The sequence below is a fragment of the Schistocerca serialis genome, chromosome 4 (assembly GCF_023864345.2).
Source record: "Schistocerca serialis cubense isolate TAMUIC-IGC-003099 chromosome 4, iqSchSeri2.2, whole genome shotgun sequence".
Lineage (NCBI taxonomy): Eukaryota > Metazoa > Arthropoda > Insecta > Orthoptera > Acrididae > Schistocerca > Schistocerca serialis.
Genome location: NC_064641.1, coordinates 823,205,384 through 823,327,279, shown reverse-complemented (window position 1 = coordinate 823,327,279; position 121,896 = coordinate 823,205,384). Strand labels below are relative to the sequence as shown.

Sequence of the window (121,896 nt, the reverse complement as noted above, 5' to 3'; positions counted from 1 at the left end):
TACGAAGCCAACTGAAAGAAAATCACCGGGAAATAAACAGGTGGGCCATGTGATTTATGACAGTAAAGTTGGGCTCAAATGATTTTTAATGATACCATCTTGAGAACAATTTTACGGCAGCCAATGGAAATGGTTGCTCATGGCGCCACCGTAGTTTGTTGTATGTAGTTGTGGCGTCAATTTAGTTGCATGTGGTAATCCGGCTTGAAATGTATCTTTGCGATTGCGTTTAAATAGATGGCGATATACATCTGTGGTTGTAATGGCGGAATGTGAAATTTTTGTGTAGCGTCAGGGGAGGGTTTGTAGATGTTTAGTTGATTGTTTGTTTTTAGTATCTGTGGGTAACAGTGGCAGCTGTCTGTAGAGTGTCTTATTAATGATAGGTATATGCTGTGTCGCAACATGTTTAATACTGGTCTGGATAAACTAAACGCCTGTACCCACATTAGATCTTAACCTTACCGTACTGTCCGTTCTGTAATTCTCAGTAGCAGCGTGGTTACATTTTAGCAGTGTGTTTGTAACGTGGTTCAGAATTTAATGTTGTTTTGTGTTGTACGCTGTGTGTGTATGAAGAATAAAAGATCTTGAAATTCCCTGTATTGAAAACATGGATCCGTCGTACAATCAACGATTGGCGGGACCAGAAAATCAGTTCCTTCTAAATGATGTTGTTCCAGGGAATGGAATGACGGCTAGGGGGTCACGGAAGTTACCTAGTAAGTTTCTACTACCTTGTTCTTGATCGTGTTAATGATGCTGTTTCAGTGTGATAAGTAAGAGTAATTAGTTGCAACTTTTATTAGTGTTATAACCATCTGGTTATGCACAAATACAGTAATTTAAATTTGGAAGGAATACAGTTTTGCATTGTGGAAAATACTCTTATCATCCTGTTGATTTGCTGCACTGGAGAAGTACCTATCACAAGGAAGGTAGAATGTTGGATGGTTTAGGGTATGCTCATTGTTCGAAGTTACGCCTGTGAAAAACTTAGAGCAGTCTTACTAAAACATTTAATCTAGGTAACTTTAGCAGTAAAAATTATTGCCAACTTTGGGGACATAAATATAAAAAGTTAAAATATGATAGGCCCATATATTTCTATTCACTGACGTCATATTGAGTAATTTTGCAAGTATAAGAAGTCATTAACTATGGGGAAAAAAAGTAGAAATATAGCCTGCCTGAAGGCTTGCACAAGTACATCTTATAAGGAATCTGTTAAAGTAGACCTAATAGTTATCATTAAGTATAAGTACCATTACTTACACTCTAAATTTGACACCATTAAAATATTGTTTTAAATGTGTGGGTTGACATTCATGTAACCAATACATTCTATATCATAAAGTTCCATTAATGATGAATAAGATATATGAGGAATGTTACTAACCCTTTGTTGGTAGAGAGTTACTTGCCTCATATCAGTTGTAAGAAAAGCAATTGAAAAGTTTGTAAATTATGTTAAAAGCTGCTGAAGGAGATCTTCATTTGATGTTACTGAAAGAGATTATCATGTGCCTAACTGGATAGGCCTAAAGATGAATATTCAATATTAGTCGTCATCTTTGACTAGTGATAAAGAAAACCCGAAGAATATCGTAAACAATATCGTTACTATGATGTGATATCAGTGGAAATTTTTCAAGCAGGCTAAGCTACAAATCAGTCTTGTTCACATGGCCAGGTTCTTTGCTTCCACATTTGTTGGCTTCACCAACTAACAACCAAACTGTGAAAATGTACACCAGAACTTGATATCACAGAGGAATACTTGATACAAGTCGACAGCTTTGACCAGTGACGTAGGAGACGTGTCCTTGACTATAGCTTGATCAACTGATTAACATATCTGTGTAGGCTCTTCAGTTTGTGGGGGTCTGATGAAAATTGCAAATTCAGATATGAAAAATGTAAATCCTTTTGGTCTTGTTTGATTCGTGGACTGAATAATAAAGTTTGTGCTGGGGTCATGAGATATACTCAATACTAGTTGTTGGCTTTGACCACTGATGTAAGGTACTGACATTCCATCACTGGTCAAAGCCGATGACTAGTACTGAATATTTCTCATGACCCAACAAACTTTATTATTTTCATGAATCAAACAATACTGAAAGGTTTAAATATTTCGGATCTGAATTTGCACTTTACATCCGACCCCCCACAAACTGAAGAGCCTATACACAGATATGTTAATTAGTTGATCAAAACCTCAGTCATAAAGAAGTTTGCGTCACGAGAATTTTGCTGGCACAGTAATGTGATGGTATATAGTTCCTGATTGTCAAGGTATGCATTAATATTTTTGATTAAATCCCAAATTTCTGTACATGAGATGCAAGTGTATTGTGATGATAACAATGATCTGTCTACTGACTGGGGCAATAAACACTATGGGTCCTGCTCAGTATCTTCATCCTTCTTTTTATTATAATCATTGACGATTACAATGATGCCTCGGAACTTTAATTAGAGCCAAGACACAAGCCCCTTACATGCATATGACAGAATCCTGCACTAGTGAACCAACTTCACAAAGGACAGGATTACTGTAAGTTCAGATCCCACTCTTCATCTTTGACCCATGATGACATCAAGATAGCAGCACACATATTTCAAGGATATTCAATATGGTGATCATGACACTACTCATTACATCCATGAACAAATGTAAATAACATGTGAATTACTTAACTCAAGCAATAAATGAAAGTAATTGGAAAAATGCACGAAGCAATTGGTGTTGGGTGGGGACAAACTAAATATATGATGATAAGAATAATGACATTGCTCCAAAACAAATATTAACCCAAAAAAGATGCAGACAAAATCTTCAACAATCAACCCAGCAAAAAATGCAAAAAAACACCATTGGTCATTCAAGTTTCACTTAACATAGGTAGGTGAACCAAAATCATACCACCAATGTAAACTAATAAGTACCCTGAAAATAACGCCAAACTGAACATAAATTACCAAACCTGAATCTCAACAAAAAAATTTTACACACACACACACACACACACACACACCAGTGCCAGCTGAAGCCCCTCCCCCAACAAAACATCTGGGGAGGTGGACAGAAAACAAAACACAATCCCACAAGTCCAATGTGCCAGCCCTCCCCCTCCCCTCCCCCCCCCCCCCACCCCCACTCAAAAAAAAAAAAAAGAGAGAGAGAGAAGAAGAAGAAGGAGGAGGAGGGCTGCTTCCTATCACAATACACCAAACAACATTATAATTTTCCTGCACACTTTTCCTCCAACAGTATTCTTCAAGATGAAATTGTAGAGTCAAAGTACACCTCTTCCTTGTAGCAGTCTTGAACCCCCCCACCCTTTCAAAACTCACAATACGTAATAAATTCAGTACACGTACCTCATGAAAGAATATCATTCCAACACACACTTACCACCCACACCAGTTTCAAGTGCACACAATCAAATAGGATAGCTGACAAGAAAACCAATAATACATCAACAGCAAAGTATCACACAAGGCCATCCGAGATTGCTCGAATGGGGAATGTTTCCTAATGGCTCTCAAAATATTATCGCAACAGCACCTTCACATATACACGTCCCTGGTTTGGGAAGGAGAAACTGATTAACTTCATCAACTTGCCATACTGGTGGTACCCAACACATTTGGCAAGTAAACTGAACAACTGTAGAAACTATATGATGTCAGCCAGTCATCCCCGCTGGCAGTCATAATGACTGACTATTAAAGTTAACAGTTTGATCTCTACCTAGAAACAAACAAGAACCCACAACATTAAATTAATAAAATGAAAAAATTTCAAATGCTGAATTAACAGCTAAAAAAAGAGAAACAAACTTATAATTAATCATTGCTGGTCTTCGATTCATAATCAAAACGTCCTTGGTCCCGGCTTCGAAACCCCCCCTCCCCTCCTTGTCAAAGAGAGCGGAGGAGCGGAAAGGGGTTCAGGGCACTTTCTTGCGCTTGGAGTGGGAAACTGCCCCTAAAAGGTGGAAGAACCAGCAATGATTAATGGCATGAGGATGCAGTGGGCAATGGAAACACTGCATTAAAGACACACAAAGTGTATATCCACAGGAAATGTGGCCTGTAATTGAAAAAATGTCTTGATGGTCTGTCCATTGGCAAAAGATTCCGGAATAGTCCCCTATTCAGATCTCTGAGAAGGGACTGCCAAGGGGGAGGTGACCACGAGAAAAAGATTGAATGATCAACAAAAGGATAATGTTCAGTGAGTCAGTGCGTGGAATGTCAGGAGCTTGAATGTAGTAGGGAAGCTAGAAAATCTGGAAAGGGAAATGCAAAGGCTCAACCTAGAAATTGTAGAGGTCAGTAAAGTGAAATGGAAAGAAGACAACGATTTCTGGTCAGATGAGTATAGGGTAATATCAACAGCAGCAGAATAGGTATAACGGGAGTAGGATTTGTTATGAATAGGAAGATAGGGCACAGTGTGTGTTACTGTGAACAGTTCATTTATAGGGTGAAGTTCTCTAAGGCTGTAGATAAAGCAGTAAAGAATAGTCCAGTAGGCAGTAGAGTTGAAGAGGAATGGACATCTCTGAAAGGGCAGTCACAGAAGCTGGAAAGATAAACATAGGTACAAAGAAGAGCAGTATGTCATCCTGAGTGGGATGACTTCAACAGAAACAAGCGTAACTTCAGGTGTACCCCAGGGCAGCGTAGTAGGTCCACTGCTTTTTACGATTTACATAAACATTCTGGTTGATGGTACTGATAGCACCATTAGACTGTTTGCCGATGATGCTGTAGTCTACAGCAAAGTAGTATCACATGAAATTTGTGAATGAATCAATGAGTGTTTGCAGAAAATAAATGCATGGTGTAATGACTGACAGTTATCTCTCAATATTAGTAAGTGTAACCTACTTCATATAACAAGACGAAAATCCCCATTAATGTACGAGTAAAAAATAAATGCCCGATCTTTGGAAGCGATAACATCTGTCAAGTATCTGGGTGTGACTATTCGAAATGATCTCAAATGGAATGGTAGGATTACACAAGTAACGGGCAAGGTGAACTTTAGACTGCGGTTTATTGTTAGAATCCTGAAGTGATGTAGTCCTTCAACAAAGGAAATTGCTTCCAATACGTTAGTTCGTCCAGTATTAGAGTACTGTTTGTCTGTATGGGACCCTTACCAGTTGGGTCTGATTCAAGAGTTTGAGAAGGTCCAAAGAAGAGCGGCAAGATTCATAACTTGGTACATTTAGCCATCGCAAGAACGTTACAAATCTCATAGAAAGTTTTAAGTGGGACACACTTGCAGATAGATGACATGCTAAACAGAAAGGGCTGCTCACTAAATTCGGAAATCCTATCTTTGCCGAGGATGTAGAGTATATATTATTACCACCAACTTTCAAATCATGCAATGATCACCATTCAAAGATAAGGCAAATTAGAGCTTGTTCTGAGGCGTTCAGACAATTGTTTTCCCTCGCGCGATCCATGAGTGGAACAGGGGGGAGGGGGGGCGGCGGCAAATTGTGCCCTCCGCCACACACCACTTGATGGCTAGTGGAGTATGTCGATGTAGATGTAACTGCAAAGAAACCATGGGTAACAGAAGAAATACTTAAGCTGATCGATGAAAGAAGAAAGTACAAATATGTTGAGGGGTGTTCAGGAATACAGAAATAGAAGTCGCTGAGGAATAAAATAAACAGGAAATGCAGGGAAGCTAAGATGAAATGGCTGTGTAAAAAATGTGAAGAAGTTGAAGAGAAAGAATAAAAAGATAGTCTGAAGGATTGGCTCAGCATATAGAAAAGTCAAAACAACCTTCAGTGAAATTAAAAGCAAGAGTGCTAACATTAAGGTTGCAACTGAATTACCTTTGTTAAATGAAGAGGGGAGAGTGGGTAGGTGGGAAGAGTACATTGAAGGAAGATTTGTCTGATGTGATAGAAGATGAAACAGGAGTAGATTTAGAAGAGCTCGGGCAGAATCTGAATTTAAGAGAGTTTTGGAGGACTTAAGATCAAATGAGGCAGAAAGGATTGATAACATTCCATCAGAATTTCTAAAATCATTAGGGGAAGTGGCAACAAAACGACTATTCACGTTGGTGTGTAGGATGTATGAGAGTGCCAATATACCGTGTGACTTTCAGAAAAATATCATTGACACAATTCTGAAGACTGCAAGAGCTGACAAGTGCAAGAATTATCGTACAATCAGCTTACAGCTCATGCATCCAAGTTGCTGACAAGAATAATATATGGATGAATGAAAAAGAAAGTTGAGGATGTTTTAAATAACAATACGTTTGGCTTTAGGACAGGTAAGGGCACCAGAGAGGCAATTCTGACATTGCAGTTGATAATGGAAGCAAGACTAAAGAAAACTCAAGACACATTCTTAGGATTTGACCTAGAAAAATTGTTTGACAATGAAAAATTGTGCAAGATGTTCAAAATTATGAGAATAACGGGTAAGCTATAGGGAGAGGCAGATAATGTACCAAATGTACAAGGACCAAGAGGGAATAATAAGAGTGGATGCTCAAGAACAAAGTGCTCAGATTAAAAATGGTGTAAGACAGGGATGCAGTCTTTTGTGCCTAGTGTCCAATCTTTGCATCAAAGAAGCAATTATGGAAATAAAAGAAAGGCTGAGGAGTTGTATTAAAATCCAAGGTGAAAGGATATCAGTGATATGATTTGCTGATGACATTGCTAGCCTGGGTGAAAGTGAAGAAGGATTACATGATCTGCTGAGTGGAATGGACAGTCTAATGAGTACAGAATATGGATTGACAGTAAATTGAAGAAAGACGAAAGTAATGAGAAATAGTCGAAATGAGAACAGCAAGAAACTTAACATCAGGATTGATGGTCACAAAGGGGATAAAGTTAAGGAATTCTGACACCTAGGCAGCAAAATAACCCGTGACAGACGGAGCAAGGGCGACATGAAAAGCAAACTAGAAGTGGCAAAAATGGCATTCCTGGCCAAGAGAACTCTATTAGTATCAAACATAGGCCTTAATTTGTCGAAGAAATTTCTGAGAATATATGTTTTGAACACAGCATTGTATGGTAGTGAAATGTGGACTGTAGGGGGAACCGGGACAGAAGAGAATTTAAGCATTTGAAATGTGGTGCTATAGGTGAGTGTTGAAAATTAGGTGGACTGATAAGGTAAGGAATGAGGAGGTACTGTGCAGAAGTGGAGAGGAAAGGTATATGTGGAAAAAACTGACAAGGAGAAGGGGCAGGATGATAGGACATCTGTTAAGAGATCAGGGACCGATTTCCATGGTACTAGAGGGAGCTGTAGAGAGCAAAAACTGTAGAGAAAGACAGAAATTGATATACGTCCAACAGATAGTTGAGGACATACTGCAGAGTGCAAGAGGTGAAGAGGTTGGCACAGGAGAGAAATTCGTTTTGGGGTGTATTAAATCAGTCAGAAGACTGATGGAAAGGAAAAAAGGGGGAAAAAAATAGGCATCGCACAACACAACAGTTACTGCATAGATCAAAGGTGACAGGCAGAATCACAACTATCGGTTGACCCCAAATGACTTATTGAGAAGGCAGCATCCTTTTCTCGTACCATAATCTACCTTTACTACTGTAGTGATTGTTGATTTCTTTGTTTTGGAAATAGAAGTTTCTTAATTACAGTCTGTTTTTATTTCATTTATTTACATTTTATTTTTATGAGTAGTTTCAGGGCCGCAGCCCTATTGTCAACTACTCCCATGTAAAAATAAAACATAAAATGTATGAGTCTCATTAAAAAACATAAAAGTTTTGCTAAATTACAGTATGAAAGAATTATAGTTCCATTAATTTATGTAGTGCACAATGGGAGACTCTTCCTTGCAAAACATGAAATGTAGTTTCTGCTACTGACAGCTACGTAATCTACAAGCAAATTGCTTATTTCATTATAGGAATAAAACAGGATAATGCACTTAAAGGCAGTGAAACTGTCAAGAAGCAACAATTATAAACCATACAATATAAATAATTATATAATTGACATTTGTTGTCAAGAGCAGAACTAATCTCCTGGACATATATTTAATGCAGCTATAGAAATCTTAGAATGTGTCTTATATCTATGCTTTGCAGAAAGTGCAATATGGGATCATATGGATGGCGGTATGGTAAGCAGATTGTGAGATCTAACATTCTGGCTTAAATGCACTAAAAATGAGATTTTAATGTTGATCAACACCGACAAACATTGGAAGAATATACAAAGATCAACAGAACAGTATTTGTCATTGGATCATGCTGAGTGAAGGAAAAGAACATGCTTGGCCCCTCATGCCCATGGCCTTTCTGCTGTTGAACACTCCCTCTCCCAATGCCCATGCAACTCCAAACTCTCTATCTCTTTCCTTATACACCTTACCAGTTATATCCTCTTGCACAACTATTACTCCATTGAGGGGAGGATACACAAACATGTCTGTGGCACAGCTGTTTGCACCGGCATGGCACCATCCTATTCCAACCTGTTTATGGGCCTTGTAGAGGGAACCTGCCAAACCTCCCAAGACATTAAACACCTTATATGGTTCAAGTTCTTTCATATATTCAAGATTTGTATTCAGAGATGAGACATCCTTTCCTGATTTCTCTACAGCATCAGCACCTCCCCAACTGCTTCCCCTGCCCCACTACTGGATCCCTACTCATCATTGTTGATGCCACTTCCCTGTACACTAATGTCCCTCATGCCCTTGGCCTTGGCCTTGCTGCTATTGATCACCTTCGTGCACATTGTTTCTGCACCCCCTCTGATGGCTCCATCCATACCATGGCAACTGTCACCCCTTCTACCCCAAAAAATCACTCCAATTTGGCCTGGGTGCCCATTCACAACATATCTGCAGTGACAAGAAGGAGAAGCCCCTTGCCCATTGTGATGAACCTCTCTTGAAGACCTTCAAAGGCAGTCACTACCCCACGAAACCTAGTCTGCAAACAGATTTCCTGCATCATATCCTCACCCCCCCCCCCCCCCCCATCCTCTCAACAATCCTGAGAACCAGCTGCAAAGAAATTACCCCTTCATCACCCAATATTTACCAACCTGGACTGGAGCAGCTCAACCATGTTTTTCGCCAGGGCTTTGGCTATCATTATGCCCAAAAACAAGGGACATCCTACCCATGATCCTTTCCGCTGTTTGTCAGTCTTCGACGGCTGGCGCGCTGCCAAGATGAACTTGAGCCGCCTTATCCGCGGGGTCAAAGGTCACGCGCTCAGAGAGCTGACGTAACATGCTGTTGCATACTCTATGTTGACAGATCCTAGATGTACCCTTGTCCGTTTTTAAGCTACGCTACATATCACTTTATTTATGGAAATACAATGTACAATCTCCAACAAATTTAACATATTCACAGGTACCTTTACCTTTAATCCATATAAAAACAGTTTCATTAACTGATATCTTACGTCTCTACGTGTATACAAGGAAAAGGGTGAGGGTGACATATATGTTGATTTGCCAAAGTCTTTATTTGCATTTTCGGTGACATGATATGTGACCCCGCCGATAAGGCGGCTCAAGTTCATCTTGGCAGCGCGCCAGCCGTCGAAGACTGACAAACAGCGGACGCGGGCACCTAGTATTACTAGTGCCCGCGTCCGGGATAACACTCGGCTGGCACTGTGAAATTTTCTAAGTCCCTTATCTTTCGCCGCGCCAGTGCGCGCCTTTATAAGCGAGCGCTGCCCGCGGAGCGGATCATTCGCGCTGCTGCTGCTGCTGCACAGGCAACTGCATTGAACGCTGCCAAGTTGCCTTACAGAAGATACAGTCGCCGTCGTCGTCCAAGACAGACTATATATAAAACAATTGAAGACGTGGAAATGACCACATCTGCCGCCGACAAGAAAAAGAATACGATCAAATCTGTCGCTGCACACGCTCTACTGGACGGACCTGCAGTGTTTTGTGGATGCAGACTGAACTTCAGCATTGACATCAATGATTCGTTTACCCACGGTAACGGATGGTTAACAGTCGCTGTTGTACGTGGTGGTACAGGCGTACCCAATGTATCCGGACTGGAAAGCTTCGTTGATCGTGACATCATAGCCTATCGAACATATCATGTCACCGAAAATGCAAATAAAGACTTTGGCAAATCAACATATATGTCACCCTTACCCTTTTCCTGCCACCCAAAGTACACAACTTCTTGGTCCATCCCTATGCCACTCCCGCCTTCCATCCCATACCACAGGAGTCATAACCATGTGAAAAGCCCAGGTCCAAAACCTGCCTGGTTTACACACCCAGCAAACCTGCTCCAGTCTTGTCAAAGGCTTTCTTATACTATCAGAGGCAGGCTCACCTGCACATTCTGCATAGCATTTTATGTGGGCATAACCACCAAACAGCTGCCCACCAGAATGAACGGCTGCCGCCAAAATCTACCCAAGAACAGGGTTGACCACCGAGGGGTGCTAAAGGTCGCGGGGCACAATATCCTTGAGTTCAGTGGCTGCATCACAATCCATGCCATCTGTATCCTTCCTTCAAGCACCAGTTTTTCTGGGCTAAGCAGGTGGATATTAATCTTTCAACATATCCTTCACTCTTACATTCCTCCTGGTGTCATTCTCCGCTGACCCACTGCGCACATGCCGTCTACGCAACAGTCTCCCCTTCCGCTGTACTCTCATCCCTTCCCATTTGACACCTCCATGTCATTGTTGTTAGGTCCTTGCACGAACTAACTGGCTTCAATGCTAGTGTGTCCCATGCCTTCTCCATACACCTGCTGCCCACGTCCCCTATTCCTATTCCAGAAACTGGCTACCCTACTCTGAACTGCTAGCTACACTCCCCAACCCCTTTCTCCCGCTTCCCTATTCATCTCTCTCTGTCCACCTGGTCCATCTGCCATTCTGTTATCCTGGCATTTTGTGTTCAGCCAATGCAGTGTAGCTGCTTAGGTGTGTGTGTGTGTGTGTGTGTGTGTGTGTGTGTGTGTGTGTGTGTGTGTGCTCTAGCTGCTCATCAGAGATTTTTCCTGGAAGCTAGCAAGTTTCCATTCTTTTTGTGTGCCTGTCAGTGACTCAGTGCTTCAATATTTGCTTAGTGGTCTCCTTGACTCCTAAAGAGTTAAAAAAAAAAAAAAAACCACTCTTCAAATCCATGTACATATAAAATTGTATTCAAATGGACTTTTGCTGACGCAAGTAAATGAGGAACAGCTGGCTGGCATATGAAAAAGATCATCTGTAATGCCTGTATGAGATATAGCAAAGTAACGGTTGTAATCAGATTAAAAGGCTAGAATTTAAAAATAATAACAAAAATAAAAATGAACTGTAGCTGTGGTGCTTCTACGTATCAAAACAAATAATTTATTAAGTACATACTTGCAAATAGAATTCTCTTTTAAAAATAATGGAAATGATCATGTTGAGTTGTTTCTGTAGGAATAATCTTGAATACTGAATGAAAGAGAGCACATAGAAAATATACTGCAGTGTTTTACGGATTTTGGTGTGTACAAACCTTGATTATGATAACTTGTTGTGTATGTAAGTGACGATTTTGATCAAGTAACAGATAATTCCTCCAATATAAGTTTTGGAATATTGTAAACTGGGTTCAGGAAATCATCCAACCTTAGGGATAGGAAAACAATGGAACTCCAGTTGCAGACATGTGTAGATGTAATGTGGATGAGGGATTAATTATAACATTGATGAAACATTAGTATAAATACAAAACTATTGTAATTTTTTGTAGATCTGCACCACATAGTACACTGAGGTAACAGAAGTCAATATATACCACCCAATATCATGTTGGATCTCCTTTTGCCTGGCTTAGTGCACCAACTTGATGTAGCGTGGACCCAAAAGTTGTCGGAAATCCTCTACGAAAATATTGAGTCATGTCGCCTCTATGTCCAACAACAATTGTGAAAGTGTTGTCAGTGCAGTGACTTTTCAGTTATGTCCCACAAACGTTGGATGGAATTCATATTGGGCCAAATCTTTTGCTTGATTTGTCCAGAATGTTTATCAAACTAATCACGAGCAATTGTAGCCTGGTGTCATGGCACATTGTCATCCATAAAAATTTCATCATTGCTTGGGAACATGAATTCCATGAATGGCTGCAAATTGTCTGTGGCTAGCCGAATGTAACCATAGTTGGACTGGAGGACCCATCCATTCCATGTAAACACAGTCAACACCATTATGGAGCCACCACCAGCTTGCACAGTGCATTGTTGACAACTGGGTCCATGGCTTCATGGGATCTGCGCCACATTTGAACCCATCATTAGCTGTTACCAACTGAAATCGGACTCATCCAAGCAGGCCATGGTTTTCCAAGTGTCTGTGGTCCAGCCATGGTTTTCCAAGTGTCTGTGGTCCAACCATCATGGTCATGAGCCAGGGGAGGCATTGCAGCCAGTGTATTGCTATTAGCAAAGGCACTCGTGTTGGTCATCTGCTGCCATAGCCCATTAACTCCAAATTTCACCACACTGTCCTAATGGATACACTCATAGTTACTTAGTGGAGATGTCATCACCTAATGCACATTCGAGGAGACTTATAATGTGCATTAAGTGATGACGTCCACAAAACATTTTGTTGACCATAAACTGAGCATGATCTTGGAGCCATGAATATTCAGTTTGGCTGTCAACATGGAAGTTTGGCCGGCATATCCCCATAATTTTTTGTGTTTAGGGTTATCGTAATGAACCCATTTATCATCCACAGTCACAATGTGATGCAGAAATCCCTTCCATTTTTGCATATGAAGCAAATGTTCACAAACACACAAATGCTGCTCAACGTCTCTTGGTTTCAGCTCTCATGGGATCCAAGTTCCTTCTTTCTGAATCATGCCCATAGCCTTGAGATGTTTTGAAATGGCTTGCTGTGTCACTCCCTCTAATCATGCCAATTCTTCTTGAGTTTGACACGAGTCTTCACTTAGCAATGTCTCCAATTCTGCATCTTTGAAAACATTCTCTCTTCCACCACTATGCCGATCTACGACATTAAAATCACCGTTCTTGAAGCGTTGAAACCACTCACGACACAAGCTTTCGCTAATAATGTCCTTACCATATGTACTTGAGAGCATTCGATGAGACTCAGCTGAAGTTTTCTTCATATTGAAACAAAACAGTAACACCTCCTGCAAATGATGAGAATTAGACTTGTAAACCGACATTTTCAATCAAGAACAACTTTATGATGCAGACACAAATCTAATGTTTGAATGAGGTTATGTTGACGGAGGTCCAAGCTAACTGCCTGATGTGTGCAATCTGTTTCTTTCGACCGCTACTTACTGTTGTCGCCACCTATTGGCAAATGGCGGAAGCAAAGTTGTACACCTTGTAACTTGTCAAGGCCATTTGCTGTTTGACCTGCTGGTTAGTAAATAAAAAAGTTCTTTCGAACTATGAAACCAACTGTGTGACTGGGTTGAAAATAAGTGAAACAGAACAGAGTATATAATTTCTGTTGTATACAGAAGACATCACAAATGGTGAAATTGGGATCCATTGTGGCATATAGAAGTGTGGTAGTACCCTTACTATTCACTGAATAGATTAGCAGCTTACTTTAAATGTACAGAAATGTAAAAATGTGCAATTTGCAAAACAAACTCAATGAGTCACAGTTGGAATTGGCTTTCTCATGCAAATACCTGGGTGTAACAATTTTTAGGTAGGCCTATAAGAAATGGAATGACCACCCAAGCTAAGTCATTGGTAAAGCATGTGGAAGACTGTGGTTCATTGGTAGGATACTAGGAAAATGTAATCAGTGTACAGAGGAGATTACTTACAAAGCAATTGGTGACTCATCCTAGAATATTACTGAAGTGTGTGGGGCCCTTACCAAATAGAACATAGAAAATGCAAAAGAATGGCAGCACAAATGGTCACAGGTTTGTTTAACACATGGGGCAGAAAGTCACAAAGATGATGAAAAATCTGAGCAAGCAGACATTTGGAGATAGATGCCACTACACCACAAAAGTGTGCTTACAAAGTTTCGAGAACCGGCATAAGTGTGGTCTGTAGGAATACACTACAACTCCCTACATATTCCTCCCGTAGGAATCATGAAGTCTAATTACAGCATGCACAGAGGCATCTAGGGAGTCACTTTTCCCACACTTCATATGTGAATGGAACAGCAAGAATCCCAAAAAGCTGGTAGGATGGAAAGTACGTTCTGCATGGATTTCACAGTGGTTTGCTGAATGTAGATGTAGATGACATTGTTGGTTTTCTGAGGCAGTGCACAAACAACACTGTTGTTCATAGGAAAATCAAATAATTAGACTATTGTAGCAGTGTACAAGATGTCTCGCAGGTGACCAATGCTCAGTGCAGAGAGTAGCACTTGATGTTCAGCATAAACATCATAATATTTATAATTTGACAAAAAATACTCAGTGTTGTTTTACACCACAGTTGAACAGTATCTAGTGTAGTTATCACTACAAAAATCTAGTTATGATGAAGACTAATACCAGACTGTGATGCATTGGAAGAATAATGAAGTATTGTCTCATGTGCATATGAAGTCATATATAAACACTCATCCTATCTGTTGAGTATCTTTCATCATTTTTCATTCTCATACGAGTTCATATTAATGTAACATAAAGACCAAAAAGATTCAAAGAAGAACTGTGTGATTTTTCTGACATTTGTTTAGTCAGTGCACAAGACTTTGACAGCAGTGCTCAGTAATTTGCACTGGAAGATGCTGCAACAAAGTTTATGTGAGCCACATAAAAGCCTAATCCTAAAATTCCAATGGTGTGCATTTCAAAATGTTCCAGGAAACATATTACTTCCTCCCACACATATCTAACATAAAAGATTTGATGTGGAAATTGAAGAATTATAAACTTAAAATGGGTATGTGCCAAAAGTCCTTGCACACTATCATGGAATGGATCAGAAAGGGGGTGAAAGATACTCGTACACTACTTACCATCCACTGTACACTGTGCGGTGGCTCGCAAGATATTTATGTGAATGAAAGATGTTACTACAAAAATCATTTTGTGATACCAACATGAAAGGCTGACTGAAGTGTGGTACGAGCTAAGTGTGAGTGAGCTGTCTGTGTCACTGAGGTGTACGATTTCCATCATGTTCCTCCTGAGCAATTACTTTCAAGCAGCTGTTGCAGTTTGTATCAGGCATAGTCACTGTACGTTCCAAAGTGAATTTATTAACGAAGTGTAGCTTTTGGACAGTTTAGTTCCTCAAAAGATAACTAAGTTATATGCTGATTTATTTTTCACAGTTTCCATGGGACTATTCGAGCCAGAAAAACTTATAAAAACAAGGAAATAAAATATTAGGGAATTATACGTAAATGAATAGAACCTTTCACTTTACTGCATTAAACTGCTGTTCGGAACTTCTGTATAGAATGAAGAGCCTTTGAACTCGAATTTAAATACCTGGAGCTCATTTCACAAATTTTTCAATTCTGCAGAAAGCCTGTTGGAAGTACAATCTACAGGATAGTACACTTATTTCGGTACAATATTTGAGGTAGTGGTATCAAAATACAATTTTTTTTTCTGTCAAACGTTACCAGGGTGAATGCTGCAGTTTCCTCCTAATGAACCTGTATTCTTCATCAACCATTTGACATCCATTGCTAGCAAAGGCCTTCTCAAGATGGAATGGCAATGTAAGAATTCCACGAAGTTTGAACGGTGGCCAGCTCAAAATTCACTAACTGACACTGCACATTGTTCAAGTTCTTCTTTTCTTAGATAAGAATGTTATAGAAAGTGCACAGAGCTGCCCATGTAGCCTATACAATTTGAGGTAGTGGTTGTTGTACTCAGTTCAAGCTATCACTTTGCATGCATCCTGGAATAGATCAAACTGATCAGCTTTTTCTTTTAGAAGTGTACTGTTCCCTTTACAAGGATGTAACTAACATTAATGTATAACTTTCTGAAGTCTTTAAAGTATAAAATTACTTCAACTGTACATATGTCAGATAGAAAATTCAAAAAATGAAGCCCTCCGAGTAAGTACTACAAAAAAGAAATTCGTAGCGGGCTGATAAGTGACTGAATGTTGAAATTGTGCACAAGAATAGATGGATTGTGTGCAGATGATCTGCCAAACCACTAATGAATCCATGTAAAAGTTTTCTTTGCCAATGCAGAAGACATGATGGATTAGGTAGTGCAGCTTTACAGATATGAACAGTCATGCAGTGCTCTGGCTCTTGTGCTGTCATATCAAAGGCAAAACGTGATTATTGAAGGGAGTTAGAAGCTCACTATAGTAATTCCTTAAATATGTTACTGAGTCTTCAGTTCTTTGGGGGAACCATCGAGCTAATTTCAGTACGAGGTGAGAAGTATTTATTTACTGCTGTGGGAAGATTCTTTAAAATCTTTAAATTCTTTAAAATCATGGAGACATGGCCATGATGATAGGCAAGTTTGCTAGAAACATTGCGAGTCATGATAATGCTTCTTCTGCCATTAAGTAAACACTGAAAAGGGCAGCTGAAACATCACTTCCAAGAAATGTGACGCTATTGCCTGTGCATGGCAATTGGGTACAGTATTGCCTGTAGCTTGTGTCTCATGACTAGGTTGTTGCAATAACTGACAGGGAATAAGGAGACCCTCCTCATCCTTTTACAGTTACATCAGTATCTATTGAAATGTCTGGAAACGTGTGAATATTTCTGCTGAACTGCAAACTTCAGTAAAGTCTTCTCAACATATTCTCTTTCATGCTCCATGCAGTAGTTCATGTTTTCACGTGAGTGCAATACATGGAAAGAAGTCATTTTTATTTCCCACCAGAAACATGTGAAAGACAGTACCTTGGAGCCAGCCACCACTCCAGGACGTACCATTCCATCTTTGGCGTGTCTGGCTCTCTTACAAAGTCAATGCACGTTAACTATAGTGTTTGATTCTGATAAGACTTATGATCCAGATTGGTGAGCAGTATTTTCTGGTAGCTTCAGGAAGGTACTTTGCAAGATATCTTTCTGTATTTACATTGTCCTCTTTTTCTCATTATTATTTTAGCCACCAAATTGGTGACCATTGTATATGAGAGGACAGTATTCCTCAGTGTAGTGTTTTAATTATGAACATTTTCACAATTTTACTCCAGGCATGACATCTGTTATAATCATTATATACATGAATGTAATTTTCTTCTTTTCTTTTCGCTTAGCAAATTAAATTCATGTGCAAAATGGATGGCTACAGCAATGGGCAGAAGCTTTTTATTATTTTAGGTCTAAATGGCTATAATTATTGTAGTATGAAAATAATATTGTAAATGTGATTGTGTCCAGAATAAAAAGAAATGTATATTGTGCCAGTTTCGTTTCTGCATTGACAAAAAGTTATTTTTTCCAAGAGATAATATTTTTGTCCATCAGTGGCAGCAAAAGTGCTGTAATTTGTGAATTACTATCTCAGCTGTGACTGTTCAACTGTTTATTCAGTAATCAAACAGTGGAAACTCCCTGTAGGAATATCAACAGTGTAGGAGAAGATAAATTGCTACTTTTCAGCATCTCGGACTGGAATTCCGGCCCGAAGACTGTGCCAAAAGCCACATGTAAGTGTCTTTTAATAATGCTTGTCTGCAACTTGACGCGTCGTCTTCATGGGGTAAGTAGCAATCTGTCTTTCCCGAAATTGCTGATCCAGTAATTCATCTATGCGGAAGAAACGGCATGTCTTGATGAAATGAGAGGCAGGCTACAATGTTGGTCAACAGTAGTAAAAACTTTTTATTGAAATCTTATTCTTCTGTAGTTTTTCTGTGGAAAATTTAGTTTTCCATGAAGTCCATTCCCGATGTCCTGCTAAAATAATGATTTCCTCTATTGTATTGATATTTCATTATATGTATTTGTTTAGATAATTTTGAAGACTTCTCTGTTACTTATTTTGCACTGGTAATTTGTTTTTTAGCAGGAGCAGAAGGTTATGAAAAGCAGCCACTGTTTGAAAGAGCGGGTAGTGCTGAGCCTGTACGGTTGACTCCTGCGTGGGAAGAGACAAATCTGCCCAACGATGAGCTTAACTTCAAGGGTGTCACAATGGAAAGAGCAGATCTTGAGATGAATCCACCAATAGACAGGCAAGTTCTATATAAATATACCTAGTTTTTTTATATTTGTTATACCAATAAGGGGGCACAAGATGGAGATTTTGAGCTTTTAACAAAAATAAGCTAGCATTTGTTCACTACATTACACATAAGGTATTACATCCTTCCCTCTAATGAGTCAGTTTGAGGTGCTGATCTCTACCAAAACTGAAAATAAGCTGGTGAGACAAATACCACATTTCTGGAATCCTTCATGTACTCTGATGGGGGGAAGCAAGAGCAAAAGGGTGTGGATCAGTTAATTGTTGGCAGTTCAAACATATGCCAAATATTGGGACCCTCTAGAGATATGTCAAGAAGGGATAAGAAGGATCACCTTGTACACTCAGTATGTGTGCGTGGAGGCCTCATTCAGCTGTCATCAAGGGGACAGAGTGCAAACAGCTGCAAATTGTGGCACACATAAGAACAAGTCATTGTGATGTGAGAGTCATTCCACCAACTGGCAGAGAAAGTTGAGGACACCGTCTTTGCTCACAGAATTTCGGTGAAGTTCACAGACTGCATCATTGTCTGTAGAACTGATCATGACCCCCTGGTTAAGAGTCACTTGGAAGGTTTGAGTTAGAAACTTCTAAGGTTCAGCAAAAAGCTAGGCTTCGACTTCTTAGACTGTTTCCATAGAGTTCATAACCCCTAAATGAATCAGGGGTACATTGCACACCAGAAGGTGCTAACCATGTATCTGACTCTGTGTGGGCTGCACACAAGGCTTTTATTATTATTATTATTATTATTATTGGGTAAAGTGGTTCTCCATCCAGTCCAAATAATGAGAGTTGTGAGACACTATGAAGTATAGTCTAAGATCCAAAGATAAAGAAATGTACCCCTGCCCCCTCCTCCGCTCCTCACTCACAGATAAGACTTAAAATCCTAGTGATCAAGTGCCAAAGCATTCACAGCTAAGTTACAGAATTTGAAACACTCCTAAGAAGCTGATGGAATTAACACAATACTAAGTATAGCAAAAAAAAATTGGCAGCAGTGAGATTTCTTTGGATAGGTTTGAATGTGTATTGAAAGAATAGGCTAATGGGAAATATATTTGTGGTGTACTTACACAGTAAAAAATAAACTCAAACACACCGAGATAAAATTTGATGTTGCATGCAAGACCTAGTTTCACAAGTGAATGTAAACATATAATTGCATTCTTCTGTTGACCACCGACTCACCCCCAAATGTAACTGAAAACTTCAGAGAAAATGTCAGCTTTCTAGTACATATGTTTGCAAATCGTACTGTCATAACAGAGAGGGAGCCTAGTATCCAGCCATCAACTTTGGTAATTACAGTTTGCCAAGTGGTAGGCATGACAGGACATCCTGCTGAACAATACTAAACGCCTTCTCTGTGAAGACTACATAGGTCAAACATTTTGGAAGCCAACTCATGATGGACATATATTAGATCTGGTGGCGACAAATAGACATGACCACCTTGAGCAGGGACGGCCACGGCATGCCAAACTGCACGCATGTACAGATGTGCTACACGCGTGCCGTCCAGGGCTCAGTCCGCCTCGCCACTACTCGGTTTTCCTCGGTCTTTCGCGGCACTGCTCAGCATGGCGCGACATTAGACTAGCTGTGCAAAGCGACATCTTTTCATCCGGCATAGGGTGCATTAGTTGATTCGTAGTGGCAGCCATGTTTATTCCTCGCTATTTGTTAGCGATTCGTAGGAAGTTTATAAGTACTGTACAGTGGTTGTTGCAATGGAGCACATGCTCACAAAGAGGTGGGGTAGTGACACAACGTCACGAGCCTTCAGAGCTGAATGGGAATTGCAATATTTTTTCGAAGAGAATGATGAAAATTCTCAATGTCTATTATGCAGTCGCATACTCGCAGGGCACCGCAAATTTCCAATAGAACGGCATTATAAGACCACACACAAAGGACTTAATGATTTAGTTGGGTTGATAGATCAAACAAGTTGGCGGAATTAAGAAGACGTAGTGTTATGCAGCGAGACGGACCGAACACGAGTACCACTTACAAATCTTTGTGTTTCTGATGTTTGTATTTGTACATATTTGTCGTTAGAATTTGAATTTAGAGTTCACTCAATTTTTGTTTCCTTTTTTTAGCCTGCAACTGAATGTAGCGACCTGTCTTTCAGAGCAAGCTACAAAATAGCGCTCAAAATTGCAAGAGCGAATAAGCCTTTCAGTGATGGTGATTTCATCAAGGAGCGTATTGTTGAGGCGGCGGAACTCTTGACGCCCCTGGAAGTAAAGAAGTTCAGTGAAATTAGTCTTTCCAGACAGATAATAGCTCGCCGCATAGCTGGTATGACAGCGGATGTCTACAGGCAGTTAATTGATAGGGTCTGCAAGTTTATTGCATTCTCGATTGCTTCGAACGAGTCGACCGACATTTCAGACACAGCACAACTAGCGATTTATGTTGGTGGAGCTGACACAAATTTGCACGTGACAGAAGAACTGTTAGATTTAGTACCAATGAAACACACAACAAGGGGTACTGACTTGCTAAAAGCAGTTGAAGCCGTTGGCCTGAATTGGAAAAATGTTAGTTTCACTCACCACAGATGGAGCGCCAGCAATTCGAGGTGCTCAAAATGGGCTTGTAGCACTGTTGCATAAAAAACTAGGATGATTGACAGAAGATTTGTACGGAATTCATTGTTTTGTCCACCAAGAAGTTCTTTGTGCTAAGTATGCAAATTTGGAGCACGTGATGAAGTTAGTAGTCACCATAGTACATTTTTTGAAGTCTCATGGCTTAGTACACCGTCAGTTTCAACAGTTTCTCATGGAACTGAACGAAGAGTACAGAGATGTTATTTACCACTGGGAAATACGTTGGTTAAGTCGAGGATCATGCCTCGATAGATTTTTCAATTTAAGACTCGCTATTATTGAGTTCCTGAAGGAAAAAGGAAAGGCAGAGCCAAAATTAGAAGATCCAAAATGGATTGCAGACCTCACCTTTTTAGTTGATCTCACTGCACACTTGAAAGCTCTCAATAAGACTTTGCAAGGTGAGTAGCAGCTTATTTCTGATCTGATGAAAAAAGTGGATGCATTTAATAAGAAACTTGCATTGTGGAAGGAACAACTCATGAAAATGAATATTGCCCATTGCCCTACGGTCTCTAAAGTCAGAGAGAACGCAACTTCTGACGAATTCGTTTCTGTGTTGGAGTAACTACAGGCACAATTTTCTAAACGTTTTCAGGACACTGCCAGTCTGACATCTGTTTTTGAACTATTTTCTAGACCCTTTGCCGTTTCAGTTGAAAGTACTCCAGTGCATTTGCAAATGGAATTGTTGATCTGCAGTGTAATTCCCGTTTAAAGGACAAATTTTTTTACATTAAAACTGTCCAGGAATTTTACGAAGGTTTTTTGTGGAAAGAGTTTCCCTGTCTCCACGATGAGGCTGCAAAAGTTATATCAGTGTTTGGATCGACATACGCGTGCGAAAGGTTTATTTCGATTATGAAACTAAATAAGTCAGGATTACGTGGCAATCTGAGTGACAAAAATATGAGAAACTGTCTGCGTTTGTCCATATACCATCAGTTTGTGCCGGATATGTACTTTATTATGTCTACAGTGAACCAAAAATAATTAAATTAATAGTGATAATTTTGTTGTATTTGTCATATGTTTTGTTGAGAATTGTAGTTATTGCAAATTTTGTACAGTAGTTCCAGAATATAAAATTTGCTTGTTTCACATGTAGTTGGAATCACTTATTCCACATCATACTGCATGCTGTAGACTACTTTCAAGTCTATTTCTATATCTCAGCTTAAATGTTGTAAGAATTTTACGAGTGACGATGTGAGAAGCATGATATTGTTGGTGTAATGCAGTTTGAAACCGAGCGTTATTGTTATTTTTCTGTAGGTGTATGAACAGCTAACAAAGATTAATTGCTCAACATGATGTGTTGTACAGAGCTTAATATTATCAAATGTCGTAATATGAAACTAAGCCACATGCTAGCAGGGCAGTGTTCCATACGCGAATGCACTGTTGCGTGCGGCGTGTTCGTAGTTCCACGCATGCGCGCCCAGTCAGCTGGTGTGGTAGTGGGGGACGTGTGACGTCAGAAGAGAGCGATCCGCACGCTTGTGAAAGCTCGGCACGCGTGCATGCACGTGTGCCGCGTTCTTGGCCGTCCCTGACCTTGAGAATTTCCTCACTGGGTTTATTATTGAGCAAAATTGCTTGTAGCACCAGTAGTTACCAAAGTACAAAAGGCAAATACAACAAATACAAAGAGTTACATATGCAGTAAAGTAGGTAAAGAGGCAGTAACATCGAATTTCAGTGAGGAACATAAAACATTAGCTCTGAGCAGTAGGTTGTAGAGAGATTGTGGCCGAAATTTTAGAAGACTAGTTGGCCAAGCTAAGGATGAATGTATTTCTTAGTAGAACAGTTTGTGATGAGAGGGATCCCTCTCTGGTATACAGTCTCTGAGAAGAAACATGAGAACTGTATAATAGGTACAAAACAAAGCATAGGAATATAGGTAGAAATGTGATAAAAGAAATGCATTGGCTGTCAGAAGTGTAATGCATGAAGCCTTCAATGGCTACCATAGCAGAGTCTTATTGAAAGGCCTTTTGCAAAGTCCAAAGACATTCTGGTTATATATAAAGGCCGTTAGTGGAACCAAAGTTAGCGTCAGTATTCAACACCATAATATATTGTAGGTCACGTGAATAAATAACATACTCACTAGTTGGAGGAAAGTATAGGTCACATCTGTCTACACGAAGGCTAGCAGAAATGGCCCACTAAACTACCATTTAGTATCCTTTACATCTGCCTGTTGTAGAATCTCAGAACATGTTCTGACCTTAAACATAATGAGATATCTCGAACAGAATGAGTGGCTCCTTGCCAACCAGTATGAATTCAGAAAATGTTGGTCATGTAAAACACAAGTTGCACTTATCTCACATGACATCCTGAGAGCCATATCTCAAGGCAGTCAGATAGATTCAGTATTCATTGACTCTCAGAAAGCATTTTGTTCTATGAGATATCAAGCAAAACTTGTGGCTGGATTGATGATTTCTTGAATGGAAGAATGTTATTTTGAATGGAGAGTCATGGATAGGTTTTTAGAAATATCTTCAGGTAAGTGTGTTGGGGCCCCTTGTTTTTCAGGATGTTTATTAATGACCTTGCAGAGAATATTAATAATAGTAACATCAGACTTTGCATGTGATGCATTCATTGGTAAAGAAGTACTGTCTGAAAAAAGTTGTGCAAATTTGGAAATAATATGTGATCTAAAATGAGAAAGCGCCCTCCCACCAAAGATGTGCAGATAGACTCAGTTTTTCTTTATCAGTAACTGAAGGCATAACGTCATTCGTCAGCAGTGTTGATATATTTTACTGAGTGGGATGGTGCCATGCCTAAAACACCTGACTTGCTACATTCTTTGATAAATGTTTCTCAGTTTTCCTGCCACATCAGATTTGTTTGTTAACTCAAGTTTGTAATGATTTTCTTTCTCATCATATCAGAAGTCAACTGTCATAAGTCGTGTGGATCTCTTATGTAGTTGACCAATTTATGTTATGGGGACACCTCATTTTATTCCATGCTCTCTGATAACTTTTAACACATCTAAAGTACTGTGACAAAATTTTGTCCTTTCAGTAACGTAACAATTTCTCTGAAGCATTTCAGTAGTCATTAAATAAAAGTTCTCTCATTTTATCACAGCGTCTAGGGTATTAATAAGACCTCTATCTTGAAAAGTTGAAAATCCAGTTTTCAAGGAAATTGCAAGTGGCACATAAAAAGTTTAACATGCAGCATAGACTTACAGGCAGGCCAGTTTCAAAGAGTAGAACTACACATAGTTACAGGCAGAAGCTAATCAGAGGACTGTCGGCTGTGAGGAAGATCTTTTGAAAGGTTGCTGTTCCCCCCCCCCCCCCCCTCCAACCACCCTCCTCTCTCCTCCTAGAATGGGGGTCCCAATCATGGGGCTAGCAGTGTCTCTTCTACCAATAAATCTGTAAGACAAAAGTTGTTTTATTACTCTGATCTCTCTCACCTGAATAGAATGCAAAAAGAAAGAGTAACAAAAGAAGTTTGTTTGTATAGACTGATAGGTTGATGAGACCTAGGAAGAGCAAAGAAATGATGGCAACAAGTTAGTCTGTAGCCAGAACAAATGAGTCACCTCCTTCTTTAAAGAAGAAGGTACAAAAATAAATAAATAAATAAATAAAATGAAATGAAATGATCGTATGGCTTTGTTGGCCAGGAGGCCCCATGCAGGGGAGTTCGGCCACCGTATCGCAAGTCCTTTTTAATTGACGCCACTTCGGCGACTTGCGGGTCAGTGATGATGAAAATGATGATGGACACACAACACCCAGTCCCCTGCCGGGAACCGAACCTGGGCCCCTTGCATGGTAAGCGGAAACGCTACTGCTACACTACGGAGGCAGACAGAAGAAGGCACAGTTTTCAAATGATACTGTGAGTAAGTGCCGCGGAAGCAATATGTGGGGGGACAAGCAACAAAAAGAGATGGAAAGAAACACCCTGGTGGAATGATAAAAGAAAGTATATAGTACAGAAGAAGAATACATCCTTTAGGGTATGGTTCCAGAAGAGAACAGTAGAGACAAGAGAAGAGTATCAGGCAAGCAAGAAAGAAGCAAAAAGAGTGGTGGCAGAGGAAAGAAGAAAGTGGATGGAACAGTGGACCAGAATGATGGAGAAGGGTAGTGAAGGTTGAAAAAAGGTGTTATATGGGATGATTAAAAGTAAGAGGAAGAACAATACAACAGATTATGCTCGAAAGGTGAACAAAAGTGGACAAGATGTAGAGAATAAGGAGGAACTCAAGAATATGTGCAAGGAGTGTTTTGAAGAACTTCTGAACCCGAGTGGAGACCTGGATGAGGAGGAACAAGCGGAGGAGAAAAAAGAGGAGGAACAGCAAATAGAAAAAGACCTTACATGGGGAGAATTGGAAGAGGCATTGGGCAAGATGAAGGGAAGGAAGTCACCAGGTCTGGATGAGCTAAGTGTAGAGATGGTGAGAGCAGCCGGAGAGGTAGGGATACAATGACTATATCGAGTAATGAAAATTGTGTGGAGACAGATGATCCCAGAAGACTGGAAGATGGGAATATTGTCCCGATCTTCAAGAAGGGAAATAGATAAGAGTGTAAGAACTATCGGGGGGATAACATTGATGAGTCATTGTGCAAAGATTTTTGAGAAAATTTTGGAAGCACGAATTCGGGCAAAATTGGAAGGAAGAATGAGAGAAGAGTAACATGACTTCAGAACAGGAAGGTCCAGGGTGGATCTGATTTTGCTGTAAGACAACTGCAGGAACAGCACTATGAATATGGAATAGAGCTACTAATGACCTTCCTGGACATTGAAAAAGCGTATGATAGTGTACCTATCTGTTTGCACAGATAGGGTAATGCACAGATGAATAGATTTGTTGCTTTTATGCCACTGAACTCTGTTTACTGCAGAATTTTACAGCTCATTGTAAGGTCAAACTTAATGACTAAACTTCGGGAGAAAAGCATCCTCCACAATAAGCATAATGAATCTGAAAGCAGTGAGCCTCAGAATCCATGTAAAAGGAAGCGAGAGTGATCGCTTGTGTCAGGATGGTTTGTTCATTGTTTTATTGTCAAGTTGTAAAGTATTCTTTAAAATATTGATTTGCTGAATTTGAAATTCTCCAGAATATTATTTGAGAACAGAATACTGCCTGGTAACTGAGATGGATGGCTAGTCTGTGATAGAATTAGAAGTGTTTCATACTAGCTTCATAATGTTATTATTGTTCCAGCACTGTTGTAACCTGAAACACAACACTAAATACCTTCACAAACTACATTGTTGCCTGTGATGGAATGTTGTTGTGGGATAATTGCTTGATCTTGCACAATTTTCATAAGACTGCAAATTGGCCTAAAAACTGGCAGCTGGCACTGAATGTGGAACACTAGGAAAATAACTACTGAGCATTACTACATGTAGTGTTGTTGGGGATTAAGAGGTTAAGAGTACACTTTTCTGTTAATTACATTTCTAGTTCTCTGTTGCAATTTATGGATCTGCTACAATGACATTATCAACAGGACTTTTGTAATCAAGACCAGCTTCTTTCAGAGTGCATACACCGATACGTATTGTGCTGCAGCCCCACTGTAGCCATGCCTGCAAGTGTGTGTGTGTGTATGTGTGTGTGTGTGTGTGTGTGTGTGTGTGTGTGTGTGTGTCACTCAGCACACCAGTCACCCAAGGAATAATTTTTCTGCCGGCCAGAGTGGCCGAGCGGTTCTAGGCGCTACAGTCTGGAACCGCGCGGCCGCTACGGTCACAGGTTCGAATCCTGTCTCGAGCATGGATGTGTGTGATGTCCTTAGGTTAGTTAGGTTTAAGTAATTCTAAGTTCTAGGGGACTGATGACCTCAGAAGTTAAGTCCCATAGTGCTCAGAGCTAATAATTTTTCTTGTCCTCATCCCTGTCTTCGTGCCTCCCACTTATCTGTACCCACAGCATTCGTATTCTCCCTGCAGTTTTCTTCATCTTCTATTCTGTCTTTCCGTGTCTCCCAGCTGATGCATTCTCTTAATGATATGACATACACAACTTTCCCTGCCTTCACCAAGATGGTGCCATATTTCTCTTCCATTTCCTTGCTATCTCTCCTTCTCAGTACATGATTAGTTTGCAATTCGCAGTTAAGAGTTGGCCCTAGACTGGCTGTTGGCATTAAATGTGGAACACTAGCAAAACAACTACAGAGCATTACTAGATGTGCTTCATCAATCCACTTTCAGATTATTTCTCCGCTGTTGCACTCTCAAATACCAAGTGGGAAAAATTGACACTTAAATCTTTCTGTGCAGGCTCTGATTTCTCTTATTTTATTATTATGATGATGATTTCAGATTGGAGTGCATTCAGAGGAGAAATTTTGTGATTGAAATTTCTTGGAAGATTGTCATCCCGGCTCACACATCATATCCATGACACTGTCTCTCTTTTTTCACAAATGTCGCAGTAGAGTCTCAATATTTTGCATGTACATCATACCGAACCTTGGTTCATTTCCTCTGCCCACTTGTAGCACATTACCTGTTGAACCACTCACTCACCTTCATTGTGTCTTTGTCAGTGATACCATGCATACCCTTCTGCCAGTTTTTAATTATTAACACACGTAATCCCTTTGTTGATAGTGGTGTTTTAGGTTTGTCATTTTTGGTACGGTATGGTGCTGCGTTTTTTCTTTGTTGACTCTTTCTTTACACCTTCTAAATGAGTGCTGCAGCAAAGAGAAGGAAATTTGTTTCTTTTAATGTAAAATTAGAAGTATTGAAACAATTTGACAAAGGAGACACAATAAAAAAACTTAGTCTCGAATATGGTGTCGGTGAGGTTACTGCCGATGACTGGTTAAGAAGCTGACTTAAATTAGAACAGCTTCTGAAGAATCTCTTAACCAAAGGACTATAAAGAAGTCAGTTTGAAAAAACAAATCAGTCATTGTTCATGTGGTTTACACAACAAAGACAGAAGGGGGTCTGATTTCTGGCCCAATCTTACAGGAGAAAGCTTTGTTTTTTAGAAACCATCTACAGGAAGGAGATGACTGTTTTGTCTCTTGCATGGGCTGGCTTGACAAGTGGAAGACGAGGTATAGAGTGTGTCAATTAGATGTATGCAGAGAAAAACCTCGGTACTCTGAGGCCATTTCGGAATTTATAATAAAGTTTAAGAATATCACAACTGAAGACAATTTATCTAATGAACAAATTTACAGCTGTGACAGAAGTGATACACATTTCAATATGTTGCCAGCAAAAGTATTGCTTTTTGAGAAGAAAAACGTGCTCCGGGATGCATTAAAAATAAAGAGCTACTCACAATTATAGCAACTTCAAATGCAAATGGAACTGCAAAGTAAAACTGATTGTAACTGGGAAGTCTGCCAAGCCAAGAGCAATCTAGTATATGACCATTTCAGCTCTTCCAGTTATCTACATGCATCAAAATAATGGGTGGATGTATTTGGAAATCTTTAAGAATTGGTTTTTGAACTTAGTTTTACTGGAGCGCAAAAAAGTGTTTAAAAGAAAAGGGATTGCCATGCTAAACTATTTTGGCAATAGATAACGCGTCCTCACATTCAAGTGCAGAAGAACTGCTGTGTGATGGGATCAGTGCCTTATTTCGTGCACCAGATGTTACCAGTTTGATACAGCCATCGGATCAGGGCATTCTGGAAAGTACGAAGGAAAAGTATCATCTGTGATTGCAACAATTAGTCTTCCATTGGGAAGACAATGAAAACATTGTAGGAGCTTTAAAGAAAGTGATTGTGAAGAACACTGTGTTCTTGATTAGTGAGCCTTGGAGCGAAATAAAAGTCAGATACAGTTTCTCAGTCACAGAGAAAAATTGTATGAGAAAGTAGGCCTAACACAGAAACTGAAGATTTCGATAATGATGACAAGTATTTGTTGTGTGATTTAATCAGAAGGTTGCCACACTGTGAAGAGGTGGAAAATGTGGAAATAACTCGGTGGTTAAATTCAGATGCACAGTTGGAAGTTACAGACTCTTCTATAATTGACATGCTTAACTCCTCAACCCACTGTAAGAGTGATGAGAATGATATGAGACTGAGACTGCACTGATGATGAGGCACACCGATGACTGTGCTGCACTTGAGCCCACAATGTGCTAGGTGGAACAACAGCCTGAGCTGACACCAAGTGACACCCTGCTCTGCAGTAGCATGATATTGCCACACACAAACATTGCAGCTTCTCCAAATGAAAGACACTCCACCATTACTTCACAAAGTAAATTGTTAGCAGTTTAAAAATGAAGGCTTTATTCTGCCAATGTAAATGCTTATGTAAACACTTTGTTTAGTAAAGTTCATATTTTGACACCTGTGTTCTTTTTAACATAGTTTTATTTCTTTTTCCCATATAAGTTTTAAGAGTCCGAGTTTTCAGTAGTTCCAGGCAGTTCCAATCTCGTGCACCTCAAACTATCGAGATTGTACTGCTGCCCTACTTTGAATTTTTTTAACATCCTCCACCAAATCTTTTTGGCAAGGGTTCCACAACACACAGCAACACTCCAGCAGAGAACAGACAAGCCTATTTTAAGCAATCTCTTTAGTAGATTGGTTAAATCTTCTAGGCGCTTTGCCAATAAAATACAATATTTCTTTTACCTTCTCCAAAATATTTTGTGTGTGATGGTTTCAATTTAAGTTATATGTAGTTGTAATCACTAGATAGTTAGCTAAATTGACAGCCTTCAAATTTGTGTGATTTACTGTGTAACTCAAATTTAATGGCTTCATTTTAGCACTCGTGGATGACCTCACTCTTGCCACTTCTTGCACCATACAATTATCTAAGTCATTTTGCAATTTGCATTTGCATCTTCTGATTACTGTATTAAATTTTAAATGACATCATCATCTGAAAACAATCAGAGTGCTGCTCAGGTTGTCTTCTAAATAGTTTATACAGATTAGGAACAGCAGAGGGCCTATATCATTTCCTTGGGGAATGCCAGAGACTACTTCTGTTATACTGGATGACTTTAAAACTCATTCATAAAAACTTAATAAGCTTCCCTTAAAGAGTTAATGAATTGTAGCTGATATCATTTATAGCATGTAAATAGCAGGAAATAATAGAGCAAAAAATAATAATCGAAACATTCTCATAAGCTGAATTGCTGATCAAGAAAATTTTTGGAAGGAATACTGGAAAATTACAGAATGGTTCCACTATTTGTGTTGTCCAAACTAGCTGATGGAAGAAACTGTAAAAGAGTTTGACATTTATGGTCGCTCCCAGTGGTCATCATGTTAAGTTTCAGCTTTGAATGTGTGAATAGTATGTATGGATTATAATCAGAGCAAGAGTGCTTGCAAGTTCTAGCAGTTGTCTTACTCATATACAGAACAGTCATAATTGACAGCTTGCTTTGTTTTCCTCTAGTATGCTATTTCAATAAGTCTAACTAGTCTATCTGTAACATACTTGGAACTTTCATTTGGAATGTCATTTTCAGATTTTGAAATTTAAATTATAATGGCATGACAAAAATTAAGAAATGTGAACTGGTATTCATTAGAGGATTATTTTTGCATTGTACAGATTAAAGCTGGTATACCTAACGTTTGTTCTCCATGGAGTGGGGACACTTATGCCATGGAATATGTTCATCAATGCTAAATCTGTAAGTATGTTAAAAATGTATATTTGCTTTCATTTCCATTGAAGGATTTCTTTCAACTGTGATGCTATGAAATCTTACCTCATAAGAACAAATAATTAGTAATTATTCCTTCAGGATTTATTTTATTCATATTTGTTACTATGTATTTATTAATATTTTTATTGCTTTGTTAGTTAACTGAGATCATTTGTATACATGTATACGTGCTGTGAATTTTATTCTGATGGATGTCTGTACATCTGTTAATGCAAAGGAGCAATAGCCAACCATATTTACTTTATGATAACTTTGGGAACATTGTAACAGTGAATGTAGTGGTAGAGAAAAGCCATCATTCATTCACATCTGTTTCTCAAGCTCCACATTCCCTTGAGTAGCCTCTTTCGCTAGAGAGATCTTACTGTAAAAGTATGCCTGTCAGTGGTTAAGTTAAAGGTAGAGATTGCAGTACCACATGATGGTAAAACTACTGTTGAACAACAGAAGCTTCAGGCATAGCTAAAAGTCATTTTCTGCTCTGTAAATGAAAGGGAGAATGAGTGTAAATGTCTGCAGTGATAGTGGAAGAATACCCTGCATATGAAGTAATGGCCTACTTGGCCCAGATGCACACCTTTGCACTTTTTTAAAGCAACCTTTTTGTTGGAAGTGAATTGTACTAAAATGAATTTCTGTATGTCCGCAAAAAGTTGAAGTAAGTGAAGTAAAACACTTATACGTAGCATTGGTGGCTGTTGGTGGAAAATATTTTCATCATAAATACAGTGATGTTTCATTTCCCACACATTTTTGTGGCATGCCAGAAGAGTAGCAAGTTGCATATTTGGTTTTTTCTCTGTTCTTTTGTAGTTCTTTTGTAGTTCTTTTGTAGTTAAACTTTTAAATTACTTGTGTAGTTGTTTACTGAAGAGTTATATCTCACATTTAGTAACTTTGCAGTGTAGACTTCTTTAGTGCAAATGTCATGTGTTTTGAACAGCCTGGGACCTAGCAGGCAGCTCAGTCACACCATAGCCTTCATTTGTGATACACAAGCAGAGTAGCAAGCTACATATTAAAAATCTGTATCTATATCTGTACTCTGCAAACCACCATGAGGTGCATGGCAGAGGGTATGTCTCATCGTACCAGTTACTAGGGTTTCTTACTGTTCCATTCATGTGTGGAGTGTGGGAAGAATGGTTCTTTGAATGCCACTGTGCGTGCAGCAATTATTGTAATCTTATCCTCACAATCCCTATGTGAGCAATGGACAGTGAAAAATCCAGGATGGAATAATGACAATATTATGAAAAAGTTAGTTGCTGCTCACCATATAGCGGAGATGCTGATTCACTAGGCACAACAAAAAGACTGTCAAACAAGTAAGCTTTCAGCTGAAAAGGCTTTCATGGGAATTAGACAGCACGCGCACACACACACACACACACACACACACACACACACACACACACACACACGCACACACACACACACACACACTCTCTCTCTCTCTCTCTCTCTCTCTCTCTCTCTCTCTACCACTCTGTCACTCTGTGGCTGCCGAGGACTGGTCTGGCCCCAGCAGCCAGAGACTGTGGCTGTGCATGTGTGAGCTGCACTTGTGTGTGTGTGTGTGTGTGTGTGTGTGTGTGTGTGTGTTGCTTAATTCTGGTGAAGACCTTTAAGCAGAAAGCTTACTTGTTTGTCTGCCTTTCTGTTGTGTCTGTGTGTGACTCAGCATCTCCACTATTTGGTGAGTAGTAACCATCCTTTTCATAAGTAAAATATTTATTTTTTTCTGCATGCTTTTATAGTTTAATTCTTAAATTAGTAGTAGTAGGATGAATAGAGTGTGTGCATGTTGTGTACTGGACACAGGAGAGCTGGCTACAATCCGCAAACAGCTGAAGGCGGTGTTGGCTGCTGTCAGCCTTCTGTAGGCTGCTACCTCATGGTGTAGTGGTGGCAGAGAGTGGTGCATCCCATGGGAAACCTCAGGTGTAGCTTGTTTCATCCATCGGCTCTGTTGTTTTCTAGCATAGCTGATGCCATCTGCATCAGCTACGTTGGAAAATAGCAGAGCCTGTGGACAAAACAGGCTATACCTGCAAGTGGATGAGTGCCTGGACCTTCACCAGTGTGTGAGCAGGCGTGCAGGGAGATGGGTATTCTAGTTATTTGGAGTTCTAATGTTAGACACCTTATGGAGCCTCTTAAGGAAATAGTGTGCAGGGCTGGAAAGAGATCCAGTGTGCACTCGATATGTCTGCTGGGGGTGCCTTAACTGAGATTTGTACGAAGCCTTGTTGGCGGCTATTGAGGATGCAGGTCGCAGTCATGTGCGAGTTGTGACTCAAGTTGGCACCAGTGATGCTTGTCATTTGGATTCTGAGGCCATCCTCAGTTCCGTTGGGGATGTTGGCAAAAGCAGTGTAGGCTACTGGCCTCGCTTACAGGGCACAAGCAGAGTTCATGGTTTGCAGTATCATACCCAGAATTGGTCGTGGTCCTTTGGTTTGAATCCACTGGAGGGTCTCAAGCAGAGGCTCCATAGATACTGTGAAGGTCTTGGTTACAGATCTCTGGACCAGTGTTGGGGGATGGAGAATTGTAGGGCTCCCTTTGGTTGCAGTACACACAGGGAGCAGCTACTCGAGTAGCAGAGAACATGTGAAATGCACATGGGTTGTATTTTTTTTACATTAGGTGATATTTCGAGATCGTCAGATGAATTCTTGCCAGTTGATACACTATATACAGTGTGTGAAATCAGATCATGTACAGTGTAGGGACAAAATAGTTTATAAACTGGGCATCCGCAGCTGTTGAAAGGCACGATATTAGGTAGAATTCTGCTAACAGCTGGTAAAATTGTTGTTTAATGAAACACAACTAGTCTCGTGGCCTAAAGTCGCATCATCAGGTGCATCCTACATAGTAAAAAGGAAATTACAGTGTTAAAATTAATAAAGAGATGTATAAAATATACTCACAACATTAAAAGATCTTGGGCATACCTGTCTTTCTCATCAAAATTTACTAATCAGTGAAAGTTTTAAATGGGACCAGATTGGCGATAAAAAATTGTCGCTGCGAAGGTAGCAGACAAAGAAATGCTCTATTTTTTTTTTTTTTTTGTACAATACCGTATCTGGGTGCAGTAGCTGAAAAAATTGGCAGATGTATGACACCTAAAACCAGTATTCCAGCATATTTTACTTTTTCAGATCTAGGTAGAAAACTCAGGCAGAAGGAAAAAGCTGTGGTAAATAAATATAATGAAGCGGGTGTATGCTACATCACAGGCAATGATTGGTCTACAGTGCACCTATGCGAAGAGGGGCAGAGCACCGCAAGCCCTTCAGAAAACTTGTATAAAGCCATATTTTTAATATGGTGGAATTAGATGAATTAAAGGCAAAGATTTTAAATTGTGCCCAGGAGAAGTACATTCTGAGTAAGTAGATTGATAACAGAAAGACCCACCATGGTGTAATAATAAAATTTTGAAAATTCTGAGGAATGAGAGACTGTTGCACACTCAATTAAAAAAAGGATGTGGAAATGTCAACAGACAGAAATTAGTAGAAATTTTTGTGTCAATAAAATTTTTTTTGCCAAGAGTTCAGAAAAATTCTGGTCCTAAATAAAATCACTTAAGCTGGTCAAAGGCTTCTTTTCAGTCATTCATTGACTAGTGTGGTGTGGCAAAAGAAGACAGCAGAAGGAGAGCTGAAATTTTAAATTTTGCATTTAAGAAATCATTCACATAGGAGGCTCTTAAAGACTTTGTTGTTTGACCATCACATAGACTCCTATATGGAAACATACTAATAGGCATCCCTGACATAGAGAAGCTACTACTGCATTGGGTTCTTACTTAGCTTGCATTAATCATGAATTTCTCACCCATTGCAAAGTTCCAAGTGACGGCTTTATATAAGAAGTGAAGGGAGTGGACCTGCAAAATTAGACATATATCCATTATATCCGTTTTATGCAGAATGCTTGAGTGAATTCAGATTTCAAATATGATAAACTTCCTTAATACAAAAGCTTCTGCACAAATCAGCATGGATTCAGAAAGCACCCCTCATGCGTAACTCAGCTTACACTTTGCTTAAATTATATCCTGCAAATCAGGGATTAAGGGCAACAGGCAGATTCCATGTTCTAGATTTCTGGCAGGCATTCGACTGTTAATGGAGGCTTGAGCATATAAAATAGATTCCTAGATATGTGAATGGCTTGAAGACTTTTTAAATGATAGAACCCAGTCTGGCATTCTTGACGGTGAGTGTTAATCAGAAAGAACGGTCCAGGAGGATAGAGGATGATGTAGCCAGAATTTCTATTTGGTGTGTTGGTTGTAGCTAGTTCTAAAGATAGAAAAATGTATGTTAATGCAGAGGGACAAGAAAAAATCCTGTAATGCTCGACTACAGTATTAGTCATATGCTGCTTGACACACTCATGTCAATTAAGTATCTATGCATAACATTGCAAAGTGATATGAAATGTAATTACCATGTAAGGGTGCTAGAAGGGAAGGCAAATGGTTGACTTCGGTTTATTGAAGAATTTTAGGAAAGTGTAACTTACCTAGAAAGGATAGTGCATATAGAACACTAGTGTGACCTGTTCTTAAATATTCCTTGAATGTTTGGGATCCTCATCAGGTCAGATTAAAGGAAGACATAGAAGCAGTTCAGAAGTATGTTGCTAGATTTATCACCAGCAAGAATTGTTTCGTAAACTCAAACAGGAATCCCTTTAGGGAAGACGACATTCATTTTGTGAAACGCTACTGAGAAAATTTGAGGAACTGGCATTTGAAGTTGACTGCAGAAGATTCTGCTGCCATCATCATACATTTTTCATGAAGACCGTGAAGACAAGATAAGAAAAATTAGGTCTTCTTTGGGGGCATATTGAAAGTTGCTTTTCCCTTGCTTCATTTGCAAGTGGAACAGGAAAGGAAGTCACAAGTAGTCGGTCAAGGTACCCTCTTCCATGCGCCATATGGTGGCTTGCGGAGTATGTTTGTAGATGTACGTGCTTTTTAATGTGTGCCTCCCATGAGAATTTCCCTTCTATTCTATATCCCAGAAATCTGCTGCCTCTTTTCATCACTAATTACAGCACCATTGTAAATACAATTTCACCACTGACAACATTATGTGTAGAAACTGGCTTTTTAGTTTTAATTACTTTGTTACGAAGTTTGTAACCAGAATTAGTAACAACCATTCTTACATCATCTGCTTTTAAACATTATTGGAGATATTTGATACACTTTATGAAAAAGTTGTAGAAATATGTTAGGAATGAAGAGATTCAAGGATGGACCACCAATGTACACAATGTGATAGTTTAAATTGCCTTTTGCCTAAAACCATGTAAATATGAAGGACATTAATTACAGTAGTTGTACTCATATTTTCAAAGTCGGTAGTATTTTCCTTTGTCTGTACTTTAATTTAAATATTTTAAATAGTTACCCTGCCGAGAAATTAAATACTATAATAGTTACCCTGCTGAACACACAGAAAGATGCTGCTACTTCTGCATTTACACAACTCAACTACTTTATACTGAGGTTTGCAAAACAAGGGAAACACCAAGAACACAACACATTTTTTGTGTTTTTGGTTGTAAAGGTTGTATGCAAGTGTGATGGTCCTGTGTTGCATTTAAGTACACTTTTATTACAGCATCACAACAAAGCGATGTTCAGCATCCAGCAGAGTAACAACTGAAATGATTGTTCTCAATCAGATATAAGTAACAGGATCAAAGTCTGTACTGACGACGATCTAGTGATCACACGAGCACAAGTATACAGTCAACATGTCTCAGGTGCACTATTGGTATAGTGGCACATGGTGTCCTGTGAAGGCCAGGTTGGAGGAAACAGCAGGCTCCGACAGATGTTGTTGGCCGCCCAATGTGGAGTGTCATCCCTAGTAGCAGCTGGAGCAGTGTCGTGGTGCAGTGCAGTGTAGGCCCGTTGGAGTTGGCCACCACTTGACTCAGAGCTGTTGTGCACGCTGCCTGTAAACAGTGATGGTACCCATGATGGCACCTGCTAGCATTAGCTTATCAACAGATTGTAGTCAGTACAGTGTCCACAACTTATCAGTGTATTAGCTAGAGGTCTAAGCAGTCTCCAAAGGAGTAGCATCTTCAACCCTGGAGCAGGCAGTAGACACAAGAAGAGAACAAACAATATTTTGGAAGAATGAAACAACTGTGGTGCAGCCTACTTCTATGTTTAATTGCTGGTTGTATGAAAATAAATTAAAATTTGGTACAGGCATGTGAAATACCTTTTGTTGAATTAAAGAAAAGTGTACATGCTGAGGAAAAAAGATATACCATGGGGATTTGTCCAAATGGGATGGAAATTGGTAGATGTGATGTACATATATAGACAAATAAATGATTACATTTAAGAAAAAAATGGGTAATTTATTCAAGGAAGTGAGCTTCACAAATGGAGCAAATCGATATTGGATTGGTCCACCTCTGTCCCCTATGTAAGCAGTTATTCAGCTTGGCGTTGATTGATGGAGTTGTTGGATGCCCTCCTGAGGGATATCATTCCAGATTCTGTCCAATTGGTTGTAAGATCATCAAAATTCTGAACTGGTTGGAAGGCCCTGCCCATAATGCTTCAAACGTTCTCAGTTGGGGAGAGATGCAGTGAGCTTGCCAGCCAAGGTAGGGTTTGGCAAGCACAAAGACAAGCAGTAGAAAGTCTCACCTTGTGTGGCTGGGCATTATCTTGCTGAAATGTAAGCCCAATTTGGCTTGCCATGAAGGACAACAGAAGAGACTAGAAAGGGTGCTGCAGGTGACAACTAAATGAACTGCTATTGAAAGCAATGGCACCTCTGACCTTCACTCCTGGTTGTTGGACCATATGGTTGGCTGTCTGGGGCATCTCCAGACACATATTTGGCTTGGAATCTCATTTACTGGGAGAAGGAGAGAAGGTCTTGTAACAATTCCGGCAAGAGTGAATTTGGGAGTGGGTCAAAAGGTAAGGTCTTTGAAAAAGACTGTTGCTTCTGTGGGTCTAAGGCTGTTGGGGAAGACATTCATGACTGTGCTTCAGCTCTCTTTAGGTCTGGGTTCTGTATAATGGTGGGAGTGAGTTCCTGAGTGTGCGGTAAATGTGGTAGGTCTGCAAGGCAGGGTTTGTCAGCTGTGAGGGGATATGGGGAAGGTTTGGAGGCTCATGTAAAGGTGATGGATAGTGGTAGTTCAAGGTGGGAATAGGAGCTGAACAGGTTGGTGAGCTTTTTGAGGTGTGTTCCTAGAGGATAAGAGTTTCATTGTGAGAGAAGGGATGCAGGAATTTGAGATTGCAGAGCAAGAGAATTTTATACACGGAGAGGGGGTATTGCAAGGAGGTTGGGGTCTGATTTACATTGTTTTCCAGAACTAGATTGGTGAGGGCTATGGACTGACAGAATTTGAACAAATAGAAGTCGTTGTGAAAGGAGGGGCTGCAGCTGGAGATGTATAATTTATGGTCAAGCTGTTTGGAGGGATTCCATAAGCTAGAGATAGGGAAACTTTCCTATATTGGCACAGGTGGAAGGAGCAAGGATTCATAGTGGAGGATAAAAAATGTGTGAGAATACGTGGGAAAAACTTGTAAAAATACATAAAATATATAGAATTATGTGGGGAAATATCACAAAAAAAAGACGGAGCGGATGAAGTGTGGGAGGAAAGGTGAAATCTGAGGGAGTAAGGCCAGTAGTGAAAGGCAAAAACGAACTAAAAATGATCTCAAGACACAGTGAAATCAAAGAGAAAATTAAATGGAAAGATGATAATAGTGAGATGCAGATCACTGGGTGGATGTGTCTGATCAGAGAGAAAAGCAGGTGTAAATGGATTTAGTGAGGTTAGTATTTACATGCTGGAATAAGGGGGGGAGAGGGGGATGAGGTGAAGGAAGGGGGGGTTAGTGATGTTAAAGTTGAGCAAGTTTGTGTGGCACATCAAGATACAGAAAAGATGTGCAAAAATATGAGAGAGTAAGGGCCGACTTGTGATGAATTTGAAGATATAGGATTAATTACATCGGCAGGAAGAATGTGACACTAGATGCTGCACCAACAATGTAATATGCTGTTAGTGATATTTGAACTGATAACCTTCTTATTTAAATCCCATTACACTGTGCATTTGACTACCAATGAATTTGTTAAGTAACTACAATTGTTTGTTACTTAAAAGCACTGAGAAATCTTCAAATGCTATCTTTTCAAAGTTGAAGAAAATCAAAGAGGACAGACAAAAATTACATACACACGTCAGAATTATTCTCAATGTCAGTGACTGAATTTTGGTGAGTGCATCATGCCACCTGTACATTCCATGCCAGTTTCTTCAGGGCATTTTGTCGAATAATAAGTGTAATTTTGCAGACAGGGACATGCACACATTTTTGTAGAAATTCAGGTGCAGACTAACTACTTAAAACCTTACAGGCTTTAGAATACTGAGGGAAAACTGCCATGGTATGGTTACAAAAAGCAAGAAGAAATCATGGCAGGGAAGCCTGACCACCAAAAATTGTTCCAGTACAGCTTCAACGGTGTGGAGACCAATTGGGAGGATTCTAGGCAAGGGGGCAAGGTGCCCTGTTGTTGTTGTTGTGGTCTTCAGTCCTGAGACTGGTTTGATGCAGCTCTCCATGCTACTCTATCCTCTGCAAGCTTTTTCATCTCTCAGTACCTACTGCAACCTACATCCTTCTGAATCTGCTTAGTGTATTCATCTCTTGGTCTCCCTCTACGATTTTTACCCTCCACGCTGCCCTCCAATACTAAATTGGTGATCCCTTGATGCCTCAGAACATGTCCTACCAACCGATCCCTTCTTCTAGTCAAGTTGTGCCACCAACTCCTCTTCTCCCCAATCCTATTCAATACTTCCTCATTAGTTATGTGATCTACCCATCTAATCTTCAGCATTCTTCTGTAGCACCACATTTCAAAAGCTTCTATTCTCTTCTTGTCCAAACTATTTATCGTCCATGTTTCACTTCCATACATGGCTACACTCCATACGAATACTTTCAGAAATGACTTCCTGACACTTAAATCAATACTGGATGTTAACAAATTTCTCTTCTTCAGAAACGTTTTCCTTGCCATTGCCAGCCTACATTTTATATCCTCTCTACTTCGACCATCATCAGTTATTTTGCTCCCCAAATAGCTAAACTCCTTTACTATTTTAAGTGCCTCATTTCCTAATCTAATTCCCTCAGCATCACCCGACTTAATTAGACTACATTCCATTATCCTTGTTTTACTTTTGTTGATGTTCATCTTATATCCTCCTTTCAAGACACTGTCCATTCCATTCAACTGCTCTTCCAAGTCCTTTGCTGTCTCTGACAGAATTACAATGTCATCGGCGAACCTCAAAGTTTTTATTTCTTCTCCATGAATTTTAATACCTACTCCGAATTTTTCTTTTGTTTCCTTTACTGCTTGCTCAATATACAGATTGAACAACATCAGGGAGAGGCTACAACCCTGTCTTACTCCCTTCCCAACCACTGCTTCCCTTTCATGTCCCTCGACTCTTATAACTGCTATCTGGTTTCTGTACAAATTGTAAATAGCCTTTCGCTCCCTGTATTTTACCCCTGCCACCTTTAGAATTTGAAAGATCGTATTCCAGTCAACATTGTCAAAAGCTTTCTCTAAGTCTACAAATGCTAGAAACGTAGGTTTGCCTTTCCTTAATCTTTCTTCTAAGATAAGTCATAAGGTCAGTATTGCCTCACGTGTTCCAGTGTTTCTACGGAATCCAAACTGATCTTCCCCGAGGTTGGCTTCTACTAGTTTTTCCATTCGTCTGTAAAGAATTCGTGTTAGTATTTTGCAGCTGTGACTTATTAAACTGATAGTTAGGTAATTTTCACACCTGTCAACAACTGCTTTCTTTGGGATTGGAATTATTATATTATTCTTGAAGTCTGAGGGTATTTCGCCTGTTTCATACATCTTGCTCACCAGATGGTAGAGTTTTGTTGTGACTGGCTCTCCCAAGGCTGTCAGTAGTTCTAATGGAATGTTGTCTACTCCCGGGGCCTTGTTTCGACTCAGGTCTTTCGGTGCTCTGTCAAACTCTTCACGCAGTATCATATCTCCCATTTCATCTTCATCTACATCCTCTTCTATTTCCATAATATTGTCCTCAAGTACATCGCCCTTGTATAGACCCTCTATATACTCCTTCCACCTTTCTGCTTTCCCTTCTTTGCTTAGAACTGGGTTTCCATCTGAGCTCTACCCCTAGTGAGATAGGCCTCTACATCCTTACATTTGTCCTTTAGCCATCCCTGCTTAGCCATTTTGCACTTCCTGTCGATCTCATTTTTGAGACGTTTGTATTCCTTTTTGCCTGTTTCACTTACTGCATTTTTATATTTTCTCCTTTCATCAATTAAATTCAGTATTTCTTCTGTTACCCAAGGATTTCTACTAGCCCTCGTCTTTTTACCTACTTGATCCTCTGCTGCCTTCACTACTTCATCCCTCAAAGCTACCCATTCTTCTTCTACTGTATTTATTTCCCCCATTCCTGTCAATTGCTCCCTTATGCTCTCCCTGAATCTCTGTACAACCTCTGGTTCTTTTAGTTTATCCAGGTCCCATCTCCTTAAATTCCCACCTTTTTGCAGTTTCTTCAGTTTTAATCTACAGTTCATAACCAATAGATTGTGGTCAGAGTCCACATCTGCCCCTGGAAATGTCTTACAATTTAAAACCTGGTTCCTAAATGTCTGTCTTACCATTATATAATCTATCTGATACCTTTTAGTATCTCCAGGGTTCTTCCATGTATACAACCTTCTTTCATGATTCTTAAACCAAGTGTTAGTTATGATTATGTTGTGCTCTGTGTAAAATTCTACCAGGCAGCTTCCTCTTTCATTTCTTAGCCCCAATCCATATTCACCTACTATGTTTCCTTCTCTCCCTTTTCCTACTGACGAATTCCAGTCATCCATGACTGTTAAATTTTCGTCTCCCTTCACAACCTGAATAATTTCTTTTATTTCATCATACATTTCTTCAATTTCTTCGTCATCTGCAGAGCTAGTTGGCATATAAACTTGTACTACTGTAGTAGGTGTGGGCTTCGTATCTATCTTGGCCACAATAATGCGTTCACTATGCTGTTTGTAGTAGCTTACCCACATTCCTATTTTCCTATTCATTATTAAACCTACTCCTGCATTACCCCTATTTGATTTTGTGTTTATAACCCTGTAGTCACCTGACCAAAAGTCTTGTTCCTCCTGCCACCGAACTTCACTAATTCCCACTATATCTAACTTCAACCTATCCATTTCCCTTTTTAAATTTTCTAACCTACCTGCCCGATTAAGGGATCTGACATTCCACGCTCCGATCCGTAGAAAGCCAGTTTTCTTTTACCCAAGAGGACGCCATCATCATGTAATCATACAGTAAAGCTGCATGCCCTCGGGAAAAATTACGGCTGTAGTTTCCCCTTGCTTTCAGCCGTTCGCAGTACCAGCACAGCAAGGCCGTTTTGGTTATTGTTACAAGCCCAGATCAGTCAATCATCCAGACTGTTGCCCTTGCAACTACTGAAAAGGCTGCTGCCCCTCTTCAGGAACCACACGTTTGTCTGGCCTCTCAACAGATACCCCTCCGTTGTGGTTGTACCTACGGTACGGCTGTCTGTATCGCTGAGGCACGCAAGCCTCCCCACCAACGGCAAGGTCCATGGTTCATGGGGGGGCAAGGTGCCCTATCAGGGCTAAATAAGGAATGGCACACTCTGGACCACCAAAGGAGATAGTACTCACACCATGGCAAAGAATTTCATCTCAGTTAATGAACCTGTTGCCATTGAGTGGTTGTGACTTAAAATTCACCAATAATAAAACATCTGTTTCTTAATGTGGGTGTTGGCTTTGGCATTTTTTTGGCACACCACTAGGCCATGACTATATCCATTACAATATGTTCCACCATGTCACCAGGAATGCTAGGGAATTCAGACTTGATGTGTGAAGCAGGCTAATTCCCTGACTCAGGAAAAGAAGTCAGTTCAATTAATCTCCTTAAACCTGGCAGGGGCAGTATGTTCTGTGAACCTAGCATAGTGTTGACACTCCCTTATTGTGTAAAAAAGACATGGCCCCAGTTGACCCAAGTTTCCTTATGCTCCTTGCTCTCCTCATACTACTAAAGAGATAAAGTACAATTTAACCAAGAAAATTTATAAATTAAGAGGCAGAATGTACTAGGCTCATAGATAGAAAGTCGGTGTCATGCAATGTGGTTGAGAACTGTGTCCTCCAATGTACCATTTAGTATGATTGTGCTTATAAAAACAGTAAATAATATTACATATACAGTAAATAGTCCTATTTTTCTTCTGAAAGACTTCTCAATTCTTAGATGTTCTTACATCAGGCACAACCATCAAGGACCTGATTTTAAATTTTAAAGACTGGGTAAAGCTTTGACATGTAAAATTTTATGAAAATCCTGAAAGCAGGATTTCTCCTAGCACATCGTATTTTAAAATTTTTGCCACTTGTGTTGAGGAGCAGACCAAACTGGCCTGTGTCACTTTATGGAACCATTTTACAATACTAACTTAGCTTTGTATCTATGTTTCCTCAGAACATTATATTTATTAGGATATGATGATGCATACTGGGGCAGTTAAGAACATCCTTTTAACCAATGCTGATGATTTACCAATCTCCATCACTCAGGAGCAGCAAGTATACAAAGTATGCTCACGTCACATTCACCAGTGTACTATACTTTTTGAACAGCTGTTTAATAATTGCGTAAAATCTTCAGACAGCTTCAAGCATGGGTCTTCTGGGGACATATTTCTGTTTTTGTTTGGTGCTCTCTCTCTCTCTCTCTCTCTCTCTCTCTCTCTCTCTCTCTCTCTCTCTCTGATTTAAAGTCTGTGACATCAGATAATTCTATACAAGAAAACATTAACCCCCAGTGTGGTGTTTTAAGTATGAACTGTTTTTAATGTTTTTAGTGGTTATTAATATAAGGGCAAAATAATAAATAAAGGTTTTTTCTTTGCTCCAAAAGTTAACAGCTCTGACTCAGTGATGACATATCTTAACCATATTGTTTTTGTTTGTGCTGTATTGTGTTAGCTGTGTTGGTTCAGTGAGTAACTATGTTTGTAGTGATTTAGGAGCGTTTAATTGTCAGTGCCGCATTGTCCATAAGCACCTTGGAAGAAATGGAGGAGTGATTCATTTTGTGTATTCTGATGAGACTTTGCAGACTGCACCTGCAGTATAGCTATCACTGTCTTAGTGAGTGAAAAATTTATAAGTGGATAAAACACTTTATAGGTCGATGTCTATCTGTCTGTGATGACGGTTCCCTTAGTTACTCCACTTTGAATGAGTAGGAGCATCAAGACAGCTTAGTGATTATTATCTTGCAAGAGATGATGACATTCTACTCGGAGTTGGACACAGCCACAGTTCAGCACCTGCAGTTGTCCACTGATCTCTAAACACATATGTGTTCATTGGGTACTGCATCAACTGACAGACAAATACAAAGTGGGGCATTTGGAATTATAGAAATCACCTTTAAGGCATTTTGAAGAGGAAGGAGGAGATTTTCTCTGTTATATAGTGACCATCCATGAGATGTGAGTTCATCACTATGAATGACACAGTAAGTGATAGAGCATAATGTGGAAACATCTGTCTTTGCCTACAGCAAGAAATTTCAGAAGTTGAGCTTCTGCAGGAAAGTTGATGATGACAGTGATTTGTGATATGGAGGGTGCACTGCTGATTCAGGTCAAACTGTGAATAGTGACAGCTCCTATGAGACCCAAAGTCAAAATGAAGCGGACAGGAAGTCTTATAAAAGTTGTGATTGGCTTCAGAATAATGCTTACTATAATTCTGCTGGAAGAATAGTCCATTGCATTCAAAATCTTGGTTTTGACTTCATGGAGCATCCACAGTGTGATCCTACTCCAAATGATTTTTCACCTTTTTGGTCTGATAAAGGAAAAACTGCATGAGGTCAAGTTTTCATTGGATCAGAATGTTGTGGAGGTGGTGCAAGAATGGATATTCATGATGCTACAAAGCTGCTTCCAGGGTGGAATTTGACGGATTGTTAAGAGATGGATCAAGTGTATAGAGGCTGAGGAAGATTGTATAGAGAAATGATGTTGTTTGTTTTTGTTGTTGTTGTTGTTGTTGTTGTTGTACTCAGTCTGAAAACTAGTTTAATGCAGCTCTCCATGCAACTCTGTCCTCTGCCAGGCTCTTCATCTCTGCATAACAGCAGCAGTCTACATCCATTTGAACTTGCCTACTGTATGCATCCCTTGGTCATCCTCTAAACTAGTTACCTCTCAAGCCCTCCTGTATTACCAAACTACTGATTTATTCATGCCTCAGTGTGCTATCAATTGATCCTTTTTTAGTTAAGTTGTGCTATAAGTTTGTATTTCCCTGATTAGTTACTTGATATGTCCATCTAATCTTGAGCATTCTTTCTGTAGTACACGGGTTGCTTGAAAAGTTCTCAGGAAGGAATAGAAAAAAAGTACTTACACCACTGAAACGTTTTTTATTTTTCAATGTGGTCTTGGTCTAGCGATGTTCCAGTGCCTTGATCCCACCAAAATGAGTTTCCTCCAGGCCTGCGATAGGCACAACCCTCCAAAACTCCCTCTCACCACCACACAGAACCCAGAACCTAAAAAGACCTGCAACACAGTTATGAACGTTTCCTCCAGAAGCCTTAGTCCCTTAGAAATATCAGTTCTTTCCAAAGGCCTCACTTTTTGCCCCGCTCCCAAATTCAACCATGCAGGACTAGTTAAAGACTTTCTCTCCTTCTCCTGGTCCATACAGTGGAAACACTTTTTTGCCACCAACCCGACCAATCAGACTCAACCAAAGATCAATATTGAACCTTGCCTAACTCAGTTCACTCCTCCATCCAACCATGATCCTACCCCACTGCCTCCAAACCAACCCCTGTTAACTTTCCAGAATTTCTTAACCTCGGACCTTGCCTCAGTATCATTCCCCAAATCCCTCAACATGCAAACTAACCTTACATCTGCAGAAAGAACCGCAGTCTACAGTCTAAAAACTGATCCTGATCCTATAATCCTACCTGCTGACAAAGGCTCCACTACCGTTGTTTTGAACTGCAAGGATTATATGGCAGAAGGACTCAGTCAACTGTTAGATACTTCCAACTACAAACCATGCCACAGTGATCCCATTCCAGTAATCCAGCAGGATCTCCAGTCACTACTCAAATCCTTTGGCCTATCCCAGAACCTCTCCCCAGAGTCCATCTCTCTACTTGTTCCTACCACTTCCCGCACTCCCACCTTCTACATGCTTCCTAAAGTCCGTAAACCCAACCACCCAGGATGCCCCATTGTGGCTAGTTACTGTGCCCTCACTTAGAGAATCTCTGCTCTCGTAGACCAACATCTTCAACCTATTACCTGAAACCTATCCTCCTATATAAAAGATACCAACCATTTCCTTGACTGACTCTGCAGTTCCTGTCCCTTTACCACATGTTGCCCTGCTCGTCACTACTGATGCCACCTCCCTGTACACTAACATTCCTAATGCCCGTCGCCTTACTGCTATCGAACACTACCTTTCCAGACTCCCTATGGATTCCAAACTAACAACCTCCTTTCTAGTCTCCATGACCAACTATATCCTCACCCACAATTACTTCTCCTTTGAAGGCATTACCTACAAACAAATCCACGGTACGGCTATGGGCACCTGCATGGCACCATCCTATGCTAACCTATTCATGGTTCATCTAGAGGAATCCTTCCTAAAAACCCAGAATCCTAAACCCCTCACTTGGTTCAGATTCATTGATAACATCTTTGCTATCTGGATTGAAGGTGAGGACGCCCTATCCACATTCCTCCAGAACCTCAGCAACTCCTCCGCCATTTGCTTCACCTGTCCTACTCAACCCAACAAGCCGCCTTCCTAGATGTTGACAACCACCTCAGAGATGGCTACATCAGTACCTCCATCCATATCAAACCTACTAATCACCAGCAATACCTCCACTTTGACAGCTGCCACCCATTCCATACCAAGAAGTCCCTTCGGTACAGCCTAGCCACCTGTGGTCATCACATCTGCTGTGATGAGCAGTCCCTCTCAAAATATGCCGAAGGTCTCACTGAAGCCTTCACTGACCGTAATTATCCTCCCATCCTTGTACAAAAACAAATCTCTCATGCTTTATCTTTCCAGTCTCCCACCATCTCTGAAAGTCCCACAGTCCGGCCACAGAGGAGCATTCCCCTCGTAACTCAGTACCATCTGGGTCTGGAGCAACTGAATTACATTCTCCGCCAGGGTTTCGATTACCTCTCACAGTGCCCTGAAATGAGAAATGTCGTGCCCACTATCCTTCCGACCCCTCCTACCGTATACCGAGCGAGATGGCGCAGTGGTTAGCACGCTGGACTCGCATTTGGGAGGACGAGGGTTCAATCCCGTCTCCGGCCATCCTGATTTAGGTTTTCCGTGATTTCCCTAAATCGCTTCAGGCAAATGCCGGGATGGTTCCTTTGAAAGGGCATGGCCGATTTCCTTCCCCATCCTTCCCTCACCCGAGCTTGCGCTCCGTCTCTAATGACCTCGTTGTCGACGGAACGTTAAACACTAGTCTCCTCCTCCTCCCTCCTACCGTGGTATTCCACTGTCCACCGAACCTACACCATTTACTCGTCCATCCTTACACAACCCCTGCTCCCAATCCCAATCTCCCTGTAATAGACCTAGATGCAAGACCTGTCCCATACATCCTCGTACCACCACCTACTCCAGTCCGGTCACTAACATCACTTATCCCATCAAAGGCAGGGCTACCTGTGAAACCAGTCATGTGATTTACAAGCTAAGCTACAACCACTATACTGCATTCTATGTAGGCATGACAACCACCAACAAGCTGTCTGTCCTAAACGGCCACTGACAAACTGTGGCCAAAAAACAAGTGGACCACCCTGTTGGAGAACACACTGCCAAACATGATGTCCCTCATCTCAGTGACTGGTTCACAGCCTGTGCCATATGGATCCTTCCCACCAACACCAGCTTTTCTGAATTTTGCAGGTGGGAACTTTCCCTGCAATACATTGTACGTTCCCGAACCCTCCTGGCCTCAACCCTCGTTAGTCACTGTCTTCGCCCATCCAGCCGCCTCCCTGTTCCCATTCCAGCACCACACAGACGTCATTTCACCGCCACACCCAATATTTTAATTTCTTTTTATTTCTTTCCTTTCCGCTACTTACCCCTCCCTCCCCCTCCCCTCTCACCCCTATCCGCACCTTCTCTCCTGCCCTCCGTCTGAACTGCAACACTTCACTGTCCGCCACTCCCACCACACTATCCCTCTCCCTCCCCGCCCCAGCCTCCTCCTTACCCGCACCCAGTCGCCACTCCCATCGTGCACTGGTGCTGCTGCTCGCAGTGTGGTTTCAGCTCTGAGACTGCAGACGTGTGTGCAAGTTGCATTTGCGTGTGTGTGTGTGTGTGTGTGTCTACTGCTGACAAAGGCCTTAATGGCCGAAAGCTATAGTTGTGTGAATCTTTTTGTTGTGCCTATCATGACTCAGCGTCTCCGCTATATAATGAGTAGCAACTTTCCTTCTCTGGTATTGTTAACGTGTGTTAACTTAACTAACAGATGGAAAAGGTCTGTATAACAGATCGCAAGGTATCATGAAATAAATTAGTTTGGAAGTGGAGTGGTGCCAAATCTTCAGTACAATAGGTGGGTTGAGATGGATGTAGTTTGCTGTAGCAATATGTAGATGGAGAGACTTGCACAGGATAAACTAATGTGGAGAGCTACATACCCCATTCTTGAAAGTGGAGACTACAACTATAACCATGCAGTAAAATTAGAAAATTTTAGGCTTATGCATATGCACATCAACAGTTATTCTTCCTCTACACATGTAATCACACAGTTCACTGAGGTTTTCAGAGTGCAAATGTAGACACTCATTTAGTATCGCTGTTTTGAGATAACAATGATCATAGTGGAATTTGGTACATTTCATCTTTTTATGGAAAGCATAGTATTATATATTTCCAGTGATCTTTAGGTGTAATTAATATCCTTTATCATTTCAGTATTTTGTGGACTACAAATTAGGAAAGGCATACCTTGGAACTGAATCTGTGTATGCTTCTAATTTTTTGGCATATGTTGGTTTTGCTGCACAGGTTCCTAATTTGCTATTCAATTGGTTAAACATCTTTATCACAATACGGTGAGTAAATACTGTACAAAATTGTTGTATCTGGGCTCATTTTATACTAATTAATGTTAATTTTTATTTCATGCAATAATAAGGTAATTTTTTAATTTAATAGTATGTTCTTTTCTGTTTTTTAATCAATTACTATTTCATAATTCACACTATTTTCAGAGGCAACTTGACAACACGTATTGTGTGGAGTATTTTTGTCGAAGTTCTTGTTTTCATTGTCACAGTAATTTTTGCCATGTCAGATACATCATCATGGCCAGGACCATTTTTCTTTGTGACGATGGCCACCATTGTGTTGCTGAATAGTAAGTTTTCAGTCAATTTCTTTAATTACTTGCACTTCCTATGTAATACCATAGGCTTATGTTTCAATTTTCACACATTTTTATTAATGTTTCAGTGGCTGGTGGCATCTACCAGAACACTGTTTATGGAATGGCAGCTAAATTACCTTTTAAATATACAGGGGCTGTTATTTTGGGATCTGTAAGTATTTTCATGGTCATGTTGTTGCATGCTATTTAAAATTTGAGAGGTAGAAACGTTCTTGATAGAAAACGTCCAGGGAATGAGCTTGTCTGTCTTTATACGTTACATGAAATGCTTCAGCAGGAAAAAATTCAGTATTTAAAAATGAAAGTGGTGTTTTTAATTAACTTGTATTCAAAATTAATATAGTTGCTGCATTTTATGCTATGCATTTTGGTGATGCCAAATATTATTTCAGTTGAGTTTCTTTCTATATCATTACAAGCCATATATTAATGAGCTGTGGCAATATTATGAAGAGGGTAGATTGCTACTCATCATAAAGAAGAGCTGTTGAGTCACAGACAGACACCACAAAAAGACAGCTACACATTAAGCTTTCAGTCAAAAGGCCCTCTTCTGAAGTAGAAAACACATACACATTCACTTAAGCACATTTCACACATGGAGGGATAGCGGGATAGATATTAGGGAAGATGTAGTGCAACTCGTGAGAGTATGCAATGCTTGGTGGGGGCAGGCATGGATTGCTAGGTGCAATCTGCAGGTTTGGGCAGAGAGGTTGGGGAGGGGGAGTAGAGTGGAAAAGGAGAGTAAGCAGAGAAGTGAAAAACAGACTAGTGGATGCATTGGTTGAATGGAAGGCTCTGTCATACCAACTAACAAGCTATCTGTCTGCACAAATGGCCACCAACAGACTGTGGGCTAGAGGCAGGTAGACCACCCAGTTGCCAAATGTGCTGCACAACACAGTGTTTTTTTACTTCAGTGACTGCTTCATGGCATGCTTCATCTGGATCCTCTCTACTAACATCAGCTTTTCTGAATTGTGCAAGTGGAAATCCCCCTGCAATATATCCAATGTTGCCATAACTCCCCTTTGCCACTTTCTTGACTAGTCCCTGTTCTTCACTTGCCTGTCCCCTTCCACACTCACAGTCCAACACTACACAGCCTTCTATTCCTTCTCTCCTTCCCCAATCTCTCTTTTGTCCCTCCTCCCCCTTACCTCAAGCCTCCTGCCTGCACCTAAGAGCCCTATCCTGTCCCCACGATGTTCCTGCATGCTCCCACAAGAGGCATAACACAGTTCCCCACGTCTACCATGTTATCCCTCCCCTTCCCTGCTCCAGCCTCCACTTTTGCACCAACTACATGCACCAGATGACTTCTCCCATCAGGCACAGTTGCAGGCTGCTATTGTGGTGTGTGTGTGTGTGTGTGTGTGTGTGTGTGTGTGTGTGTGTGTGTGTGTGTGTGTGTGTGTGTGTGGTTTTCTACCCCAGAAGGGGGGCAAAATCTTAATGTGTAGCAGTGTTTTCATTGTGCCTCCTCTATATGGTGAGTAGCAACATATCCTTTTCATAATAATGTCGTTGTTCTGTCCAGGACACTCTGTTACTGATAAAAATTGGTAGACAACAACATTTTGATGCATGTATAAATTTGTTTATTTTTTGTTGTTTTTCTTTCCACAAACAAGTTCTCTATTTTGTGGGTATGTATAATTTTCATCTGCTCTTTGGATAATGCTGAATTGTTAGCACCTCATTAAGCTTGGGCACACTAAGCTTCATTTGGATTTATCCAACTGGAGACAGGTCAGTGGTGCCAGTTCTGAGGTTGCTGCTAGCTTTGGCCATGAATTAGGTCAAATATTGTTTCTGAGAATAGGGATTTTTGACTTAGCAGTTTACACCATATGAGAGTACAGATCACTGTTTTCTTTCTTACCACACCTGTTAGACTCCACCATTCCTTTCCTTTGCTTCTCATACGACTGGCATGGATCTCACTAGTTCAATATCACCACTCCCTTTGATTTGAGTGTACCACCAGGACACAGTGACATACAGACATGAGACCATGAATGTTCAATGGTCCTAATGAATCTTTAATGTTTTTAGAAAGAGTGTAGCAGTAACAGGGTACAGCCTGTCATTTAGATTCTGCTTGTACTCATAATAAGAGAGAAGGGACATTTGAGAATGTGTCCCCATGATGTGACTTACAAAACGAAAGTGCTGGCAGGTTGATAGACACACAGACATGCACACAAAATTCAAGCTTTCGCAACCAACGGTTGCTTCATCAGGAATGAGGGAAGGAGAGGGAAAGACGAAAGGATGTGGGTTTTAAGGGAGAGGGTAAGGAGTCATTCCAATCCTGGGAGCGGAAAGACTTACCTTTGGGGGAAAAAAGGATGCTCCCGGGATTGGAATGACTACTTACCCTCTCCCTTAAAACCCACATCCTTTCGTCTTTCCCTCTCCTTCCCTCTTTCCTGATGAAGCAACCGTTGGTTGCGAAAGCTTGAATTTTGTGTGTATGTCTGTGTTTGTTTGTGTGTCTATCGACCTGCCAGCGCTTTTGTTTGGTAAGTCACATCATCTTTGTTTAAGTACTTTTATGTTGCCATTGAACCTAATATGCTACACAGCCTCACTAAACAAGTATACCCAGGGAATACCCCCATGAGATGAATTCAGAGGTGATTGGAATAATAATGGTATAACAAAAGTGAGAAACATATCAAAATGAGTGAAAACAACTACCTGACTACCTACTAGCTACTGTAAAATGGTGGTTTTTTTGCTTACAACTTGGAAACTATCAACTTTTCACAAATAACCTCTGTATTAAAAATGGAAGTACATAAAACTTCCTAGAAATGTCACTATCTAGGTTTTATCTCCGACAAGCAATTGAGATTCAATTGCTAATTGAAATGTGGCGTACATCGACGGTCTCCACAAAAATCCACTTTTCCAGTCCAAAACTCTTAATTTTTTTTATTAAAGGCTGTAATTTAGTGAATTCATCCTAATTTTAAGTCGAATACAATGTAGACTGGTTTTATCTGCTACACCAACTCCAGTACTTTAAAAAAATCCAAGTTTATATTGCCTCATTTTAATTCTGTTGCAAATGTAATTCCATATTGTACATCTTTTCATTTATTTATTCTCTCCCTTCATCAGGGCCTGTTTGAGAACATTTTTCCACACAAGTGACTTAGCAACTTTTTTCCTCATACACTTTCACCCATGTAGTCTTGCACTTGGGCCCCCTTGGCGCCCCTCTCACCTTGTTGTCCCAAGCAGCACAGTGGACAAGATTGCCAAAGCAAGAAACATGTTTCTCATGCTCTGTACGGGAAAGGACGTGCAACTGGCCCAAACAATGTGACGTACAGGCAATATTTCCTCATTACTCCCCACCGTAGCTGCTCCATGACAACATTCACTGAGAGTTTACTTTCAGGTGCAGCAGTGGGTATCTGGTCAAACCAAACTCAATGATCAACTAAAAAATCTGAACGAGCGGGGGTGGAAAACAACAAGGAGTAGTCTTGGGCCAGTACCGACCACATTGCACCCTGCACCAAGCTTGATACTCTGACCATTTCTCGTAAATGTAAAAAGGCTGCCAGTACAATTGTGGCTGCAGGTAGGCTGGCCTTCATTGCTCCCCAGTCTGCACATCGTGTGAAGGGCTGTGTGAAAACGTTGAGTCCGCAGAAGACAGCATTAACATAGATGAAGAAGAGACTGAAGGAAGATACCAAGAACAGATAGAAGAAAGACGCTTATATGATGCGGAAGGTGTGTGTGATCTCACAGTCTGTTTTGTAATAATTCCTTTTCTTGAGATGAGATGTTATCACAAGTTGTTGTTTTCTCACCACCTCTTTCATTTTCCAGATGAAGCAGCCCTGACACTGATGATTGAACAACCAGAACCTGTGCCAGGATCCGCCATCTTCGAAGAACCTCAATCAGAACTCTCTGAGTGACAAAGGCACATGCAATTTTTGCTCTTATAACTATGTAATATATAAGCATATGTAATATTATATAATAATATGCAATATTTTTTTCAATATTTTGCATTGGTATTTCAACTTTATTGTAACTGAATTTGTACAATTTCAGACTTGATTAAATAATTTGAATGTTGTGTAATTTTTCAAAACATGACCTATGCCTTTATGTATACAACCTAAATAAGGTTCTGCGTAGAACTGGAGGAATTCACAGACAGCCTTCCAAAATAAATTCGAGTTTTTGAGTGGAAAAGTAGGTTTTTATGGAGACAGCTGAAGTATGCCAATTTTCAACTAGCACTTGAGCCCTAATGGTCCAAGGGAGAAAAAACCTTAATAGTGAAATTTGTAGGAAATTTTATCTACTTTCATTTCAAATTCAGAGGTTATTTAAGAAAAGTTGATAGTTTCAAAGTTATAAGCCAAATATCGGCCAAGAAGTGATTTTTTATCTTTTTTATATTTTTTCAATGTTGTATCATGAAATTTAGTTGACGAACCTCAGATAAGGATTCAGTATCCCAAAAAGCATATGTACTGGAAGAAATAAAAACTAACCCACAATTTTTCTTATAAAAAGACAATGCGACTGGGGTATTAAGACCTGATTGCAGTTCGAGACAGTGGTCATGTGTATGAGGAGTGGTATGTGGAAAAGGGAGGGGGGGGGGGGGGGAGGAGGAGGCAGTCACTTGACATCTGTTTAACAAAGAACGCGAGAGTCTGACAATATAGGAGAAATCTTGTTACATTTGCAGAACACTTAAGAGAAAATAAACACAAGCGAACCAAAAGAGACAAAAGCATGAAAATAATCAGGATAAACAACAAAACACATTCTAACTTTAGGCCTACAAGAAAGTTATCATACACACAGAATCCAATATATAAGATTATGATAAAAAAACTAAGAGCTGTAGTAGATGCATGTGACTGACTGGTAATCACACTAAATGTACATTAACTAAACTCCAAAACATAAGATCTTCTTCCTTCTTTCTTCCATTGACAAAAGACCTTTTCACTCAACAGTGAGGTAATGGCTGACATGTGAACGGCATGTTGTGCCACACTATAACCGGACTGTCCTCCATATCCATATGTCAGATAAATCAAATTCGTTGATACCTATGTTCTTTGATCCCCAGCAAAATGTTAAGCATATTCCACAATTAATTTTTAGCATCTTCAAACCGTTTAATTTATGTACCAACATACAAGCAAATAAAAAGCTAATTGAGTATTCTTCTATTCAGGGAAGGGAATTACCAGTCCTCTAAATTCCAGGGTACATGGGAATTAGCTAATGTGTTTAGTAAAGATGCCCATTGGATACACGGTAACCCAACTTATGATCTATTTATCAAGCATTGGCTCACTGTTACGGTACCGAGTTGTGCCACAATGAATATGACACAATAAAATGTGAAGCCCTACTTTTAAAACATACTACACAGATACTTGTTTTGTGACATAATCATGTGTCTTGGGCCATGGCCTTGTGCCCATGAAACAAATGTCAGCAGTAACCCAGATCCAGCAGTGGAAGACTGCATTCAGTGATACTACAGAGATTTGGCAAACATTTCTGTGGATTTGTGTGTAAGGTGAAGTGCTGTTGAGCCATCATCAAATCTGATTTACCTAGCTTAATATACACTGAAGTGCCAAAGAAACTGGTATAGGTATGTGTAGTCAAATACAGAGATACAGGGTGTTACAAAAAGGTACGGCCAAACTTTCAGGAAACATTCCTCACACACAAAGAAAGAAAATATGTTATGTGGACATGTGTCCGGAAACGCTTACTTTCCATGTTAGAGCTCATTTTATTACTTCTCTTCAAATCACATTAATCATGGAATGGAAACACACAGCAACAGACAGTACCAGCGTGACTTCAAACACTTTGTTACAGGAAATGTTCAAAATGTCCTCCGTTAGCGAGGATACATGCATCCACCCTCCGTCGCATGGAATCCCTGATGCGCGGATGCAGCCGTGGGGAATGACGTATTGTATCACAGCCGTCCACAATACGAGCACGAAGAATCTCTAAATTTGGTACCGGGGCTGCGTAGACAAGAGCTTTCAAATGCCCCCATAAATGAATGTCAAGAGGGTTGAGGTCAGGAGAGTGTGGAGGCCATGGAATTGGTCCGCCTCTACCAATCCATTGGTCACCGAACCTGTTGTTGAGAAACGTACGAACACTTCAACTGAAATGTGCAGGAGCTCCATCGTGCATGAACCACATGTTGTGTCGCACTTGTAAAGGCACATGTTCTAGCAGCACAGGTAGAGTATCCTGTATGAAATCATGATAACGTACTCCATTGAGCGTAGGTGGAAGAACATGGGGCCCAATGGAGACATCACCAACAATGCCTGCCCAAACGTTCACAGAAAATCTTTGTTGATGACGTGATTGCACAATTGCGTGCGGATTCTCGTCACCCCACACATGTTGATTGTGAAAATTTTCAATTTGATCACGTTGGAATGAAGCCTCATCCGTAAAGGGAACATTTGCACTGAAATGAGGATTGACACATTGTTGGGTGAACCATTCGCAGAAGTGTACCCGTGGAGGCCAATCAGCTGCTGATAGTTCCTGCACACGCTGTACATGGTACGGAAACAACTGGTTCTCCCGTAGCACACTCCATACAGTGACTTGGTCAACGTTACCTTGTACAGCAGCAACTTCTCTGACGCTGACATTAGGGTTATTGTCAACTGCACGAAGAATTGCCTCGTCCATTGCAGGTGTCATCGTTCTAGGTCTTCCCCAGTCACGAATCATAGGCTGGAATGTTCCGTGCTCCGATCAATTGCTTCGAACGTCTTCCTGTCGGGACAGCTTCGTTCTGGAAATCTGTCTGGATACAAATGTACCGTGCCACGGCTATTGCCCCGTGCTAATCCGTACATCAAATGGGCATCTGCCAACTCCGCATTTGTAAACATTGCACTGACTGCAAAACCACGTTCGTGATGAACACTAACGTGTTGATGCTACGTACTGATGTGCTTGATGCTAGTACTGTAGAGCAATGAGTCGCATGTCAACACAAGCACCGAAGTCAACATTACCTTCCTTCAATTGGGCCAACTGGCGGTGAATCGAGGAAGTACAGTACATACTGATGAAACTAAAATGAGCTCTACCATGAAAATTAAGCGCTCCCGGACCCATGTCCACATAACATCTTTTCTTTATTTGTGTGTGAGGAATGTTTCCTGAAAGTTTGGCCGTACCTTTTTGTAACACCCTGTATGTAAACAGGCAGAATATGATGCTGTGGTTGGCAGTGCCTGTATAAGACAACATGTGCCTGTCACAGTTGAGAGATCAGTTACTGTTGCTGCAATGGCAGGTTATCAAGATTTGAGTGAGTTTGAACATGGTGTTACAGTCAACGCACGAGCGATGGGTCACAGCATCTCCGAGGTAGCAATGAAGTGGGATTTTCCTGTACGACCATTTCACAAGTGTACCATGAATATCAGGGATTTGGTAAAACATCAAATCTCTGACATCACTGCAGCCAGAAAAAGATCCTGCAAGAACGGGACCAACGACAACTGAAGACAGTTGTTCAACATGGCAGAAGTGCAAACCTTCCGCAAATTGCTGCAGATTTCAGTGCTTGGCCATCGACAAGTGTCAGTGTGCGAACCATTCAGTGAAACATAATCGACATGGGCTTTTGAAGCCGAATGCCCACTCATGTACCCTTGATGACTGCACGACATAAAGATTTACACCTCGCCTGGGCCCGTCAACACCAACATTGGACTGTTGGTAACTGGAACGTATGTTGCCTCGTCGGACGAGTCTCATTTCAAATTGTATCAACAAATTGTATAGACATTTACGGGTATGGAGACAACCTCATGAATCCATGGACCCTGCCTGTCAGCACAGGATTGTTCACAGTGGTGGAGACTCTGTAATGGTGTGTGGCGTGTGCATTTAGAGTGACATGGGATCCTTGATATGTCTAGATACATCTCTGATATGTGACATGTACGTAAGCATCCTGTCTGATCACCTGCATCCATTCATGTCCATTGTGCATTCCAACAGACTTGCACAATTCCAGCAGGACAATGCAACAGCCCACACATCCAGAATTGCTACAGATTGGCTCCAGGAACACACTTCTGAGTTTGAATGCTTCTGCTGGCCACCAAACTCACCAGATATGAACATTATTGAGCGTATCTGGGATGCCTTGCAACATGCTGTTCAGAAGAGATTTTCACGCTCTGTTGCTCTTGCGAATTTATGGACAGCCCTGCAGGATTCATGGTGTCAGTTCCCTCCAGCACTGCTTCAGACATTAGTTGAGTCCATGCTGCTACATGTTGTGGCATTTCTGTGTGCTCGTGGGGCCTCTACATTATATTAGGCAGGTTTACCAGTTTCTTTGGTTCATTAGAGTATACGGTAGCATTTAATAAGTTTGCCACAGCAGTGTTTACTTTGTCTTCCGGAAGAATATTGCACAGTGTTCATCTTTCAATGTATAAAAAAATAAAATGAAAATATAACAATACGAGAGAAGGAAAGTTGCTACTCACCATATAGTGGAGATGCTGAGTCGTGATAGGCACAACAAAAAGATTCACACAATTATAGCTTTCGGCCATTAAGGCCTTTGTCAGCAGTACACACACACACACACACACACACACACACACACACACACAAACGCAACTTGCACACACATCTGTTTTCTCAGAGAACTGAAACCATTCATTTAAAATGAAGATATTGATGACACCCACTTCATTGTCCACTACATACAGAGGGGTCTAGAAAAATATAGACGCTCTTTGATAGTCAATATTAATGGGAGAAGGTTATTTTGTGTGTTCAAAGTGACCCCGCTAGCAGCCAAACGATGTCGATGCCTTTGAACTGTTTACCGAACTAAGGCTGGCAATGTTGCCAGTGTGATATCTGCATAGGACTGGTTTCTCGTAGCTCATTCAGTGTAGCTGCTTTTTGTTGATTAACTTCATTTTTCAAGGTTGCCCATTGGTAGAAGTCGAGGTGTAAGGTGTGGAGACCATGGTGGGTACTGAACAGCCCCTCTTCAACCTATCCATGGTCCAGATGATTTTCATCCAAGTAGGCTCTGACATCTCTTTGGTAGTGAGGCGGAGCACCATCTTGTTGTAGGTAAATTCTTCAATTTACAAACACCTGTTGGCTCTCAGGTAAAATCGATGATTGCAGCATATGAAGATACACGTCACCAATTATGGTATCGTCAAAGAAGAATGGGCCAATCAAACCGCACCAGACATTAACACCCGGTAGATTAACATATTTGTCAACGTGAATGTGAGGATTTTCAGGAGCCCAGTATATGCACTTGTGGCAGTTTACAGTACCATTCAGTTTGAATTGTGCCTCATCAGACAAGGTCACCATCTCCACAAACTGTTCATCCTTGCGGTACTCCATCCTTTGATCCAGCTCATCCTTGTTCATAGTATGCAGCTACACTTTGCAGCCTTCAGAATTCGTCATATGCTTGATCGGCTTACCCTGCTGTCAAGTGCACCCTGCATCACAGATTTTTGAGGTGACCTAGTAAAATGTTGCAACACTACAGGACTTGAAGCTGGACTTGATGTTTTTGGTTAGCCAGACCTTTCTTTATGCACATCCTGATCAGTACTGTCAGTTTCAAATTCATCCCAAATGTGATAAATTGTTTTATGTGTTGGTGGCTAAGTTCCGTACACATTCCACCATTGCCATTTACCTCTACTGGGTTTTTGTACTTAGAAGTAACACTTCAATACGGCCTTGCATTGGTCAAATGAGAGTCTTATTTCATTCATTGCTACACTGCCATCTGCTGGAAAATATGCACCAAGATCTTTTGAGAAAACAATGGACTACACTTCCTTGCAAAATTGCAGCGACATGTCATTTTGTTCCAAAAATATTAACTATCAAAGAGAGAGTACATTTTTCTGGACCACTGTGTATATGTTCTCTAAGGAAGGTTTTGTTAAAAAGATTAAAGAAAAAATGCCTGTATAGTTACTTTGAAAAGTGCATGGCCATTTTCCTTCCCTCTTTTTTCTTAATCCAAGCTAGTGCTCCATCTCTAATGACCTCGCTGTCGAAGGGATGTTAATCTCTAATCTTCCTTCTGTCTGATACTTCTTTTACACTGCAGGTGTTTAATACATTTATTGAGATGCTATTCATTCCTTTAAATCCTTCAATACTTCTCAGAAACTGGATCTAACTACTATAGATATGCAGTTCTTGTTTACCATCCATAATACATTTCTATATAATAGTACTGCTAGAACAAGTCTTATAAAAGTTCAGTGACATGTGTTTGAGAGCTTTACTTTTTAGATATCTATTGATTGTACTGTAAATTTTCCTGAATGTATTCACCTTATTTTGTATCCCTGTATCATAAAGAGATGTTATAGCCATGATATCTGAAGTGTTCAACTTGTTCTGTTATTTTATTGTTAATGATAATTTTAGAAGCTATTTTTTGGGCACTGGTAGAAAACGAAGTACAAAAGAATGCTATGCTTACTACCCCATGAAACTAAAGTAGCTTTCACTGTTGCATGTGCCCATTTATAAATTGCTAGCTTTGCAAATTAATCATTGTCATTAACATAGAAACTGACTCATTATGTACCATGATACAAAGTGCAAATTACCTGTGGAACACAGAGTTATTTAACTATCAGCTGGAGAACTCTATTTCATACTCACATGCTAAAACAGAAATATGTGGAACAGGTCTTGCATCGCGTGCATGCATGTCATTTTCTCCCCCCTTACTACACACACACACACACACACACACACACACACACACACACACCCCTTATGCTAAATTCTGAAAGACAAGAAAAAAGTGTTATGTACAGAAACTTAGCTATCTGCTTACAAGGGAAGAAAGGTAAAGACAAATTTGGATGACGGAGGTAGACTTTGTCCAAAGAAATTGAAACATGCACCAATGTGTGGTGTCAGTACAAGAGTGGTGAAAGTGCCAAATCAACCCTTGTGTAGTTGCCACAGAATAATGCAAAGATAAAAACTCATCACACGCCGTGTGCATGTGGACTATTTTCATACGGTTTCTTAGACTGATTGTAAATTTTGAGTAAAGCAGTTGCCATTATGAAGGCAAAGGGTAGTGTGACTGTTTTGCACTCCCATTGTTTGCTGTTTACTGATTCTCATAGTGAAAAATTATGTTAATCTCCTTCGTGAATATTTGAAAAATTTGCTTAGCTATTAGATGTAATAGAGATTGATTAATTAATGTGTCTTTTTTTTTTATTTAGAACATCAGTGGTGCAATTTCGTCAATCATCAACATAATGTCATTGGCAATGGCACCAAATGTGAGGACAGCTGCCATTTATTACTTTATTACAGCCCTCTTCATTTTGTTGGCATGTTTTGATACCTACTTCGCCCTTCCTTTGAATGTAAGTTTCAGTCAGTATGTTAATATAATATAAGTTATGTTAGAGTTTTTTGTTGTTGTTGTTGTTGTTGTTGACAATCATTTCTTTTTAGAATGAAAGTAGTTTTATCAATTAATATGACTTTCAAGTTAAACAGGAAAAGATTTTTCGTATAATTATAAAATAAAATTTTACTCTGACATCCTCTTATTTTACATTTACTAGATGAAGATCTTTAGAATACTTCTAAGATTCAGAGATAAAACAATTTAAATGAGGAATATCTCGATATTTTTGCCGCGTAATTACTGATCTATTAAATTTCAGGAGTACTGCCACATGCAAAAGAGGAAATAATATGTATGCAGCTGAATTCCTGAAATTTAATGGATCTGTTTAAGTGAGGTTTTGCAAATATATTTTGGTTTTATTTTCTCCGATCTTAGTATAAGGAGTGACCAGAACTAGCCAGGTGTAATTTAGAAGGTAAAGAACTGAAACTAATCAAGGCATTGCTTACAGATGTAGTTATTTTGTTCTGCAGTGTTTCAGATGGTATCAAAAGAAATATGGAGAAATTAGGAATTAGTTTCAAAGCCAGCATGGATGTAGCTCGATAGACAGAGGTATTTGTTCAGGGTTTTGAACATTTTGTTAATTTGAGGATGACAAAAGTTGAGTTACCCAACCAGCATAAATTTTGTGCTTGGAATTGTGATATGTTGAAAGACGTTGTTTAATGACCTTGATTCACAAATGGATGTCAGATGGGCCTGTCTTAATTATTTACAAGCACTGTCAATGTTGATGGCAATGGTGAAATAATGTTAATATCCAACATAACTTTATGCCCCAGTAGGTTTTTTTCCCTGCAGAAAGCAGTAGGACAGAAAATGATGCAAGTTGCAATCATAGCACTAATATCTGTCTTAAGTGGTGGCCTGGTAGTCCGACAGTAAAATGTGTGCTTGGAAACTGAAAGGTGACAGGATCAAATCCTGTTTGGATATCGGTATATTTCATTCAACCTTTAACTTAATGTACATCTCTCAGTGATTTGTGAAGATTCGCTAGGAACAACACTTAAGTCGGATTTCATGTCAAACTGTTGGTCCCCTTTCCATGTTATGATTACAAGGTACACACAAGTTGCTGGAGTAGTGTCCAGTTGAAGACTTGCACTACTGTACCAGTATGACACAGCGTGTTATGCTCCCTGCATGTACTGATGGCTATACTTACGCAAGGTGGTCAGCAAAGTGTTTCAGTGTGCTCATCATGTTCCTGAAAGTTCCTTTCAGTGGTATGTGTGATGGTTAGACAGTTTTGAGTAATGACATTAACACATTTCTGTCACTTTTTGAGATTTAGTTATGAAGATTGTTGGTGAAGTTAGAGTGTCGTTTTAAGATGTTCATTTAGAACAAACCAGATGTGGTGTAGGAAACATATCAGAAATAAAGCTCTGATGGTTTTTATTAACTTTTATATTATTGAGCTTTGGAGCACAAGATGATAAGGAAATTAATAAACTGTAATTTTAAGGAAGCTAGTGTAAATTATTTATTTCTGCACTCAAAAACTGTTAGTAAATTTATTTGTCACAGGTGTGCACATGTTAAACTTGAAAAAAAATCTGTCTTGTAGGCTCATTTCTGGAACAATACTTGCATTCTCCTTACTGCATTTGTACACAGGACTGGTTCATTTTCCTACACATAAACAGACATTGTTTCCAAATGTAATAAGTGTCCAGCAGCAGTAACTAGTGCATGTTTTATTTAATTCAAACATTTTGTAGTAGTTTTAAAAAATCCTTTAGTGGTTTATCATAATGAATAAAAATTAGATACACTTCTGTATGGTGTATTGCACAAATCTAATAATGCTTTCCGGCTACTTGATATTTTATTATTGTTGTTGTTGTTGTTACTATTATTATTGTTGCAGAGATTTTATCGTTACCATGAGCTTCTAGCTCAAAAAGAACAACAAAGCAAGGAGTGTCAGGCTGTTGGCAGAGCATCACCACATGTGCCCTACTTTCAGATTTTCAAACAGTGTTTCCCACAGCTTTTCAACGTGTTTTTCGTTTTCTTTGTGACGTTGTCTGTTTTTCCAGCTGTTCATTCAGGTTAGTTGAAAATCATATGACTTATTTATTAGACTCTCTTGTGCATGTGAGAGATTATTAAATTGTATGTAGTAGTTTGCTTTTTACAGGGATAGAAGTTGTCTAGAAATTGTTGTCAGTAACTTTTCTGATATGATCTTTGATTGTTGAGATCACATGCCTTGTATTTGGTAGAACTATATCTGAGCAAATGGATAATTTATGAGGTAGAAACAGAGTTGTAACACGGGAGTAACCTTTTAAGTGGGCATGGCGGATATATGCGTGCATGCTCTGGTATTGCACAGTGGGTTCGACGGATATATCCGTCCACTGCGTTCTGTGGCTGGTAGTTAGTGGGAATGACGAGTTATCGGCCTGCCGTTGACACTGTGGTATTAGTTGAGCTTCGTCCACTAGATGGCAGCTCTTCTCATGCAACACAGCGTGTTCTAGGCTAGTTATAACATTGTCCACCCGAGCGCGTCGAGAAAATGCGTCCTGTGAAGCAGCTGCAAAAGCACGCCTTTTTTGTCTGTGTTTACTGCAGCCTTAGTGAGTGACCTTTTGCAATGGCGAAAAGAAGTCGTTTATCAGATTCGGAGATTGAGAAGCTGCTTTTAGAAAGTGACGATAATTTCAGTGACAGTTCTGAAAGTTTTCAAGATACAGATGTTGAGGATAGTGAAAGTGACTTCGATTCAGAAACATCTGACAACGAGACACTAATGCAGCAGACGGTACCTAGTGAATTTGTGAGTGGTAGTTCAGTTCGTATTCAATATTTGTTCAGTGGTAATAGTGGTACAGTTGTGCTTCTAAAACAAAACGATGTGATGAGTTGTTTTATGTATTTTGGCAGTTGTGCTTCTAAAACAAAACGATGTGACGAGTTGTTTTATGTGTTTTGTGGATGATGCTTTGTGCACAATGATAGCTGAACAGATGAACTTATATGCAGAACATTTCATAGCTTCTCATCCCAATTTAGCAGCATGCTCCAGGGTTCACAGTTGGCAGAATACTACACGTGACGAGGTAAAAACACTTATTGGAATGCTTGTACCTCAAGGAATTCTTCACAAACCAGACCACAAAATGTACTTTTCAAAGAGGGAATCAGTTGACACACCTTTCTTCAGGAAAGTGATGAGTGAAAAGCAGTTTTATCTTCTATTGAAATTCCTCCACTTTGCTGACAATACCTCATATGATCCACTAGGTACTCTCAGCAGAAAACTATTCAAAATTCACCCCATTATGGAGCATCTGCGGCCTAAATTCAGACCAGTGTACATGCCAGAAAGGAACATCACTGTTGACAAATCGTTGTTGCTCTGGAAAGGACGGCTTGGATGGAAGCAATATATTCCATCAAAGCGTAGCAGATTTGGCATCAAATTGTTTGAACTCCGTGAAAGCAGTTCTGGGTATGTATGGGACTTTATTGTTTACACTGGAAAGGACACTAATTATGGTAGCCACTATCCAGACAAAAAAAATAACCTCTCAAATTGTTTTGGAGCTTGCACTCGGGAAAGGCTACTGTATTTATCTTGACAACTGGTACACCAGTACAGATTTGGTGGACAAACTAACCAGCAATAACACCGATGTTGTCAGCACAATGCGGCAAGACAGGAAGGGGTTCCCTGACCTCGTAAAAAAGGAAAAACTGAAGAAAGGGGAGTACATAACAGGGTACAAAGGCAAGCAGATGGTAATGAAATGGAAAGACAAAAGAGATGTTGTTATGGTCAGCACCTTCCACGATGATACATTTGTAAATGTAGGTTAGGTTAGTGGTGTTTAACGTCCCGTCGACAACGAGGTCATTAGAGACGGAGCGCAAGCTCGGGTTAGGGAAGGATGGGGAAGGAAATCGGCCGTGCCCTTTCAAAGGGACCATCCCGGCATTTGCCTGAAACGATTTAGGGAAATCACGGAAAACCTAAATCAGGATGGCCGGAGACGGGATTGAACCGTCGTCCTCCCGAATGCGAGTCCAGTGTGCTAACCACATTTGTAAATGTAAACTCGAAGAAGGGAATCATTCAAAAACCACAAGTTGTCGTTTGCGTTTGACTACAACAAGAATATGGGGGGGGGGGGGGGGGGTGTGGATAGGTGCGATTCTCAGTTACAAAGCTACCAGATGGCCAGAAGCAGGCTGAAAAAATACTATCAGAAGCTTTTCCGCCACTTGTTGGATATTGCATGCTACAATGCATACATTCTGTACAAGAAGCATGGTGGCAAACAAAGTAGAATGAGCTTCCTGATTAGTCTTGGTGAACAGTTGACCATATCTTCACCACATCAAGGGACATCAGTAGGACGTTCACCTCGAACACCAAAAGCAACACGCCTTACAGCCAGGCATTTTCCAGACCTTCTGCCACCCACAACGAAGAAAAGATCAACAAGGAGGTGTGTGGTGTGTATGAGAAAAGGCCTTCGCAAAGAGACTTCATACTGGTGCGCAGAATGCGAAGTTTCCTTTTGTGCAGCACCTTGTTTTAAAATGTTTCACACTGAAAACAATGTGTAATATTGTGAAAATACAGTTTTATTAACTTCTACAATATATTTTATTCATTTCCACCCAATATCAACCGAGCGTGGTGGCACAGTGGTTAGCACACTGGGCTCGCATTCGGGAGGACGACGGTTCAATCCCGTCTCCGGCCATCCTGATTTAGGTTTTCCGTGATTTCCCTAAATCGCTTCAGGCAAATGCCGGGATGGTTCCTTTGAAAGGGCACGGCCGATTTCCTTCTCCATGCTTCCCTCACCCGAGCTTGCGCTCTGTCTCTAATGACCTCATTGTTGACGGGACGTTAAAACACTAATCTCCTCCTCCCAATATCAATTTGAATTCAACAATGAAAATGCGAAGGAAAACGTGAGAACAGTGCGCAGCCACCGCGAACGGGCGCGCTGGCCTATGTTACCCACTGTGGAAGAGGGGCGTGTACGCAAACTACCCACTTAACAGGTTAATGAGGCTTCAGAGGTATAAATGTTGCGCATTCTCATATAAGAAAATTAGGCAATGACACAACAGGTGTAAATTTTTCATCCCCCTTTTCCTTTGTTACGCTGTACCCAATAGATTTATGACTGTCCTTTCCCCTACAGGGGAAGAGTTAGGATTCTTCTCTTTAATTATACAGTGTTATTTTTGTCCTCAATTCAAAGCTTCACAAAGTTATTGATCTCTCCTTATCAAGATAATCTGTTTTACAAAACATAACTATTTGCTATGAATAGATAAGTGCTATTTTTTATTAACTATAAAAGTTATGATAAGACATCAGATGCTTGAAATAACCAAAAAGTAGCCTGTCTTGGTATGCAGTGAGTTTCATTAAGCTGTTGCTAGTGTATCAACTATTATTCTACATTCTTCCATTATAACGACAGCAGTTGTATGCATCATGATTTTATCCAAATGTGGCTAAGTGCATCTTTACTACACAGTTCTTAAGTATAGCCAAACTAAAATCTCGAACCAACAGAAACACTGCTGATCTGCACACCATCACTATTTCTATAGTCTAATGATTAGTTATTGTTGTTTATTCCAGCACTTGTCAGGCAAGCGTAGGTAGTCTTTATGTAAACAGCATGGTATGACTCAAAATACTTTCACTAGTCTGTGTGCATGACATGAAGGGGGAAAGGGGAGGGGGAATGATCTATTTTATCATTTTCATGGTTTCAGTACTCATTCTCTAATCCTTGTTTTTGTTGTTTTTGTTTTGTAAGTGACAGGGAGAAGTGTGTCAAATTGTAGTATTGAAGTATGTAATTAAAGCGTCTGTAAATTTCTGTTTTAATCATATTGTATTTGGAAAAGATAGAACTGTTAAAGATCTGTATTGAACGTTACCTTTTTATAATATCATGACTAATCATATCTTTGTTCCTACAGATATCAAACAGAGTGATCCAGATTTTATCATAAGTGAGAAGTACTTCACTGAGGTTACGTGTTTCTTAACATTCAACGTTTGTGCTATGCTTGGAAGCTTGTTGTCAGCTGTTTTCACATGGGTAAGTATTACTAATTGGAGAGTACTACTATTTTGTTTATTGTGAAGAAGTATTTTGGTTTAATTATAAAGACAAAAGTTTCAAATTTCTTTAAATTAGTCATCTCACCCATGTGCTGCAATGAGTTATTAAACATAATTATTGGGAGTTGCAGTTCTCCAGTTTCTAATCTATTTTTGTTATGGAATTAATGAAGAGGTAAGAAGAATGTGTTGAACTTTTAGGGAAGCTCACTGCCAGTTCATGGGATGATGTGTACTATGACATGGAAATGCCTAATGTAGTACTTCTGAATTATTACAATGCAATCAACTTGTGATAAAATATATGTGGTTGAAGTAACATCTTGCAGAGACTTCCTTAACATCCCTGTCACTTTATCATTTCTATCAGTATATATTACAACAAAAATATTCAATTATTGATAAAATATAATATAAACGAATAGATAAAAAAATCCACTCACCAGGGAACACACACACACACACACACACACACACACAAAAGGATTTAACTTTTACAAGCTTTCAGAGCCAGGGCTGAGACTTACCGGACGGGATGAGAAGGAAAGACAGATCCTTCTCATCCCGTCCGGTAAGTCTCCCCTGACTGGGTGACTCTTTTTAACTGTACTCCTTTTCCTAAACCTCTCCAGTCCTTTCCCTTCACCCCTCTTCCTTTCCCTTCAACTCTTCTGCCAGAAGAAGGAGCCACTGGCTCTATTGATCTTATTGTTGGGGTAAACATTAAACCTTAACCTTCCTTCTTCCAAAGTGGCTTGAATTCTCTATCGGATAAAACGTCCTCAGGGGTGATCCATTACATTTTATATCAAGCTTCAGAAAGAAACATCCAGTTTCTGAGTTGGTTAATATGCCCTTAATTGCTTTTCACTTCAGGTGACAACTGTCCAATAATATTCAAATTCAGGAATTGTAGAATTGAAGGAAATCATGGTATTTCAGCCTCATGATCACCAAATCAGTCTTAGAAATTTACTGTCATAACGCCAGGCACTATCATCTTATAACATGCACACTCTGCTGGGAACTGTGCATGTTAGGTTGAATGCATAACTTATCCTACCATTGTTCCACAGACCTTATTAATTATCTCTGCTTCTTTACTTTAGTAGACTGTAGACCCCTCTAAAAACACTAAAGATAGAAGAAAGTAGCAGAGATTCCCCTTGTGTTCTCAATACGTAAACATAGGAAGATAAAGTATACTTGTTGGACTACATTGGATTTTTTTCATAGGTCACACAGCCAGGTTTTGTGCTTCTTACAGTGCTGAAACCTTTACTTTGCATTCACCGGTTTACAAGATGTTTGCAATACCGACTATATTGTTAGGACCCACTGGCCGCAGGGGGTTATAAAGTGCTAGGATGACTGAGAGATATGATTTGGGGAGAGGGCTGAATCACGCCAGGGCATACAGAGAATCACAGACAAGTTTGGCATAGATTTTTATTCTGCTGAAGAATATACAGTGTCTCTACTGATCCAGTTGGCAATTGTGCAGTGTGTGTACGTGCATCAGCACAAACATATTCACTGGACTCTGCTGGTACGCCACTTGGCCTCTTTGTCCTTGTGATGTAATGGTTCCTGTCCTGGCGCAGGCGGCATGGCCGGCAGTGTGTGTTGGTCGAGCCGGAAGCCCCATGCAGCTGCCCACCAGAGTGTGGCTGGCTATTCCCTCAAGTGCTTCTTGTGAGCGAGCCTCAAAAGCTCCAGTCACTTGCCCAGGGCGGCAGCTTGCAGTCTGTCGGAGCATGTCACCAAGAGAGCAGAGGATGGCTGGCCGCCTGCTGCCCACACCTATGCCCCTCCTAGTTTTGGACTGTGGCATGCCTGTACAGCAGAGCTTGGCGGTTGATTTAGGGGGCCAATTGGCCACTGAAATTCATCAATTCATTAAACTCAAACAATCTTTATTCCCTCTGGTTCCAGATATGAACAGAATGGTGATGCAATTGCTTGCCTTATGCCTCTGGGCTCCCTTATTATACTCCTTTTCTTACATCTCTGATGTAGTCTGTGTGGAGGGGATGAGTGGGGTGTTCCTTAATGATTATAATGTCAGCTTTTTGTGGCCTGCTTCCGCCCCCACATACAGGTTGCTAGGTCCTGTTATAGCTGCAGCATACAGGTATTTTGTTGCATGTCAGTGTCGTGTGTTGCGCCTGATTTCTCCACACCCATCTCCACATTTGTGTATATTCCTGCCAGGCCGTGCTTCCTCACCTGCGAGTGATGTCGTCAACTTACCCTGCAGAACTACTTGCTTAATAACAATACTACCAGTGCCCACTGTCCAATGTGTCCATCGGTCCTGTAACTTTTACCTTCCGAATGCTGCCCAAAATTTTCAAGGATTCCTTAAATCTATACCTATACTTATTTGTAATGCAGCATACCTCTTCCCTTTCGAGAAGATTCATCTCAAATCTCAAATATCTGGCTCCCACTAAACTACCTTAACTGTAATAATTTATATATTGAGGACAATCCTCCAGTTCACATTGTAATTTCCCCACATGGAACTTCTCTTCACACTTATATTGCCCCCCTTAACTACCATGTACCCCTATTGTACTCTTAAATACTAATTAACTCCTTAAAATGCCTATCAACCATTCTGCTGGTTATTGGTGTGCTGGCATGTCTACAGCATATGCCTACTTCCATTTTACTCAGAAATACAGTACGCAAAATTCTGCTAAAAACATGCCACAGCCAGTAGCCGATACACTTAATTTTGACACTTTGGGCCGCTGCTGTTCCCGTGAATAGTTTACATGCCGCCACATTGTCTGCAGATTGTGGTCTAGTGGCTAGTGTTGCTACCTTTGGATCATGGGGTCTTGGGTTCGATTTCTGGCTGGGCTGGGGATTTTCTCTGCTCGGGGACTGGGTGTTCGTGTTGTCCTCATCATTCCATCATCATTCTTGAAAGTGGCTAGATTGGACTGTGTACAGATTGGGAATTTGTACAGGTGCTGATGACCACACAGTTGAGTCCCCCACAAACCAACTAACATCATAGTCATCATAATGCCACGTTTGTTTCATCAAAATTCTTCCTTGCTGGGACTTGTAATTTGTCCAAAGACTGCATAAGTTATGGATTGATTGTTATTTAAACAGGCTAAAATTTTGAGTAGGTAATACCCTCAGACATCCTTCCAGCCAGTACAATGTATTCTGTGACAGTGTCATAACAGTTGAGCCTGCGAGTGTAGCCAGAATATGAAAGTCTGTCCCAATTATCTCACAAGGTGTACCATTAATAATCATTCTACTTTCCCAAAGCTCGAGTTTTCTCAACTCTACTGATCTTCCTCCTTCATAGCAATTCAAGCATAAAGTTCTCAGCATGAAGACTGACTATACCATGTGTATACTGACCCTCTGAAAGTAAGTTCAGGCTGTCAGAAGCTCTCACAACTTGTCCCATTTAGATTCCCCAGTAGCAAACTCACTTCAAATATTTCCTTGTCAGTCCATAGATGGTCACCCAGACGGATCACAACCTTCCCGTGTGCGTACCTTTCCAACTTTACCCATGACATTACCATGAGTCTGCCTGTTGTCCAAGGCCAGCAATACTTCTCATGTTCTCACTTGTGCCCACATCCCCAATATCCCCTATTTCACTGGATACAGGTGAATGATGTAGCATTGAAACTCCCAAGTTTCTCCCCGCAACAGGTACACGGATCGCTATATGCATCCTGGCCACATCTGTTTCTGCCTCTACCCTAACTATATGGAAGAACAGTGCAACATTTTGGCTATGTGCTGTAACTATGTGGAAAACTGCTCTTCTGCTTGACACAGTCTGATTATGAATACCTTAGGTGAAAAGTTGCCCATTTACCACATAAAACATCACCTCCTGTAACACTACCACTTCACTCCAGTCATCCCCAAGTTGGTCTGTTATTCCATGTAGTAAATTGTGCTGGATTCAATTTTTTGTCCAGTGCACTCAGTTGCTTCTGTATTCCCTCCAAATTGCTATTCAGCACTTCCCTCGTCCCACTAACACATCGAGTTAGCTCTGTTGCCAGTTCCTGTACTAGTCCCATGTTATTCAGCAACCTTTGTTCCAAGTTTGATAACAGTGCTGTATGCCACTCCATGACATCGTTCACAGAACTTATCTGCTGAACCTGAACAACTGTGATATTTAACTCCTGGACTTCCTCATCAACTGCTGTGGCGAATGTCGTCTTTAACAATGTTCCTCCTCCATTTACTCAGTCGCTCTTCCACTGGCTCCTAGCTTGCGGAATCACATCCATCAACTGTGACAACTGCTTCCTTAATTTACTGTAAGTGAACTGCAACTCCTGGTACTCTCCTTTATCTATCTAAACAAATTATTTCCCTTTGCCTCCTTATACCATTCTTAAAAGACTTCTTCTAACCTATGTACCTCATTTATAATCTCCCAGATCTTCACTATTGCTTTTAGCATCCATTTATGACTAGTAAACCAAACAGCTGTTTCTCTTGAGAACATCACACCAAATTCTAGAAACTGAGCAGCTATTACAGGCCCTGCCTCACCCTTACTGAAAGTCAACAACAGCAGGACCATCCTCATCCTTATGCATTGTTGAACAAAATTACTGTCTCACCTCCTCCCTTCTTCTGAGAATGCACGCATGCGCGCGCGCGCCCTCACACACACACACACACACACACACACACACACACACACACACACACACACACACACACAAACAAACAAAGAATATCAATAATAACAATATGAATAAAAACTAACAACTCTGCATCATACAGCGTACTTACATGACCTTAAACTACATAGCACATCATGCCCCTTACGCTGCTCTACTAATTGTTGCAGTTGCCTTGCTATAGGGTATGACTTCCTATAAATTGGTGTACTATCCCATGTTGGTATGTGCCGTTGTGTCACTGGATTGCTGGGAAACCTCCATCTGCACAAAATAAATCACTAAACCTCAACAAGTTTTCCACAGCCATTCAATCATTGCCCTACAGGTGACCCACTTTCCCTCATAACACTTCCGCGTCAGCAGTTGTTTGTGGCTTTTCTCTAGACTCGACCTATCCAGGTTTCAAGACTTCCAGTGTGATTATTATTGCACCCTCTGCGAAAGTTATCCACACTAACCAGAATCATTTTTTCCGCAATAATCTCATTTGCACGTGCCAAACTCCTGCAGATGAAACAGTGTAAACTATCCAACTCTTTATTACTTAAGAGTTCAGTCACACATAATGTTTCTCAATATTTCTCTTGGCAAATCAGTATCCACTGAAACCCACTCTTCCATTCCCGTATCGACTGGTATTTTATGCTGCTGCTCAATCTGTACTGAAAACATTCATAAATATCAACCTTAGCATGATGTTTGTTGAGAAAGTAGCGCAAGAACCACTGAATAGCCCTCGCTTACAAGTGGCAATACCTGCATATGTTTCCTGAACTAATTTTTCTCAACTGAAAACTCCAATACTGCCATACCCAATTATTTCACACTATTATCGCTAACCCCTTGTAACCTATATCATGGTCACTGCAGTCCCCTATTTCCCATGAGGTTCAGAATAGTAATGGACACATGCGCCCCAATGTCAACCAAAAACCTTTGTTTCCTAACACTTACCAAGCCCATTAGGTAGCATTCCATCTCTGCACTAATTTGTGCAGTGTTACAGTCTATTGGAACTGCCTTCCAACAGTTGAAGCACTCCCGTTTGCATTTACCAGCTGCTTCCCATGGATGTGCTTCCCACCTTTCCTACTCTTACACATGCATAGCACTCTTGTTGTCTACATTGCTTCCTTGTATGCCCCTCCCAGCCACGTCTATAACAACTGATTTCAGAACTGAACACCTGGTGGTCCACTTTTTGCTTTGATAATATCCACCTCCTCTACATGTGTTGCAGTCCTAAGAACTGACACTAATTCTTCTGGCTTTTCCATTTGTACCCTCTGTGACATCTCTGTTGGTATACCATGCAGAAAAACATCCACTGCTCTATTTTCTGCCTCTTGGAATAACAGCCTATTAGCTCCTGCACTCTGGGTCTGTGCACATATCTTTGCATTCACAGGATGTATATGCCCCAGGACAATCAATAAATCTGGGAAAACCCCAGGAATTATTCAGAATTCTGGAAATTTTTGATTGTTTTAGTTTTCAGTTAAATTTTGTAGTTTTGACTGGTAAGAACTGATACTCTAACAAATAATATTACTGTATTCCGCTAGTGCAGAGTAATACTACAGCAATAAAATATAAACGAGAGGAAAAAAACAACAAACTGCTTCTCATGAGCGTGATGTCACAACTGTTTATGTTAGGTTCATTTGAGCAGTTGCCAGAGGGCTCATGTGCATGAGCAGTCCAGTCCCATACGAGCAGTATCTTCTCCCGCTTCTGGCTACTTGGAGCCAGATGCTAACCAAAAAAATTTATCTGGCGCATGCCAGCTGCCAGATTCGTGCATGCACAGAGCAGTCTGAGCTGTAGTGCAGACAGGGATAGTCTCCACGTGACCTGTGTTTACGTTAAGTGATTTTGCTGTTTCCCTTTAGTTTACAGCTCCCCTCATCAAATGAAAACAAAATGGATTACTGTGGCCGGGAGCTATCAAGTCAATTAAAATACATTCACGTAATTACGGTAGGCTGGAATATATTATTAGTTTGTTTCCTGATTATATTTTATTTCCATGTTTTTGGCAGGCAAGCAATAATTGCCTTGCAGAACAATGAAGTTATTTTCATCAGTTTTCCAAAGAAATTTGGTTTTTATTAATATTTTCTGCTGAGACAGTCAATTTATTTGAAACGAAATGTTTCATTCGAGACCATTGGCTAACTTCAGCTGCTTGCTGAATTTTAAGTGCATATTTTCATTTTCTGGCACATATGGCATTATGCCATAATAAAGAACCAAACGCGAGGTAGTACAGTACTGGTATTCGAAGAAAATGTACATCCCAAAAACCATACCAGGTTGAGGTCTACTTCATTGTGTATCCGGACATACGAATGTGCACTTCAAGCTGAGTTGTACATTGGAGTATGTTTTACAAAATTCCGATGCTCTTGGGGTATCCTCTGATGATGTCCTGTTTCTTTTATGATGTAAGATCTCTCAATGCTTTATATGTATGAACATATGGGCTACATACGCCATCATAGCTGTGCACGCGCAGTGATGCCTTTTTTCTGGCGCTCTCTGGCAACTGCTGCAACGAACCCATTTCTAACAGATTACGGGAAGATATTGCGAATGGTAGTTTGAAAAGCTCTACTTTCAATGTGAATTGCCCTTTATGTAAGATGAATTCTGTTACATGTGAGAATGTGCGATGAATTTCTTAAATCACAGAGTGTTTGACTCTCGTTTAAAACTTAACACTTTGAGGACCAGTCACTGAAAAGAATTTCTAACACAGAAGACTAGACATTTATGTCATTATTTTAAATTTTACTGGCACATTTGTGTTATGTACCTTAAAGAATAACACACACATAAAAAGACCAATTTACATGTAAAAGCTTAGCTTCTCTTGTAGCTTATTAATCTTCGAGATCAATATTTATGTGAAAGTTTAGCTTTTCTTGTAGCTACACTATGTGTATTAATTTAAACGATTAACGTTTCCTGTTTGTGTTAACACTACTTAACAATGGTGTTGCTATTTGCTGACATCACGTGTCTTATGCTATGAATATCTACTGTCATCTGCTGGCCAGATTATCTGATATGAACTGTGATTAGCTTACAGAAGGGCATCGTAATCCCAAATTCAATGTTTTGGAAACTAACATGCTTTGTTTGATAGAATGTGAATTTATCATTTCATAATTATGAAAATATGCAGCTTATCGTTATATGAAAATACACAATGTACATGTTGCTACTCATTAGAGATCTTTCCAATGTTTTTTTTCTGGGTTTCATTTTCTAAAGTGATGGCGGGAAGATCCACTGTTTATAAAGCGTTAACCATTCAAAGGATTGATAAGTTTTAGAGTTCCATGGGAAAGTATATTGTCACTTAACATGAGAAAAGTGTATTTTCACCCAGGAAAAAGTGTATTTTTTACCAGGAAATCCGGGAATTTTTTTCCTTGTCCGTGTATACACCCTGATTCAGTTTATAATTCTATACGAGAACGTCTCCACAGACTTGTTGCACTACATTGACAAAGTACTTGTACTACTGGCACAGTACGGCAGCTCACTCTCGAAACATATGTGCTTTACTCGAGGTCCTACAGTACATACAGCATACCTAATATCCTTAATAAAAATTTTCACATCCTCTGTTGCCTTGCCTAAAAAGAGATTAATTAATGTGACCACTGTGGGGTCGGATGAGGCAGAAGGCACTCTCAATCCAGATTTATTTTCATCATCATCATCATCATCATCATCATCCAATTGCAGCTGAACCTGACTCGCTTTCCCATGCTCTAACTTACAATTAAGTTTGAAATTTCTCTACCTCTTGTGCACCAATTCCTATGTTAACGTATGCACTCGCTGAGTTAAAGTGGCAACTGGATCTGCATAGCGGTAGCCTGTTTTTCCACCATTTTGCATACTCTAGTCTAAGAAAAAGAAAAAGAAAAACACACACAAAAAAGCACAGATACACAAAAATCTAACAACAAAGTAATTCTTCTAGTGAGTCATTGACCACCTACACTCAGTACAGCTACTAGCCAGATGAGCAATTTGCCTCTACACAGAACAGTTTGCTGCTTCAGCTCTGGTACATGGCACGCCTTAGCTCAGATAAATAACCCTGACACGGAGAGCAAACGCCAAAAATAGAAATAAAACTAGACTCACCTCACCACATTGTGCTCAGCTGATACCACCAACCCCACTTCAGGTGCCACTGCCTCACTCACCACTCACCCAAAACCGACTCTCTCACCAAATTGTAGTGTCGGACACAGACGAACACTTTCTGACACCAGATTGTTACAATGCCCTGACCCAAGGGATCGTAATGCGACAGGATGACTGAGAGATATGGTTTGGGAGAGAGGGTTGGATCACGCCAGGGTGTGCGGAGATACACAGACGAGTTTGGCACTGACATTTATTTCGTCAAAGAGTACACTGTGCCCCTGTCGATCCAGATCGACGGCGGTGCAGTGTGTGTACGTGTGTGTCAGTGCGAGTGCCAGCAACAGAATCTCCTGCTACGGTACACGCCTTCTGACCTCGTGAGGTAATAGCTTCTGTCTCGGACTGGGCAGTTCGGCCGGCAGCAGTTGTTAGCCGAGCTGGAAGCCGCACGCCTGCCCTCTGGAGTGCAGGTGGCTATTCCCTCTAGCACTTCTCGAGGTCACTGTGTAGATGTTAGAGGGCAACAACTGCCAGTCATCGTAGTGGAGCGTCTCCACCCTTGTCAGTGGCAGTTTGTACCTGTCAGACAAAGTAACCCGGAGAGTGGGTGACAGCTGCCCCTGCTCCCTGCACCCACACACCACTGACTTTCTCAGACCCACATCACCATTGCTGTGATGCATCTGTACGGCAGAGTTCGGCGATTGATTCGGCGGGCTGGTCGGCTGCCAAAATTTGTCACCAGATCATTGTGATTAGCCTACGTCTGAAACAATCATCATTTTTTCCTGTATCAGGTGCAGTCAGAATGGTGACACGACTGGTTGGCTAGAGCCTCTGGGCTCCCTTATTTATACTCCTTTTCTTTCATCTTGTGTAGTTTGTCTGGAGGGGACAAGTGGAGTGTTCCTTAATGTTTATATTGTCATCTTTTTGTAGTCTAGTTTGACCTTCATATACAGATTGCTACGCACTGTTGTAACAGCTACGTTTGGGTGTTTCATAGCACTTCAGTGCTCTGTGTTGCACCTGATTATTCCACACCTGTCTCCTCATTTGTTTATAGTGCCTGCCAGGCTGTGCTTCCTTTCCTACGAGTAGTGTTGTAAAGACACCTCACCAAATAACGACGTTGCAGTGCTCGCTACCCGATGTGTCCGTCAGTCCCTTAGCTTTTCCTTATGGCCATAGCTGTGCAAAATTTTCAAGAATGAACCCGTACAGCAGGCATGATATGTTAGACAGCACAACGAGCTGTACAGGTGTGTGTGTGTGTGTGTGTGTGTGTGTGTGTGTGTGTGTGAGGGGGGGGGGGGGTTAGCTTATGAAAGGATTTATCCAAAAGCTAGTGAAGTTCTCATTCTTTTTTGTGTTCCTGTTGATGAGTGAGTTATCTTCTTTTTAATAAATTTAATATAATGGAAGGAAACATTCCACGTGGGAAAAATTATATTAAAAACAAAGATGAGGTGACTTACCGAACAAAAGCGCTGGCAGGTCGATAGACACACAAACAAACACAAACATACACACAAAATTCAAGCTTTCGCAACAAACTGTTGCCTCATCAGGAAAGAGGGAAGGAGAGGGGAAGACGAAAGGAAGTGGGTTTTAAGGGAGAGGGTAAGGAGTCATTCCAATCCCGGGAGCGGAAAGACTTACCTTAGGGGGAAAAAAGGACAGGTATACACTCGCACACACGCACATATCCATCCACACATACAGACACAAGCAGACATCACTGCTTGTGTCTGTATGTGTGGATGGATATGTGCGTGTGTGCGAGTGTATACCTGTCCTTTTTTCCCCCTAAGGTAAGTCTTTCCGCTCCCGGGATTGGAATGACTCCTTACCCTCTCCCTTAAAACCCACTTCCTTTCGTCTTCCCCTCTCCTTCCCTCTTTCCTGATGAGGCAACAGTTTGTTGCGAAAGCTTGAATTTTGTGTGTATGTTTGTGTTTGTTTGTGTGTCTATCGACCTGCCAGCGCTTTTGTTCGGTAAGTCACCTCTATATAATTTTAATAAATTTAGTTTTTTTTCCATTGACTGTGTATTCTCTCAGGCCTCTAGGTACCATAGCTTTAGATCCCCCTAGTAGTTTTGCGATGGTTGTAATGTCATGTATATATGCATGCAGTGATTGTGTGTGCCCCAACAATTTTACCCTCATGAGAAGTATGTAGAGTCAAACATGAAGGTGGATCAACACATCTTACTGCTGAAGCTGTTTACCGACTGGCATTACCCCTCAAACATAGTCCAGAAACATTCCTGGGCCATGTCCACAGGCGTCCCTAACCCTCTTACGTTGCCTATGAACCAGTGGCATATGAGGAACCCATATCGTCATGGACTGGAGTAACTTAACCACTTCTTTCACCAGAATGAAGTGACGAACATCCTACCCACAATACTTCCCGTCCCTCCCAAAGCTGTATTCTGCAGTCTGCCCAATGTACGTAACCTCCCGGTCCCTGCTTGCGCAGAACTTACTTCCACCCTCTTGCCACATGTGTCACATCCCTGTGGAAGATGCAGTTGCGAGACCTGTCTGTGCACTAACCCTCCACATCCCTCTTTAATTCTGTCACAGGCTTTGCTTATCAGCAGCAGTGCCACCTGTGAAAGCAGTCGTGTCACATCTAGTTATGCTCTAACTTCTATACAGCGTTTTTTGTGGAATGGCCACCAACTAAAATTAATCCTTGTGAAATCAAAATTAAACATATTAAAATAACAATGCAGTAAAAAGTATGATGTGTGTCAACTTTACCATAACTGAATTACAAAGTGCACCTAAATTGGCATTACTTGTGATTATGCCATTCAGTCGTGTGACACCAAAAGATCCTGAATGTGACTTTCAAATATCCCACTTCAAAGAAAGCAGGAAGTGATCAATAAGGTATTGCAACCATTGTCTGTGAAGAAAACACTTTCATTAGTGACCCATCATGTAGTTCTCTGACAGCACTTTGGACACTTTCAGGAAATTTTAAGGTATGGTTTTATTTTGATTGCACTGTGGGACTTTTAGGGAGTTGGTAATGTCCTATTTTTATTCTGAAGTTCCTTACACTTTTACCTGCTGTCTTGGACATCTCATATCTCTCCACAACTGACATTCACATAACACAGTGGTCGGGTTACAGGTATCAAAGCCTTTTTACATGAAGTTATATTATCCATATTTTCATATTTTGCTAGCTGTAATTTTAGGCAATATTGGCTTTGATTCACAGACCCTGCAGGTAAATTAGTGTAGACAGATAGAGGTAATAACAGTCCCTGAGCTGTCTTGTCCTAGTTTATGTGACTGTTGATGCCACAATGTTATCAGTGTGTGAACCAATTAGTAAATTAACTTTCACCCAAGCAGTGTCAGCTAGCCTTCAATTACTTTTCTGCCAGGAATTTTCCTTCATCTATTGCTGTTACAGATTCTTCATTTTTCTCCGTGTGACAAAAATCAGTTTGTGGGAGGGGGAGGGGGGACTATTCATGTGACTCATTTAGCTCATTGAGGTTGTCATTATGTTTCGAATGGGGACTCACTGCGATCTTTTCTGAATCGTGTACCAAATGTATTCACATATTAAACATAACAAATACTTTTAATGTTTAGGCATCTTCAGCTCTGTGTCCATAACCATGTACACCTGTAATCATCAGATCATCTCTGCTAACTGCTTCAAGACAACAGCAGTTAGCATAGATAATTTGTTGGGTTACAGATTTGTTAGATATGATTTTGGATAAAGTAAATATCCATCCATTGTTGCAATCAAGTCTGTAAGGAACAAATCTCAATCTCTAGTTATACCATAGAGTGAGCTTTAGGAAACTAGCAGTAGGCCTACATCGGCTCTTTTACTTCCTTTCTGTCTCAGTGGAGTTCCCTGCCATCTCATTAGAGGTTATGTTTGCATTTATACTATGCATTGTTGCCTTGTATCCTTTGTTGCACTGATCATTTTTTACTGGACATTAATGTGAATACAGAAAAAATATTTGATAGTTTTATTTACAGCTATATACTGTACTTATGGTCTGTGGAACATAGAACAGTTCCACAAGCAGCAGCAAATTAGTGCTATGTAGAATGATTATGTCCTCATTTACACTATAAAATTAAGGCAGATAGTAGGGAAACATGTGACATTGTTGTCAATACCTTATATGAAAATTACCTTAAGCAGCTTATCAGAGAACTGACTTATCAAGCCAACATATTAGATTTCCTGGTCACTTACAGGCCCAAACATTTTGACTCAGCTTAGAACAGGGAATCAGTGATCGTAAGCCTGTTGTAGCATCAGTTGAATACAACTGTAACTAGGAATATAAAGAAAGGTAGAAAGATATTCCTGCTTAGCTGAGCAACAAGAAACTGGTTTCGTATTACCTGATCAGTCAGGTTGAAAATTTATCTCCAGCACTGACAATATTGAACATCAGTGGACAATGTTCAAGAGTTGTACAATACGCTTTACACAGGTATGTGTCAAGGAAACTTGTGAAGATTGGGAAAGACATGCTGTGATTCAACAGTCATGTTAGAAAGCTGCTACAGTACCAAAAAGAGGTTCAGTGCAAACTTAAATGCAGCCAAAACCTCAGTGATCATAAGTCTGTTCCAGCATAACTTGAATAGTAAATAGGAACCTAAAGAAAGACAGCCAAAACTCAAAAAAACTATAATTAGTGTAATGAGAGCCATACATGAAGCTTTAAGAGTTCAAAAGTAAAATTCTGTGTTCTGAATTGACTGGAAATACTAAGTTTTGTCTTATGTTGAAACAGTAAATGGATTGTGGATTGAAGCTTTCGGTCCAGACTATCTGTGACCAAAATGGCATCGAAATGGAGGATGACACAGTTGTTGTTGTTGTGGTCTTCAGTCCTGAGACTGGTTTGATGCAGCTCTCCATGCTACTCTATCCTGTGCAAGCTTCTTCATCTCCCAGTACCTACTGCAACCTACATCCTTCTGAATCTGCTTAGTGTATTCATCTCTTGGCCTCCCTCTACGATTTTTACCCTCCACGGTGCCCTCCAATGCTAAATTTGTGATCCCTCGATGCCTCAAAACAGGTCCTACCAACCAATCCCTTCTTCTAGTCAAGTTGTGCCACAAACTTCTCTTCTCCCCAATCCTATTCAATACCTCCTCATTAGTTACGCGATCTACCCACCTTATCTTCAGCATTCTTCTGTAGCACCACATTTCGAAAGCTTCTATTCTCTTCTTGTCCAAACTAGTTATCGTCCATGTTTCACTTCCATACATGGCTACACTCCATAAAAATACTTTCAGAAACGACTTCCTGACACTTAAATCAATACTCGATGTTAACAAATTTCTCTTCTTGAGAAACGCTTTCCTTGCCATTGCCAGTCTACATTTTATATCCTCTCTACTTCGACCATCATCGGTTATTTTACTCCCTAAATAGCAAAACTCCTTTACTACTTTAAGTGTCTCATTTCCTAATCTAATACCCTCAGCATCACCTGACTTAATTAGACTACATTCCATTATCCTCGTTTTGCTTTTGTTGATGTTCATCTTATATCCTCCTTTCAAGACACTGTCCATTCCGTTCAACTGCTCTTCCAAGTCCTTTGCTGTCTCTGACAGAATTACAATGTCATCGGCGAACCTCAAAGTTTTTACTTCTTCTCCATGAATTTTAATACCTACTCCGAATTTTAAGGCTACAACCCTGTCTCACTCCTTTCCCAACCACTGCTTCCCTTTCATGCCCCTCGACTCTTATAACTGCCATCTGGTTTCTGTACAAATTGTAAATAGCCTTTCGCTCCCTGTATTTTACCCCTGCCACCTTCAGAATTTGAAAGAGAGTATTCCAGTTAACATTGTCAAAAGCTTTCTCTAAGTCTACAAATGCTAGAAACGTAGGTTTGCCTTTTCTTAATCTTTCTTCTAAGATGAGTCGTAAGGTCAGTATTGCCTCACGTGTTCCAACATTTCTATGGAATCCAAACTGATCTTCCCCGAGGTCGGCTTCTACCAGTTTTTCCATTTTCTGTAAAGAATTCGCGTTAGTATTTTGCAGCTGTGACTTATTAAACTGATAGTTCGGTAATTTTCACATCTGTCAACACCTGCCGGCCGGAGTGGCCGTGCGGCTCTAGGCGCTACAGTCTGGAGCCGAGCGACCGCTACGGTCGCAGGTTCGAATCCTGCCTCGGACATGGCTGTGTGTGATGTCTTTAGGTTAGTTAGGTTTAATTAGTTCTAAGTTCTAGGCGACTGATGACCTCAGAAGTTAAGTCGCATAGTGCTCAGAGCCATTTTTTTGTCAACACCTGCTTTCTTTGGGATTGGAATTATTATATTCTTCTTGAAGTCTGAGGGTATTTCGCCTGTCTCATACATCGTTCTCACCAGATGGTAGAGTTTTGTTGTGACTGGCTCTCCCGAGGCCATCAGTAATTCTAATGGAATGTTGTCTACTCCCGGGGCCTTGTTTCGACTCAGGTCTTTCAGTGCTCTGTCAAACTCTTCACGCAGTATCTTAACTCCCATTTCGTCTTCATCTACATCCTCTTCCATTTCCATAATATTGTCCTCAAGTACATCGCCCTTGTATAAACCCTCTATATACTCCTTCTACCTTTCTGCCTTCCCTTCTTTGCTTAGAACTGGGTTGCCATCTGAGCTCTTGATATTCATACAAGTGGTTCTCTTCTCTCCAAAGGTCTCTTTAATTTTCCTGTAAGCAGTATCTATCTTACCCCTAGTGAGACAAGCCTCTACATCCATACATTTGTCCTCTAGCTATCCCTGCTTAGCCATTTTGTACTTCCTGTCAATATCATTTTTGAGACGTTTGTATTCCTTTTTGCCTGCTTCATTTACTGCATTTTTATATTTTCTCCTTTCATCAATTAAATTCAATATTTCTTCTGTTACCCAAGGATTTCTATTAGCCCGCGTCTTTTTACCTACTTGATCGTCTGCTGCCTTCACTACTTCATCCCTCAAAGCTACCCATTCTTCTTCTACTGTATTTCTTTCCCCCATTCCTGTCAATTGTTCCCTTATGCTCTCCCTGAAACTCTGTACAACCTCTGGTTCTTTTAGTTTATCCAGGTCCCATCTCCTTAAATTCCCACCTTTTTGCAGTTTCTTCGGTTTCAATCTGCACTTCATAACCAATAGATTGTGGTCAGAATCCACATCTGCCCCAGGAAATGTCTTACAATTTAAAACCTGGTTCCTAAATCTCTGTCTTACCATTATATAATCTATCTGATACCTTTTAGTATCTCCAGGATTCTTCCATGTATACAACCTTCTTTTATGATTCTTGAACCAAGTGTTAGCTATGATTAAGTTATGCTCTGTGCAAAATTCTACAAGGCGGCTTCCTCTCTCATTCCTTCCCCCCAATCCATATTCACCTACTATGTTTCCTTCTCTCCCTTTTCCTACTGACGAATTCCAGTCACCCATGACTATTAAATTTTCGTCTCCCTTCACTACCTGAATAATTTCTTTTATCTCGTCATACATTTCATCTATTTCTTCATCATCTGCAGAGCTAGTTGGCATATAAACTTGTACTACTGTAGTAGGCATGGGCTTTGTGTCTATCTTGGCCACAATAATGCGTTCACTACGCTGTTTGTAGTAGCTAACCCGCACTCCTATTTTTTTATTCATTATTAAACCTACTCCTGCATTACCCCTATTTGATTTTGTATTTATAACCCTGTAATCACCTGACCAAAAGTCTTGTTCCTCCTGCCACCGAACTTCACTAATTCCCACTATATCTAACTTTAACCTATCCATTTCCCTTTTTAAATTTTCTAACCTACCTGCCCGATTAAGGGATCTGACATTCCACGCTCCGATCCGTAGAATGCCAGTTTTCTTTCTCCTGATAATGACGTTCTCTTGAGTAGTCCCCGCCCGGAGATCTGAATGGGGGACTATTTTACCTCCGGAATATTTTACCCAAGAGGACGCCATCATCATTTAATCATACAGTAAAGCTGCATGTCCTCGGGAAAAATTACGGCTGTAGTTTCCCCTTGCTTTCAGCCGTTCGCAGTACCAGCACAGCAAGGCCGTTTTGGTAATGTTACAAGGCCAGATCAGTCAATCATCCAGACTGTTGCCCATGCAACTACTGAAAAGGCTGCTGCCCCTCTTCAGGAACCACATGTTTGTCTGGCCTCTCAACAGATACCCCTCCATTGTGGTTGCACCTACGGTATGGCCATCTGTATCGCTGAGGCACGCAAGCCTCCCCACCAACGGCAAGGTCCATGGTTCATGGGGGGCATGACACAGAAAAGACCAAAATACCAAACCCCATTTTCCAAAACTGTTTCACTAAGAAATATCGCTCTGTATTCCCTCCTTAAATCCTCGCACAAGCATCAAAACAACATATATTGAAATTTTTGTGTCATGGCCAAGGGAGCCATGCCAAATAATGTGCTCCAGGTAGCAAGAAATAAATGAACTTAACTCAAAGTGAATCCAAAAATCAGTCATTTGGGGTTGAATACCCACTACTAATTCCCGATCAATTGAAAGTCAGTGATGTTGCACTAGGAGACAGTGGAGGAGGTAGCAACGGCGAGTTGCACATAGATGGGCCACAGGTACGGCTGATGTTGGGTCAGTGTGGAGAACTCAAATGTAGTGCAGAATGACAGCTAGGAGATTTGGAGCAAAGGCATTGGCAGCTAGAACAACGATCTTGAACAAGACACAGAGTGAAGACTGGGGATGCGGCTCAGATCAAAGATGCCAGAGGCCAGTACAGTGAACTAGAACAGGATTTGGGGTGAGGACTTGGACACAGCTCTTAGTGCTTTATAACAGCTGCCAGAAGGATACTTCCGTGACGATCGGCAGACACTTGATCAGCAGAAGAGAGTCGGTGCCCGTGATTGCAGTTCTAATGGCAGCACCTCTACCAGTGAAGCAGGTTACGAAACTTCCCTACAGCTTAGGTCTTCATGGCAAACGAATCTGCTCCAGTCCTGAATCACTGAACCATTACACCAATAACCTAAAAACAGCTTTTGCATCCCGCAAATACCCTCCCGACCTGATACAGAAGCAAATAGCTAGAGCCACTTCCTCATCCCCTCAAACCCAGAACATCCCACAGAAGAACCCCAAAAGTGCCCCACTTGTGACAGGATACTTTCCGGGACTGGATCAGACTCTGAATGTGGCTCTCCAGCAGGAATATGACTTCCTCAAATCCTGCCCTGAAATGAGATCCATTCTTCATGAAATCCTCCCTACTCCACCAAGAGTGTCTTTCCGCCGTCCACCTAACCTTTGTAACCTCTTGGTTCATCCCAATGAAATCCCCAAACCACCTTCCCTACCCTCTGGCTCCTACCCTTGTGACTGCCCCCAGTGTAAGACCTGTCCCATGCACCCTCCAACCACCCCCTACTCCAGTCCTGTAACCTGGAAGGTGTACACGATCAAAGGCAGAACCATGTGTGAAAGCACCCACGCGATTTACCAACTGATATGCCTACTCTGTGAAGCGTTCTATGTGGGAATGACCAGCAACAAACTGTCCATTCACATGAACGGACACAGGCTGACAGTGGTTGTTGGTAATGAGGATCACCCTGTGGCTAAACATGCCTTGGTGCACGGCCAGCACATCTTGGCACAGTGTTACACCGTCCGGGTTATCTGGATACTTCCCACTGACACCAACCTATCAGAACTCTGGAGATGGGAACTTGCCCTTCAGTATATTCTCTCTTCCCGTTACCCACCAGGCCTCAACCTCCGCTAATTTCAAGTTGCCGCCGCTCGTACCTCACCTGTCATTCAACAACATCTTTGCCTCTGTACTTCCGCCTCGACTGACATCTCTGCCCAACCTCTTTGCATTTACATATGTCTGCCTGTGTGTGTATATATGCGGATGGATATATATATGTGTGTGTGTGTGTGTGTGTGTGTGTGTGTGTGTGTGTGTGTGCACGCGAGTGTATACCTGTCCTTTTTTCCCCCTAAGGTAAGTCTTTCCACTCCCTGGATTGGAATGACTCCTTACCCTCTCCCTTAAAACCCACATCCTTTCGTCTTTCCCTTTCCTTCCCTCTTTCATGATGAAGCAACCTTGGGTTGCGAAAGCTTGAAATTTGTGTGTGTGTGTGTTTTTTATTGTTTATATTGTCTCTATCAACAAACCAATGCTTTCGTTTGGTAAGTTACAGCTTCTTTGTTTTTAGATATATTTTTTCTATGTGGAATGTTTCCCTCTATTATATTGATATTTTAAAAAGTTTTTATTAAGTACAGGTATAAGTGATGTTATATTGTCCTTCATTCACCTTAATTCCGTTCGATCATTTTTTTTTTTTTTTTTTTTTTTTGAAAGCTTTCTACTTTACTAATTGGACCATACTGTGCTGTGTCTTGTTACTGTGTCGCCACAGTTGCAATCATTTACTGTTGTTATTGTTACATTACTTGTCACATTACTGTTCACTTCTGAGTCTGTTGTGATTACTTTTTAATTGGTAGTCCTACATCATTGGTAACAATGTTTTCAATTTTTGTTTCAGCCCAAGCCTAAGCATTTAATTTTTCCTGTGGTACTGAGAGTTTTATTTATTCCATTCTTTATGGTGTGCAAGTACGAACCTCAGAATAGAATTCGCCAGTTTCCAGTATTCATCCATAATGATTGGGTGTATTGGGTAGCAAGCATGCTGCTTGGTATTTCCAGTGGGCATCTCAGTGCACTTGCTATGATGTACTGCCCAAGGTAAGTATATGAACCACTTTTGCAACTTAACCCAAGTACCCTTTTTAGATGTTATGGTCATTTTAATACTTACGAGGGTTTCACATTAAGGGCTTAAGAGCTAATGACATAATGAAGTTCATTTTATTTCATGTGAGTGTCAAATTGTTAAAAGACAGAAAACAAAATAACCAAAGAGTAAGTTCTGAAGAAAGATAAAATTACCATTTGCACTGAACTAAAACATGCTAACAAGGCCAATAGGAACTTAGCAAAGGTGGAACTATATAACAGATGGTTTGGAAATAAATTTTCCCTGTTCTTTATGGTGCATTGATATTCACTGGAAAAATATTTTCACCACATAGACTTAAAATGTATTGTGTTTTGTCTTCTGATGTACGGGTCCAAGAAGAATAATGGAGCAAATAGGTAAACAGCAAAGTCTATGAATTATCTGAACATCTTAGTATTGAAAAAACCCCTACTTATGTTGTAGAAAATAATAATTCTCCTTAAATAATTCTCCATTCTAATGAATCATAGGTATTAACTGTTTCATAAATATCCAAATAACTACTAGAATCTAAAAGCAGATAAAGAGCAGCTATATAGCATAAATGAAAAATGCAGAACAGTAAGTTTTGAGAACAGTTACCTTTCTATATACTGATTATGATGACATTATCCAAAGTATGTTGTATTGTTTTAACAATTTAGTTGTGCTCAAGAACTCAGGACTATCTGCCATGTATATTTGTTTCTTTTTGGTACACACTTTCATAATTAGAGGGTAGTTTTGACAGTCCAAAATTGGACAGGTTTCAAAATTAGCACCCATTTTTTCATGGGCAGTGCTCATAATGACTAAGCAATTCAGACATGAGCCATCATCACAGCATCCATTCAGCTCGTACGTATCTCGGTTCAGGTGCTGGTCCAGTATAAAGTTTAAATCCACCAGGATGTATCAAACTGGTGAACATGCCATCAAAGAGTGAACATTTCATTTTGGAAAAAAAATCACGCAGCTGTGGCTAAGCCATTTCTCTGCAATATCCATTTCTCCAGGAGTGGTACTCCAAAAGGTATACAGGAGGGTGTATGTTAAATTTGGAAAGCAGGAGATTAGCAATGGCAGAACTGAGTCCGTGAGGCCAGTTTATTAGTTTTGTCTGGATAATTTGATCAGTAATGTATTCGTCCTGAAAGACAAGGTATAAGTTTGAGTTTCTGTCCAGTCCGTCCTTGCAGTTTTGTCACCAGTCGATGATTAAGATGTTACTGTGGAATCTGGATGGCATCAGAAATTGTACAGGGCAAACAAAGGTCTTAGTAGAGGTCAGGTCTGTCTGTATTTGTCTCTTAGAATCACATTTGATGCCTTCTGATGCCATTGTACTGTGGTTTTATTTTTGACAGAAAAGAGCAGTGAAAGGTCCAAGGTAAGAAGGGAAGTGCTCATCAGTTTATCATTCCTTTGTCACAGTACATATGTCTCACACACAAATGTTCAGCTTGCTTTAATTTTACAAAAGCTTTGTTCATTAATGTTCAGATTTTGGTTGCACAGTTTATCAGTCAGCTGACCCATCCTATTTAAAAACCTTGGATGTAGTATACCTTGAGGGCACTTACTTGGTCTGAAGGCCTCAGAGGATCTTACAGTAGTATTTACTGTAGGATCCAAGCAGGGGATAAGCTCAGCTGCTGTGTCATTTTCCTCAGCTGCGTTCCCATGGTCTCTCTCCCCTATGAATTTGGTCTGTTCAGAAAACCCTATGATTATCAGGGCTATAAAGTAGATAGCGTACAACCAGATTTTGAAATTCCTCATTTATTTGGGTTCTCTGAATGCTGCACAGAGCTTCCAGCACTTGTAACCAGCGTTTCTAGAATGCTCATTTTTCACTTCAAAAGCATAGGAAGTATGTGGAATTCTGCTGGGTGTTGGAAATTTGAGCTAATAAATCAATGGGCACCATACCCAAGGGAATGATTAGGTTACTCAGTGTGTTGTCTCTTTGTTGGCTGTAGTGCCATTATTTTAGTCTGCTACGCATGTATAAGACAAAGAGTTGTTGAAAACATTGGATAACAAACTGTGGCTGATAAAGCTAACTCTCTTAAGACAATAGACATATCCCATATACCTTTGTAGAGCTAGTTAGTGGGTATAGTTAACATGATTTAGCTGTATTTTCTGCATAATGTACTATCTTCAGTATTACTGTAGGATGCAATGAGGAAAATGGAGACCAGTCTGAGGAACTAGTCATTATATCAAATTTAGCTGGCCAGCAGGTGCAGAGTTTTCTATTAGTGCACTCCAGGCGTATATTTCCTGTTCTATTGTAGATGGGGATGAGAGAAGGAAGGAGCAGAAGATTTAGAGTTTTAATGTCCTATTGAAAATGATGTCACTAGATGTGAAGCTCAAACTTGCATTTGGGAAGGATAAGGAAGGAAGTTGGAAGAGCCCTTTTTAGAAGAAATGTCCCAACATTTGCCTTAAGCAGGTTCTTGGATAAACTAGTGGCCAAATTGGGTGAATGTCAGCCCATTGCCTTAACAACAGCACACTCTCTCTTATTTGGAGAGGGTCATTTGACAAAAGAAAGTGAGTGGAAAATAAATTATATGTAAAGCTGTCAAAACAAAGGTCAGATGTGTGGCAGTTTTTTTTAAAAGGCAGAAGACTAAAACCCTTTTTCTGAGTGAGTGAGAATGACTGGTTTTTACAGTGATATATTTTTTTTAGTATACTTTCTGAGAGAAGATATTTTTTCATTTTACCGACAACTGCATGTATTTATTTGTTATTAATTTAAATGATAATGGAAAGTCATTGGTGCAATATAAATCATTTAGGGAGTGAAGGTGATAACATACTGAATAGTTGAAGCATTGAGTCATCTGTATGAAGATAAACGAAACTGAATGTTGCTAGCTTTTGGACAAATTCTCCGTCATAGCTTTAGAGTACACATATGTATACCTGCGCAGCTACATTGTCCCAACTGACTACTTTGCACTGGCACTGCAGATCAACCCGTGTAATGTATTGTATTGGATGAGGTTGGGGGGGGGGGGGGGCGGTAAGAAAGAAGGCTGAAATGGGACTGAAACTCATAGGGAAGGGTAGCATACAGCTAGAGGGAAGAGGCAGCAGACACCCAGGATGAGAATATGCCACCAGTGAGACCTCTCTGGCAGAATTGTGAGTTGCACACAGTGTGGAATTATGCACAGTAAGGGAAGATAGAGGAAGGGAGGAGAGGAGGTCGAAGGATGTATTGAAAATTCCTTTCTTCGAAGAAGAGAAGCTGGTATTGGCAGGGAGAGGGGAAAATCAGATGATGGCACAAGTTGGGAAACAGCCATTGAAGTCAAGTAGTGTTCTGCCACAGGATCTGATACAGTTTGACAGTGGCTATTCATTCATGCGGACAGTTGATTAGGGTTCTTACCCACATATAAAGTTGTTATATAATTGCTTTCACAAGTGTTCCTGCCTCTGACAGGATAGGATATGCTTGTGATGTAACTGGAATGCGATGTGTGGGGTGGGTACATAGGACAGGGCTTGCATCTGGCTCTTTCGTGGAGATACGATCCATGTGGCAAGGGATTTGGATTAGATCAGGTTATTTCATAGGCTGTGTGGATAGCAGAATACCAGTTTTGGAGGTAAGGGAAGGATTGTGGGTAAAATGTTTCTCATTTCTGGGGCACGATGATATGTTGCCAAATCCCTGGTGAAGGATATGTTTAAATTGTGCCAATTTGTTGCTGGGAGAAAGAATCTGATTATCTGAGTACTTAAATGGATTGTGAGGTGGTGCCTTTTGTGCTGTGGAACATGTGCTGCTGTAGAGTACTGTTTGCTAACAGTGTAGATTGTCTGTTTACATTTGCCCTTAGTGGAAGTTTAGTTATTACCATGCCAATATAAGAAACATTAACAATGATTGCTAGTCATCTGATATACTTGTCTGATATGGCTATTTGGCAGGTGATGAAAGTGCTTTTACCACTGATGTGGTACACTCCGCTGCTTTTCTTTTTGCCTTCAGGGATGTCTCAACCATCTGCTTTCAGTAACGTATCTCTTTCGTGCTGTCAGTTTTGCATGATGTATGTTAGTCTGTGTACCCTTTCCATCTGCCTTTTGACAGGCTGCCGTCTGTTCCACACATAATTACTCAGATTTTCAAATCTCACCCATTGCCACATTTTCATTGTTTATTCTACTCCCTTTCCTGTTGTGGTTCTTGGTCGAGAGATTCTGAAGATTTTCCTAGTTAATTCCCAGTTGTGTTTTCTCCAACAAGGACAATACAGTTTATTGACCAACATATTGTGAGTGAGTCTCATACTATGCTCAGTACTGACTTCTGCTCTGTGTCTCAGTTAACTCACTGATACATTCTGGCAAGTGGTGCACTGCCTCTTGATCAGGTTAAATGGATGTCATCTTATTTGAATTTTTGTCTAATACAAAACTGATGTCTGAGAGTCAGATGTGTGTGAGAATGTGTGCCATCTTTGTGTTTGGCTGAAGTAAATGAAACCTCATATCTGTACTCATTCACAGCAGGCCCCAGCTTTGCATGTATATATCACCCTCGCTTTGTACATTCAAACGAGACAAAGGAAAGCCAGTAATTGTTTATATTTGTTATGAGATGAAATTTTCTAGCAAGTGGAAGGGCAACTTTGTTTTTGCATAGACAGTTGCAAATGCAAATTTTCTTTTTGCAAGTAAAATGGCAGTTTTGATAATTCTACATCGCTGCAGTGGCAGTACTGCTCCATTCCTGCACTGGCAGTGCTACTCCATTCCTGCATTTGGAGGCATGGGGCATAAGTGATTTAACAGAATTAAAATGGACTAAATATTTATGTAGGATTTGCACTTGTAACTTTTGTATGTGTGTCTGCTCTTCTTTGTTCACTATAACAGTAAGCCATTTCTAGTGGTTTTTGAGCCAAGGGCAGACTGAGGTCTGGTAAGTAAGAGCCAAGCAGGTGGTGGAGGAGGGGGGGGGGGGGGGGGGGTTGTAGCAGAAGCAGCATAGAAGCATAGGAATGCAGTTCCTTGGCAAAAATCCATTGATGGAGATTGCCATATAACAGTGTACATTGTTATGGAGCAGCATCCAAGTGCATGTAATGCCTGGTAACATGTGTGTTGTACTTCTGCTGAGTTTTTATAAGACTTTCTGATAAAAAGTGTAATTGCCTGTTTGTTCTGGAGGCACAAGTACTTTGTGCATGGTCCACCAGCTATAAAAAAGCAAACAAGCATTCATTTGATTTTGAATTTGGTCATTTTTAAGTTCTTGGAATGTGGATAGTTTGCAGTGTGCCACTCCTGACTTCAGCATTTTGTCTAGGGATCATATTTGGAGGTCCATCATTGGTTGCTTATGATAATGTGACTGGAAAATTTTGATTCCATTTGATGCCTGCCGAGATGATCAATACATTTGTTCTTCTGATTGCTCTTCTGTTCAGTTTTGCAGCTCTTTGGAACATTTTTTTCACAATTTTCCTAGTACAAATCTTTTCTTAATAATTCATGGTATCTTAACACATTCAAAATTAAGTTAATACTGATCATTCGTGCCACCAATCCATGATCTGACCCCACAAGACACTTCATTCTTTCCACATCGTCATTCATTGTAGACATTGGAGGTCTACCTGCAAAAGATTTACCTTCCATTCTTAGCCTACTGAAGAGGGTTTCTGCGATATTAGTACTTATGACCTAGATAGGGGATATCCTCCATTAGCTGTTTGTAACTTTGTGTAAGTAATATTTGCAGTTTGCATGAAGTTTTTGATGGTGCAGCATTAATCATACTTGTACACTTCACAACTACAGCTTCACTTCCGGTCCTCTCAACAATCGTTTAAGCTGGGGGGTGGGTCATCTAACATTAAATTAACTTTACAATCAGAAGAAATACCAAAGTCATCCTCTTTGAGGATAGTAAGGATCTTCTCGTCTCTGTACTTCTTTTTTCTAACATATTTTTTATTTCGCTGTGTATATGCCGCAGGACAACCAGGAAATCCGGGAAAAACTCAGGAATTTTTTCATCCAGCAGGAAACCGGGACAAACCCAGGAATTTTTTAGAATTCTGTGACTTTTTCATTGTTTTAGTTGTCAGATAAATTTTTGTAATGTTGACTGGTAAGAACTGATATGCTAACAAAGAATTTTACTTTAGCCCACTTCTGCAGAATAATACTGCAGCAATAAAACATAAACGAGGGAAAGAAAACAAAAATAAACTCAAGTTGCAAAGGAAATGCACCATTTCCAACAACAAAACACAGTGCACAAACAAGCATCTGCTCACACCAAAATGTGTCAAAGGCTTTAGGACGAAGACTATGCACTACTTCATAACAACAAACTGCTTCTGATGATCGTGATGCCACTTGAGCAGTTGCCAACGGGCTCATATGCATGCACAGTTGGGTCACGTATGAGCAGAACCTGCTCCCGCGTATGGCTACTGGAAATATGGCTGTTAGCTGTATCAGCAATAGCAAAAATGAGCACGCAGAAATAGCAACCAGCAGTCAGACACTAGCCAGAAAAATTCTTCTGGCGAGCAAAAGCAGCCAGATTCACGCATGCGCAGAGGAGTCTAAGTTGCAGTGGAGAGGATGGAAGTCTCCATGTGATCCATGTTTAGGTTTAGTGATTTTGCTTTTTCTTCATTGTTTACAACTCTCATGTCAAATGAAAACAAAACGATTTTCTGTGGACGAGAGCTAGCAAGCGAATTAAAATTTGTTCACATACTTATGGAAGGCTAAAATATGTTATTAGTTTTAGTTTCCTAGATTTATTTTATTTCCACATTTTTAACAGTCAATCATTAATTGCCTTGCAGAACACTGAAGTTATTTTTGTTGATTTGCTAAAGAAATTTTGCTTTTATTAATCTTTTCTGCAGAGGCAGTCAATTTATTTGAAACGAAGTGTGCCACTTCACAGTATTGGCTAGTGTCAACTGTTTGCCGAAATACAAGTGCCCATTTGTATTTCCTGGTACATATGGCATTATTCCATAATAAAGAACCAAACGTGAGATAATACAGTACTGCAGCCCAAAAACCATGCTGAAAAGCTTAATAGCAGGTTGGGTCCTACTTCTTTGTGAATGTGGACATACGAATATCCACTTTCACCCGAATTATGGATTTTAGTTTGGTTTACAAAATTCCGATGCTCTTGGAGTACCCTCTGATGTTCTGTTTGGTTTACGACGTAATGTAAGATCTCTTAATGCTATACAGATACGAACATATAGGCTTCCTACATCATCGTAGCTGCGCATGCGCAGTAATGACAACTGCTGAAACGAATTCTAACAGGTCGCGGGAAAATATTGCGAATGGTGGTTGAAAAGTGTTACTTTCAAAGTAAATTTCATTTTACGCAACAAGAATTGTGTTACATGTGCGAATGTGCTTTGAATTTCTTGAATCACAGAGTGATTGGTTCTCGTTTAAAGCTTAACACACTGAGGGCCAACAGCTAAGAAGAATTTCAAGCCCAGATGTTTATGTATTATTTAAAATTTTGCTGGTACATTCATGTGATGTATATTAAAGTGTAACACGTGTAAAAAAGACCAATATTGTACGTTAAAGCTTAGCTTTTCTTGTAGCTACACTATGCATATTAATTTAAACCATCAACTTTTCCTGTTTGTGTGTTCATGCTACTGAACAGTGATGTTGGTTGCTATTGGCGGACTACGTCACATGTCCTATCCTCTGAATATCTGCTGTCAGCAGCTGCCGAGATCACGTGACATCAGCTATGATTGGCTTACTAAAGTGCATCGCAATCTCGATTTTAGTGCTTCGGAAACTGATGTGCTGTGTTTGGTGGAATTCAAATATATACTTTTGTAATACAAATATTTGCAGCATACATGCTGCTGCACATCAAAGATGGGGGGGGGGGGGGGGGGGGGGATCATCTTCTAAAGTGCTGGGAAGTTCTACGCTAGTGTACAAAGTCTTAACCATTGAAAGGGTTGATAAATTGTATGGTTCGGAGAGAAAGTTCTTAAAGGCCACAAGACCAGAAAACTGACCAAAGAGAGATTTAAAAACACTTAAGACTAAACTAAAATATGATTCCAGAGAGAAGTTTCAGAGGCTTTTGAGATAAAGACAGGAGCGAGACAGGATGGTAGAAAAATATTATCCAAAATGGAGGGAACAGTGCCATGCATACAGATATTTAACGCACAATGGTAAAATAAAAACTGAGGAGATATGAAAAACAAAGTGGAAAATACTAAGAAATATACAGGGTTCTGGAAAGGAATGTCACATTTGGAAGAAAAGGAGAAATCATGTTCTGCACACACATACCAAAGAATTGACTGTTATAATTAAGGAAAAATGGCTGAATTTTGCCGGGCAGATCTGTGAATGAGTGATGGCAGGTTGCCCAGAATAATCTGGAAGTGCAAAAGCTCTACAACATGGATGTAAGAAGTTACAAAAGTCTTAGAAGAACCAGGTCTCACCATAGAGAAGACATGACAGACAAATGCACACAGAAGAGTAATAAATAGATACGAAAAAAAGAGTTCAAAAAACCCAAGAAACAGCTGAGGACTGTTACTGACCTGAAGAGGGATGTTAGAAGTTTGAAAAGGTTTTGGGAGCGGAAAAGCAGGAAACTGAAAAGCATAAGCTAAATCTAATCCACAAAACCTGCCCATGCCTTTCCCCTTATAAAAAGTGGGTGGGGAATAAATAATATTCTCAAATGTTGTACAAATGTGTGGGTAGCATATCACATTTCACTACTGTGACAGCAGATAGTAACTAAGAGTTTATCTCTGTTGTGCTAAGGAGTAACATGTGATCAAAAGTAGTTAACATTAGGAACAGTGAAAGAGTTAAATATATATAATTGATTGCTTTACCAAAGATGTAAGATTTTTTATATTTTTTTCTTTTGCTGAGGAATTCCATAGGAAAGACTTAATATCAGTGGACTATTCATGTTCAGTCATATTCAACTTTACTTTACTGTCTGTAACCCTTGCAGTAACAGCCACAAAGTTGCCTTCAAGGTTTGCATTAACTGCACTCCAATCTTTTTCCAAATAGCTGACTCATTTAAATGTAATATAGTTTGAATATATTTTGATTAGGAAATCAGTCTAGTAAAATTCAAAACCTGACCAAGAACAGTATTTGCCTGGAGAGACCAGTGATCCATTCTGGAACATCGTGTTGGACAGCGTGACCAAGTTATCTGTGTTTCTTATTCTTTTGTAATTTCTCAGCAAAAAGAAAGTGATGAGGGGTGATAAAGGCTACTTACGAGCTGCCTTGTTTCAGCACATTTTACCATCATTGCCACGTATGTACTTTGTATAGTTGAGGTTAACTTTATTTGACATGAAGAGAACAGTAATTCTTTTGTTTGCAGGTGTGTGGAGCCACAGTATGCGTCAACAGCTGGCATGTTTGGTGCAGCTGTGCTGATAACTGGAATTTTCTCTGGTATCATTTTTACACTTGCCTTACCAGAGTTTGTTGTTGGAGTTCCTTGGAACTTATGAATATTTATTACTTTAATACTGCCAGGAATTTAAATTGTGAGACATTATTATTTTGAAATAAAAGTCAAACTAATGTCTGTTTTACTGTGTGATTTTCTGTGATGTGCTTATTTTGATTTTATAAATTTTTGTTAATTTTATCCAATTTTGTATATCCAACCAATCAGGGTATGATCTTAATATTAAAAGAAAGTGTTTCAAGGCAGTTTTTAGTCCACTGTGACACTGCAGCACTGACTTTCAAATTGTGTTCAGTCTGATTAGACACATTGGACTTAAAAATATTGTCTTTTTGTGCATTTTCTAGTTAATAATTTGGGATTAGATTTATTGTCAATTATGATTTGTTGTTTAACAAATTTACCAAAGTTCAACATACAAAGAGAAAAACAATCATACTTTGTATATAATCTTCAGTATGTTGTTCACATTTTTATATTTTTTCATGAAGTACAATGCTCTCTCTGATACGCTTTCGATTCATATCTATCTCTATCTCTATGTCTTTCTTTCATTTTCTCTTTCAGCCATAACAAAATATATAAATCTTTATCATATTGTGGTTTAGATATCTTTTTATTGAAACTGCAACATAAAGAAAACTAAAGCAATATTAAGAACTTCACTTTGTACATTGAGTATATCACAAGAATATTTAGACATACAATGCCAAACATTATCAGGCATGTATCATAGTAAAGTATAAATACAGTTATAACATAAAGATGCAGCAAAACATTATTGTTGTGAAATATAGGAAATCTGCAATGTGAAAACTTAAATCTTCAGAGATTCCAAGCCTACATGATTTCAGAAAACGATATGATAGGATATCAAGATCCGTTTCATTGCAGCTGATCTGTTGAGTTATTTATCCAGTGTAAGATGACAGTCAACTGGTGGAATATTATTGGCATACTGTATCTAAAATGCTATCAGTAACAAACAGTTGATTGAGGAGAATCCATAAAACAGAAATATGTTAGTCTTCAAAACTTTGAAACCTTCATAGCACTTATGTGAATATATCATCATATACTCCTGAATGATGATCAACAGATTTCTCATAAAAATGGCAAATTTCTTTGTTTTATAGAAATGTTTATATCAAATTTTCGAAGTATGTGAAATGTATGGGATGTATATTGTTGAGTATAGCAAATGTCAGCTGATGCTGTCGAACAGTAGCAGACCATATATGTGGTGTAGCTTGCTTCATGATGATGATGATGATGATGATGATGATGATGATGATGATTTGCAAGTATGGCTGGTTTTCATCTTTGTGTTCAATACTCAATCCAGTTCCACTGTGGCAGATTTTTTGTTGGCCACTGAAGAGCCACAGATAGGATTCTTTGTAAGTCATTACATCAGTGCACCTCTAAATACTTCCTGCCTTTCATTCTGTTCTGCCAGATACATCTTAATTCTACCATTATTTAAAACTTAGTATGCATCCGACAGTTGGAAGCCTTTATTTTTTCAGTACTTCTTGAGATAAGTAATTTTCCTGCCTCAAGCTGGTTTTCATTATCAGTGAACCTGACTACATCACTTTCAAAAGGTTTATAATATTAGGTTCATGTGTACCACACATCAGGCTTTGTGGGCATCAGAGACCTCTCTACCACCATTTATATTAAACACAAAACTGATTGCAGATTATCTCTTTGCTTACCCTCGGAATACATTTTGCCCACATTGCCACATTTGGCTTACCTTTTATTCTAACTGAAATATAGTTTTCAACAAGTTTGCCTTTCACATTTCTTATTAAAATGACCATTCTGTATCAGCTGCATCATATTGTTGTCTGGTATTGGAGTACCTGACCTAATATGTCGCAAAGCAAAGCAATGCAATCCAATCCAATTCAATTCAATGCAAAGACCTTTTTTATGTGTGGGGCCATAGCTGCATTACATTTCTCGAAAACCTTATTGTCCTGCATCAGGTTCCATTTTGCCAGTGGCGTAAAGTGTTATTTCAGATAAAAAATGCCCGATTCAGGAAATTTGTTTAAGTTGTGAAGAAGCATTTTCAGCATGACATAAGTGAGATGTAAACTGAAAAGTGGGGCATATTTTTGTCCATAAGCTAAGAAGGGTAGGCAGCATTAATCCTATGAGCATCAATAAAATCAAAGTTTCTTCAATGTTGCAGTTTTGATAAGAAATAATATTTTATGTAACTAAAAGCACTGTATTATCATTGTAAACAATTTTATTTTGCAAACATGACAAATACCCAGTAAGCTGTCTTCCATGTTTTCCGTCCTAAGATGCTACATCAGATGCCTTATCTGCAATAAAACTGAGGTGGATATGGGCCAAAACATGAAAATGTTTGAAGTTTTCACAGTCTTGCTTACTGGGTTTCTGTTGGTTGCAGAATTTTCTTCACATTGAATTTTCTACTTCCATTTGTTCTTTTTGTAGTGATACTCTTTTTAACAGTGAAGATCATGTTCAAATACTCTTTAATTTCTGTGTTATATTTTACATATCTAATCATGGCTAGCTATGTATTGACTGGACCAAAGAACATTTTAAAACTGTATAGTAAGTGAATTTATTGGTGCTCAAATACTTTAAGTAGGTTTTATAGAGAGATCAGCTTAGTATTGTTATATCTACAAGCTGTAGGGCAGTGCTACAGATCACAGTAAGAGTAGTTCTTTTTTATGACATTGTGGAAACATGTTTGAAAGAACTGAGTGTTTTATATAACATAGTAATGGGGTAGAAACTTATAGTACAGATACCTGTTGACAGGTTTGGTGAATTTTACAAATAAATCTGTCTTGTTATGGATTTGAAATATTGTATCTGATTTATTTTTTATACTAGTTGTGTTTCTACAATCCTCCCTATTGTGTAATATAGTGTAATAAATGTTCATAATCATTCCTGCTTGCCTTATTACCAACTTAATGACCAAGCAATGTCAATGATGATTCATTTTTGTACATACCTATCACATTTGTATGCATGTTCATTTCTGTAATAAGATTTTATCCAAGTATAAAATCATCCACTGTTAAATTAAAAATTAACAAAATTATCAAAGTGTGTTTCAGAAATATGAAATTGTTTGCTTATCTATAAAATTTACTTACACCCCTTTAATGCATTTATTTTATAAAAATCATTTGCATTCGACCCAGAGCATAATGGGACCAAATTGAGGGAATATTTAATTCTCTCTCTGAAACTTTTAGTGCCTGCTACCATAGACCTATGAAAAACATGTGATGTCAAGTAAAGATGTTCCTTTTGTAGGAATCTTCCATGAATAACAAAAGGTGGAGGTACCTGCTCTTGCAGTAACTCAGGATTTCCTGAATGATGCTTATGTACTGCCGTGGACAGTATGATGTCCTAAAACAAATCAAAACTGCGCACTGGACAAGGACTTAAATGCAAGTTATAAGTTCCAATCCAGCACACAGATTAATCAATCTGTCACTCATTTCACTGCAAATATAAATTTTACAAAGGGTTTGGATTTATTGACAATCTTTCTCTAAATTTCAACACACACAACTTCTGAGCTATGAAAGCCATATTATGTAGAGTATGTTTGTAGACGACTACCCACTGTCTACCCAACGACATTATAGAGAGGCTGTTTCACAAGATTCTCCCATCCTTCCACAGTGCACCTTATAAATCAGTAGTGACACAATATGCAGACTTGCCTGTGGAATCTTACTTTTCAGTAATAGGTGTAGCATTCTTCCTATAAAGGCCAGTTCCCTCACCATGAGAACTGCTCGCACATCAGTTTACAGACAAACTACGGTATGAACTGTGGTGAAAATCAGAAAAAAATGTTAATGATGTAATACTTTCTGTCCAGTTCTCTAGCCTAGTGATATTTGCCATTTCCTTTTTGTGTGTACCTAGTCAACTTTCTACTGTCCAACTAAGAAATTGCTATTGCTTCCCATTCTAGACAGGCAGACATATGGTGATAAAAACAGAAAGGTAGGAAAAACACTGTCCCCATAATCTTCTACTGCAGGCTATTTTTAGGTGTTTTGCCCAAAAATTGCAAGTAATGTTAACTGCTGTCTGCCAAGTCGTATAACACACTCCTTTAGTAAGATGAGTTATTATATGAAAATGATTCAGTAGTTTTAAAATTCAAAGAATATAAAAGTTCCTTTCTAACAATTGTATTGAGTGGGGTAGCACAGTGCGAAGCACACTGGACTCACATTCGAGAGGGTTCAAACTCGCAATCTGGCCATCCTGATTTGTGTTTACCATGATTTCGGTAAAATCACTTGCAAATTCCAGGATGGTTCCTTCAAAAGGGCACAGGTGCTTCCCTTCTCCATCCTTCCCTAATGTGAGCTTGTTCTCTGCCTCCGATGTTCTGATGACATCATTGTCAACAGAGCATTAAACACTAATCTCCTCCTCCTCCAACTGTTGTCTTTCAGAGGTCACTAGCGTAACAGTTTAAGTAACTCAGAAAAACTGTCTTGTAAATTGCCGATGGCAATTTTATTGCTCACCCCAAAAGTGAATTTTTGCAAATTGTCATCATAACCTACATTAGTTTATCACACATAAATAACTCCACCACCCATGCAGTATTAAACATTGATGGCATTATGGGAAACAGTTAATAGGAATTAAGATTATTTCACTTCACTTTTACGTCATCATTCAGATCATTTCACTTCACTTACAACACTGTTACTCTCAATAAAAATGTAACAAAAGTTTTATACATCGAAGGTGGAGCACAGAGAGACTGTTTCAAATCATCGACCCGATTCTTCCTCTTGTTGTCCATGGGTAAATGCTGTTCACGGGTGCAGCTGGTGTCCACAGCTGCATCTAGCAGCCACTCATCCTAACTCGTAAAATTGATCATAGCTTCCCATTGATCATACCTTGCAGTGACCTGATCTGATAACATTCAACTGGGAGGGGATCTTTTCCTGAGTGAAACACAGTAAAAAGTATGAAACTATCTTGAGAAAGTAAGACAAATAGAAATTTTGAAATACTTGACGCAAATGTATGTAAATTTCAAAAGGATCATTCAGGTGTGGATTGTGGCAGAAGTATTTATGATACAATAGCCTAGTGCCACACCACACTAAATTTCGGAGCTCAGCAACATATAGAATTTCAAAACTGTATGTCAAAACCAAGAGGTGAATACTGTCCACAGATTCTACAAAATTTGACATTGCATGAGTTTTTCCCAAAGTAATCATTCAATATTGTAAACATAGAAAAATCAGCAGAATGAAAACATGTATGTGGAATTACAGGTTTCTGCAAAATCTGGACTTTAAAAACCATGCAATGACTCACCTTTTTACAAATTAGCCAAACATTCTCTACTACACCCCAGTGACAATAAAGTTATTATTACTTAAGAATGATTGTGCAATGAAAGTGATGTCTTGCAGATGCTCTAGTGGCCTCTGGAATGAGGGAGTGCGTCTTTCAATCACAGCAATGGAGTGGAGAGCCTCTCATTGTATTAGGGGGTGGAGCAGAGACCACTTCATTTGCCAACCCGTGACATGCATTGTGACAATCATCACTCCTAGAGTCCTTTTTAATGTTTCACAAAGTAAGTCATTTCAGTACTTTACACTGCTGACCATTAAAATTGCAGCACCAGGATGGGTAGCAAATAACGTAATTTACTTACTGCATGTACAGTAACGTAGGAAGAATTTGTGATTAAGTTTGTCGATGATTTGGGATGTACAGGACGTGAAATTTGAATAGAACTGCCACCTATGGCAGCGACAGTGACTCTAACCCATCCGGGCATCGAGATGAACTGATAAGCTCAGATGACAGATCCAGGTATGGACAAGTGGTGGTGTGCCAGTCTGTTCAAATTACCAGCTGCATGAACCAGATGTGATTGTGTTGTGTGCCTGTGGCACCCCATACCATCAAGCCAGATGTAGGGTCCATTGGCAATGAAAGCTGCAATCTGGCAGTGTTAATTCCTTCTCAGTGTCTCCACACACAGCCCCGGTTCTACTATATTTCCAAACTGAGGCAAAAACTTGATAGTGGAGCCCGCTCCCCCATCCTCAATTGTTTGAGATAGGATGTCAAAAATTTAAAAAAAAAAAAAAAAAAAAAAAAAAAATGATTTTTCAAAAATATCTTCATTTATTCTCTGTTTAGGCATTATTACATTTTCCAAGCTACTACGAGAATAGAACTTTAGCAGCTGCTAACGGGGCTGTACAACTGGCCCTTAGTAGTGTAGCGATCTGGCAAAAATTTTCTCTCAAAATTTCATTTTCTTGGATACACAAGATGATGATACGTAATCTTTCTTAACTGTTATTCCTGTTAGTCGTTTATTTCCACTCTGGTAGTTTGAATCTATGGATTTTGCTAATAATTATACCAACACTTGTCATTGTCACACCCAATTAACCACTTAAACCAACAGCGATTGGTGTTCACCCATCTGGATTTATTCAGCTCACCTCCTACGGCCCTCGTACCCTTTTGTCTGTGGGAAAGTTTTTTATTTCTACATGCGACAGGAATCTCACAGAGATATCATGTACACTGTGCACACATTTAAAAATCAATTTATGATTCATTCAGAAATCAACTTAGAATGTGTTCAAAAACCAACAGAGATGCATTTCAAAATCTTACGAACAATCGATAGACCAATGTGTGCTGGATGCTAGGCGCTTTGTGAAACAAGGTCTTTTCTTCAAGAATATGAATTTGGTGCCCCCTGAAATTGCCATCCAGGGCAGATAGCCTGGTTGCCCCCCTCCCCTGCCCCACAGAAATGGGATTTGTGTGGGACCACTTCTGTGTCCAGTGTTGTCAAGCTTCTCTCTGCTGCCACATAAAGGGAAACAGTGGTCCCCATGCTGAATTTCTAGTGTTCCAGGCATCTTCACACTGTTGGTGTGAATTTTTGACAATTTCCTGACTCGAGGTCCATAGATTTTTACAGGACAATCATGTAATCCTGACCAGCCTGAGCATCAGTATGCCAGAACAATAACCCACAGTCCTGATAAGGCCACGATCATGCCACTGTCAAATTCTGACACGTGCAGGTAGTCATTTCTCACTCTTATATATGAAGCATAACACAATATTCTCACAAACAACTAACATTCAAATGCAGTTTCTGAGAGAAACATGCTGCACAGTCTTTCCTTGTGTAAAGAATATAAATGACATTGTTTTGCTTACTTTGTCCAGAAGTGATAATAGTTTGCATATCCAAGCATGTAGCACACTTCATGCCAATTTGATATTTGTTGCATTCAGTATTTAAGGTGGTGTAATTTTTAAAGTTATGTGGCCTAAAAATTGAGCATTTCTTTTGTAAACAAAAGACAATTTCAGTTCGGCTTAAGAGTTATTCCACAGATTTTTTATGGAAAGCACTGCAGTGATGCTTTTCATTACGAACATCTGTATTTGATTATTTTGAATAATTGCAATCCACCATTACACATTCATATGAAGTGAGATCAATCCTATCAGATAACAAAAGAAACTCCAAGTAGAAATATCAACAACATAGGAAAAGACAGTTTGCTACTAACTGTAAAGAAGCCATGTTAAGTTGCAGACAGGCACAATTAAAAGACACTTCAGCACAGCCTTCATCAGCAAAAGTGAAACACACACCATGCATACACACAAGCAAGCACACCTAACACACATATGGCCACCAACTTCGGCAGCTCGAGCCAGAATGCAACTATCACATGGGATGGATACAGCAATCTGGAGGGGTTGGAAATGGGAAGGTATAGTAGTGTATGAGTGGTGGGCAGAGGGACACTATCTGGCAGAGTGTGCAGGAACTAAGATGGTAACAGATGCAGCATCAGGAAGTTGTAGGGTAGGTAGGTGGGGAGAAAAGAAGCATTTGCCAGTGAATCATTACACAGTTTTCTATATTGGTATGAGTACCAACCAGCTGTCCACAAGGATGAACAGCCACTGCCAAACTGTGGCCAAGAGCGATGTAGACCACCCTGTAGCACAACATGCAGCAGAACATGGCATGCTCGATTTTAATGGCTGCTTCAGTTCCAAAGCCATATGGATCCTCCCCTCCAAGACCAGCATCTCTCAACTGCACAGATGGGAGTTATCCTTACAAAAATTCTTTCCTCTCATAATTATCCCAGCGTCAAGCTACAGTAACATGCTGTTCACACCCCCCTCTGTGTGTCCACACACCCACCCAATTCTCATCACCCACCCTCTTTGCTGCCCTTTGCCATCACACCTGCCGATCTTTCCCCTCTCCTCTCCTTTTTATGCTTCTTTTTTCCCCACCTTCCTTCTCCACATCCTCCTGATGCTGCACCTGTTGGTATTCTAGTCCCTGCACACTCTGCCAGACAATGTTCCTCTTCCTCACCATCCATACACTACAATCCCTTTCCCACCCACTCCAGATTGCTTCTTCCATCGCATGTGATAGTCGCATTCTGACCAGAGTTGGTGGTCGTGTGTGTGAGGTGTGCTTGCTTCTGTATATGAATAGGTGTATTTCTCTTTTGTTGATGAAGGCTGTGGCCAAAAGCTTTGTGTAAATGTCTTAATTGTGCCTGTCTGCAATTTCACATGTCGTCTTTACTGTAAGTAGCAATCTGTCTTTTCCTACACTATAGATAATAGAAGAAAATCTTTGACACTCGAAATATTTTGGAATATATATTGTAATGGTCCCACACAAGAGAGAATACCCAACAATTCGTAACAAATGAAAACAAAATGCATCAAGAAGTTTCAAACAGCATGAAATTAGCCGGCCCCATAACAAGAGTTCACAGGAATTATAAGATTGTGTTGCAAAACAGACAGACAGCTGGTGGGTGTAGTTCGTACAAGCAACTTATGTGCCATGAATGACAATGGCAGACTTTTGAACTGAGGCTTACTGAGCAGCCACTGAGCTCAGTTGTGTTGTACAATTAAACCTGTGTACAGGCAATGGAACAAGGTGCCAAGTAACAACAACTGAAACAGGTCTTTATTGTGTATTTGTTTGTAGTGTGTGTGTGGTGGGGAGGAGGGTCAATTTTTATATATTTGTTTTTCCTTTCAGTATTCACAGAATATGACAAGATATACATATGAGACAATGGAGCCATTTTATACTAAATGTTCATAGTATCTGTATTATGCGTTACATTTGAACTGTTTGCCATGTTATGCAAAAGGAAGAACACTTTCCATTGTGATTGTAATTAAAGGTGTTACAGCCTCTTGACACACATAATAAAAACTCTCATCTAGAAGTATGCAAGAAATCTATGCCATCTGATTCTTAGATGTACTGACCAGAAAAAGATGTTTAATCTGCTCATTTGGATTCACTGATGGTGCAACAATGGTAGGTAATAGCTGGATGTTAAAAGTGGCCAGCATAATGTATTGGTAGCTCATGCTGTGACATGGCAAAATATTGCTTTGTTTGGTTTAAAACTAAAACAGTTGAATTTTTGATTGATTGATTTACTTGTTTCACATTTATAATTTGTTTCATCTGTAGAGAATATGAAATAACAGAGTGTTGTGATTACAGTTCTTATTGAGAGATGTAGACCTAAAAGCAACACAGCATATTGTTTTCTCAGCACTTAATATCCTATCCCAGGGCCTTAGACTTCAAGGATCATTCGATAGGAAGTAAGTATGTAAGGTGAGTAATAAGTGTGTCACTTTCTGCAACATCCTCCAAGGCCGCTAGGTTGATATCCCACAGGCCATCTTGAGTTCTGGGCACAAGATCAGGCCAGCTTGTCAAAAATCTGTTTCATGCTGACACTTGGTTTGATCAAGTTGAGAACTGGTACAGGAGGAAGCCAATGCACAAGAGAAATTTCGTTCTGTTCTGAAAATTATCCCAGCAACATTTCTAATATATATACATTGGAGATTAGTCCCGCTAGAAACATATTATTCACTCAGGATACAGATGTTGTACCAACTGAGAGCATATAAGGCAGCATCGAGTTGACCTTCTATGATACAAAGCATTCATATTTCACAGAAAGAGATCTTGCTGTGCACATGGTCACTGTGAGATACAATTTACATTTTTCCCTGCAAATACTAGCCACTAGTTAGTGTTCATCATAGAGCATCACCTCGATGGCGTCACATTTACTACATAGTCCAGCCTAGCTTCCAAAAGGCACAAAAAAATTCCAAATGCATTATTTATTGACGCAGAGAACAGTAAATACTGCAAATAAGATCACTGATTTAATATTTTATTGTCAGTTGGTCACTTCCTTAGTTCAAGGGCTATGTGCAGGTTCCAGAAAAATGGCTGTTTGTAGTTGGCAGATGCATATTTTATGCCACTGGTTTTCATGTTCCCTCTGAGATCTGTCAGCACTGTAGTGGTGTGCCAAGGAGCTGTTTTCACTGGTTTACGCAGATCAACTGAAAATTGGTTTTCGGGTCTTCATGTCTTCTAACCTTTTCCTACTTTTTCCATCAGTTCTTCTGCTGTCTAGAATAGCAGTGTCAAAATCCACATTATGAATTACCTCAAGGAAAACGTTCTGTTAACCCATTGTCAGCACAGACTCAGAAAATATCGTTCTTGTGAAACACAACTAGCTCTTTATTCTAATGAAGTAATGAGTGCTATCAACAGGGGATCTCAAATTGAGTCCATATTTCTAGATTTCCAAAATGCTTTTGATACCAGGCCTATGGAGTATCTTCTGAAAGTCATTGAGTAAAATGGAAGTGATATCTGGCATTCTCCAAGGAAGTGTTACAGGCTCTCTGCTATTTCTAGTCTATGTAAATGATTTAGGAGACAATCTGAGCAGACACCTTAGATTGTTTGCAGATGATGCTGTCATTTCCTATCTAGTAAAGTCATCAGTTGATCAAAACTCATTGCAAAATAATTTAGACAAGGTATCTGTAATGGTGCAAAAAGTGGCAGTGTTTTATTTATGTTTACTCTGTTTTCAACAGTCAGTGATTGATTGACAACATGAATTGCTTCAGAACAGTTCAGTATTTAATGCCTTACGTGAGCAAGTGGCATTAATTGTTTCTTTTTATGTTAAGATGACGGTTCTCATAGCTGCTTTCATATGCGTCAGTGGAAATGACACACTCAATTCACTTGCATTCTCCATGTTGCCTTTTGTGTTGTTGCTATACTCCCTCTTAAGTTGATTTTGGAATTTCTGAATGCCTGATGGAATGACTGCTTAGGTTGTGAAGGCATGATGATATAGATGAATACACCATTTTTAGTTTACAGTGTGCTTTACCACACCTTCTGAAGGCCGAGTTCAGATGGAGATAACATACTCAACTATGATCTGATTCACGAATTGTGGTAGTCTGCACAAAGGCTATGGTTGTGTTATTTTTGTGCATGAAGTGGCACTGGGCTGTGCCTATCTGACTTCAGAATGTGCTAGGGGATGTCGTGAAGATGAGGAATTGGGGTTGTGTGCAAATATTCAGTGTGTAGACTTGTGCTTGGTGTTACGTCATTCGTGTATATGGAGCAAAGGGCGGGATCTATAACCGAGCCTTGTAGACCTCCTGCCAAAATCTGCCATGTCTCACTGGACTTGTCTCTGTTCCTTAGAAAGAACTGTCATTCCATAAGGAAGGAGTCAATGATCCCGATTGTGTGTCCTGGGCACCTTAATTGATCTATCTTGTATGTCAGGCCATCATGTCAGACGCTGTCAAATGCATTCTCGTTGTTCAGGAACACTATTACTGTTGCTTCTCTCCTTGCCTTCACCAGACAAATGTGCTCTACCAAGTGGAGGGATTACTGGATAGTGGAATGCTAAGTGTGGAATCCAAACTGTTCAGGTATAAGGATATTGTTTTCATTCAGGAACTGACAGAGGGGTAAAAGGATTATTAACTGTAGGATTTTACTGAGCCCAGTTAATAAGGAAATGGGCCTGTAACTTACAGCAAGGAGTAGGTTTCTGTCAGGTTTGGGTAGGGTGATGACCTTTGCAGTTTTCCACACAGAGGGGAAGTATGTTAGCTTCAGGCAGGCATTATAAACGCTTGCTAGGTATGTTGAAGCAGGAGGGGAAGATGCTTTAGGAGTGGGGTATGGATTCGGTTGGGGCCAGTAGCCTTGTAGTGATCCTGATGTTTGACGAGTGCACATACTGTTGGCTCGTTGACAGGCACGAGTTCTGTCATTGGGCACGTATTTCTTATCTGAGTCACTCATCCAATAACTATTCTTTCCAGCCTATTGCTCTTATCATTGTGGATGATATGAGTTTGCAATTGTGACTCCAATGATTTTGCCATTACATCAGTCTGATTTTGTTTGTAACATGCAACACCGTTCTTGACATGGAGTGGCTTGTTTTGGCTGGTAGGAGCATTCCACTGCTGAGCTATTTTCCCGATTTTGCATCTGGATAAGTCTGTTTTGGCTGATCTTAGTTTCTCCTCCCAGCAGTGGCTTTTGTTCTCTTGTAATCGTTGTTTGACAAGGTCCTCTAGATTACAGAATAGACAGCACTCGGCTGGGTCACAGTAACATTGTCACAACTTATGCCTCCTGCGTTTCATGACTATGAGGTCCCAGATGTCAAAGGGCAGCTCCCTGGCATCAGGATCAGTGGTAATCCTGATGCTAGTTGCACAAGTACAGGCATGGAGGATACTAGTGAATTGTTTGATGGTTTCGTCCATTTCCCCTTCCATATGTAGGGGTGGTGTTTCTGCCATGGGTTCCCCACTAGATAGTTACATCTGCCCCAGTTTGTTATCACTTGTGTGCTAGCCCTTACCCAAGCATTGTCTTAGAGACTGACAACATCCAGCACTGTGGCTGATGCATCGAGATTTTTGTTCGCGTCTCCAGGAATGTGCGTGGGTTCCTCAGAAGCAATGACACTAAGGGTGGCATGCCTCTCAACAAACCCCCATAAGGCCCTGCCACTTCCAGTCTAAGCATGATAGCCCCTGCCTCTATGTTTCGAATTTAGGCCTCCTCCCACCAATATATGAAAGCCAGTCCCCAGCAAAGCCTGAAGATCCTGAACAGAGATGTGTGTAATGGAGGGGTGTTAGGCCAAAATAATTTGCAAAAATTTCAGCCAATTTTGATTTCTACACTGGCAACCTCGACACTCTGAGTCCGTGGAAGATCCAAGGACTGTAAGCAACTCCTGCCCTTGACCAACAATGCTGTTCTGCCACCTGTGTGGTCCATGCGGTCATACCAGTGGATGGTGTATTTTCTGACAGCAAATTCATTTTCAGGCTTCAGGTGCACTTTCGTCAGGCACACAATATTGATGGCGGACCAGTCTAGAAAGTCTTCTGAAACAGTTTCTCTAGTTTTAATGCCATTGGCATTCCAGGTTAAAATTTTGATTCTGTTGGACCCACAGAGATCCATCAAAAGATGATAGTTATGTTGCTGCTCCTTCTGCAATAATCGTGACTTTAGTTAGGGCATCAGGCACAGCACGAAACTTTGACATGGTGTCCTTAAATGCGGAAAGAGCACAGAAAGGTTTATTCCTGCAAACAACTACCAGAGCTCTCTCAGCTCGTCAAGAAACATAGCTGGTGGAGCACTGGCAGAAGACTGTGGTTGTGTGGTAGCAATCTCTGCACCCAGGTGTGGGGAGGGATGAAGTGGTGGGGTGCATGGCAGCGACAGAACAGCAGCAATTAGGGCACATGGTGAGGGAACTGCAAGGAATGAAGCAAACCCTGGCACATTCGGCCTGCAATTATTGACAGTGGCAGAGCTCAAATTGTGACTATGGTTGAGTGAGCAGGACTCTGGTCACTGCAGCAGCTGCAGTAGTAGAATGCAGGGACAACTGCAGTGGAAAGGCTCACCATCAGCTTTAGTCTTGTGGGGTAGCAGCTGTAGTTAGCTGGATGGATATCACTGCAAAGTGTGCAATTTGCTGGTGTTACGATTTTTGGGGCATGTGCTAATGAGGTGATGGCCGGTGCATTTGACACACCTGGGTGGGTGACTACAGTTCTTGGCACTATGAAAGAGCTGCTGGCACTGTACAGGGCCTTCAGGCTCCCAATATTTTTCAATAGTGACATCGCAATGCAGAATGTGATTTATTGTGTACAGTTCCCTATTCTCCTGATCTGAATAAGTAGATCCTTGAAAGATGCACGCTTTTTGCTATCCTCTCCGGGTTTCGCTGGGTCAGAGGCACATGTTTCTTGCTGAATTTGTGGAAGATTAAGTTCACCTTAATTTCAGCTGGGTCTGTATTGCGAGGGAGCCCTTTGATCACCGCCTTGGAGGTGTCTCGCTCTATTGTGGAATAGATGTGGTGGGGGATGTTGTTCTGTTTGAAGCAGTCTATTAGTGTTCCCTAATCGGGTGGTGTGGAGGCCTGAAATTTAGCTGGCGTGCCCTGTGTGAGGTATTGAGGTCACCTTTCAGCTTGGGGCTGTAATAATTTTCGTAGTGCTATTTTGAATAGTGACGATAATAGGGGGATCTTTCCCTTCTTCTGTCTCTGCTAGGCCCCTGAGGATGAGGACTGGTGTTTCTTCATCACGATTTCATCCGTTTCTGAGACTGAGGACCAGGGAGGACGCCCTGTGGCAGTTTTTGATTGGAACACATTGGTAGCAGATCAGATGACTCACAACAAAAACAGCCCAATCCCCACAGACACTGCACTGCCAGTACATCAGCAGCAGCTGCGCCACAAAGGTACTACGCCCAAGTTTTCACACAAGAATTTTGCCATGCTCATGCAAAGTGTGCGCACCCAACACACGACAATACTGCTAAGTTGTGTATATGCAGTGTACATGACAAATTTTGCTCCACTTTGGCAAGCATAGCACACTCAGGGTCCAGCTGAACAGTGATCGACAGCACAGCATCCACTTGCCATGAGTCCATCCTCTTGAACGGGCCCAGCTGGTGGTCTGTGCAGGCATGGACGAGGATTGCAGCATTGCAAGCAACAGTTGTGCCACATGCACACAGGTGCTCTGCTCGTGAAGAAAGTATATATCCTGCAAATTACGTCTCTTGCTTGCTTATGTAGAATTAAGAGCAGCAACTCACTTAATGAGCTATCTAAGAATGATGCCGTCATAATCATGGGTGGAAGTAATGATGTATACAGAAATGAGGGTAAACATGCGACTCAGTGTTTAAAAACTACATTACTTGATCTGAAAGTTCCGAACATCATAGTTACTAGCTTGCCTCACAGATACGACCTGCAAGACAATTCCATTGTAAATCTGGAGCTTGCAAAAGTAAACAGACAGTTCTACAAAATATGCAAGTCCCAACAAAATGTAACATTTTTTGATCTTCCTGATGCAAGAGATTTGTTTACGAAACATGGACTACATTCTAATAAGGCTGGCAGGTCATATGTTGGCAAAATGCTAGCGAAATTAATACAAAAAGATGACGACGTTGTAAGAAAAGCAATTGCCATGCAACCAGTTTCGACCAAGGATATGGAAAAACAGGAAAACAATTTCAAAATCACACACATAGTCGCAGCCACAGCACCAGCTCAAACAGGAACATCACGTCCAGAAGATGAGACGGTGCCAGAACCAGCTTCAGAAGATACAGCAGAGATTGAAGTTATCATCAAGAAAACTGTACCTACTCATTATCCAGATGCTCAGACACAGGGGAACTGATGAAAGGGGCCAATTCTTTCTGAATTTGGCCCAATGCAACAAATCCAGAACAAACAGTCAACACTCAGGTGGACGTTCCATTACTTTATATTCAATTTAGTTTTAAAGACCCTCTACCTAATAATATATGCAGTAGTAATTTCATTATGCACTTAAAACATCAGAGGTCTGTCTGAAGGAGTGATCAGGAAGCTTTATGATATAGAAATTTTGCTATAAAATGTAAAACAATCTGTGAAAGTAATATGCCTTAATCAACATTGACTAAAATCTGAAAATATCAGTCTCCTGAATAAACTTACAGGTTATAAACTGGCTACCAGCTTTTGCAGGACCAATGGGTATGGAGGCTCTTACATACTAGTTCATTCCACAGTAGACTATGATATCAAGACAGAATTTTAGCCATCTGAATGAAGAAGGTACATTTGAAAGTAGTTGTATAAAACTTTTTAAAGAGTATAACATATTAATTATCAGCATATATCGCACCCCTGGGTACCATATAAGCTCTGTATTTTTATATAAGTTTGATACATTGCTACATAAATTAAAAAGTGAGAAACTGTACAAGAAAGTGGTTATATGTGCTGACTTCAACACAGATGTAAGGACTGATGACAAATTTTCTTCACACTTAAAGAACCTGGTAGCCACAAATGGGTTATATCTCAATTTTGATCAGTATACAAGAATTACAGCAACCTCTGCAACATGTATTGACAATATTGTAAGTAGTTATAATTATAATGTAAAAGAAAAGTTTCTTCTAGATTTAGGAGTATCAGACCATAAAGCGCTATTTGTATCACTACCGAAGCAAAATTCAGTCTGCACAACAAAAAGCTGTAGGAATTTCAGTCAAGAAAATGTGGAAGTATTTTGCAAAAAACTAAGCCAAACCAAGTGGACAGTCAGCAAACACACTTCCACAAGTGACAATTACAATAAGTTTTTAACTGAATTCTTGGGTATATTCAATGAATGCTTCCCTTTTGTAACAGTGAGGACCAGATCCCAAAAAAGTAGATCCTGAGTAACAAAAGGAATTAGAGTGTCAAGTGCTACTAAGAGGAAACTGCATATGGAGGCAAAAGTAAATTGAAGCCCTCAATTTCTTAAGTATGTAAGCACATACAAAAAACATTCGACAAAATAGTTAAACTAACAAAACGTACTGTGAATAATAACTTCATTTTAAATGCAAAAAACAAATCAAAAGCTGTTTGATCTGTTATAAGAAGCGAAGTTGGCAGTGAGGCAGAGAGAAAATGCCCTCCTAAAATAGTGATAAATGGTAGAGCTGTTACAGAACCCGGTGCCATTTGTGAATCATTCAATGACTTTTTCATAAAATGTAACAAATTTGGTGACTGTTCACCACCAAAAACAAAGCCCAATATGACAGACAGCAATTGCCCATGTTTTAAGTTTTCTCATGTTTCCATCTCAGGTGTCATCAAAATCATAATGTCCCTAAAAAATTCAAAATCTGTGGGGTGGGATGAGATCCCCACTGAAGCAATGAAAATAGCCTGTCACAGTATTGCACATCCACTCTCCTTCATAATCAACCAATTTTTTGATGAGGGATGTTTCCCAGATCGATTAAAATATGCAGAAGTTTGGCCCATACATAAAAAAGTCAAACAAGATGAATTGGGCAACTATAGGCCAATCTCACTGTTACCAATTTTCTCAAAAATATTTGAAAGAGCTGCATGTGACCAGATCGAAAATCACAATTCATCTAACAGCATCATCTTAGGCAATCAATATGGTTTCAGAAAAGGCCGCAGCACAATCCACGCAATAAATGAATTAGTCACAAAAGTCAGCAGGTGTCTTGATGATAGAATGTGTGTGTCAGGCATCTTTTGTGACCTGTCCAAAGCCTTCGACACAGTAAATCATGACCTGGTTCTCAAAATATTGGCACGCTATGGTTTTCAAGGCAAATCTCTTAGCTGGATGTCATCATACTTGGCAAACAGAAAACAAAGAGTACTTATTAACATCAACGGCAAGAAATTTCTCTCTGGCTGGAAACACACTCAATTAGGTGTTCCACAATGTTCAATATTAGGGCCACTACTTTTTCTGTATTATATTAATGATATGCCATGTTAGGTCCAGTCTGATACTATCCTCTATGAAGATGACTCAACAGCTGTAGTCTGTTGTAAAAATGAGGTAGACCAATTCATCATATTGAACAAACACTTGGGGAAGTGGAGGCATGGGTCAAAAACAATAACTTGACATTAAATTTTACAAAAACAGAAATTGTTCATTTCACCACAAAACAATCTGCACAGTCTATAAGTGAAATAAGGTACTTGGACAAAACAAAAGACTGCAGACTGTGTCAAATTCCTTGGCGTATTAGTCAATAAAAATCTGTTATGGAGTCACCATGTGGACAACATACTGGGTCGACTGAATAGCCTTGTATATATTATGAATACCTTGTATAATATTACAGATTTAGCTGTAAGAAAAACTGTATATAATGCATATTTTGTTTCAGTCATTAGGTATAGTATAATTTTCTGGGGGTCTGAAAAAACAAATTTACTTAGAGCTTTTAGACTACAAAAAAGAATCATCCGAGCAATGGTGGGAGCAAAACCAAAGCAACATTGTAAACCTTTATTTGTAAAACTAGATCTAATGAGCATTCCAAGCATATACATCTATGAAACTCTCACTTTCACGAAAAGAAACACACAACTTTTTGAGGGCAACTTCTTCTTGCATCAATATGATACTAGATATAGAACGAGCTACATGTTGCCTACCCACTGTTTAAAATCACATGAAAAAACCCCATACTATATGGGCATGAAATTTGCAAATAAAATATGGAAAGATATGGATGACCTAAATGTAAAAGGTACCAAAAGAGACCTGGAAAAATATCTGAAAGATAAATGTTACTGTAGTGTAGAAGATTTCATGAATGGCAACAATGCATTATAGTTGTAATTAAAATACCTCTTTGAAGATGTTACACCATATATATTATTAGTTTATTGTCTATTTTTAGTATTATTATATACAGTGTAAAACTGACAAGTCACCTATGTCACAATCTTTGATTGTATAAGGCATGTTATGTGATAATAAAAATTGAATTGAATTGAATTTATGCTTACCACTATCACCAGCCATGACAATCACAACAAGTGGAATAAAAAATTCAATAAATACCTCACTATAATTATGTTTAATGCTCACACTGGCTGTGATATTCACAGCAGAGTGCTCAACACTCAACGGCCATTGGAGAATGCATTTCATCACATGTGCAGAAAGTGCCTAAACTCTACTGCCATCATTAGCGACATCAACTATAGACATTTGTATATTTCCAAAATCCTCCATTGATTTCTACATATGGTATCAATATTTTTACTTTATCTTCAATGAATTTTGAGATTCCTCACTCCGAACAGAAAGGTCACCTGAACAGATAAAACATAATAGTGTGGAGAACACATCTATGAATTACAGATTGATTTACTAAAACTTCTGCAGAATCTGCTGAAGTAGTGTAATCCACCTTTTGGCATTTAAAATGCATTTGTTAGGCATACTTTTAGTTAATGCACTGATTCTGACTCTTTTCTTATTTCTGCATTGTGGATTTGGATTTTAATATATTGATAATCTGCCACATATAAGGAACAAGATATAAGTGATTAGTTGATCTGAACTGACTGGCAATTGGGTAGCTGTCAAGAACAAGTTACTAACACTGTGCTTGTTAGCAGTTTATGTTAAAATATGTATGAATGGTCTGTAGAAATCACGGGTGAGATTCTTATGAGAACAGGAATTCACAACACTTTATGGAAACTGAAGGAGACACTTCTGTCATCTGAATCCCTGGAATGAAGGGTATATAAGAATCTAATTTTTTTAAAGATAGCTCTCTCTTCCATTAGGTCTGCAGATAGGGTACAATGTAATGCTGTCTTTTCTGTACTGCAGCTCAGGCTGTTTCAGCTCAAGTGCCCGCCAACTGGCAGCTGAACATTGGTGCACAGTAGTCATCAAACAGCTGACATGTGGGAATTGGGCAGCTGAGCTGTAGCCTGAGTGAGAGGCCGTCATGGCATGGAGGGATGGCCAAATGGCTAGTGCACACACAGAACATGTGCAGAAGGACTGCCTTGTGAGCAGGCTTCTCCCCTTTTGGCAACTTAGGGGTGTTCACGAGTGCTTGTGCCCTGTGGGGAACAGTTGGTACAGCTTGCTGTGCTGAATTAATTACTACTGGGACATAATTTTGTCATCATATAAAGTCAGATTTTATCATTAGAGTCCTCTTATGTAGAAAACATGGCACACCACAATTTTTGCTGTTTTAGTGAGATTAAAGAAGGATACTAGAGTTCATTTTTTTGACACACTGGTATTGAAGGTGTCACAAAATCAGCTAAATGAAAAATTTCTACATTTACATGTATACTCTGAAAACCACCGTCAGTTGCATGGCAGAGGGTATGTCCCATTGTACCAGTTATTAGTGTTTTTCCCATTCCAGTCATGTATGGATTGCGGGAAGAATGTTGTCTGAATACCCCTGTGTGTGTAATTATTCTAATCTTATCCTCATGTACCCACATGAGCGATACGTGGTGGATTGTCAGGAATTGCTAGTCATCATATAAGGCTGGTTCTTGAAACTTTGTTAATAGACTTTCTCGAGATAATTTACGTCTGTCTTCTAGAGTCTTCTCATTCAGTTCCTTCAGTATCTCTGTGACACTTTTCACAGATCAAACAAACCTGTGACCATTGTGCTGCCTAAGCAACAACCAGTCACACAAAGGATTTGTACACAACCTCCTTTGTAGGCTGACTGCACTTTCCCAGTATTCTACCAATAAACCAAAGTGTACCATCTGCTTTACCCACGACTGAGTCTAGGTTATCATTCTATTTTATATTCCTACAAAGTGATACACCCAGGTATTTGTATGAGTTGGCCAATTTCAACAGTGACTCATTGCAATTATAGTCGTAGGATACTATAGGTTTTTTCGTTCTGTGAAGTGCAAAATCTTACGTTTCTGAACATTTAGGGCAAGTTGCAAATCTCTGCACCACTATGAAATCTTATCAAGATCTGTCTGAATATTTATGCGGCTTCTTTCAAAAAGTACTTCATTATAGATAACTATATCATCTGAAAAAAGTCTTAGGTTACTATTGATATTGTCTGCAAGGTCATTAATATACAATATGAATGGCAAGGGTATCAGCACACTTCCCTGGGGCACACATGAAGTTAGTTCTACAATTGATGATGACTCTCCAGCCAAGATAACATGGTGCATCCTCCCTACCAAGAAATCCTCAATCCACTCACAAATTTTGCTTGATACTCAATATGATCATACTTGAGTTTTATAAGTTTAAGTGTGGTAATAAGTCTAATGCTATTCAGAAATCAAGAAATACTGCATGCACCTGGCAACATTAATCCTTAGATTTCAAAATATCATGTGAGAAAAGGGCCAGCAGAGTTCCATATGATCAAAGTTTTCAGAATTGATGCTTACTTGCAGGGAGGAGGCCATTCCATTTGAGTTCAGAATATGTTCTAAGATTCTACAACAAATCGACGTCAGGGATATTGCATGGTAGTTTCATGGATTACTTCTACTACCCTTCTTGCAGACTCTCTACTACCTTTCTTGCAGATACTCTACTACCCTTCTTGTGGACAGAAATATGGGCATTTCCCCAAGGTTATTTACACACATAATATGTGTCAGATAAAACCTCTTCAAAAATGTACATCTTAATATTTTAGATACAATTTAAAGGCACTGTTCATGTTGTTTCCTCATTATCTTTCACTGACTGTATCAAAACTTATGCTTGTGACATGATATATTGTGTATTTTTGATTGTTTAGAGGCTTGCAAAACATAATTCATACTACATCATTGTTGTAAACCACATTTGTGCTGTCTGAAAATTTTGGCAATAGTACCCTCATTCAGACAACAATTCCCCTCAATTTTAGTGTGTATCTGTGTAAATAAAGGGTTTTCTTGAGAATTTTTGAAAGTTATGACTGTTGCACATAATTTATTTTATAGAAAATAAATGGTGCAAGATGCTTCACCCTTTGGGAAGCTCGTTGTGTTCCATGTCAGGGGGAAGGATCACTTTTTGCAATCAATACGTAAGCCAGTAAGTGTAACTAAACAAGTTCAGGAGGCCACTGAGGGAGTAGGATGCAACCTGCTGCATTGAAACAAAGTATAAAAAGGGCTTTGAGGTCATATTTGGAATGTTTCAGAGACTGGCAGAGAAGCCATAAATGGGCAGCCTTGCTCACAGAATTCCAATGACATTCACACTCTGCATCATTGTCCCCAGAAGAGATCATGATGCCCTGGTTCTGAGATGAGTGGACGGGTTGAAACAGAGACTTTGAACCATACCATACAACAGAGTTTGAGAAATGTAGGGTTCCTCTAAGTGGCTCAGGTAGTTGACTTTATGTGAGGTGCACTTAATATCTTTTTTTATGACTCTTCACACATTTCAGAAAATGATACCTACACGAGACTTCAGAGTATTAGTGTAAGACCAACCTACATGGGACTGCAGAGTATTAGTGTAAGACCAATCGAAATGCGACCCACAGATGAGACTCTTAATATCCCAGTGATCAGAAGTTGAAGCATACACAGCGAAGTCCCAGAGTTTGAAGCACTTCTAAAAATCCAATGAAGCTCATAATACTAGGCACAGAAAGCTGGCTAAAGCAAAAAATTCAAAGCCCTGGGATTCCTGGAGCAAAACTTTAATGTATACCAAAAGCAAATATTAATGGGCAATGCCGATGGTGGTGTATTCACGATAGTGGACAAGAAAGTAAAATCCACCAAGAAATAAACAAGATGCGGCACCTGTAGATTAAAAACCCATAATTGCATCCTTTTATTGACCACCAGACACAACCCTAGATGTAACTGAAAACTTTAGAAAAATGCGGAAACTGAGAAAAAGCACCTCACCAATATGAGGTGAGACCAAAAAGTAACAGGAATTTTTTAATTTTGCAGGCTTTATACATCTGATTTTAAATTCTTTTTATTTTGTTAGTACTTGTGTTCCTAATGTTTGTTTGCATTTTCAGCTGTTTTGAATAATTATTGGTAGAATCCTGAAGCGATACAGTCTTTCAACAAAGGAAACTGCTTACAATACTTTAGTTCATCCAATCTTAGAGCACTGTTCGTCTGTATGGGACCCTTACCAGTTGAACCTGATTCAAGAGATTGAGAAGGTCCAAAGAAGAGCAGCAAGATTTGTGACTGGTACATTTAGCCATCACGAGAGTGTCACAAATCTCATAGAAAGTCTGAAATGGGACACACTTGCAGACAGATGATGCACTAAACGGAAGGGGCTGCTCACTAAATTCCAAAATCCAATCTTCACCGAGGATGTAGAGCATATATTATTACCACCAACTTCTAAATTGCACAATGATCACCATTCAAAGATAAGGGAAATTAGAGCTCATACCGAGGCGTCCAGACTGTTGTTTTTCCCTCACGCGATCTGCGAGTGGAACAGAGGTGGGGTGGGGTGGGGAATATGACTTTGGCACGAATAGTGGCCTCTGCCACACACTGCTTGGTGGCTAGCAGAGTGTATGTGTACTTGTACATGTACATGTATATGCAGAGGTATGAGTAAGACAAGATTTTACGAGTGGTATAAATGTTTCAAATAGGGTCAAGAAGATGAAGATGATGACTGCCCAGGATGCCCTAGCACATCAATTACTAATGACACTGTGGAAGAAGTGAAGAAAATGGTTCTGGAAAATCGCCATCACAGAGGTTGCTGATGATTTCAGTATATTCTTTGGCCACACCAAGCAATTTTTTTGGATGTTTTGGGCATTGAACATGTATCAGCAATGTTTGTTCTGAAACTGTTGAATTTCGACCAAAAACAACATTATGGAGACATTGCTCAGTATTGCTGAATGAAGTCGACGACAATCCAGGACTTCTAAAGAAGGTTATAACAGCCAATGGAAAATGGGTCTATGGGTATGACGTTGAAACCAAGGTCCAAATGTCCCAAGGAATGGGACAGTACATTGTGAGTTCCTACCTTATGGTCATACAGTCAATTAGGAATACTACCTGGAAGTTATGCACCATTTGCGTGAAGCAATTTGAACAAAATGACCAGAACTGTGACAAAACCACTTATGGAAATAGCATCACAATAATGCACTCACTCACACCTCAATGCTTGATCGTGATTTTTGGGGGAAAAAAAAAAAAGACATTATGTTGCCTCAGCCACCGTATTCAACAGATGTGGCTCCCCTGTGGCTTCTTTCTATTCCCGAGGCTGAAGAGAGCCAGGGAAGGACATTATTTTGCCACCACTGATGACATATGAACACCATTACAATGACTGCATTCCAAAAGTGCTTCCAGGATTGGAAAATGTGCTGGCACAAGTGTATTATATCTGAGGGGGATTACTTTCAAGGAGACCAAGTTGATGTCGATGAATACATAAACATTTTTTAATACAAACAAAATTCCCATTACTTTTTGATTCCCCAGTTGCACTGTCATACTTGTTATATCATCCAACAATTAATTGGGACAATTACTTTTGTAAGAGGTGGGTACAACAAGACATCCTACAAAACAGTAGTAAAGGTTTTTTTCTAAGAACTATACAATAGAGAGATTTCAGAAGCCCATACATGATGTAAATACACTCCTGGAAATGGAAAAAAGAACACATTGACACCGGTGTGTCAGACCCACCATACTTGCTCCGGACACTGCGAGAGGGCTGTACAAGCAATGATCACACGCACGGCACAGCGGACACACCAGGAACCGCGGTGTTGGCCGTCGAATGGCGCTAGCTGCGCAGCATTTGTGCACCGCCGCCGTCAGTGTCAGCCAGTTTGCCGTGGCATACGGAGCTCCATCGGAGTCTTTAACACTGGTAGCATGACGCGACAGCGTGGACGTGAACTGTATGTGCAGTTGACGGACTTTGAGCGAGGGCGTATAGTGGGCATGCGGTAGGCCGGGTGGACGTACCGCCGAATTGCTCAACACGTGGGGCGTGAGGTCTCCACAGTACATCGATGTTGTCGCCAGTGGTCGGCGGAAGGTGCACGTGCCCGTCGACCTGGGACCGGACCGCAGCGACGCACGGATGCACGCCAAGACCGTAGGATCCTACGCAGTGCCGTAGGGGACCGCACCGCCACTTCCCAGCAAATTAGGGACACTGTTGCTCCTGGGGTATCGGCGAGGACCATTCGCAACCGTCTCCATGAAGCTGGGCTACGGTCCCGCACACCGTTAGGCCGTCTTCCGCTCACGCCCCAACATCGTGCAGCCCGCCTCCAGTGGTGTCGCGACAGGCGTGAATGGAGGGACGAATGGAGACGTGTCGCCTTCAGCGATGAGAGTCGCTTCTGCCTTGGTGCCGATGATGGTCGTATGCGTGTTTGGCGCCGTGCAGGTGAGCGCCACAATCAGGACTGCATACGACCGAGGCACACAGGGCCAACACCCGGCATCATGGTGTGGGGAGCGATCTCCTACACTGGCCGTACACCACTGGTGATCGTCGAGGGGACACTGAATAGTGCACGGTACATCCAAACCGTCATCGAACCCATCGTTCTACCATTCCTAGACCGGCAAGGGAACTTGCTGTTCCAACAGGACAATGCATGTCCGCATGTATCCCGTGCCACCCAACGTGCTCTAGAAGGTGTAAGTCAACTACCCTGGCCAGCAAGATCTCCGGATCTGTCCCCCATTGAGCATGTTTGGGACTGGATGAAGCGTCGTCTCACGCGGTCTGCACGTCCAGCACGAACGCTGGTCCAACTGAGGCGCCAGGTGGAAATGGCATGGCAAACCGTTCCACAGGACTACATCCAGCATCTCTACGATCGTCTCCATGGGAGAATAGCAGCCTGCATTGCTGCGAAAGGTGGATATACACTGTACTAGTGCCGACATTGTGCATGCTCTGTTGCCTGTGTCTA

The 121,896-nt window shown here is 40.2% G+C and overlaps 1 protein-coding gene across 2 annotated transcripts; it reads left to right on the top strand.

The window, feature by feature from the left end:
- Nucleotides 1-250: 250 nt before the first annotated feature.
- LOC126473418 (equilibrative nucleoside transporter 1) lies at nucleotides 251-98,934 on the top strand. Of its 2 annotated transcripts, none has more exons than XM_050100446.1 (11): nucleotides 251-722; nucleotides 18,013-18,178; nucleotides 30,402-30,483; nucleotides 48,710-48,849; nucleotides 49,009-49,154; nucleotides 49,250-49,335; nucleotides 60,521-60,667; nucleotides 62,597-62,780; nucleotides 66,697-66,818; nucleotides 86,306-86,508; nucleotides 95,979-98,934. In XM_050100446.1, the coding sequence occupies exons 1-11, from the start codon at nucleotides 614-616 to the stop codon at nucleotides 96,109-96,111; spliced, it is 1,518 nt and encodes a 505-aa protein (XP_049956403.1). In that variant the 5' UTR covers nucleotides 251-613; the 3' UTR covers nucleotides 96,112-98,934. The 2 variants fall into 2 exon arrangements, with proteins under 2 accessions (XP_049956403.1, XP_049956402.1); XM_050100445.1 differs by having other exon boundaries at nucleotides 18,010-18,178.
- The last annotated feature ends 22,962 nt before the right edge of the window (nucleotides 98,935-121,896 follow it).

What these genes read in the sequence shown, in the direction of transcription:
- LOC126473418 (XM_050100445.1), top strand. Translation starts at nt 614, where the DNA reads ATGGATCCGTCGTACAATCAACGATTGGCGGGACCAGAAAATCAGTTC. An exon ending in GGGGTCACGGAAGTTACCTA is followed by an intron (nt 723 to 18,009) that starts GTAAGTTTCTAC and finishes TTTGTTTTTTAG; the next exon opens with CAGGAGCAGAAGGTTATGAA. An exon ending in CACCATTGTGTTGCTGAATA is followed by an intron (nt 49,155 to 49,249) that starts GTAAGTTTTCAG and finishes TTAATGTTTCAG; the next exon opens with TGGCTGGTGGCATCTACCAG.